A 144,179-nucleotide genomic window follows, 5' to 3' on the forward strand; every position below is an offset into this window, starting at 1 on the left:
ACCAAAAGTCTTGTTCCTCCTGCCACCAAACTTCACTAATTCCCACTATATCAAACTTTAACCTATCCATTTCCATTTTTAAATTTTCTAACCTACCGGCCCGATTAAGGGATCTGACATTCCACACTCCGATCCGTAGAACACCAGTTTTCTTTCTCCTGATAACGACGTCCTCCTGAGTAGTCCCCGCCCGGAGATCCGAATGGGGGACTATTTTACCTCCGGAATATTTTACCCAAGAGGACGCCATCATCATTTAACCATACAGTAAAGCTGCATGCCCTCGGGAAAAATTACGGCCATAGTTTCCCCTTGCTTTCAGCCGTTCGCAGTACCAGCACAGCAAGGCCGTTTTGGTTAGTGTTACAAGGCCAGATCAGTCGATCATCCAGACTGTTGCCCCTGCAACTACTGAGAAGGCTGCTGCCCCTCTTCAAGAACCACACGTTTGTCTGGCCTCTCAACAGATACCCCTCCGTTGTGGTTGCACCTATGGTACGGTTATCCGTATCGCTGAGGCATGCAAGCCTCCCCACCAACAGCAAGGTCCACGGTTCATGGGGGGAGGTATGTGGCACTAAATGTCTATGCACAGTTCATGTAATTTGTGGAAATAGCAGGCTGCTGATATGCATATGCGGTGACTGCGTCAGATAGCGACCTAAATGGATTCCCTAGGATTAACATCATGTGAATTTAGTCACAGAGGCATCAACGAGAGTTCACTATAATGTTCCTCAGACCACTGTAGCATGATTCTGGCTCTGAGACACTGACAATTATACAGCTGAAAGATAATATCATCGTTGGGGAAGACATAAAGCATGAAGGGATGCAGGTGGTTTGCAGCTGTCAGCATGCCTTTGATTACCACCGCACGTCAAATGCAAGCGCAGGAGACTGTGTCCTATAGCATAATACTGATCCTGCTAGCCTGAGTCCGTGATGCACTGCACGTTTCAAGATGCCATTCACCTTGATCATGGCATTTGTGGAAACGACCATCGACCTAGTGTAGCAAAAATGTGATTCACCTGAAGAGCCGACACTTTTCCATTGATCGACGGTCAGATTCTGATGATCCCGTGCCCACTGCAATCGAAATTAACGATGTCGGTGGATCAACATGTGAACATGTAGGTGTGGTCTACTGTGGACCTCCATGTTCAACAATGTGCAACGAATGGTGTGCTCTGAAACACTTGTTTCATGTAACAGCATTGTGCTGTTTCCACAGAGATGCCACAGGTAACCACCTATCCCACTTCACAGATTAGACAATCATCCAATGTGAAGAGTCATGGACATTCATCCATTTTGCGTCTAGCTGTAGTTTCACTGTCCTGCCTCTTTCCATAGATGCTCATGACAGTAGTCCATGCACATTCGACATGCTTTTTTCACTGGCTCAACGTAATAATAATTTCCCCTTGTCAAAGTGCTTATCTCAAAGGAGTTCCCAATTTTGCAGCCCACACCTTCACTAGGGTGATCCCCGCCCGTGTGTGCTCCACTTACATACTTTTGTTATGGCATCACTTACCTATAACACCACCAGGTGGTATCCAACGTCGCAGTGGGCAGTGGTCATAATGTTTTGGCTTATCAGTATTTGTTTTACACAGTTTTATATCCATGTAAATGCCTTGTGGCTAGTTTTGTGTGCCATCTGGTTATCTTTTGCCACACTAGTGGTGTGTGTGCTTTCTAGTTTGTCATAGTTGTATCTGTGTAAAGGTTTAACAGATCTATTGCACAGTGTATGGTTGATACTGTTTCTATTATTTTGTAAGTGTGGGCCTATGCTGTGCTGCTATGATGGTGCCTGCTAATGTGGTTAAGGTAACAAATGGGTATTTGAAACTTCTGAAACTTTTCCATCTCCTTCATACACAGGATGGCTTATCGTCGTAATTTCCTTCTTTTAATTAGGTTCAACTTTCATTCTTTGTGACTGGTACAGATGCGTTTCACGTCTAGTTACTTTTGGTTCACTATATGTTTTCGTGTTTTATTCACGTAGTTGTACAAGACACAACCCCCCCCCCTCCCCCCAATTTGTTCTTAATAGATTGTTTTCTTGTTTTATAGAGAATCTGATGATGCCCCAAATGGGTGAAATGCATTATTGAAATTAAGTAAAACTGCAACACAGACTGTTTTTCAATTTGAAACAACTGCAAGTAATCTTAAAACAGAAAAAAAGAGTATTTTCAGCAGAATCAACTTGCACATAACACCACAAAAAATAGGGTTTGCACCTTTCATCTATGTAACAGGTATGAATCATGAGGGTTCTAGTTAAAAACGTACAGGAACTTCATTGGAGCACTGTCTTACCTCAAAGCATTTTTAGTCATCTTGGAGAGCACCCTCACATAAGTAACATTGTGCAAACTCCGAAATGAAAGTAGCAAAAACAATACCATCTAGAACACTGTAGACTAACACTGGGGTGCTAAACCACCTTTAGTAAAAAACAATAGCACTGGCAGTGTGATATTCCACTAATGAATATACCTCCTTATCTGGTGCAACTCTGCAAGCTGATATCATTCTCAGATTTGTCATCAGCTGTCTGAAGCCCTTTGCCACAGACAATCTCTATGACCTGCCTGGAACTGCTGCTCCCAAACCCTTGTCTCATGGCTCATACCCCTGTAATATATCTAGATGCAAGACCTGTCCCATACATACTCCTACCACCACCACCCACTCCAGTTGTGATGTTAGCCTGCTTTATTTCTTCGTTGATGGTTCTCGGTGTCGACATACTGCATTGTGACACTGGCTGAAAAAATAGGGGGGGTGGGGGGGTGGGGTGGAAGTGCAGTACTGATTACCATAAATGATGTAGTCGACAGGTGCACAGTTACATTTCACAGTTCTTTACTTTTACTGTTCACAACCCCCCCCCCCCCTCCCCCTTATTTTACAGTTACATGGCCACTGCACTACTGATTAACTTTCGATAAGCCTTATTAATAGGTTGCGGGCAAACATCCACATATTGCTGCAATAGTTTACTGTAGAACATTTACGAGCAGTAAAAGCCTAACCACACATTGCACAGTCTTTCAAATAAATTGAATAGACACTGTCATTGCTTTAACATATGACCTATTGGTGTAACACTTATTTCACAGTTAAGTTGATGCATTGCTGTTGATCTAACCGATACAGGTTGTGTGTCTGAAACTCAGCCACGGACTGACTGCCTCAGGACCAAAAATCAAGCCCTTATATATCCTCACAATAATAGACACTGAAACTACACATTGTTTGATGTTTAATTTACAGAAATCACAGTTAAAACTTAACTCATTAAATTAACTGAATACATCTAAAACTTCCTTCTTTTTAACAATTTCTCCTACTAAAAGGGTTAAGCCAAATTATTTGTTTAAATGATGAAATTAACAGATATATTTATACAAACAATACTATTGACAAAACTGGGAATTACTTTGCAATTAATTAAGGGCTGGCTTTCCTAACATGTTTTTGAATAGAGCCAAATAGATACTTTACAAATACTGTTAGTTGTTCCCCCAAATGTTTATAATTAGTACCGAATTCATATTTGTTTATACGCCCAACAATAGAATTTAAGTTATGAAACAATCACTGATTCACCCTATAATAAAAGACACTGACTAGGAATAGTCAAAATAAATTATAAAATCAATTACATACATAAAACTGAGTATAAAGTTAGATCTGGTGTTATATTCTTTAAAACTGAGGGCCAACCTTTCTTGTATACGAAAATGCAGATTATACTCACATATGTTAATGGTATTCAGTTCAAAAATGAAAAAAATGAATTTTAAGCAGGCAGATGGTGAAACAAGAGGGAAAGTAAAAATATCCCAGCTTGCTTTGTCAAAGAGTCCAGTCACAAGCATTGTCTATCTCATCAAAGGCAGGGCTACTTGTGAAACCAGTTATTTAATCTACAAGCTAAGCTGCAAATACTGTGCTGCATTCTATGTGGGCACGACAACCAACAAGCTTTCTGTCCACATGAACGGCCACTGACAAACTGTGGCCAAGAAACAGCTGGACCACCCAGTTGCTTAACACGCTGCCCAATATGACATTCTTCGTATCAATGACTGCTTCACAGCCTGTCCCATCTGGATCCTACCTACCAACATCAGCTTTTCTGAAATGTGCAGGTGGGAACTCTCCCTGCAATGTATCCTATGTTCCCATAACGCTCCAACCCACAACATTTGTTACTCATTGTCCTTTAGACACATATCCATTATCCTGTTCCTACTCCAGCACTGTACAACCCACTATTCCACCAATGCACCCACAGTCTTTCTACTTCTCTCCTTTTCCGCTGCCCCCCCCCCCCCCCTCCTGTTCTCTGTCCAACCTCCAGACTGCACCTAGCTTCCCTACCCTCTCTCTCCACCTCATCCATGTATGCTTCCACAAGCAGCACTTTTCTGTCCACCACCCCTACCCCACTATCCCTCTCCCACGATGCCTCAGCCTCCTCCTTACCCCCACCACCCAGACTGCTTTCCTCATCATGCGCTGCTGCTTGCAGCCTGGCACAACAGTCAGACACTGTAGTCATGAGTGTGAGAATTGTGTGTGTGTGTGTGTGTGTGTGTGTGTGTGTGTGTGTGTGTGTAATTCTGATGAAGGTTTACTTGTTGGACAGTCTTTTTGTTGTGTCTATCTGCAAACCAGGATATCTGCTGTATGGTGAATAACACTCCATCCTTTTAACAATATTGTCATTATTTCATCCTGTGGAATTAGTGAAGTCTGGTGGCAAGAGGTACAACACTTCTGGTCACATGAATAGAGGGTTATAAATACAAAATTAAATATCGGTAATGCAGGAGTACATTTAATAATGAATGAAAAAATAAGAATGTGGATAAGCTACTATGAACAGCATAGTGAACACATTATTGTAGCCAAGATAGGCATGAAGCCCACGCCGACCGCAGTAGTACAAGTTTATATGCCAACTAGCTCGGCAGATGATAGAGAGATTGAAGAAACATATGGTGCAATAAAGGAAATTATTCAGATATTAAGGGGTTGAAAATTTAATATTTATGGGGGACTGGAATTCGATAGTAGGAAAAGGAAGAGAAGGAAAAGTAGTAGGTGAATATGGACTGGGGAATGAAAGAGGAGGCCGCCTGGTAGAATTTTGCACAGAGCATAACTTAATCATAGCGAACACTTGGTTTAAGAACCACAAAAGAAGGTTGTATACATGGAAGAGGCTTAGAGACACTGGAAGGTTTTAGATAGATTGTATAATGGTATGACAGAGATTTAGGAACCAAGTTTTAAACTGTAAGACATTACCAGGGGCAGATGTGGACTCTGACCACAATTTATTGGTTATGAACTGTAGATCAAAACTGCAGAAACTGCAAAAACGTAGGAATTTAAAGAGATGGGACCTGAGTAAACCGAAAGAACCAGAGGTTGTAGAGACATTCAGAGATAGCATTAGGGAACAACTGACAAGAACAGGGGAAAGAAATATATTAGAAGAAAAATGGATAGCCTTGAGAGATGAAATAAGGAAGGCAGCAGAGGATCAAGTAGGTAAAAAGACAAGGACTGGTAGAAATCCTTGGGTAACAGAAGAGATATTGAATTTAATTGATGAAAGGAGAAAATATAAAAAATGCAGTAAATGAAGCAGGCAAAACAGAATACAAACATCTCAAAAATGAGATCGACAGGAAGTTCAGAACGGCTAAGCAGGGATGGCAAGAGGACAAACATAAGGATGTAGAAGCATATATCACTAGGGGTAACGTAGATACTGCCTACAGGAAATTTAAACAGACCTTGGGAGAAAAGAGAACCACCTGTATGAATATAAAGAGCTCATATGGAAAACCAGTCCTCAGCAAAGAAGGGAAAGCAGAAAGGTGGAAGGAGTATATGTAGAAGGTCTATACAAGGGAGACATACTTGACGGCAATATTATGGAAATGGAAGAGGACATAGGTGAAGATGAACTGGGAGATATGATACCAAATCAAGAATTTGACAAAGCAGTGAAAAACGTAAGTCAAAACAAGGTCCCGGGAGTAGACAACAATTTGTCAGAGCTACTGATAGCCTTGGAAGAGCCACCCATGACAAAACTCTTCCAGCTGGTGCGCAAGATGTACGAGACAAGTGAAATACCAGCAGACTTCAAGAAGAATACAATAATTCCAATTCCAAAGAAATCAGGTGCTGACAGGTGTGAAAATTACCGAATTATCAGTTTAGTAAGTCACAGTTGCAAAATACTACCATGAATTCTTTACAGACGAATGGAATAACTGGTAGAAGCCAAAATCTGGGAAGATCAGTTTGAATTCTGTAGAAATGTCAGAACACGTGAGTCAGTACTGACCCTATGGCTTACCTTAAAAGATAGGTTAAGGAAAGACAAACCTACATTTCCATCATTTGTAGACTTAGAGAAAGCTTTTGACAATGTTGACTGAAATACTCTCTTTCAAATTCTGAAGGTGGCAGGTGTAAAATACAGGGAGCGAAAGGCTATTTACAATTTGTACAGAAACCAGATGGCAGTTATAAGAGTCGAGGGGCATGAAAGGGAAGCAGTGGTTGGGAAGGGAGTGAGACAGGGTTGTAGCCCATCCCCAATATTATTCATTGTAGTAAAGAAAACAAAAGAAAAATTTGGAGTAGGAATTAAAATTTATGGAGAAGAAATAAAAACTTTTAGGTTTGCTGACAAAATTGTAATTCTGTCAGAGACAGCAAAGGACCTGGAAGAGCTGCTGAATGGAATAGCCAGTGTCTTGTAGGGAGGATGTAAGATGAACATCGACAAAAGCAAAATGAGGATAATGTAATGTAGTAGAATTAAACCAGGTGACGCTGAGGGAATTAGATTAAGAAATGAGAAATTTAAAGTAGTAAACAAGTTTTGCTATTTGGGGAGCAAAATAACTGATGATGGTCAAAGAAGACAGGATGTAAAATGTAGACTGGCTGTGGCGAGGAAAGTGTTTCTGAAAAAGAGAAATCTGTTAACATCGAGTAAAGATTTCAGTGTCAGGAAATCTTTTCTGAAGGTATTTGTATGGAGTGTAGCTGTGTATGGAAGCGACACAGGGACAATAAATAGTTTAGACAAGAAGAGAATAGAAGCTTTCAAAATGTGGTGCTACAGAAGAATGCTGAAGATAAGATGGGTACATCATGTAACTAATGAGGAGATACTTAATAGAATTGGGTATAGAAGAAGAATTTGTGGCACAACTTGACTAGAAGGAGGACATGTTCTCATACATCAAAGGAACACCAATTTAGTACAGGAGGGAAGTGTGGAGGGATAAAAATTGTAGAAGTAGACCAAGAGATGAATACACTAAGCAGATTCAGAAGGATGCAGGTTGCAGCATTATTTGGAGATAGAGGCTTGCACAGGATAGAGTAGCACGGAGAGCTGCACCAAATCAGTCTCTGGACTGAAGACGATGACGACAACAACATTTCATCCTGTATTTTCCATTGTTTCAAAGAACTGAATTGTCACACGAACAGTCAACAATTAACCAAGCCATTTAGCTAAGGTTTGGTGATCCTGTATTTGTATTTTGGCACACAGTATTTCATAGAACTATGGATGCACTATACTACAGCCGCAGATAAAGAGCAATGATGCTGCAAAAACTAAAATATGTACCAATAATTATCACACATGCATTCAAACAGAAAGATAAAAAATGTATGCGAAGTACAGGATATTGGATAAACATTGCCAGAGCAGACTTTGAAATGAAGAAGTCAAAAGGATTATATAAACAGAACTGTCAAAGTAACAGATGCATGTTATGCAATAGCATATCGAATATAGGAAAGATTTTTTTTCCATTTGTAATTTTCAACTATACTATCATTTTTTCATGCTGAGGGCTTTGAGAAATATGAAAAATGATTCCCTGTTGAAATGATCGCACAGCCAATAGCATTATATTAATTTTCAGAGAAGCAAAGTCTAAAAACTGAAGTAGGACTTTTGTTTCATGAGTAACACTAACATTTTTAGTTCACAAGTGAAATGACCTGGAATCAACATTTTGAGAGAACACAAAATTTTGACAATAGTCACCACTGATAAAATCTTCTCAAATGATCATCTGGGTGGTTGCATTGACTTGTCAGAACATTTCAGTGAGTCTTGTACCCATCTTCTTCAGAAAAAGTGTTGCGATGCCGTGTTCTGTATATTTATATAACCGCTGGACAGCTGAGCTCTTCCGTAGGTGCCTCTGGAAGAAGGTGCTGTGCTGGTGGTGGGGGAGCATGGTTTAGCCCTGGAGAGACATTGAGTCCTGATGTTTGTCTGTTCTGGCTGCGGATACCGCTACTTCAGAATGGAGCATCCTGTCGCATTTTCACTATTGCAACATGTCACGCTCTGCTGAGTTTGCCACGCTCTGCTGAGTTGAAATCTCCTATCCCAGTTTATTAGGCTATTGTGCAGACTTATTTCTACTGCCTCTGACAACTGAGTCCCAGAATTCATTGACACTGCATAGCTTCTTCATTTGTTCAAAATCGAAGATGTGTTCTTCATTCATGCTAAGCTCTACCAATGTGCACTTGTCTTTCTGCCCAACTCGAACATTTCTGATATGTTTTGTACAGTGCTTGAGATGCATCACTGCATCTGTCAGTATACTTCATCCCATATTCACACTCAATACTGTAAACACTCAACGTCTGTTGTCCAAGCTGGTCTTTGGTTGAGCCAAGCATGTCCTTAATGATGCAACAACATCTATGACATGTTAAGACCATCAACCTACTCTGCAGCTCAGGAATGGGCACAGACATCATCAGAAGGCTTTACCTCAGGGCACTGGCACCACCACGACTATATGGTCTCCTGAAAATACAAAAGGAGGGAGTACTCTTGAAGCCTGTATTGAACACCATAAACTCGCCAGCAAACAGGGTAGCCAAACATTTATCACAGTTGCTAAAACCTCTCGTCAGTCACTGCTAACACTACATCAACTCCATTGAATTTGTGGAAACACTCCAAGGATTAATCTTGGACAAGAAGAGCCTACTAGTCAGCTTTGAAGTCACATCGCTTTTCATCCGGGTATCACTTGATGATCCTTCCTTCTACTCGAGGGACTCTTTGACAAGGACACAGAAAACTCTTTCAACACGTACTAACCATCAACTATTTCAAATGTGGTAGAGAATCCTATGAGAAAATAAATGCAGTTGCCAAGGTTTCTCCATTAGCTCTGGGTATGGCCAATTTATTCATGGTGCACTTCGAGGATGCAGCACTGAATACTGCCCACCTAAAATCAAATGCATTCTGTAGACATGTAGATGACACCTTCTTGATGTGGCCACATGGCAGAGAAAACCTACACGAGTTCCTACATCATCTCAGTGGTATACAAGACCGCATCAGATTCATCATGGAGAAAGAAGAGAATGGACGCCTATCTTTCTTGGACATTTTGATCAAGAGCAGTCTGGTCTGCACTCAGTCTTTATGAAGGAGATGCACATGGACCTTTACCTTAATGCTCAGCATTGCCACCATCCAGTGCAATGCAACTTGGTACATAGTGTCAGGTCCATCTGCGACAGGCAGAACCTGCTGGATCAGTCGTAGCATCTGAGGGAAACTTTCTATAAAAATGGTTATGAGAAACAAATTAGATGTGCCTTATAAACTGATAAGAGAAGGGTGGACAACCAAGAAGAAGAAGAAGAAGAAGAAGAAGAAGCCAAATGTGATGCATTCTTCCGCATCGGGGCTCGCCGACAGCCAAGTTCATGAGAATAATTGAAAAGCATCAAATAAAGACCTTTCCACACAACACAGGAAATTAAGGACGTGCTGAGTTTGAGCAAAGACCAGTTAGGACTTTAGGCACTGGGCACTTAAAATATTGAGTGTGAATGTGAGATGCTGTACATCCGACAGACACAACAATGCATATCACAGTACCATGCAGAACACGTAAGGAACTTCATGGTGGCAAAGCACAGAATGAATGAGGAATACACCTATGATTCTGAACAAACGAAAAAGCTGAACAGTGCCAACAGGTTTTGGGACTCAAACATCACAGAGGTGTAAGAAATAGGTCTACACAACAATGTAATAAAGCAGGATAGATTACAACTCAGCACAATGTGGGATTCCGCAATTGCAAAAATATGACAGGAATGCCCCACTCTGAAGGCAGCAGCATCCACAGACAGAATGGACAAACATTGGGACTCAATGCCTGTACCAGGGCCAAGCTGATTTCCCTCACCATTGGTGCACCATCCTCTTCCAGAGGCACATGATCGGCCTGCCCACAGAAGACATCAGTAGTTGTATAGATTTGCAGAACAAGGCATCCTGACAATTCACCTGAAGATGATGGGTACGAAACTCATTGAAACATTGCAACAATACAATGTCACCACTCGGCTGATCACCTAAGAAGATTTTATCATGGAATATGCAGGAAAGCCTACAATCACATATAATTGTCTCAACAATGACTATGATTAGTGCTGAGGCTGGCAGATGCTTCTTAACTCTGTAAAAGATTTTTGATGCTTTTAAGCAGCACAATGAGTAACACACAAGGTTGACTGCATCAATAATGTTGTCTGTCATATATAGGTGTACTAATGTTATTTTAAACTATTTTATTACATTTGTAGTTATATTCTGTATTAAAATTGTTTGGGTTCCATACAAATTTTGAAGTAATTTTATTATGCGTAGATATTTTGAATTCATGTGTGGCCCTCCAGTTACATTAGTCATGTGAAACCACTGATTAGAACAAATTCAACTCCTCATTCGATATAGAATAGCAGTACAATTTAAATTTAGTTGACAACTGCTCATGTAGTGCATTTCTATAAAATCACAGGAAATTCATACCAAGACGTGTTGTTCCTCGGAAAGCAATTTTTTGTTCTCAGAACAACAAATTGAGGACTGAGAGAAATGCTTAGGCTGTATAAAAATGACCGAGCGTAACCAGGCTGAGCACATGGGGAGTGTATTCAGGCAGAACACCTGGGTATAATAATTATGGATTCGAGATCACAGCCCATTTGGTGTTAGAAACACTCACTCAAAAGTTGTCTTCCTTCTACATTTATAATTATGGACTAAATTGGAACCAGTGAGAACACTGAATGAAATTAACATAAAAAATTCAGCATTCTAATAGGACAACCATCAACTACAGCTTATCAGTGTTATACAATGAGTCCGTGGATGGCACACCTACAGAAGATGTTTAAATTGGTATCTGCCTAAGACAACCAGCTGCAAATAGCTTTGGCAGTACTAGGTTCGATAATGAACCAATAATACAATGCTTTGTTATAAAACTCACTTTCAAACCAGTCCTGTTAATATTTAAACTTAGTAATGTTATTGCAATGGACACTTTTTCCAAATGTTCATTTCTGATGAAACTTCCGCACAGATAATTCCAAGCCATGGTGGTGATAATTTACATCAGTTTCATCCCATGACGTGTCCACTGGCTTAACTTTTTTTTCAGCTTTTCTTGCATGTAACTGTGTGGCACAGAACGTTGCTTCTGAAATCCCAACAGGATTATCTACGGGTACACATCACGTTTATATTCATGCAATCAAACAACTAATCTTCAAGTACTGTCAGCACTTCCACAGCTATGTTTGGGGTGACGTTCTTCCCAGTACTGTACAAATTTGCACACCTCAAAATTCAACAAATATGCACCCTCAGGTCATTCACCATTTGTTAACAAACTAACTAGCGCGTAACTTCCTGGCAGTTTAAAACTCTGTATGGACTGGGATTTGCAAGCAGAACATTGGCCTGGAGGCAGGGGTGAGCAAATAGCTGAGACCAGGGCAGTTAGGCTGCCAGCGTGTTGCCTATGTGAGCAAGTAGCTTGGTCGAGTGCCCTCTGACAGGGGGACCAAATGCTTCATGCATGTGCAGTACAAAGTGTGGACACTGCACTAAGTCTGCCAGGCAGGTACCCTATACTACATGTGTCTGCCCACAAGTGAGCTGATGGGCACTCCACAGAGCCGAATTGGAACAGCCTGTCTTTTGCTGTGACTAACCATTTCATCACAATATTCTTTGTTCTGGGAGAGTAAGCACTGTGAGGTGTGCAGGAGCATCTTCATGTTTGCAGGGCAATGACTGATCCATTAAATATTCGGTATATAGGCACGTAAATTCTATTTCTTCTCTACAATGTCGGCTCACCCTGAAGATGACAAAGATACACAACTGAAATATCAGAAGAAATAGAATTTATGTAGCTGCATGCCTGAAATTTAATGGTTTACACAGGGGAACTTCTGTGAAGCTTGCAAAGTAGAACAGGGATGCTGACAGAAGTAAGGCTTTTACAGTTGGTCATGAGTTGTGCTTTGATAGTGCAGTTCGCAGATCATTTGCCTGTGAAATGATCTGCCCACAAGACTTGCAGTCCCCAACTCTGAAGATAGGTTAGGTTAGGTTAGTGTTGTTTAACGTCCCGTCGACAACGAGGTCATTAGAGTCGGAGTGCAAGCTCGGGTTAGGGAAGTATGGGGAAGGAAATCGGCAGTGCCCTTTCAAAGGAACCATCCCGGCATTTGCCTAAAGGATTTAGGGAAATCACGGAAAACCTAAATCAGGATGGCTGGAGACAGGATTGAACCGTTGTCCTCCCGACTGCGAGTCCAGTGTGCTCTGAAGATAAATTCCATAATATCAATATGTAGTAAATTACTCCATGGAACATAAGGAAAATATATGCAAGAATTGGAATAATGTCACTTTCATGTCAACATAGGATAAATATATATATTCATATAAATATTGTAATTAGTTTAGTGAACAGGATATGATTCCACCACAACTGACAATCAAAATTCATAATTGTTCATAGATATCTCAGGGAAAAATCAAGACTACTGCAAAGTACACAATCTTATTTGTTCAATGATTCTGATTTAATCTGTTTGTTGTGAGATATATGTATGTTTAGTAAGTACGAATATAATAGAGGGAAACATTCCACGTGGGAAAAATATATCTAAAAACACAGATGATGTGACTTACCTAACGAAAGTGCTGGCAGGTCGATAGACACACAAACAAACACAAACATACACATGAAATTCAAGCTTTCGCAACAAACTGTTGCCTCATCAGGAAAGAGGGAAGGAGAGGGAAAGACGAAAGGATGTGGGTTTTAAGGGAGAGGGTAAGGAGTCATTCCAATCCCGGGAGCGGAAAGACTTACCTTAGGGGGAAAAAAGGGGTATAAACTCGCACACACAAGTAGCTTGATGGATATGTGTGTGTGTGCGCGAGTGTATACCCCTTGTTTCCCCCTAAGGTAAGTCTTTCCGCTCCCGGGATTGGAATGACTCCTTACCCCCTCCCTTAAAACCCACATCCTTTCGTCTTTCCCTCTCCTTCCCTCTTTCCTGATGAGGCAACAGTTTGTTGCGAAAGCTTGAATTTCATGTGTATGTTTGTTTGTGTGTCTATTGACCTGCCAGCACTTTCGTTCGGTAAGTCACATCATCTGTGTTTTTATATCTAAAAAGAAAGATGATGAAACTTACCAAACAAAAGCGCTGGCAGGTCGATAGACACACAAACAAACACAAACATACACACAAAATTCTAGCTTTCGCAACCAATGGTTGCCTCGTCAGGAAAGAGGGAAGGAGAAGGAAAGACAAAAGGATATGGGCTTTAAGGGAGAGGGTAAGGAGCCATTCCAATCCCGGGAGCGGAAAGACCCACCTTAGGGGGAAAAAAGGACAGGTATACACTCGCACACACACACACATCCATCCACACATACACAGACACAAGCAGACATTTGTAAAGGCAAAGAGTTTGGGCAGAGATGTCAGTCGGGGCGGATGTACAGAGGTAAAGATGAAGTTGAAAGACAGGTGGGGTATGAGCGGCGGCAAATTGAAATTAGAAATTAGCGGAGATTGAGGCCTGGCGGATAGCGAGAAGAAAGGATATGCTGAAGGGCAAGTTCCCATCTCCGGAGTTCTGACAGGTTGGTGTTAGTGGGAAGTATCCAGATAACCCGGACGGTGTAACACTGTGCCAAGATGTGCTGGCCGTGCACCAAGGCATGTTTAGCCACAGGGTGATCCTCATTACCAACAAACACTGTCTGCCTGTGTCCATTCATGCGAATGGACAGTTTGTTGCTGGTCATTCCCACATAGAACGCTTCACAGTGTAGGCAGGTCAGTTGGTAAATCACGTGGGTGCTTTCACACGTGGCTCTGCCTTTGATCGTGTACACCTTCCGGGTTACAGGACTGGAATAGGTGGTGGTGGGAGGGTGCATGGGACAGGTTTTACACCGGGGGCGGTTACAGGGGTAGGAGCCAGAGGGTAGGGAAGGTGGTTTGGGGATTTCATAGGGATGAACTAAGAGGTTGCGAAGGTTAGGTGGACGGCGGAAAGACACTCTTGGTGGAGTGGGGAGGATTTCATGAAGGATGGATCTCATTTCAGGGCAGGATTTGAGGAAGTCGTATCCCTGCTGGAGAGCCACATTCAGAATCTGATCCAGTCCCGGAAAGTATCCTGTCACAAGTGGGGCACTTTTGGGGTTCTTCTGTGGAAGGTTCCGGGTTTGAGGAGATGAGGATGTGGCTCTGGTTATTTGCTTCTGTACCAGGTCGGGAGGGTAGTTACGGGACGCAAAAGCTGTTTTTAGGTTGTTGGTGTAATGGTTCAAGGATTCCGGACTGGAGCAGATTCGTTTGCCACGAAGACCTAGGCTGTAGGGAAGGGACCGTTTGATGTGGAATGGGTGGCAGCTGTCATAATGGAGGTACTGTTGCTTGTTGGTGGGTTTAATGTGGACGGACGTGTGAAGCTGGCCATTGGACAGGTGGAGGTCAACGTCAAGGAAAGTGGCATGGGATTTGGAGTAGGACCAGGTGAATCTGATGGAACCAAAGGAGTTGAGGTTGGAGAGGAAATTCTGGAGTTCTTCTTCACTGTGAGTCCAGATCACGAAAATGTCATCAATAAATCTGTACCAAACTTCGGGTTGGCAGGCCTGGGTAACCAGGAAGGCTTCCTCTAAGCGACCCATGAATAGGTTGGCATACGAGGGGGCCATCCTGGTACCCATGGCTGTTCCCTTTAATTGTTGGTATGTCTGGCCTTCAAAAGTGAAGAAGTTGTGGGTCAGGATGAAGCTGGCTAAGGTAATGAGGAAAGAGGTTTTAGGTAGGGCGGCAGGTGATCGGCGTGAAAGGAAGTGCTCCATCGCAGCGAGGCCCTGGACATGCGGAATATTTGTGTATAAGGAAGTGGCATCAATGGTTACAAGGATGGTTTCCGGGGGTAACAGACTGGGTAAGGATTCCAGGCGTTTGAGAAAGTGGTTGGTGTCTTTGATGAAGGATGGGAGACTGCATGTAATGGGTTGAAGGTGTTGATCTACGTAGGCAGAGATGCGTTCGGTGGGGGCTTGGTAACCAGCTACAATGGGACGGCCGGGATGATTGGGTTTGTGAATTTTGGGAAGAAGGTAGAAGGTAGGGGTGCGGGGTGTTGGTGGGGTCAGGAGGTTGATGGAGTCGGGTGAAAGGTTTTGTAGGGGGCCTAAGGTTCTGAGGATTCCTTGAAGCTCCGCCTGGACATCAGGAATGGGATTGCCTTGGCAAACTTTGTAAGTAGTGTTGTCTGAAAGCTGACGCAGTCCCTCAGCCACATACTCCCGACGATCAAGTACCACAGTTGTGGAACCCTTGTCCGCCGGAAGAATGACGATGGATCGGTCAGCCTTCAGATCACGGATAGCCTGGGCTTCAGCAGTGGTGATGTTGGGAGTAGGATTAAGGTTTTTTAAGAAGGATTGAGAGGCAAGGCTGGAAGTCAGAAATTCCTGGAAGGTTAGGAGAGGGTGATTTTGAGGAAGAGGAGGTGGGTCCCGCTGTGACGGAGGACGGAACTGTTCCAGGCATGGTTCAATTTGGATAGTGTCTTGGGGAGTTGGATCATTAGGAGTAGGATTAGGATCATTTTTCTTCGTGGCAAAGTGATATTTCCAGCAGAGAGTACGGGTGTAGGACAGTAAATCTTTGACGAGGGCTGTTTGGTTAAATCTGGGAGTGGGGCTGAAGGTGAGGCCTTTGGATAGGACAGAGGTTTCGGATTGGGAGAGAGGTTTGGAGGAAAGGTTAACTACTGCATTGGGGTGTTGAAAATAAATATGAAAAAATATATGGGGAGAGATAAAGGTAAAATTAGAAAGCATTTTTTTTTCATATTTATTTTTTTTTCATATTTATTTTCATTTTCATTTCAGCCTCGTGTTCCACTTTCCACCTTCTAGTACCATGTCACCCTCACAACACCTTCACAACGACCCCATTAAGTTTTATGTACATTCCCTCCGCAAACATGCCTTCGCCCTAGCCAGATTACACTCCCATATTTTATTTTCTCAGGCTTGTCTGACATTTGGCATCACCCCCAAAGGCCTCACACTTAAAGTTCCCATCTCTGGCTGCAACCCTTCTTTCCATCAGTCCCTATACCAGTTCCAAACCAAACAATCCATTGCCCTCACCCACCTAATCCTTCACCTACACATCCACTCAGCCAATCAACACGCCCATCAACTCCTATCCTTTATAAAAATCCTCAATCTTTCCTCTCCCACATCCACACCTGTTGTTCAGAGCATCCTCCTACAGGCCAACCGCAAATTAGAGCAGCATGCCACCCTCCACCTTAAAAAACTATCCAATCTCCTGGTTTCCCACCTCCGGAAAGGCAACTCACTCACCCTTCACAACCTTTCCAGCAAACCTCAACCTCCTCTCATTGCACACAAACCCAGTCTCTCCCATCTACTCAATCTCCCACTTCCAGCTCCACTCCCTCCAAAACCTCAAAATTCCAATCAACGCAATCTGGAACCACAACACCCCAATTCAGTAGTTAACCTTTCCTCCAAACCTCTCTCCCAATCCGAAACCTCTGTCCTATCCAAAGGCCTCACCTTCAGCCCCACTCCCAGATTTAACCAAACAGCCCTCGTCAAAGATTTACTGTCCTACACCCGTACTCTCTGCTGGAAATATCACTTTGCCACGAAGAAAAATGATCCTAATCCTACTCCTAATGATCCAACTCCCCAAGACACTATCCAAATTGAACCATGCCTGGAACAGTTCCGTCCTCCGTCACAGCGGGACCCACCTCCTCTTCCTCAAAATCACCCTCTCCTAACCTTCCAGGAATTTCTGACTTCCAGCCTTGCCTCTCAATCCTTCTTAAAAAACCTTAATCCTACTCCCAACATCACCACTGCTGAAGCCCAGGCTATCCGTGATCTGAAGGCTGACCGATCCATCGTCATTCTTCCGGCGGACAAGGGTTCCACAACTGTGGTACTTGATCGTCGGGAGTATGTGGCTGAGGGACTGCGTCAGCTTTCAGACAACACTACTTACAAAGTTTGCCAAGGCAATCCCATTCCTGATGTCCAGGCGGAGCTTCAAGGAATCCTCAGAACCTTAGGCCCCCTACAAAACCTTTCACCCGACTCCATCAACCTCCTGACCCCACCAACACCCCGCACCCCTACCTTCTACCTTCTTCCCAAAATTCACAAACCCAATCATCCCGGCCGTCCCATTGTAGCTGGTTACCAAGCCCCCACCGAACGCATCTCTGCCTACGTAGATCAACACCTTCAACCCATTACATGCAGTCTCCCATCCTTCATCAAAGACACCAACCACTTTCTCAAACGCCTGGAATCCTTACCCAGTCTGTTACCCCCGGAAACCATCCTTGTAACCATTGATGCCACTTCCTTATACACAAATATTCCGCATGTCCAGGGCCTCGCTGCGATGGAGCACTTCCTTTCACGCCGATCACCTGCCGCCCTACCTAAAACCTCTTTCCTCATTACCTTAGCCAGCTTCATCCTGACCCACAACTTCTTCACTTTTGAAGGCCAGACATACCAACAATTAAAGGGAACAGCCATGGGTACCAGGATGGCCCCCTCGTACGCCAACCTATTCATGGGTCGCTTAGAGGAAGCCTTCCTGGTTACCCAGGCCTGCCAACCCGAAGTTTGGTACAGATTTATTGATGACATTTTCGTGATCTGGACTCACAGTGAAGAAGAACTCCAGAATTTCCTCTCCAACCTCAACTCCTTTGGTTCCATCAGATTCACCTGGTCCTACTCCAAATCCCATGCCACTTTCCTTGACGTTGACCTCCACCTGTCCAATGGCCAGCTTCACACGTCCGTCCACATTAAACCCACCAACAAGCAACAGTACCTCCATTATGACAGCTGCCACCCATTCCACATCAAACGGTCCCTTCCCTACAGCCTAGGTCTTCGTGGCAAACGAATCTGCTCCAGTCCGGAATCCTTGAACCATTACACCAACAACCTAAAAACAGCTTTTGCGTCCCGTAACTACCCTCCCGACCTGGTACAGAAGCAAATAACCAGAGCCACATCCTCATCTCCTCAAACCCGGAACCTTCCACAGAAGAACCCCAAAAGTGCCCCACTTGTGACAGGATACTTTCCGGGACTGGATCAGATTCTGAATGTGGCTCTCCAGCAGGGATACGACTTCCTCAAATCCTGCCCTGAAATGAGATCCATCCTTCATGAAATCCTCCCCACTCCACCAAGAGTGTCTTTCCGCCGTCCACCTAACCTTCGCAACCTCTTAGTTCATCCCTATGAAATCCCCAAACCACCTTCCCTACCCTCTGGCTCCTACCCCTGTAACCGCCCCCGGTGTAAAACCTGTCCCATGCACCCTCCCACCACCACCTATTCCAGTCCTGTAACCCGGAAGGTGTACACGATCAAAGGCAGAGCCACGTGTGAAAGCACCCACGTGATTTACCAACTGACCTGCCTACACTGTGAAGCGTTCTATGTGGGAATGACCAGCAACAAACTGTCCATTCGCATGAATGGACACAGGCAGACAGTGTTTGTTGGTAATGAGGATCACCCTGTGGCTAAACATGCCTTGGTGCACGGCCAGCACATCTTGGCACAGTGTTACACCGTCCGGGTTATCTGGATACTTCCCACTAACACCAACCTGTCAGAACTCCGGAGATGGGAACTTGCCCTTCAGCATATCCTTTCTTCTCGCTATCCGCCAGGCCTCAATCTCCGCTAATTTCTAATTTCAATTTGCCGCCGCTCATACCCCACCTGTCTTTCAACTTCATCTTTACCTCTGTACATCCGCCCCGACTGACATCTCTGCCCAAACTCTTTGCCTTTACAAATGTCTGCTTGTGTCTGTGTATGTGTGGATGGATGTGTGTGTGTGTGCGAGTGTATACCTGTCCTTTTTTCCCCCTAAGGTGGGTCTTTCCGCTCCCGGGATTGGAATGGCTCCTTACCCTCTCCCTTAAAGCCCATATCCTTTTGTCTTTCCTTCTCCTTCCCTCTTTCCTGACGAGGCAACCATTGGTTGCGAAAGCTAGAATTTTGTGTGTATGTTTGTGTTTGTTTGTGTGTCTATCGACCTGCCAGCGCTTTTGTTTGGTAAGTTTCATCATCTTTCTTTTTAGATATATTTTTCCCACGTGGAATGTTTCCCTCTATTATATTCATATCATTAATTTGAAGCCAACAATCACATCTGTGTTTTTAGATATGTTTAGTAAGTACTGTTTTTAGATGGGCCTGATTACTTAATTGGAGCTTTTGGTTAGGGAGCCTGTGCTAAAAATGGACACCTGTATCTTTGCATCTGATATATAAAAGATGGACCAAGAGGAAAACATGGAAACATAGTTATATAAAATTGATGCATGAATGGAAAACACACACACACACACACACACACACACACAGAGAGAGAGAGAGAGAGAGAGAGAGAGAGAGAGAGAGAGAGAGAGAGAGAGAGAGAGAGAGGGGGGGGGGGGGGGGGGGGGGACGGGGGGTCGAGAGAGAAACGAATTTATAAAAATACAATCTCATAACCATTACAGTGCACACTATTATTTGTCAAGCTACTACTGATAGCTCCAGAGGGGAATGCAACAAGTGGAGGTATTAGTTCTGGCCAACAAAAACTGAAGGACGAGGACAAGTTGAACAACAGGAAGGGAAGGGGGCCTACTATGTGTGTGCTATATGTTTGATACCAAGTCAAAGCAGATCCGAAACAGTCAAGAATTCCTTACATAATATACATAAGTGCCTTGTTGACAAGTTTGTTTTCAGTTGTATTTATTAGTACGAATACTGTATCAGTGCTCAGAAGCAGCATTCAGTGACATAGTTTATTCTAACAGACATTATCCAAGTCACATATGGCTCCAGTGTCGAGTAAACAATTAATTACTCATTCTCAAACAAAGAAGCTCAACAAGACAACTGGTACTAGCTTTAATGAATACTAAAATGCTACCCATACCAATGTTATTGTTAAGATATGTAATGCTCGCAATGGCTAGAAACATAAATACCAGTTTCAAGCACAGCAACCAGAAAAGTTACACAGATGATGCTTGTACATTCATATATTTCACTTTATTTACAGAGGCTCGGCAAAAAGGCACAACATACTGGTAACTTTTTCATAAAGCACAAAACCTTCAATAGTCCTGCAAATATGGGAAAACAGAGAACAATACATTGCCTTGTTCCGCATAAAGCAATCATCACCACATTAAAGCTCATCTGTTACAGAAATCTATTAACATTATTTGTGAAACAAACTTTCTTTCAAAATTAGAAATTAAAATCTGCAAAAATAATAAAACATTGCTTAATCACAAAATATCACCCTAAAAATTTCAATCAGAAAAATTTCACTCCTCTGTTATCATCAAAATCCATAAATTCAGCATTACCACGTTGCTGCAGGCGAAGAACTGAGCGAACCAGTGTGTCTTCATCCAAACCATGGAAATCACAACTGACAGTATCATCTCCATGCGTTAGTTCGTATAACGTACATACTGTACCACTCATGCCGTTATCACGTGCCCAAGACAGAAGGCAGTCTGCCCACTCATCTATAGTGCGGCCACAATGCACAGCCCAGGTATAGCCCTGCTTGTCGAGACGTTCCGCATGACCAGTGCGAGCCAGTTCTTCCATTACAGCTGTTATGCCCTCTTCGGGAAACCGTCGGTTGATGGTGGCATTCGCAAATGGTGGACCCCGCCCTGCTTCACGCACGTCTACTTTACTTTGCCGCGTCGCTCCGTACCATTCAAGTACAAGTGACCTGATGTAAAGAAATATTTCTTTTCAGTTCTCTGACAAAGTATTAAACGAAAAAACAACACACTTTATACCAACTTCAATCCCATTACTATTTTTATGTTAATTTTAGGAGAAGTCATGTAAATTATGAAAAGTAGCTTGACTGCATAAAAGAAAACAGTGAATAATTTTGTTAGACGATGTCACAGGAATGAAACTAACCTCAGACTGCAGGAACATGGTATGTGAGACCTGTGAAGATCAGTATTGTGTCCACTCTTATTCTTAACCTACACAAATGTGCTGACAATGTCTTACAAGGAGATATAAAAACTATAATGCTCGCTGACAGTAGTAGCATATTAATCAAAGGCCATAGTATTAAACACTATTCAGATGTATTCTGAACAGGCTAGCAGTTTTAATTTTACGCTCACAAGGACTCATATTATGGGAAATACTCTTAACTTAAACACTGAGCCTAAAATTCCTCAGGATCCAACACAATGAATTAAAATGGAGTCGAACACAAAAAACTTATTAAGACACTCAATTTAGCTCATTTTTCTTAGAAGTTTGTCTCATTGTGCAAAATAAGGCACAACTCACCAGTTAACAAAATTTAGTATGTTTAATTAGAAATACTAACATTCAGAAATCTGAAAGCTAAACCAGGATTTTGGCCATAAAATACATATCTTATTGACTGAAAGAGCACCTAATCTAATATATCCTGAGGCTAGCATCTCCATCTCTCCCCATCCTTGCAACAGGTGAGTTCCACTCAACTTGACATTGAAGCAACTTACTCCATCTCAACCATTTCCAATCTATACCTTTTTTCTTAAGAAAAGGAATTGACAGTTCCAAAAAGTAGGAATAGTGCTTATAGAGTTTTGGGAAATACATTATTCCACATCCTACATTTATCAAACCAATCATGGAAACTTACAGTGACACCATTATCATCTTTGAAGATACAATCCCTAGTGGTGAATTAGCAATGTTGTTGAACAAATATGACCACCTCCTGTTTCACATATCACATTAATTAGTTACATTTCCTTTCAGTGTGATTATATAACCCACCGAAAACAACAAAACAGCAACCAAAACCATATAAAAACTTTACCATGCATTACAAGTGGGAGAAAACTGGATAGTACACTTAACTTCTTTTTCTGCCCATATGTACCGACTGTAAAATTAGAAAAATTCTTTGCTTCATTTCTTCATCATCAAGCCACATTGGGGCACTTATGGTGCTTCTCCACTTCCTCCACCTTTCCATCATTCTTCTTCTACAACTGTTTTCTTCCAGTCCAGATTCCTTCTTCTTAACATGGTCTTGATTGAGTCAATACCTATTGCTCCACTTATCCCTCTTGCCCTCAAACTTGGACATTATATCATTCATTTTGGTATTCTTCCATCTTTCTTTCTCTTCTATCATTCAATTCTTCTTCTTCTCCATTTCCTTCCTAACATCTACACTTCTCACACTGTCTCTCCTCATTTTCCATAACATATTTCTTAAGAATTTCATTTCACTGTCTTGGATGCTATTCTTCTCTCTTGTTGCACTGTCCATGTCTTTAACTCATATGTCAATGGGATATAAGGTGCTTATTGCACAGCATTTCCTTACACTTCATTGGCATCTCCCTTCCCCATATTAAGCCCCTCACACACTAACAAAATGTATTGCTTGGTTGTCCTCTTTTGTTGATTTCTGTGTCCATCTTTGCATTCTTCATTATCACACTACTTAAATATTTAATGCTGTCCACAATTTCAATACCCTATCCTTTCATGCTAATTTGCCCTTTACTTTCTCTAGCTGCTCTGGTTACCACCATAATGTTATTTTTCTCCACACTGCATTTCATCCCATATTTCTCAAATTTTTTCATTTAAGATGTCTAGTTGCTCTGGTACAATTCCGCTATTGGTTCTCCCACAAATGTGCCATTGGCAGATAATTATAATTTCATCTCCCTTCCTCTACGAGCTTTGTTGCTCTCTGTCATGAGTTCATCTATCACCATTACAAATAATAATGGCGACAATATACTTCCTTGACTCAATCCTGATTCAACTTGGATCTGAACACATTTGAAGATTTCGTCATACATTGCTTGAAGAATTCCAATTGTTTGTTTTCCAACCCTCCCCCCCCCCCCCCCCCCCCCTCTCTCTCTTCCCAAGGTCCCCAAACTTTCTCTGTGGTCACTATTGCATGTCTTCATTATCTGTCTCCCTTCTTGAACACTGGAACTATAATTCCCTTTTCCCTTTCTTCAGGCACACATCTCTGAGTCCATATGCACCTTATCAATCTATGTAACCACTGTAGCCCAGTAGATCCACATGCTTTTATCACTTTTACGTGTATTTGATCTATCCAACTGCGTCTCATATTTTCATTCTTAAACTGCTAGTTCCACTTCTAACATTAATATCTTTCTCTTTTCAAGTCCAGGTCCCCCCCATTGCACTCCTATTCCCTACTATCACTATTTTTCATGTTTAGCAGTTTGTCAAAGTACTCTTTTCATCCTTTCCTTTTCTCCTCCAGTTGTGTTATTAGCACTTCACTTTCCCCTTCCACCAGCTCTGTAATAGTGTAAAAGGAGTACATTATGAGATAGAATTGCAGCCACCTTTAAAGAGGTCAAATGTGTGGTACTGCTGATAAGACACTTTCTAACTTCCAGAACTAATAATTACTTCCTCAGGGAGGGGAGAATGATAGTTCGGGGAAGGTTAAAAAGGAAGGGGCCACTCAGACCTCAGAATGAAAGGGATCTACAAGTAATGAGACAAGGGTCTGCTGAAATTTTATTTTTATTTGTTCTCATTTCTATTTATACTATTCATCACTCTTCTCCCTAATCTACCTTTACTCCCCACACTGTCATCACATTTTCTGGACTGTAGCTGCCACATTACCTGCCAATGTACCCTCCCTGACCACCTCTCACTGATGCCTCCCCACTCATCTTTGTCCACTCTCATCCACACTACAGGTCAGTCCCTCTCATCCTGTGGCTTACTGAATGGCTCTTTCTTTTCGCCTTCTCCAACTTATTCCTCTCCCCTCCCAAAGGAAAGAAATGTTAGTAGCGCAAGGTAGGAAGTTTATCACTTTTATACGTATCTCTCAAGAGTGATACACTTTTTGACTAGTCAGCAATTCTGTCTTACAATTTGTCAGTTTGTTAGTTTATTTGGTTTAATTTTCCTCTGATACAGTTGTAAAAGTATATACTGACACTACATTTCCCATCCGTGTATTAAGTTTAGCAATAACTGCCATGGCAGTGTCCTTAAATGTAACACTTTCATTTATTCCCTACTGCCACTCTCGACAAGAGCAAGAGCATTAGCAGTTAAGTATCCCCATAGCTTCTGTATGCCATCGTGGTACTAGAGACAGCAATTGCACATACACATAATAAACTTATGATTTAACACAGTTACACCAACTAAACTGGCATTGGTTTTATCTCCAGTGGAGGTCTGTAAGGTCTGACATGACTGTAGATCAGAAAATACCAAAACACAGCAGATATACTGATAACACAATACACACACAGATGTGTCAGCACAGTGACAAACAAACTCCAGCAATGATGCGTATGTGCAAGCATATTATCATTGTTCTGTAGAACAACTGTTATCAGTTCCAAGTGTTGAATGTAACTAACACTACCTTTCCAGTTCATTTATCTGAACATCTATATACTGATGACACAGGTAATCACAGAGGCACCAACATGTAATACACAGTAAATACAACCCCTTCCTCTCCCTCCTCCATATATGCACATCCACAACAATTTAAAGTGTGCACCTTTTGCATAACTTTTCCACTTCTTTAATCACTTTATTGAAAAACAACAAAATTATTTAAAAATTATTTGCAACAGAAAAAAAACCCAAAAAGTGGAACAATTATTAAATTATTCTCCTTCATAAGTATCATCATCATTTGTGAATGTGGCTAAAATTGGACTGTGTACAGATTGGGACGTCGTGTGGGCGCTGATGACCGTGCACTTGAGTGCCCCACAAGCCAATCATAATCATCATCATCATCATCATCATCATCATCATCATCCTTCATAAAAAACTATATAACCAAAACAAAAAAAGGATGTGACACCTGATGGGCAAATTATTTGGAACCCATGGTAAATAAATAAATAATGATCTTACAGAACATGAGGGCATACTGGAAAAATAAAAAATGACAACAGGGAAAGAAGAGGAAGTGAAGTCATTACATGGTCCAAGTTGGTCACTACGGAAATAAAAAGTAAGCTTACAGAGGAATTCACTCCTTGCAATCACATACAATTCTTTTCCATGATCCTCAAAAGACAGTAGCGCAACAACTGGACAGTGAGTTAGGGAAATATCAAGCAGGTTTCAGAGCATCAATATCATTTATTGAACAAATAGAAAATCTCAAGATCATCCTCCAATACAGCAAGAAACAAACCAGACAGTGGGGTAGCTATCTTAGAATTCCAAAAGCCATATGACTGCACAGATAGAACCACTCCTTTTGGAATACTAAGAGAACTAGGACTCAATGAAAACCTCAGTAGATTGGTGCACTGTACCCTGTCCAACACCAAATCCAAAGTAAAGTACATTGGACAACACTCCAAGAGTTTCCCAATTAATACAAAGGTCAGGCAAGGAGAGGATATTTCATGTATATTATGTAACAGTGCCATGGGAAAAAAAAAAGAAAAACCAGCACAGAATAGACCATACCTTTACCAACAAACCATGTACTAATGATGGGAAACAAAGCAGAAAATCTAAAGATTCTGTGTCACAGGTGTTTGCTGATGACCTGACCTTACCTGGCAAAGGACCTGCAACAGGTTTCTATGCAAATCCAAGTATGACATTTAACAACAGTGAAACAGCTTTATTGATCAACATCACATAGACTGAATTCATTACAAATTGTAAAGATGCTCCTAGAATGGTGAGACTCAATTATACCAAGGATATCAAAACAGCCAAAACTGTAAAGTACCTTTGAAATGGATCTCAAATGATTTCACTGAAACAGTAGCTCTTGAACAAAGGAAAATCAAACTACAGAGGGCATACCATGCCTCTAGAAAAATTTATACCTTCAACCACCTGTTGTTGAACATCAAATTAAGCCCCTATAACACAGCAGCCAAATCGTTAAGTATTCTGTGCAGTGCAGTGCCTATACCTAACCAAGAAGACATCCAAGAAGACCTCCGGTTGCACTACATACCAGTCTCACTGCAACTAAGATTTCAATGGGATTCCAATAACTAAGAAGACTGTAATAATTATAGGAGAATAAGTGATATTCCCTCATCTGGTATGATGCTCAAACAAACCATAAAAGAAAGACTAGACCACAGGTAGAAGATGTGGAAGAACAAGTGGGTTTAGGACTAATAAACAATGCACAGGCAATATATTCTTACAGAACAACGAGCAGAAAAGTAATAGCATGCAAAAAGGAGCTGCACATAATATTAATTCATTTAAAAAGGTTTATGACAGTGTGTCAATTAAAAACATATGGGAAGAGGAAAAAAAAATCTTTCCGCAGTTTGTACCAAGTCCGTGACAGAGCTGTGCAAGGATAATAAAAGTACAATCAAAACATGTAACTACCTAACTGAAAAGTTTACAATTAACAAGAGACTGAGACAGTGTTATTCCATCACTGCTACATTGATCAAAATACATACTGAAAAGACTCTAAGACACAAGAGGAGAAAATATCAAAGTGTGTTTCCACAAAAATGGAATAGGAGTATTTGAAGCCTATTGTTTTCAAGCAATTCACATCAAACATGAAAAAAACATAACTAACTTGTTTAGAAAATTAGTAGAGGAATATAAAGAGTGGAGTACATTTGAAAACTGCAGTTTATATCCATAGAAGCTGTAGGCAACTTACGAACTGAAAAGGCTTTTTTTTCCCTTAAATACAATCTCTTACAAGTAGTTGGACCTTACTCTACCACCAGATGTAAGGGCGTTCAAGATATACAAAATAAAATATGGAAAGCAAAAGTCACAACTAAGCAACTAAATCCAGTACTACAGGATGAAACAAGATTTTCTTGCATTTTGCAGGAACCTGCACCCCCCACCCCCACTCATCCTCCCCAGGTTGTCTGCATTTCTACTGCAACCTACATCCTTTTCAAGTTTCTTACTGTGGTCAAACTTCAGTCTCCCTCAACAATTTTTGTGTTGTTGCTGTGCACACCCCACTGGGTCAAGGTGATTCATGGTGATATTTCGTGTCAAAATTCAGTCCACCTCTGTAAATTTCTGGACCCAGATGCTAGGGTAGTTTTATTCCTAATGATGAAGGTGTTATTGATGTTGTTTTTGTGGTGGTGGTGGTGGTGGTGGTGGTGGTGGAAGCTTAAGAATTATACTGAATTTAATACAGCTTGACTACTGTGATGTTTTTATATGAGTATGTCGCCACAAAAGGCTTCAAGACACAGAGCTTTCCTTTCACATCTTAATTCTTTACACCTGTCAATTCATTATTCACAGGACTCCTCTAACATTAAATTCAAATTTCCAGCTTCATGTGATGGAACTGGATTTCTTTTCCATTACCTATTCTTCTAAGATGATTTCTTTATTCTATTGGTATTCAAAGGAAGAGAGAAGTGAACAAAGAATAACTTACAGGTACGCCTTAAAATACTCAACAATGTATAAAATTGGATGAGACATATTTCAAATTTCACACATTGCCTTTAGGCAATGACAGCGTCAGCTATTCCCCATCTTGCACATGACGAATATATTAAAAATAGATAATTTATTCTCTAAGTCAACATTTTTACAATGCAGGAATACGTATCAGTATCTTCAAACCTCCATGCTGCTATCTGCTTTGCTCTTGTCTCTGCATGTGGTTGCAATGTGAAGAATGGTGGGAAGTGAAACTGCCATGGAAACTCAATATTGGGATTTTCAATTGACATCTCAGCAACCCTCCTAAAAGTACAGAAATAAAATCAGTTAAAATAGTAATTATAATAGGCAGAAGCAGAAGCTGGAAATTACTAAATCCAGGTAGAAATGAACTTATGCACTGCAAAATTCTGTAGGACTGGGCTACAAAGGATCTTAAGCATTTTCAAGCACTCTGAATAAAATTTTCTGCTTCAGAATCTACCTCTTTGCAGAGGGAAACAAAATAATGAGACGCACAGAAAATATTGAAGTTCTGCACCTTGAAAGTTAATTAATTCAAATCAAAAATTAAGATGGGGAAGAACACATTGCCTCAGTCCAGGAGAAAATTGACAGCCAATGCCATTATGTGATTCCCATTTGGAGAGCATATTTTTATGTTATTTAGTTACAATGAAATGGATTTCTCAGTATCTCATATCTTTATTCTACTTACTCAGCAATTTCTTGTCAATGCTTAACAGACATAAGGGCCAACAGATTTCCCAAAAATAAATCTGTAAATTACTGAATTATCAACCACATTTTTGGAAGGAAAAATTTTTTTTTTATCCCTGTGTTGTTCTGGAAATACAGCAACCATTGCACAACCAGATACCTATCAGCAGCTTAATTTCTTACTATATTAAGAATTTGAAAACATATCCTTATTTTCATTGATTTCTCTGATACCATGGACTCTTTACATGCTCTAGGCCCTCATTGTTCTTTCTAACTTTTGCATTTAGGTTTCCCATGACAATCAAGATGTCTCTCTTACTGATACTTTTAATGGTGTCACTTAAGGAGAGGTAAAACACTTTTTCTGTTCAGTATCTGAGGTTTCTGTAGGAGCGTAACACTGGATGACTGTGACATTTCGAATGTTTGTCTGAAACTTCAAATTTATGTGCCAGTCACGATTTGGTGATTGGAGGTACATTATTCCCACACAAGAATTGCTATAAGGTTACATGGATATTCCCTGATCACAGAACAGAAAACCAAATTGATCATACAGCGCTAAGCAAAAAATTTAGAAGGTCACTGATGAACGTGAGAAATAAATGTGGGGCTGATATTGGTACTGATCACCACTTTATTGTTGCAAATTTTAGACTAAAAATCATGGCTACAAATAGAAAGTTTGAACAACGGAACAAAAAATATGATGCAGGAAAACTTAGAATAACAGCAAAACAAGAAGCTTTCTGTATTGAGCTAAGGAACTGCGAAGAGGCACTCCAAGAAACACAGGAAAATGATGAAAATAGTGTTGTTGATACATGGATGCAGATTAAGGACGTCTACTGCAATGTGAGCAAACAGGCCCTGGGCTTTAAAAACCATTTGAAAGAAGATTGGATGTCCGAGCGTACATGGAATTTGATCGGCTGTAGCAAGGAGATTAAGGCAAAATTAAATATGAGTAAAACAAGACAGCAGAAAACTCGAATGCAAGCTGAGTATGCCGCTACTGACTCCCAAAGAGGAGTGTGAGGAATGATAAGAGAAAGTGGATGGATGAGCAAGCTCTGAGAGCAGAGACAGCAGCAGCAAGGGATGATGCAAAAGAACTGTACTGCATCACTAGAATGTTGTCCAAAAAAGGTTTCAACAAGAACAGACCTGTGAAAATCAAGGAGGGCCGTCTGTTGACAACAGAGAAGACCAACTTAGAAGATGGAGAGAACATTTTTCTGAAGTCTTAAACAGAGAGAGTAACCTGAAGACAGGGAGAGGCAATGAAAATTTCCAGATGCCAGTGATAGAATCAATATAAACACACCATCTAAGACTGAAATTAAAATAGCTCTCAAACAGATAAAGGACGGGAAAGCTCCAGGAATGGATAATATTGCACCTGAGGTGCTAAAATCAGACACTGACACCACCGTACTGCATCCATTGTTTGAGAAGATATGGTCAGAAGAGAAAACACCAAAGGATTGGAAAGAAGGGGTGATTATTAAGTTGCCAAAGAAAGGGGTTACTACCAACTGTAATAACTGGCGAGGCATCACCCTCCTATCTGAACCAAGTAAAGTACTCTGTAGATTGATGCTAAATCGCACCAAGGACTCAGTCGAGGCACGATTGAGAAAAGAGCAAGCTGGGTTTAGAGAGCACAGAAGTTGTGTCAATCTCATCAGCACACTGCGGATAATACTTGAGCAGAGTGCAGAATGGCAGAACACACTCTACCTTACATTTATTGATTTTGAAAAGGCATTTGACTCTCTTAATAGGAGAGTTATGTGGCATACCTTGGAAGAATATGGAATACCATCAAAGATAATAAATATTATTAAAGCCATGTATGATGGATATGAAACTTACTGAATCTATCCAAGCAAATGCTGGGGTGAGGCAGGGATGCATTCCATTACCTACCTTGTTCTTGTTGGTACTGGTCAGCATAATAAAAAGTGTTGTAGATGGTAGGAGAAGAGGTATTCAGTGGGGAATGCAAGACTGGCTTGAAGACCTTGACTTTGCTGACAATATCTCTCTGATCTCACAAAGATTGCGTGACATGGAAGAAAAGTTGGAAAGACTGAAAGAGGAAGCAGAAATTGCAGGACTTACAATAAATGTTCAGAAAACTAAGGAAATGAGAATGCGATCTGAAAAACAAGCAAAGCTAACAGTGTATGGAAAGGAATTGGAACAAGTAGACTCCTTTGTATATCTAGGAAGTACTATCTGTAAAGATGGAGGAGCCGAGGAGGATGTAAAGAGTCGGATATGAAAGGCAAATGGAGCCTTTGTACAGCTGTACCCTGTCTGGCGTAATAAGAACATCTCGAGACGAACCAATCTGCACTTGTTCAGTAGCAACGTAAAATCAGTCCTCCTGTATAGTTGCAAAACATGGAAGGTAACAAACATGAATGTAAACCACCTGAAAGTCTTCATAAACCGGTGTCTTCGGCAAATTATAAATGAGAGGTGGCCAAATGTTATATCAAATGACGAATTATCGGAGATGACAAACCAGCGACCAATCCGTAAACAAATAAAGGAAAGAAAATGGAGGTGGATTGGTTACACAATACACAAACAACAAGGAGCTGTTGAAAAGGCAGCACTGGATTGAAATCCACTAGGAACATGTAGGCGTGGCCGCCCGAAAAAGACATGGAAAAGAACGTTGGAAGAAGAAGCTCTGAAAGCTGGTAAAACATGGAATGAAGTGAAATGTTTGGCTGCCAACAGAACCAGATGGAAGATGCTACCCTGTGATCTGACAGGAACAACAGAAAATAAGTCAAGTAAGTCAATATTAAGAATTTATATTGCAAGCTGTATCACCATGTCAATATATATTGATGAAAAAATACTATTTTTAATAACTACTACACAGTACTTGGATATGTGAACCTTTTTTCCATGTGAGAAGCTACTAAAAGTTTTGTTTACTGCTTCCGAGTATTCCTTAAGTACCATTTATCACACAATAAGAGGATTAGTGGTCGTGTTTTCATGCCTTAGAACAGTGGCTGGCACTCCTGACCTGCTGTGCTTGAAAGTTTTTGGCCACCAAACTTTAAAAAAAGTTGGACTATCACTGGAGTGAGATTTAAAAAAACAGATCCTTTAAATGAAAATAAAATTTCAGTGAAAATGATTTCACTGCATGTGACAATTTCCACAGCAGATACAAACGAACATTTCTCATTTCCATGAATTTCACAACTTAAATGAAATTACAGTAATAAGATTTACTGCACATTGTGCTGCTTGTATAACATTTTTTCCTGCCCCTGCCAAACAATGATTTTTTCCAGAGACAATATGAAATATTTTCTGTTGAAATGTGTGAGTGAGAAACAAGTGATCACTTTTTACTAGGCACCCATGATGTAGGTTGAAAGACAAGAATAGTAGTAGAAAGTTATGAAGAAAAGATAGAGAGGCAAAAGAATGAAAGTTTGCTACACCTTAAATTGTCTCTTTTCTCAGCAACCAACCTTTCACCTTTTCAAACCCCCTTAACTCAGTATGATTAATCATTTTTACAACCCCCTGAATCCATATTTACAATATTACAACATGGCGCACACACACTACACTAGTCCCTCTGTGGCTGAGGCAGTCTGCACATGTCACTTCTATGATTATTATAACTTCTAAAAATAAACTGAGCAATTCAAAAAACCAAAAACCTGGTGAAAGTGTTTTTACTTTGGAGGTTCTATGTACTTCTGAAAAATACCAAACCATCAACTCTACTCACAGCTCATTATTTGACATACATCAGATCTTTTGCCTCATTATTTATCTGTAGCAGTTCTTATCTCAGTTACATTTTTTCAGTCATTCAACTAAATAATATGCTGACCTTTACGGCTATTCATTTCTGCTTGTGATGTCTGGTAAACATCAGCAGTTAATTAGTACATGTGTCTAGAACCACTAAAAAAGCAAATGTAAGAAATACTTTGTAGAAAAAAATACATTAAGTTTAATGACACTAATGGAAATCAATCAGAAGTTACATAGTTGATGTATGAATAACCTGGCGAATGAGGGTTGTTTTCCATACTCCAAATACCATGAAAGATGAAATGAGACATAGAAAATACTTAATAATAGAAACTGACAACATCAATTTTAGGCCCTCAAATGAATGTTTAAAAATTTTCACAAAAGTGGAAGAGAACAGTTTCTGGCTATATTACTTCTGCATCCAAAAATCAAACATTGGAAAATCCAGGGTGGAATGTAACAATATTATGAAAAGGTAAGTTGCTACTCACCATATACTGGAGATGCTGAGTTGCAGATAGGCACAACAAAAAGACTGTCACAAATACAGCTTTCAGCCAGTAAGGCCTTCATCAAAATTAGAAGACAGACACAAACATACACACTCACACAAATGCAACTGACACACACAACTCTGCAGTCACAGGCAACTGAGGCCTCAGCTGCCTGAGACTGCAGTTGTGTGTGTTCTAATTTTGATGAAGGCATTACTGGCTGAAAGCTGTATTTGTGAAAGTCTTTTTGTTGTGCCTGTCCGCGACTCTGCATCTCCCCTATATGGTGAGTAGCATCTTTCCTTTTCATAATATTGTTACATTCCATCCTGGATTTTCCATTGTTTGATGTTTGCTGGACAGCTTTTCTTCGATCCTAACCCAGTGCTGTTTTCCTTTGTTACTATTTTCTAATGCATCACTATACCCAATGTCTGTCTGTCCTTTCTCTTCTTTCCTGTGTTTCTCTTGTAGCCTTACAAACCACACTGCACACACTACTTACGTGCCAGTGTGTTGTGATTCTACAATTTATTGTTTGTGTCATTACAATTTATTACATAGGTTGTAGTCATTGGCTATTTGGATGTGTATTTCATTTCTAAATGTATACATTTTAATGACAGTTTATTTTATTTATTTGAGATACATATTCCATATATCCAGTATGGCGTGATTACACATGGATGTGGAACGAGTCAAAGAAGATACAATATGGATACCATACAATACAATACATACTGGTATATTACACAAAGTAGATGAATGATTCAAAACTGGTACAATACAATAATATAACAGAGATAATAAACAATGCAATACAAAAATACAATAGTGATAAAAAAAACAATACAGAGACAATGACAAATAAAGGAATATGAATTACTACTCAAATTATGTATCTCTGCTGAAGAATTCATCTAAAGAGTAGAAACATTTTTCCAGTAGGAATTCCTTAAGCTTTTCTTTTTTCTTTTTCTTTTTTTTATTTAAGTAGCGTTTTATTTATTTTAGACACTTTATATTACACGGGAGTGTGTTAAAGGTTTTTGTACTTGTGTACTTTACCCCTTTTTGTACCAGAGAGAGATTTCTCTATTCACAGTGCATATCACCTTTCCGTCTTGTATTATAATGATGATATGCATCATTTGTTTCCTATTCAGAGGAATTGAGAAGTGTGAAAGCCATGAGTGAGAGGAGATGATGTGAGGTAGCATTTAATATATCTATCTGTTTAAAAAGATTGCGACATCAGGTTCTTGGAGGAACACTACATACAGGCCTAATTCGGACTACTTTTTTCTGGCTTACAAAAATTTTTTTTGAAAGTGGTGAGTTGCCCCAAAAGATTATTCCATAGCACATCACTGAATGAAAGTAGTCAAAATATGCAGACTTTGATATGCTGATGTCTCCAATTTTGGAGATTATTCAGATGGCAAATTTCTCCTGAGCTAACCTTTATTGGTGTTTGCTGTATGGAATTCCCAGTTGAGCCGGTTATCTATGTGAACGCCTAGGAACTTAGTGCACTGAACGCTCTGTAACTGTTGGCTCTCGCGTGCAATGTCAATTCCTTCTGGGCTTATGTATCTGAATTGGAAGTGCATGTGATTTGTTTTACTGAGGTTTATTGCTAGAGAATTTGCTGTGAACCAGTTCACAACATTTGCAAGTGCTTCGTTGGCATTTAATTCTACGTCAGTGGAAGTTTTGCTGGCTGTAACTATACTTGTGTCATCTGTGATTCCGTTAAGACTGCTACGTGTGTCAGTTAACTTCCAGCAGAGGGTTAAGTGGGCCACTTGCAAGTATGTTACATTTTGGCCTCTGCTTTTGATGATATTTAGATTATACTCTTAATATTTTTTTCCAAACATTCCTTGAATAGAAACCAAAGCAGTTATGTGCTAAACATGTAATTCTTGTTAAATATTAAAATACAAAAAGTCAAAATGTAAAAACTGGTTCAGTTACCCTAACTTTAGCCTACTCCTTGTGTAATGGTTTTCCATTCTGAAGGTTACTTTCCTCCCTCAGAAGTTGTATATAGCAAGCAGTATTCACAATATCACAGACCTTCAATTGGTCATGCAAAAGATTTTGTGTCATGCAGGGAGTTGGCTGGAGTGGAGCTAATTTTGTCTACAAACTGGCTCACAGCAGATACTATGCTTTTGCCTTTTTAAAACCCATACTGATTTTTTTTTTTATTTTTGTATGGAATTTTGAATTTGCATTATCACAACCTTTTCAAAAATTTTTGAAAGTGATGGAAGACGAGAGATTTTGCGATAGTTTCCCATATGTTCTTTTGCTCCTCTGAATAATGGTTACTTATTGCATACTTCACAGTAGCTGAGAAACTACCTCGGTTGGCCTTGGATGATTCTGAAGATTACCAGCAGCAGCGTTTTCTAACAGTTTACAGTAAGAACTAATAGTAAACTGCTATACAATGATTCCAATAATGAGCATACCCTTATGTCGTTCCCAATTATTTCTCGATGAAGGCTAGGTTCTTGCTCAAAATTCCTCGCGACACCAATCATATCGCCATTTCCCTGTTACGGAATTTGTACGATCAGTGTCAATAATAATAAACAGTCGAAAATAAGAGCTGTTCCATACCGACTGCAGCCACAGAAAACCTCGAGCAATTATTTTTGTGACATTGTATACGCAGTACAATAACGGGCGAAATCAGAGGGCAACCTGTCCGAAAGACTTTTTATTAAAAAATAAAGCTACATGGAATGAGGTAATCCGTCAGTAGGCCTACCGTTGGAGTTACTTCTCTACGCCAAAACAATGTACGCGACTACACTAATAATTACTCAAATATGTGACAGCACTCTATTCTAATAAGTTTTAACCTCATTTGTACGTTACGTCTCCATCTTAAAATACAGTACACGGAGATTATATTTTGTTAACTTCATTTAGCTGACAAATCCATATTATAGGACTTACAAAAATATTATGTTCAGTTGTCTATAGCACCCGTATGAATTTCACCGCCAAACGTCGCCCATGTATCTTTCACTTCTACACTTCGAGAATGATTCACCGACGGGTCCCGGTCGACGCGTTCAACACTTGTGATTTGTGAATGACAACACCCACAAGACAACACAGTGTGTACCATGGCTGATAGTATGTCAAATCCCCGATGTGTATTGCTGTTTAGCGGAAAACGGAAGTCTGGTAAAGATTACATAGTCGAAAATCTACTACAAAGGTAAGATAAATACTGTAATTGAGAAGTTTTTATACTGACGTAAGTCGCCGGGTGGCAATAAAAGAAAGCTGTCTGGTATTTGTGGTGACATTTGCTTACGACTTGATCCGTATCGTGTATAATGTTTATGTGTAACTGCAAGAATCGCCGTCAGCGTAACGAACAAAATAAACACACTTCGACAATGCAAACTTGCTGCTGCTTTTGTATAATTCTGAAATCGCCTGTCAATGGCTGGAAAACGCCTTTAACAGCTATGATGATCACTGTTTTAGACTCTATGCCTTGGGTTATGAATAATTCAGGTATACTTATAGAACGGCAAACCGCGCTCTGGAATGGAAAATTCATTTGCGCATTTTAGAAATGAAATCACAATAGACCACGATTTGTTGCGATCTTACGACGGTAACAACAGAAGTGGAATTTAATGGTCACAAACTACACGAAATACCTTGTGTAAAATACTAGGAGTCTAAAGGGATAAAAGGGTAAAATGGAGTCAACAATCTTAACGTTTTGCATATGTTGCACTTTTCAGTAATGAACGAATGTTGAAAAAAGCTGCACAACCGTTCAGTCAGATCTCGGTAAGATTGTGTGGTTCAAAGGTTGTTAACCTGGACAACTATATAGAAAATGTGCCTTGTCTTTTCAATAGCATATTTGCTTTGTTGTTGTGCAAATGTACAAGTAAATTCTATGTGAATACTGTATAATGAAAATAGAAGATACAAGTACACACATAAAATAGCACATGTAAGATAAAAAAGAAAGTGATCCAGATATATTTATTTATTGAGTCATTCGAATCCTACATGTATAGAACATGTACAAGGATATTTGTCATGGTTAAGACTTTACAACATAAAATACTGTTTGTATGCAGTCCTAGGGTCTAGATATTTAAGTAATTTAGCAAAGAATCATACATCCAATAAACATTAGAGACAACACACAAAGTAGAATATTCATAATGCATATTTATTTTGGTTGTTTGGTTTCTAAGCACGGTACTCTGTCAGACTTAAAAGCAATGATCAATTAAATATGCCTTTAGTTCAGCCTTAAAACTACTGAGTTTACTTATTGGTCTGGTGGATCGTTGTAAATTTTTGTACTAGTATGTAGAGTGCCTTCTTGGCACAGTGATGTTCACATCTGCTTCGTATGAAGATCAGATTTTTGTCTTTATTGTATGCATGTTTATCTTCATTTTTAATAAGATATGTGGGTGTCTATCAATATATCGTTTTACAAAAACTGTCATTTCGTAGATAAAAATGCAAGGAAGAGGAAGAATTAACTTTTTTTTTTAAATATGGCTCTGCATGATTTCCTTTGTTGTTACATTACCCAGAAGATTATGCCATACTTAATTACAGACAGTACATAGAAGTAGTGTACATTTAACAGGCTGTCTTTGCTGCAACAACTTTTTAAGATCCCCATTATGTATCAGGTTTTTCTTAGTTTTCTTTGCAAATATTCAGTGCGTATCTCCCATTTTGTGTTGTTGTGGAGCCAGAGACACAGAAATTTTGTGCTGTCAGTACTTTCAAGAACTCTGCCCCTTAGTTCTGTTTGTATATTTGGCTGGTGCCTTCTTTTTGGATTGTAGAAGTTCAGTGTTAGGCTTACTGTCTTTTCTTTGTTTATAATAAGCTTGTTATAGCTGAATTTCTGTTCTATGCTGTTCATTGTTTGGATAGCAGAGTCTCTTAGTTTTTCTTGTTTTCCCACTAATAAGGGTTGGAGGGTAGTTTGGCAGTATAAGGTCATTGATATAGAGGAGAAGCAGAATGGATTCTAATACTGATCCTTGAGGGACGCCATATTTCACGTTTTCATAACCTAAGTAGTAGTAGCTGATTTTGTTACGGTCAGTATATTGCACTTCAACCACCTACTTGCGTCCACATAGGTATGTCCTGAGTCACTCATTGGATATACCTCTAATTCCTAAGTGGTCAAGCTTTTGCAGTAGATTATTATGGTCAATGATGTCGAAAGCTTTGGATAAATCAAGGCATTTGCCTGTCACAAAATTGCTCTTATCCGGTTTAGCATAGATTTCTTTAAGAAATTCAAGTATTGCACTCTTAGTTGTATAGCCTTTCCTGAAACCACGCTGTGAGCGAGAGAGAGTTTTATGTTTATTTAGGAAATCAGACAATCTCATATAAAAACATTTTCTAAAATTTTTGAAAATACAGACAGTAGGGCTTTTGGCCCATAATTTGAAATGCCTTCCAGATTTCCTTTTTTGGCAGTGGTTTAAGTTTTGCTATTAATGTATAATGTGAATGTAAAATGACTCGTTACACATTATTACAATAAATAATGCAAATGATCCATGGAACTTGAAACTAAATAAACTAAATATAGAAATTTATATGTGTTGTGCACATGCCTGTATTATTACATATTCATAGTCTGTTCCTCATATGCCTGTACTCTTGTATTCTCTAATCAGCAAATTGTTTTCCACGCACTTTAATTCAGTAATAGTTTTACATCAACATCCCCTGATAATTATTGTCCGATCTCATTCATACGACTCATGTAAAAAATTATAGAATATTGTATGCACCAACAGATGAACCTGCACTTCGAGCAAAATAATGTGCTTAGCTCCGCACAGGATGGTTTCAGATCTTTTCTGCACTGTCAAAGCTGTTGAGACCATCATCACAAAAGTGTATGATTCCTTTGAGAGTAAGAAAACAACTGGTGCAACACTTCTGGATTTGCCAGAAGCTTTTGATACTGTCACTCATAGTTGTTGTTGTTGTTGTTGTGGTCTTCAGTCCTGAGACTGGTTTGATGCAGCTCTCATGCTACTCTATCCTGTGCAAGCTTCTTCGTCTCCCAGTACTTACAGCAACCTACATACTTCTGAATCTGCTTATTGTATTCATCTCTTGGTCTCCCTCTACGATTTTTACCCTCCTCGCTGCCCTCCAATGCTAAATTTGTGATCCCTTGATGCCTCAGAATATTTCCTACCAACCGGTCCCTTCTTCTTGTCAAGTTGTGCCACAAACTCCTCTTCTCCCCAATTCTATTCAATACCACCTCATTAGTTATGTGATCTACCCATCTAATCTTCAGCATTCTTCTGTAGAACCACATTTTGAAGGCTTCTATTCTCTTCTTGTCCAAACTGTTTATTGTCCATGTTTCACTTCCATACATGGCTACACTCCATACAAATACTTTCAGAAACAACTTCCTAACACTTAAATCTATACTTGATGTTAATAAATTTCTCTTCATCAGAAATGCTTTCCTTGCCGTTGCCAGTCTACATTTTATATCCTCTCTACTTCCCCAAATAGCAAAACTCCTCTACTACTTTAAGTGTCTCATTTCCTAATCTAATTCCCTCAGCATCACCCAACTTAATTCGACTACATTCCATTATCCTCGTTTTCCTTTTGTTGAAGTTCATCTTATATCCTCCTTTCAAGACACTGTCCATTCCGTTCAACTGTTCTTCCAAGTCCTTTGCTGTCTCTGACAGAATTACAATGTCATCAGCGAACCTCGAAGTTTTTATTTCTTCTCCATGGATTTTAATACCTACTCATAGTATACTTATCAAAAAGCTCCGGTACTACAGAGTTTGAGAGTATGCTCTTCACCTTATTGAGTCATACCTAAGCAACAGAGGGCAGATGGCAGCTATAAACAACCAAAGATCAGGCTCATTACCTGTTACGAAAGGCATTCCACAGGGCTGGGTACTGGCTCCATTCTTGTTCAATGTACACACAATGATTTACCATCATTCTTCCCATGTTGTATGCAGATGAGATAACACTAATCATACAGGTTGATGCAATAATTGATAACAGGCAAATTGTTTGCAAATTAATAGTAATACTAAAGACATTGTTTTCACTTTAAGTGTCTCCAATGAAGATTACAAAATAATTAAACTGTTAGGTTTCTACATAAATCAGAAACTCAGTTGGGCGAGCTACACAGAAAAATTGTGCTCAGAAAAAAAGGAAGGAAGTAAGAGAGAATCTTCTGAAGATAACTAGAAAGAGTTCAGTATTATGACAGTCCGTGGACTCTATATGTAAAGCAGCCTTCTAAGTATCAGAGAGAATTTAAATAATTTTAACCTTAAGATGTCTGTACATGAACACAACCCAAGAACCAGATAATTAATTGCTACGCCCAACAGTAGGTCAGCTAAGCTACAACAGCTACAAATATCTAGGTACCAGATTTTTCAATAGACTTCCAAAATATGCCCATTCTGTTTACTACAGTATATTTGAAATTGGTTTAGAGGAGTGGTTTAGGGCGAAAGCATACTACTCCATAAAAGAGTATGAGGAATCAGACTTAGTGACGTAAAAGTTCTGACAAATTACTGTCATACTAAGTTGAAACAAATTGTTGGGTAAAAGGTTCCTGCATATATAATTTTCATGCTATATGTAATGATGTGTCATTGATGTAAATATCATAACGTTTTATGCACCTCATGTTTTGATAGCATTATATGTAAATATTTACACGAATGAAATGTAAAATGTTCCAAGGTGAATAAACTATTAGATGATCATCAGACAACAGCTGTTAAATATATAAACATAATGAAAATGATAATGAGTGAAAGAGGGTATTTTCAGTTTTGGCTTAATATATACATAACATCAAAAAGTGAATGGTCATTGTAGTCACTTATAGAATAAAAAACATTGTTCAAGTTTTATATTTTCTAATTTAAATTTTTTTCATCTCCTAACTTCTGATGTAAACGGGCAGTCTGGTTTGTTGTGTATGGAGTGCTGTGCTATTTTGGATGTTTGGCTTATACTGAAAGTTTGATTTTAATCTAGTGATGTGGTCAAGCCCACCTGCGTATTTTTAAGTTCATTTTGGTCTCAATAAGACCTTTCAGTCATTCTGAAATTGCAAGTTGCTGCTGCAGGCTATAGGTTTCATTCAATATAGTTTTATTCAACCAGTCACTGGACAAGTTTGAAATTTCAAAATTATTAACCACTTTCCATAACTGTGTAGTGGTAATAGCAATCACCATACCTCCAAGCATAAAATGTATAACTTTTTTAAATAAGATGTTGTATAGTTTTCTGCATGGTACAACTCTGACATTCTTTACACTGATTTTGCTGTGCGTGACAAATTTTCCTTGAATTTTCATGTAGACTCACTTATTCAGTGAAATATTGATTTCAATATTAACAAGTATTGGTGCTGTTTTAAGCCATTAATTCATAACTGAAAAGTATACCACCAGAGATAGCATTTAGATAGTTTCAAATGTTTATTTATTTATTTATTCACCCTTTGACCATTCGGCACAACATAAGCGTATAGGACGTACCAGAAACTTACACACACACACACACACACACACACACACACACACATACACAATGGCCACCGTGTCAGTGGTGCATTGACGTCCGCTCTGTGCTTTGTTTGCGAGTGCACATAGTGCCATTGATGCCACTGTCAGTGAGTGCAGTCTGTGCAGTTGATACTGTGATTGTTAAAGGTGTGTAAATACTCTTCGTGATTTTATATGTGTGTAACAGTTGTTACTCAGTTGCCTGGGTTGTGATGCACAGTGTCGGTTTGCAAAATGTCAGCGTGGCTTACATCAGCAGCAACGGTATCAGCTGACACACCACCGGCCACCTGAGACATCAGCTTCAGCAGTGGAGGTGGCATGTGACATCAGCGATAGCAGAAACAGCAGACGCGTCAGCAACAATGGTGTCTGTATGTGAGTGGCACCAAGCAAAGTAGAATCAGGACTGAGGAACATCATTCAACTGGCATGTGACAATTTGCCCTGTTTTTTCTGTTTTTAGCCTACAGCCAAAGAGACCAGAAACTGACTATATTTTAGAAAAATAGAAGTGATTTTTGCTCCGAATACCTCATGCTGTGAAGAATTTGGGATGCGCTCTTTGTGCCTATCTGATTGCACTGTCTCCATATCCATGTGAAATCATGGGTACTGGAGAAAACTACTCGCTCTCTGCTGGTGGCAGCCACCACTAGTCCATGTAGCGACAGTGATCACCAAAACTAGTAATCAACATTATTTCAGAAGGAAAACAAAATGACAGCACACTAAGCGGTAGAAAAACGGGCTATAAAATGAAGTACCTTTGTGAAACGGCATCGTTGGTAACATCTTCGGCTGCATCGACTGTAGAAAAGATCACCATACTTGACGATATTCTTATGGAGCTTCAAAATGAACTGAGGCATAAAAGAACCTTAACAGTTATACCAGCAACAGGGAGAAACAAAATTTGGACACTTGTCATCACTCGAGCAAAATTAGAAGAGCAGAATGAGGGAAATAAATAAATAAATATCAGTTACATAAAGAATTAACTAATGGCAATGCACCAGATGCGCTAGAACGAATGCACCATCTGGAATCAGAAATAACTGATCTCAAATCAGAAAGTCAAAGATTAAGAACAGAAAGTAAGTCAACTCCACTGTCCTTTGCCACAGTTGCGGCCGCTGGCTCAGCTTCAAAGCTGAAGAGCAGAGTAGGAGAACGCATACGGCAATCTGAATCAAAACAGTTGAGTGTTCTCTTCTTCAAATTGGAAAACAATCACGATGCCAATCAATCCCACACAAGACAAAGTAAAAATAAAAGCAGTCAGATCCACAACAAACACAGTCATCTTAGAAACAGAAACACAAGCAGATAAAAGGAAAATTGTAGAAAAGACAGCACAACTAAAAGATACTAGATATGAAGAACCGAGGAAATTCTGACCTCACCTCGCAGTGTATCAAGTTGGAACTACTCAGGAACTGATCAGGACTTCCTGGAGTAACTATATGACATCAGTTTAAGTGAGCACATCTCTAAGGAGGAGTTCTACCAGGAAGTCAAAATGAAGTTCAAAACGGGCTCACAATGTAAATGAGCAGTTAATAACATCCTGGAAGTCACTTCAAGGGTTTGTTTTTTCTGCTGCAAAGGGAAAAAGTTAATGTTGAGTTCTACTCTTTACACATCAAAGATTGTGTGGCAGTTCAGAAATGTTTCAGCTGCTGGGCACTAGGTCACTCACCAAAATGTTGCAATAAAGAACCTGTATGTGAAAAATGTGCAAAGCCAGCCACAAGAAGTTAGAATGCTGAGAGGAAGCCACAGTTGGATGTATACCATGAAATTACAGGAACAGGACCTGTGATATGGCAGGGGGACCTGACTGCCCTATCTACAAGAAATTGTAGGACAGGCAATTAGAGCACATCGAATATGACGTTATTGACAACATTCACTAACAAGGAGCACAAGTACAATGGTCAGACACTGAAGCCCTCCTTACAGGTGGATGTAGATGTGCAAAGAAACAATACATGCAAGTGAAAACATAAGAAACCATCAACTAAAATGAGAGATTGGTGGTGTGCCCTTAGCAACAACATGTGGGTATTGCACAATTAACAAAGCTAGAAACAAACACACTTACATTACTGCAAACTGACATAATTATGGCAAAGATATTTTAACATCACTGATTACATAGATGAGGTGTGTGCAGGGAGCCGTTGAGTACCTCATAGGAAGGCAGATAAAACACAAAATGATCCAGTGGACGATCTTCCAGACCAAACTTCTGCTACAAGAGGAAGAGCTGGAAGAGGACATTTTCTACCAATGTAGTGGGCAATGTAACAAAACAGTCAGAAAACAAACACAAAAGGATACATAGGGCACCTCACTGAGACCAATACATATTCATTTCACAGCACTGAAAAATAAGGAACAGTTATACATATTGACACACCAGTACAAGAAACATGAAAAGGTACGACACCTGTTGACAGTTCACTAGGTCAAAACACAGCATTAAAATTACATTCAGAACATGATTCTAGTAAATGCAGGCCTTACATAAAGCCCATACGTTTTACATATGGTAGCAGCACACACGGCATGGACGCACAGTGAAAATAGCCACAAAGAAAAGACTCAATTGCCAAATAACTTTGAAATAGGCAAACAGTATTCAAAAAACAGAGATATTGGAAGTAGAATGTTAAACTCAAACAATCTACCTAATAATACAGTTAAAAATACTTCATCCATATGCAATTCCCAGTGTACACAAACAATAGAGGAAGACAAATCTCAGGATGTTTCACAGGACACACCCAGAAACCCCAAACAACACAATCATAATGAATTGATTACAGCAATTTTGAGAGTAACTTATGCATAAGTAGATAACAGCGAAAACAATCAATTATTGATAAAATTATTTAATTAGATGGATAAAAAATCTACTCCCCAAGTGGTGGCAGAACACTTCAACCCTTCTGCCTGAAGGAGGAGCCACTGGCTCCGAAAGCTTGCCAACCACAACAGTCTTTTGTGTGTGTGTGTGCGTGTGTGTGTGTGTGTTTGTGTGTGTGTGTGTGTGTGTGTGTGTTTGTTTTGTGCTGCCGATTGGTGGGTAGATTATGCATAAGTAGGTTAGAAAATAGGGAAATTTTCCAGACTGCTTTTGATGAAGCAAACTGGGATAATTTGAATGCCCCTCTTGTTTTGCCATCTGCCTCCTTAAATTCATTTTTTCACTTTTAACTATTTACCATTAACATACGTGAATATAATCCAAATTTTCAAAAAAGAGAAAGGTTGGCCCTCAGTTTTGAAGAATATAACACCAGATCTAATTTTGTTCTTAGTTTTATGTATGTAATTGATTTTCTAATTTATTTTGACTGTTATTAGTTAGTACCTTTCATTACAGGGCAAAATCGGTAATTGTTTCGTAACTTCAGTTGTTGTGATCTGTATGTAATTATTTTGTATGGGGATTTTTATATGGCCAGTTCACATAAGTATAAATTTGAAAAAAACATATGTACTGTAGTTTTTATAAGATTTCTTATGTAACAATTTTTTTGTGTGTACATTGTTAAACCCGATTGTGGTCACTGAATTGCCCATTTAGTTATTAGCAATATCTTATCTGGTCAATCCAATGAGGGGGTGATGTGATGAACGAAGCTCGCACAATTCTCCTCTTGTTTTGCCATCTGCCTCCTTAATTTTTTTTCCCACTAATTAACAGTTACAGTGGAAGAGACATTGAGGAAGATGAAGGGAGGGAAGTCACCAGTTCTGGATGAGCTAAGTGTAGAGATGGTGAGAGCAGCAGGAGAGGTAGGGATACAATGGCTATATCAAGTAATGAAAATTGTGTGAAGACAGAAGATGATCCCAGAAGACTGGAAGAATGGAATAATTGTCCCAGTCTTTAAGAAGGGAAATAAAAAAGAATGCAAGAACTATTGGGGGATTACATTGATGAGTCATTGTGCAAAGACTTTTGAGAAAATTTTGGAAGCACGAATTTGGACAAAATTAGAAGGAAGAAAGAGAGAAGAGCAACATGGCTTCGGAACAGGAAGGTCCATGGTGGATCTAATTTTTGCTGTAAGACAGCTGCAGGAACAACACTATGAATATGGAATAGATCTTCCTGGACAATGAAAAAGTGTATGATAGTGTACGTAGAAGTAAAGTGTGGAAAGCTCTGGAGAACAGAGGAGGAGCAAAACAGATTATTTGGAGGATAAGGGAAATGTACCATGGAATTGTACTTAGGACCGAGAACCTGCCAGCTGTTTCCCTACAACAGAGCGTACCAACAAAATGATACTTAGGATGGAGAATCTGCCAGCTCTGCAGACTCTTAGGACAAGCGTGTGCATAAAGAGGTGAAGGTTTGAACATAGACAAAGTTTATAAGGTCTTTATCAGGGCAAATGGGCACATTTATTATGATGCTAAAGAGACAACACGTAAGTGCTATGCCTGTACTAGAAACCCCCCACTGTGACGATCTTACAACTAAACTGCAATAGGAGCACTTTGGTTGGAGTGGAACTGCGCAGACTTGTGAATGAAGTACAGGCAGATACAATATGTCTCCAAGAGCCATATATGCATTGCACGGGACTTCCAGGCCTTCCCAAACATCTCATAACAGTTACCAGGTCCTAAAATGCGAAGGCTGAAATTGTAATAGTGAGCATAAATTACACAGTCAGAAAAGTAACACAGGTTTGTTCTGGACATGTAACCACAGCTGAAGCTATGCATGGATAAGAATTTTGGATTATCATATCCATGTGTGCACAGTATTCATATGACATAGAGCCTTTTGCAGCCATCGTCATTTGATAAGTGGCGCTATTCCACCACTTCATACACATTGCACCCAAGTTTTAACTGTCCGCCACTTGCTGATGGAATGCCCATTTTTTAACTGTTTACATTCTCGCTTCGGTTTGCTGTCTGAGTTATTGGCCATTTTCACAAATGATGTGCAGGCTGTCGACCACGTTTTACTTTTTATCCAGCAAAGCAATATGGCGAAGGCCATTTAATTTTTAGTTTTGGACCTCTGTTTCTGTATGGTGTCTTTTTTAGCCCTTTCTCCATGTCCCTGTTTTTAGCTGTCTTCTCTTATGTTAATTAAAACTGATGTATAGCCGTTTGCTCCTGTCTGTCTGTCTGTCCTCTCTGTCTTCATGTTCTATAGTTTTGACTTGGGCGCAAGTGACCCCAGTTGTTTTTGCGCCTTAAAGCAAAAGAAAACCAAACCAAACATACACAAACACGAACACACAAACTTCACACCCACAAAAACAACATTTTCTTCTAAGCAAGGCTGACTGGCAATAATTAGGGATGTGGTTGAAGAATTTTCCCTCCATACTGTCAGTGGTAGCATAGACTATAAAGCTGATATTCTGACAGATCTGCTTCAAAAAGCACAACAATTAACTATCCCAAAGACCGACCATGCACTGAAACAGAAACTCCCCTGGTTCACTAAGTTAACAAAACGAAGGGCAGATGCTAGAGACAAAAGGAAACATTTCCAAAAAGCAAAAACAGGCACAAGAGAGGGGGGTGTAAGATTGGAACTATACCGTGATGCGAAGCAAAAAGAAAAAACAAATTATGCAAGACCAGACAAGATCACTGGAACAATTTTTTCAAATTTCAGCTACAAAACCGTTTACACTTCTAATAGGTAAGGTAAAGATGCTGACAGTACAGTCAGCTTTTAGGCACATGGATGGCACTACTTCAAGGGGCTGGAGGTGTTCAGCAGAGAACTTGCTGAATACAATTCCTGATGATGAAAAAGCGAATGACCAGCAACATCACACAGACTTATGATGACAAATGGAGGACACCTACACAAATGGCTCCATTACTGTCCCACTTGCCCAGGAAGAGGTAGTGTTACCAATAAAACAAAGAATAAGAAGACTCGCAGTCCAGATGGCATACATCCAGAAAACATTAAAAATACTGTTGCACATGTCAGCCCCTTTGTAACAGAGCACTGAATGAAGCACTGCCATGTGGAAAACAGTGAATGCAGTAATCATAAAAAAATCAGAGGATCGGGGCCCAGCAGACCCAAAGAATTACAGGCCCATCTGGCTCTCGAACACTTTGGCTAAGGTGCAGGAGGGTCTCCTGTGCAACCGTCTATGGTCACACATGACGCTATCTGACCTTAGTCCGCATGATTATGGTTTTAGGCCAAAAATCTCAATAAACAATGTAGTTAACCAGGTACTGGAAATAATACAGGACATACATGAAAAATAAGCAGTAGCAATAGGTATAGCACATGCTTTCAATAATCTCTGGTGGCCTGCCTTGTTCACGAATCTATATATGCAGACACCAACAGTCTTAACAATAGCTTACTCAACTACTGCAAAGATAGGTTGATGCAGTGGGTAGCAGGAACACAAAAGGATGCCCATAAGGCTCAGTCTGTGCACCAATTTTCTGGGATATTGCCATAGACTGAAGATTGGTTTTTGCAGTGCACAGAGACGTGTGAGAGGGAATGCTGACGTGATCGGTGATACCAACAGAAACTGCAACGTTTAGCTTCACCATGTAGTTTGGATACTACAACTGCTAGGCCACTGGCGTTGGCAGAAATGTAAAAACAGGGAAGTCGACATGAAGTGTTCTGGACAAATCCGATATGTGACAAAAGCAAAAGACGGACCCATGGGACACCTTTAATTGTGCCACTTACAAGGAGTTACCATTGTTAGCAAAGTGGTTATTGCCAAGTGTGAGGGTGCATCATTTTCCTTTCAATTCTTGCTCTAAGGGGGATAAGCAGACTGTTAACTTGTTGATGAACAGAATATCTAATAATAAGTCAATACTTAAATATGCAGCTCTAAAACCAGCAGTATAGTTACTTTTATAGGGTAGTATGTCAATATTTTTAAAAATATCAACAGTCGTAGTAGCAGATGACAGAATAACAACAATACTACAAGTAACACAAACATGGAATTTAGAAATAAGTAGGTAATAGAAATAAAACAATGAATTTTCCTGTTTGTACAAGTAAAACAAATAATTATTTGGTTCTTTAGGTCATTATTTTCAAACATGTAAATGTGTAATTTGTGAAATGTATAAGAGGCAAACTGTAAAATATGAACTTTATAAAAATGTGCATAAACGTACATATTAAGTATATCTTCTGTTTTTTGTTTTGTTTTTCTTTTTTAATTAACTATTTAATTATATAGAAAACTAGAAAAGAACTAAAATTCTGAAAATTGTGTAGCATTCACCTTGTGATGAATTAAAATTACCCTGTGGTAACTGACAGAGCAATGGTGTGGGGAGGCGGGGCAGCAGTGTTGCCAACTTGTAGACAGCCACACTTCACAAGGTGCTGCATGTACCTACATAACAAAGAACACAGCAAGCATGTGGCACTCAAGAAAGAACTACCACTGGGTGGCAGCTGCTCTCTACCACTCGGCTCACTGAAACATCAGTCACAAGGTCATTTCAGTAAGAGTATAGCAACCTGGGAAAACCATGAAAACCCAAGTCAGGATGGCCAGATGGGGCACTAACCCCACTCCTCCCATATGTGAATCCAATACATTAAAACTAACTTAGCCACCTTGCTCAGTACATGACTTGCAAAGAAAAGATATGTATCTAGCTTACAAGAAGTGTATGTCATGCACAAGAAGTATAATCAGTGATGTAACTAAAACATGAACCACTTCATAAAATTACACACACACACACACACACACACACACACACACACACCTGCCAATACTATACCCATTACAACTGTTCTTATAACAGATTCCTATTTCTGAGGAGTCTGAAATAGAGAAAACAGGATACCAACAGCAGCAACATTCTTTTGCAAAGACACACACGGCATAGGTGCTACATCTATTAACAAATTAAGAAGTCCTCAACAATAAATGAGGACCTGGTATTTCTGTAAGGTAACATATTCACTTACACTCTAGAAACACTCAATGACAAATGTTTTTAGCTCTGCTCTAAAAGTCATTTCCTTCTCCATCCTCGTTATGTGTGTTGGGCATGCATGATAAACAATAGCACAAAAGTGGCTCACTTGTCTCTGAAGATGAGTTGTTGTTGCTTGCTGTAGATGGAGGGACCCACAGTTGCGAGTGTTATAACTATGGTAATCGCTTTTAGTTTGCAGGCCTGCAAGATAAGCCCTTGTCATCAACTCACATTTGTATGTGTATGGGGAGTGTACTGTAGTCATACACAACTTTTTAAATAGCCCTATGTGATAAGATTCAAATACCTTTTTTCTGTAATGTAAAAATTTCATTTAAAAGACTCTTAGTTTCACCTCAGAAAACTGTTTTATAAGCTATAAGGGATTAGAAGTAACCAAAGTGAGCCATTCTAGCACCTTCTGAGGAGTGTATTTCAGAGAAAAGCTCTCAAACTGAGTCTCTGTGAGAGATTTCTTACATGATCTTTCAGTTTGTCTTGATCAACATACTTTCCTAAAAGTTTTGTACATCATACTCTTTATAACACACTTCTGCCCAGTACCAGTTGGAATTCTTGGTTTTGGTTCATTTTTACGAACTGAATATAATCTTGCACTGTATATCCAGTTTTTTGGCAATGGAAATTATTCCTGAAAGTTAATGTCCAGGTGACTAATAAATGCAGATGCTTACAAAAATTTTGTAAATCATTTCCTAATGCAATGTTCATACCTGTTGACAGCTGTGTAAGTGAACACTTTACAAAGCATGGTGTGCATAGGAGTAACAGAGGTAAAGAAATCGTATGTGCCAAAATAATAAAAGCCATTTTATCAGCATTTAAAGTCACCAGAATTCCAATTCTCCTGCCTGCAATGGCAAATGTAGAGGGCCCAACTATACCTGTGCAAACAGTGGAAGAACTGATAGAAACATTGTCACAAACTTTAGGTGCAGCAACAGTGATTTTTCCGTCTCAAAAAGCAACCATTAAACATACAACTATCTTCGTGCCTTCATCAACAGCAATTTCAGAAACTTCATCTGTTGCTGACCTTTCATCAGTACTGTCACCCAAGACCCTTCGTCAATATTGGTCCCTCCACAGTCTTTTAGCAGTTTAAGACCTTTCACTACCTGTGTGTGTACATCATCAGCAGTATCAGAGGCAAGCAGAAGCAGCACAAGAAACGGGAAACACACAACTCTGCTTGATTTTTGGTACCCAGCCTTATTTCCAGGACTAACCTAACTCAAAGAACTGCTAGTACACTCCCTACAAACTCTGACTGCAATTTACAGCAGAACAGTGTCGTGAGAACATTGCACTGAAATCCTTTTTAATACACTGCCTATTTATGTGATAACTGCTTATAGAGCTCCTTCAGGAAAGCTACGCATGAGTTCAGAGTTATTCAATTTGGACTATGTAATGCTCAAGCCGCCATTGAATGTACAATGAACAACTTGTTTTGGCACCTTAAATGGAGGTCTTGATGACATTGTCATTTTTCAAAAACATTTGGAGAACATCTAAGCCACCTTATAACCATGTTGACGTGTGTTCTGCCTGGCTATCTCAACTTCAATTCGAAAAAGAACCTCTTTGTTGCCAGAGAAATAAAAATGTTTGAGCACCTAGTGACTGGCAGTGGTGTCCATCACAATCCAGTGAAAATAAGAGCAGTCGGAGATTTTCTGACTCTCAGCACATTTGTGATAGAAGTTTTCTTGGAATGTGCTAATATTATCAGTGATTCATAAAGGACTTCTGTACCAAGGCATGGTCCCTTGCAAGAACTACTACAGGGAGATGCCAAATTTTCCTGGAACCAGGTGCAAAGAGAGACTTTTTTTTGCTCTTAAGAAGGTCCTAACACCATCTCCAGTCTTTAGTGTTGCGAGACAAGGATGCCAAGACAGAACTTCGTACCAACACTAGTGGTTATGGGATGGGTGTAGTTCTATTACAAATTCAGGAAGGTGCTGAAAAGGTGCTAACTTATATTTGTAGAGTACTGTCCAAGTCCGAGATGAACTACAGTACTACCTAAAATGAGTGGCTTGCAGTTGTTTGGGCCATCAACATGTTCCGGCTTCATTTATTGTTATCCAGTGGGATGAAACTTGGTTAACCCTCTCACCATTCTGACAGACCAACATTCTCTATGCTTACTGACTAGTCTGAAGGATCCATCAGGTTGACTGCCGACAATGGCACTTAGGCTTCAGGAATGCAAGGTCACAGTGATACACAAAAACAGGTTGCAGACTGCCTTTCAAGGCATCCTGTGGCAGAAGACAGCAGTGTGGACAAAATCTCAGTCATTACTTCATTAAATCACATTGCTACTGAACAGATCCAGCATTGCTGAAGACCATAGAAGCCTTTAAGGATGAGGAACCAACAAAAGAAGAATTCCAATTAATAAAGTGAACATTGTATATGAGGAACTATAATCCAATGGTTCATAAATGGTTGTTCGTCATCCCACCTCATCTACAGCCAGATATTCTGAAATATTCCCATGATACTCTGACATCTTGTCACATGGAATTTGTGAAGACACTAGATAGAATCAGACAAAGGCATTACTGTCCAGGTCTGTACTGATCCATTAGGCATTATGTTAACCACTGTAAGCGATGGCAGTGACAGAAGCACTTACTGAAATTACATCTGGGGTCTCCCATAAGTCCAAACCCTCGCCCACATCATGGTAAATGGGCAGCAGCCCAAAGTAGGGATGTGACTGATGGGGTGATGTACGGTGGAGACTATGTGTACCCCAGGACCATTCTGGTAGCTGTGAAGACCCAGCAGGAACCCTGAAAAGTGAGGACTATCGGGACTCTGGTGAAGATGTGGTGGCTTGTAGTATGTCTGGTTGGCTTCCCAAAGACAAAGGAAAGAAAACCCTGATTAAAAACTACCCGTCCTCTGGAAGGAGTTGGACATATGCCTGACAACCTGCTCCATAGAAAGAACTCATGTCACGGAACTTCAACAAATTGAAGGTGAACCAATCAGTTGTGACAAAAATTACAGGGAAAGGTTAGTGATAATGGACAAACAGTCATGGGAGAAAGAGTAGAAATATAAAGTGCAAATCAGATTTATCTAATGTAATCTGGAATGTGAATCCTCTGTATCGCCCAGGGAGCCTGACAGAGCAACTAGGTGAAATAATGAAACTGAAATGGAGTATCATAGCTCTACAGGAAGTAAGGTGAAACAAAAGTGGAATCCTAGGAAAGCGAGGAGCTAGTATGTTCTATAGTTTTAGTGCAACCAAGTGGGGTAGCACAGTAGTTAGCACACTGGACTCACATTTTGGAGGACGATGGTTCAAATCCACATCCAATTATCCTGATTTAGATTTTCTGTGCTTTCCCTAAATCGTTTGATTCAAATGCCAAGATGGTTGCTTCAAAAGGGCATGGCCGCTTTCCTTCTCCAGCCTTCCCTAATCTGAGCTTGTGCTTCATCTCTAATGACATCATTGTCGACGGGACAGTAAACACTAATCTCCTCCTCCTCCTCCTTCAGTTTTAGTGTGGATAAGTATGAGCTCGGTATGGGCTTAAGTGCCTTGTGATTGGGTTCACTTGTACCAGTGCTAGGCTCTCAACACTGGATGAAAGTGAAAATTTTCAATTATTTAATAATCAATGCCCATGCTCCAACTGAGGAAAAAAGAAAAGGACTTGTTTTATGAACTCAAGGAAGGAACACATGATTACTGCCCAGTCTACAATGTAAAAATAGTCACTGGTGATCTAAATCCTCAAGTGTGAAGACCACAGATATTTGAACCAACACAAGTCACCAAATGGGAACATTGCTAACCTGATTGATCATGTGTTGATTAATGCAAAGCACAAGTTAGAACTCCTGGACTTAAGGAGCCTCAGAGGCCCAAATGGAGACATTGACCATTTTTTGGTATGGGCACAAGTGAGAGTTAGACTCTCCAGTGCATCTAAAGGACCTCAAACCAAAAAACAGAAATATAATGTGAGAGCTCTAAAATCATCTGTAGTTACAAAGCAGTATGAGGAGAAGATCTCACAAAAAAGATAAAGAATACAGCGGAGATGTCAGCAACGAACCAAGGCACATAAGATGTCCATAGTGTGATACTGATTATGAGATTGCAACAGAAGAAAAGAATGTGGTATACAGAAAAATGTTACAGTCAAATTGCAGAAGAGCGTGAATGAGAGTTTGTAAAGAAAAAGGAGGACTAAAAGGATCCATCAATGAAAAAAGAGAGAGTAGATAAAAGCAAACATTAGAGTATTATAGTTTCTGAGTAATTGAATGAGGCAAGGGAATTGTGTAGGAAGGTAAAAGCTGCTTGGAAACAGTTCAGTGGAAAAACAAGCTTTGTAAAGGGTGAAAGAGGACAAACCATAAGTTAGGGGAAGAGATCTGTGTGAGGTGGCACCAACGTTTGATAAACTCCTCAACTCCAGAATAATACCAAGAGATCTGCAATTGCCTGTTCTCTAAATTTTCTCAATAACGTTTCACAAAAAGAATGTCTTCTTTGCTCCAGGGTTTCCCATTTGAATTGACAAAGCATTTCCATAACACTTGCGTGTTGATCAGATCTAGCAGCATGCTTATTAATTACTTTGACATCTTTGTTTAATCCAACCTGTTGTGAATCCCAAGCACTTTCAGTACTCAAGAATGGGTCACACAACTGTTCTGTACATGGTCTGCTGTTTAGATGAGCTACACTTTTCCTTAAAGTCTCCCAGTGAACGGAAGTTGACCATTCGCTTTCCATACCATCCATATGTGCTTGTTCCACTTCATTTACGTCCATGCTCTGTAAACCACTTTGACATGCATTGCACAGGGTACATCCGATTGTATCAGTTATTAGGGTTTCTTCCTGTTCCATTCACATATAGAGAGTAGGAAGCATGATTGAACTTCTCTGTGCACACTTTAGTTATTCTAATCTTGTCTTCACAAACCCTATGCAAGTCATATGTAAGTGGTTGTAATATATTTCTAGAATCATCATTTAAAACTGTTTCTTGAAACTTTGTTAGTAGACTTTCTTGGGATAGTTTATGTCTATCTTCAAGAGTCTACCATTTCAGTTTCTTCAGCATCACTGAAACACTCTCCCACAGGGCAAACAAATCCATTAATTTTTGTGCTGCCCTTCTCTGTCAGTGTTTAATATCCCATATTAGTTCCATGTGGTAAGGGTCCCACACACTTCAGCAGTGTTCTAGAATGGGTCGCACAAGTTATTTGTAAGCAATCTCATTTATAGACTGATCGCACTTCCCCAGTATGCTACCAAAAAGCTGAACTCTATCATCTGCATTACCCAGAATAGAGCCCATGTGATCATTCCATTTCGTATCCATACAAAATGTTACACCCAGGTATTTGCCCGTGTGATCATTCCATTTCATATCCATACAAAGTTTTATGCCCAGGTATTTGTAGGAGTTGGCCAATTCCAACAGTGACTCATTGATATTGTAGTCATAGAATGCTATGTTTTTTTTTTTCGTTTTGTGAAGTGCAGAATTTTACATTTCTGAACATTTAAAGCCAGTAGCCAGTATTTGCAACACTTTGAAATCTTATCAAGATCCGAGTGAATATTTATGCAGCTTCTTTCAGGCAGTACTTCATTATAGATAACTGCATCATCAGCAGAAGGTCTGAGGTTACTATTAATATTGTCCAAAAGGTCATTAACATACAGCTTCAACAGCAAGTGTCTCACTACATTTCCCTGGGGCTCACCCGAAGATACTTTTATGTCTGACAGTGTCTATCAAAAGCCAGTCACAAATTTCACTTGATACCCCATACGATCAAATTTTTGATTATAAGTGTAAATTTGCTAGTGAGTCAAATGCTTTTCAGAAATCAAGTAATACTCTATCTACCCGACTACCTGGATATGAAGATTCCAGTTTGTCATGTGAGAAAAGTGCAAATTGGGTTTCACGTGATCGATGTTTTTGGAATCCATGCTGGTTGGCATGGAGGAGGCCATCCTATTCGAGATCCCTCATTATGTTTGAGCTCAGAATATGTTTTAAGATTCTACAACAAATCGATGTCAAGGATATTGGATAGTAGTTTTGTGGATCACTTCTACTACCCTTCTTGTAGGCAGGTGTTACCTGTGCTTTCTTCCGACTGCTGGGCACAGTTTTTGTTCAAAGGATCTACAATAGATTATAGTTAGAAGAGGGTCTAACTCAGCTGCAAATTCAATATAGGATCTGATAGGGACTCCATTGGTGTCTGCAGCTTTGTTCTATTTTAACAATTTCAGCTGTTTCTCAACACCATCGACACTAATACCAAATTCACTCATCTTTTCAGTGCTACAACGATTAAATAGGGGCAAATTTCCTAGATTTTCCTTTGTAAAAGAACATTCAAAAACAGAGTGAAGCATTTCAGCTTTTGCATTGCTGCTGTCAATTTCAGTCCTTGTCTCATTCACTGGAAGACTGGACAGTAACTTTGATGCCACTAATAGTGTTTGCATATGACCAGAATTTCTTTGGGTTTTGTGAAAGATCATTTGACAATATTCTGCTATGGTAGTCACTGAAGGCTTCATGCATATTGCTTTGCAACACTACGTCTAGATATTTAATCAATGTGACCTCATCAAGCACACAACTCACACTGTATTTGAACATTACAATATTGTTTTCTTTACTCCTCTGCATTAACTTACATTTTTCTACATTTAGAGCAAGCTGCTGTTCATCACACCAAATAGAAATTCTATCTAAGTCATCCTATATTCTTCTGTAATTACTAAACAGCAGCATTTTGCTGTATACTACATGATCATCATCAGCAAACATTTGCAGTTTGCTGTTCAATCTGCCTGTTAGATCCATTTATGTATACAGGGTGTTACAAAAAGGTACGGCCAAACTTTCAGGAAACATTCCTCACACACAAATAAAGAAAAGATGTTATGTGGACATGTGTCCGGAAACACTTAATTTCCATGTTAGAGCTCATTTTAGTTTCTTCCACCTACGCTCAATGGAGCACGTTATCATGATTTCCTACAGGGTACTCTACCTGTGCTGCTAGAACATGTGTCTTTACAAGTATGACACAACATGTGGTTCATGTACGATGAAGCTCCTGCACATTTCAGACGGAGTATTCGTATTCTTCTCAACAACAGATTCGGTGACCTCCACGCTCTCCTGACCTCAACCCTCTTGACTTTCATTTATAGGGGCATTTGAAAGCTCTTGTCTACGCAACCCCGGTACCAAATGTAGAGACTCTTCGTGCTCATATTGTGAACGGCTGTGATACAATACGCCATTCTCCAGGGCTGCATCAGCGCATCAGGGTTTCCATGCGACGGAAGGTGGATGCATGTATCCTCGCTGACGGAGGACATTTTGAACATTTCCTGTAACAAAGTGTTTGAAGTCACGCTGGTACGTTCTGTTGCTGTGTGTTTCCATTCCATGATTAATGTGATTTGAAGAGAAGTAAAAAAATGAGCTCTAACATGGAAAGTAAGCGTTTCCGGACACATGTCCACATAACATATTTTCTTTCTTTGTGTGTGAGGAATGTTTCCTAAAAGTTTGGCCGTACCTTTTTGTAACACCCTGTATAGAGAAGAATAGCAATGCTGATTCTATTATTGAAGAAGTCTTCAAACCACTCCTATATGGGACCTATTCTGTCTGCTTGGACTTTAATTAACAGTCTGCAGTGGGGCACCGTGTCAAGCACTTTCTGGAAATTTATGAACATGGAATTTGCCTATTCCCCTTCATCCATGGTTCACAGGATTTTGTGGAAGAAAAGGGCAAACTGAGTTTACAAAAATGATGCTTTCTAAATCTGTGCTGATTTGTTGACAGGAGTTTTTCTGTCTTAAAGAAATTTATTGTATTCAAACTTAGAATATGTTCAAGAGTTCTGCAGCCTACTAATGTTAAGGATATGGGTCTCTAATTTTGGGGATCTGTTCTTTTACGTTTCTTATGTACAGGAGTCACCATGTTTTTTTTTCCCCCAGTTGCTTGGGACTTTGTGCTGGGTGAGAGACTCACAATAAATACAAGCTAGGTAAGGGGCCAGTGCTGCAGAGTACTCTGTTAAAACCAAATTGGAGTACCATCTAGACTTGGAGACTTATTTGCTTCCATCTCTTTCAATTGCTTCTTAGTGCCAGGAATGCCTATTTCTATGTCCTCCATACTAAAGTCTGACCAGTGGTCAAACAGTGGTATGTCTGTATGATCTTTTTGAATGAACCGTGACGTAAATGCGAAATTTAAGACTTCAGCTTTTGTTTTGCTATCTTCTATTGTCATACCAGACTGGTTGTTGAACAACAGGATAGAAGCCAATAGAGGTACAAGGAATAAATGACTCGAACAAAAATACTGGCCCACAGTCTCTGGAGGAGATAAGAATTGCTTTCAAGAAACTGAAGATCAATAGGTTACCAGGTGCAGATAATATTCCAGCAGAACTGTTCAAACAAGGTGACAATGAATTTGAACCAGATTGTCCTGAAAGTGGTCATTTCAGTATAGATTGAGGAGAAAATATCCCAGCAAGGGAGAGAAGGATTATATGCCCTATTTACAAGAAAGGAGATATATTGGACTGTGTGACAACTATCGACGAATTACACTGCTAAACTTGGATTACAAAATATTCTCCAACATACTGTCTGACCATCTCCTCCCAATTGTTTAGAGAGAGTGGCTCATACCAATGAGGATTTCTCCCAGAGAAATAAACAGTGCAGCAGATCTTCACTGTATGGGAAATTCTAGAAAAGAAAATTAAATTCAAGATTGGCCTGCATCACCCTTTCATCAACTACGAATCAGTGTACTGTACCATGCCAGCTGAACTAGGAACTGTGGAAAATTGATAAGGTTTATGAGATTGTCAATGAATGAGGTACAGACTAGTATAAGAATGGAAAGAATGGGGTCTAATCCATTACTCATACTCAATGGTATAAGGCAAGTAAATTTTTTGGCATGATACCTTGGAGAATGTCATGTGTGATACAAACCTTATATGCAGTGCAATGGTCTTTTATAAACCAGTGCAGATACTAGTTTATACCAGTGACATAGGTAACAATTGCAGTTGCAAGAACTTGGAAGACAGTGGAAAGACATTCATCACACTTGAGCATGCCAATGGGAATATGGAACTGAATATCAACAAACAGAAAACTTAATATGTGGGTGTGGGGAAATCATGTAGCGAAATCATGCTCCCTCAGTACCATTGGGTAATTATACATTTGAGAGAGTAGAGCAGTTTAAATGGATGGGATCAAGAGTCACTCACTCAAATGGCACCTCTTATGAAGTTAAACAGAGATTCAAATTATTTTCTGAAGACCCTTCACTTGTATCACTAAATTAACAATATATGAAACACTTGAAAGACCATTGTTTACATATGCCGGGGAAACTTAGTTGTTAACGACAAGAGATATTGGAATGCTAGAAGCCTTTGAGAGAAAGGTACTTTGAAGAATCATTGGCCCAAACTGTGAAGGAAGAGAAGCAGGAGGAAATGCAATCATGAGCTATACACTATATATGAAGCTCCACCAATTAGAAGAATGGTGAAATCATCCAGATTGAGATGGGTGGGGCAAGTGGCAAGGATGAGTGCTGTGGAAGTAACTAAAAGGATATAAAAATTTCCATTATTCCATCCTGGACTTTCCATTGTTTAAAAGAACATGTGATAGAAATCCAGGAGGGTTAAAGAGGATGAGGTTGACCTTGAACCAGATGGCTGGATGGAGCAATGTAGGACATGTAGAAAAACGGCTGTAGGGGAAGGAAAGCTCAAGTGGTGAATTGTGATAAGCTGATGGACAATTGTTGAAGAGGCCAAGGTTTACAATGAACTGTAGAACCCTAGAAGAAGCATCTGGTACCAATTTGCTTTGCAGCAGCACCATTCTACTGAATTGGCATAATTCTCTTGCAGAGGTTCCAGAAGTTGGAATTGATGGATCATAGTCTGCACTGACTACTTCGTGCTTTCTACTGTCACTAAGCTGTGCCGACTGTCGAAGTTCTATGAACTGTAAAGGCTCCTTGTGGAAGACATCATTTGGAAGCATGAAGCATTCTGTGTGGTGGTCTCTGATTGTGGAAAAGTTTTGCAGTTGGGACTGGTATCAGAGGTAATCTCAGGTTGTAACATCACCCACAGGATGGCAACTGCCTACCATCCACAAATGAATAGCCTCACAGAATACTTTGATAAGATGTTGGCAGATATGCTTTCAATGTACATTAATTTTGAATTGAGAGAGTGTAGTACAGTGCTGTCCATTGTGACATGCATATAACACAGTGAAGTGAGACACTACAGGATTCACACTGTTCATTCTGTTCCATAGTTGTGATACTGAAACGACAGTAGATATGCTGTTCCCATTTCACTGGGATGATGCTCAGGATGACTATGTGAAACACCAGGATCAAAGAAGCAAGACAGCTGGCTCGCATACAGACCCTGGATGCCCAGTGGAAGGACCAAGAGTGCTGTAATACTGAGCACCACCCAGTGAGATAAAGCCCAGGAGAGTTGCTAAGGATTTTTACTCTTGCAGAAATTGAGACTGCCAGAAAAGTTACTAAATCACTACTTTGGGCCTCCTCATAGCCTTCGATACTTGCTGGACAATCACATACGAAGTCGAGGATTATGACCCTTCATCAAGAAGCTAAAAATGTAGGGATATCATCCATGTTTTCTGTATGAAACCCTGTTGCAGTCCTTAGGTACAGCTCAACATAGGGGCTTCTCATACAAGGAAACTGAAGACTTGCATGATGATTGTGAAGCTTTGATATAATTATATGTTATTTAGTATTTATCATTTCTGAAAGGAACTTGAAATTTCTTACATTTGTGATGTTTGCATATTCTGGAATACTCAGCACTCTCTGCTTAGGAACTCAGTTTAGCCTCTGTCTGTATGTTGGTATTCATTATAAATGTGCTCTCAGTGCAAATTTATCATACTTCACTGTTGACTGTGCTTTCAGGGAACCATGATGATCCAGAGCATTAGTGGGGCATTTTTGTGCATCACTGTGATTTGAAGTGCTACTTTTGGGTCAACGGGAGTTGCATTCTACAGTGAAGTTGGAAACAGTTTGCATGCGTTTGCAGTGAAAATGTATTGTAATTTTATTAATGGCATCATCATGACTAACCACTCAGAAAAACGTAATGAGCTGCATATGCCAGCACCATACTTGGTACATCATGTTCAGCTGGTGAGAGCCTGGGGTGTGGATGTCACTCATTGCTTCTCTAGTGTTCACCAGCAAACCCCCAGTTCTTTAAAAAATAAAACTCCCATGTATAAAACAGCTTCAGACTTCTCATTACTTCACAAATAAGTTAATGTGTCAAAACATTTGCATTAAGCATGTAAGTGAGAAAATGTTTCGAAAGGGCTTGAAACAGTGTTTAAAGTTTATTGAAAATCTCTATGTGCTATCATTCAGTGACTGAGTATTGTGTGAGTAATTTGTGCTTTGTTTTAAGCAAAAGCTAGTTTTTCATGCATATGTGTTAATGATGCCATGTCCCCTGAACTATGTGTCATACACTAATATAATTTTGCAGGTACATTCAGTGGTATATGTGGATACTGTCTGCGAATTGTGTTGCAAATAGAATTAGAAGTAAATAAGTAATAAATTAAAACATCATGCCTGATGTGGCAGTTTTACTGTGTAAACAGCAAAAATTTATGAGGGGGAGTCAAATGAAAACCTTAAAAGTGTAATTAAAAATTGACATTTTGTGCCATTGTTCTGTAAGTCGGCAGTAGTGTACCCAAGGATGTAAGAAAAACCCTACAACGGGCAGCTTACTACAGACAAGCAGAACACTGCTATAATACCAGTTCAAAATGCCTGCCTCGCTTCTGAGGAGCACCAAGAAAGAACAGAGTTGCGTCATATCTCTTTTCTGACTTGTGAAGGTACGAAACCTATTGAAATTCATTGGTTAGTGAAGGTCCAGTATGGTGATGTATGTCTATCACTGCAGCAAGTGTATGGGTAGAGTAGAAATCTTGAAAATTGCGTGACTTCTATAACAGGTGCTCATTGTTCGTGTCAGGCATACCACATTGTGACACCAGAGTCTACTGCAGCAGTTGAAGCCATTGTGATGGAAAATCACCATACGTCGATGGATGAAATAACTGCAGATCTGAATGTTAGTAAAGGCTCAGCACTTAAGTTTTGCAAAGTTTCTGCAAATTCTTTGCAATGGCAGCTCACTCCAGAACTGAAAGAGTGAAACGTTGATGTCTGTAAAGAAGTTTTGCAGTGCTTTGTAACAGAAGATGTTTGTTTTTTGTGAAAATCATAACAGGAGACAAAAGCTGAGCACATTACCACCAACCTAAAACAAAGATAGCTGGCAAGGATTGACGCAATCCCTTATCACCAATAGTCCCCCTTAAACATCCCAACAACCACCACCACCACCTTATCACCAAAACACAAGAAATTCTGGACACAGCTATCTGCAGGGAAGATTTTGCTGATGCTTCTGGGTTGGATGAGGCATTGACTCAGGACCAAGACACCCTATCCTTATTCTTTCACAACCTTAACACCTTCTCACCCAACTGCTTCACCTGGTCCTCTTCAACCCTTCGTGAACATGGACCACCTCCCATCTTTTTCCATATTAAACGCATCAACCAGCAACAGTACTAGCATTTTGACAGCTGCCACCCATTCCACACCAAAATATCCCTCCCACACAGCCTGGACACCTGGGGACAGCATCTCTGCAGTGACAAGAACTCTCTTGACCAGTATACTGAAAGCCTCAAAATCCTTCACAGGCAGGCGCTATTCCTCAGACCTAGTCCACAAACAGATTTCCTGTGCAATATCCCTACACACCCCCAATCCTCCCACCAGCAGCTTTGATTGTCTATCATCATTCCCTGAAATGAGGGACATCCTAACCAAGAGCCTTCCCACCCCACTAAAATGGTGTTCCATTGCCCACCCAACCTCCAAAACATCCTAGTCCATCCCTATGCCACTCCCATTCCCAACCCTTTGCCACATGGAGCATATCCCCATGGAAGAATCATGTGCAAGCCCTACACAATTCACCCACCCAACACTTCCAGTTCCAGTCTTGTCATAGGCTTATCCTGCGACATCAGAGATCAGGCCACCTGTGAAAGCAGCCATGTCATATACCAGCTCTGCTGCAATCATTGCACAGCTTTTTTGTGTTGGTATGACTGGCAACCAGCTGTTCACCAGGACGAATGGCCAACAGCAAAGTGGTCCCCCGGTGGCACACAACATGCAGTGGAACATAACACACTTGATTTTAATGGGTGCTTCACAACCCGCTCATCCAGATCCTCCCCTCCACAATCTGCTTTTCTGAACTATGCAGATGGGAATTATACTAGCAACACTTTCTCTGCTCCAAAAGTCGTTCTGGCTTCAGCCTATGGCAAGCTAATGTTCCCACACCCTCCACCCAAAAGTTTACATTCTCTCTGTCATATCACCTCCTACCAGTTCATAGTCCCTCACCCTTATTGTGCACCTCCCTCTGCCAATGCACCACCTGCCTTTTCATCTTCTCTGCTCCTCTTTCGTTCTGGTTCCCATTCCCCTCTTCCTCCCTCCCTCCCTCCCCACAACCTCACGACACTGCACCTGGCCTTGTTCCACTACCATCTAGCCCCCTCGACACTCCGTCAGGCTGTGCTGACTTCTTTCCCACCATCTGTACCCTGCTATCCTCCCCCTTTCCATTCCATATTGCAGCTTTGCGACACAGCACAATTGTATTGTGGCTGGAGATAGTGGTCTTGTGTGCATGAGGTGTACTTGCTTGTGTGAATGTGTTTTTTTCTTTTCGGAAGAAGACTGGGCCGAAACCTAAATGTGTAACTGACTTTTCATTGTGCACATATGTAATTTAATGTGTCACTTTGAAGTGAGTAGCAATTTATCCTTTTCGTAATATTATTGATATTCCAACATGAACTTTTCATTGTTTGATTTTGTGTTCCAGTTTCGTTCATAGAAAAATATTTAAGGTTTTCAGTTGACTCCCTCTCATAGTAAGCAATAAATATTCCACCTTTCATAATTTTTTTAAGGTTGTTGGCATGAAAAGGTTTTGTAGAGGTTTAAATTATGTGTAAACTATTTTGCAAGTCATGAAGTGCTCTCATTCTCAAATACTGAGTGAGTATAGTCTGCGTATTTGCATTCAGTAAGCCATTCTGCCATAAGACATAAGCAGATCCAACTGTAATACTTTTGTTATTGCATTAAGCCTTTAACATAAGATTATGCCTTGTAATGAGTAGTTCCTGACAGCATTTTAAATGTTTAATTCAGTCAATAATTATGTAAATATCGAAAATCAAAATTTTGTTGCCCCTTTAAGTTGTACATAGGCAACCTGCAACTGTGTCTGGGTGCTGTGAACTGGGTCTACTGTTTAGTAATATAGATTATGAATGCTGCTTAATTATCATGTCATAAGTGCCGCACTAAACAAGTCTGAATATTACTTGTGCCACTGTGGCGAAAAACGAAACTTTCCTTCACATATGCAGCTGCTGTTTCACTTGGCAGTTGCCTTTTACATTTTTGTCAGTACTGAAGCCACCGTTGCAGCTTACCTTCCAGGGGGTTGGAAATACATGTCTCTATCCCACCCCATAACAGGAAAAAAAATTAGTGACGATAGTCACAAGTCATGGACTGTCAAAATGAAAATTTTATCATAAAATTGGCTCATATATGTGAATGCATGTTCCATCATTACATACACTCTATCCGCAGATTTAATTGTTGCTGCAAACAGGGGACTTGTCAGTATTCATTCAAGAAAGTATGGACAGATGCACAATACAGAGCTGGTTTATAATTTTGTCTGCACCAATAGTCTAAGTGAACTCTAAGCAATTGTACGAGGGCAGTTCAATAAGTAATGCAACACATTTTTTTCTGAAACAGGGGTTGTTTTATTCACCATTGAAATACACCAGGTTATTCCCCAATCTTTTAGCTACACAACACTATTTTTCAACGTAATCTCCATTCAATGCTACGGCCTTACGCCACCTTGAAATGAGGGCCTGTATGCCTGCACGGTACCATTCCACGGGTCGATGTCGGAGCCAACGTCATACTGCATCAATAACTTCTTCATCATCCGCGTAGTGCCTCCCACGGATTGCGTCCTTCATTGGGCCAAACATATGGAAATCCGACGGTGCGAGATTGGGGCTGTAGGGTGCATGAGGAAGAACAGTCCACTGAAGTTTTGTGAGCTCCTCTCGGGTGCGAAGACTTGTGTGAGGTGCGAAGACTTGTGTGAGGTCTTGCGTTGTCATGAAGAAGGAGAAGTTCGTTCAGATTTTTGTGCCTACGAACACGCTGAAGTTGTTTCTTCAATTTCTGAATAGTAGCACAATACACTTCAGAGTTGATCGTTTGACCATGGGGAAGGACATCGAACAGAATAACCCCTTCAGCGTCCCAGAAGACTGTAACCACGACTTTACCGGCTGAGGGTATGGCTTTAAACTTTTTCTTGGTAGGGGAGTGGGTGTGCCGCCACTCCATTGATTGCCGTTTTGTTTCAGGTTCGAAGTGATGAACCCATGTTTCATCGCCTGTAACAATCTTTGACAAGAAATTGTCACCCTCAGCCACATGACGAGCAAGCAATTCCGCACAGATGGTTCTCCCTTGCTCTTTATGGTGTTCGGTTAGACAACGAGGGACCCAGCGGGAACAAACCTTTGAATATCCCAACTGGTGAACAATTGTGACAGCACTACCAACAGAGATGTCAAGTTGAGCACTGAGTTGTTTGATGGTGATCCATCGATCATCTCGAACGAGTGTGTTCGCACGCTCCGCCATTGCAGGAATCACAGCTGTGCACGGCCGGCCCGCACGCAGGAGATCAGACAGTCTTGCTTGACCTTGCGGCGATGATGACACACGCTTTGCCCAACGACTCACCGTGTTTTTGTCCACTGCCAGATCACCGTAGACATTCTGCAAGCGCCTATGAATATCTGAGATGCCCTGGTTTTCCGCCAAAAGAAACTCGATCACTGCCCGTTGTTTGCAACCCACATCCGTTACAGACGCCATTTTAACAGCTCCGTACAGCGCTGCCACCTGTCGGAAGGCAATGAAACTATACGAGACGAAGCGGGAATGTTTGAAAATATTCCACAAGAAATTTCCGGTTTTTTCAACCAAAATTGGCCGAGAAAAAAAATGTCTTGCATTACTTATTGAACTGCCCTCGTATTAGGTTACCTTTTTCTGCTTACGATTAGAAGGTTACCAAAAGGGATCTTACTTTTATCACACAATGCATCACAATTTTAGAAGCACAGAAGTGCAGTATGGACATGGATCCAAATAAAATTTTGATCACTGATTGTATGTCTATATTAAAGCATATAATGACAAAGTACTGCAGAATATGTACGTTATTACATCATCAAAATAATAGATCAGTGCGTTCACTGTAATCGAAAAGGGAAAATCATAGAAATAACTTGTCTGAAAGCACATTATGGAATCAGATACAATGAAGAAATTGATAGACTTGTGTAGGGAACAATGTTTTTAAAGATAATATTACCCTACTCAGAATTTAATAACTTCATTAAATCCCACATTCATCTCTTTTGGCAAGTAGAAATCTACACAGTAAAGGATTTAAAAGGCAGTTAACATGTAGAAGCTCAAGACAGGGTGCCACTGGAACCTTGGTTCCACAAAACCAAATGCAGCCAAAGAAGCATTCCAGTTTAATGAACATTATTTTAAGCCATTGTGATTTTCCTAGACACCTGTAATGCCTTGGAATTTGTGAGACAGTGTACTGTGATTGCAGAAATGAGAAGTTATTCTGTCTCTCTGTCAAGAATTCAAGAAGAAGAGCCAATTAAAAACTGAATAAAGGGAAATGTACCTCTCCCTGTCTCCAATAGTTCTCCATCAGGAACAGTAATTATCTAGACCTAGCAACAAAAGATTTCAACAAAAGTGATTTGCACATTTAGTACATATTATAATAAGTAGCATATATTCATATAAAAAAATACAGAAAAAAACAATAATTTACTTTGTAAGGAAACATGATTGGAGTGTTTAAATTATGCTATGTTAGCTATAATTATTCGCTAGAATAAAACTTGAATTTATGTGTGCACTGCTCTTATTTAACCTATAAAAAATCTTGATTAAACATGTTAATCTCAGTGTGAAACTACTACTGGAAGATCAGTGTGGCAGGGGCTACATTACACTTGAAGGATTGTTATTGTGACATCCTCTAGATACCATTAATCCACATGAAAGGCAGTTTTGGTCTATTTCCATTTGATTCCACCTGCATATTATGTTCTTCCATAGTAAAGCAAATAGGTGCAACCTTAACCTGAAGGTTGGTGTAAACACAGCAGTGCTATTGGAGCTGGTATGCCCTCGCCTCCCTCTGATGTTTGAATCAACTTACTCAACCATTTATAAGAGGACCTACAGTTTAACATGGGCTCCAACGATTATGCCGCCTGACACTTCTCAAATACAAAAATAATTGCCAAAGTTGACTGGGCCAGTAAATGATTAATATCTTTTCTGTTGGTTGGGCTCCTTCAGTGAAGTAATGCTTTTAACTTCTTATCTGTATAGTCAAGATACATGAGTAACTACAGACTGCACAGAGTTTAACCCAGTGAGCACATTTGCAACCACCTCGTTCATTATGTTCACAGTGTGTCTTATCTGTCAAACATCCTCCAGCTGTTGTGGAAGCACGAAGATAGCATGATTCCAAAGAACTTTTGACACTTTACCAGCACTAAGTGACTCGCTTCAAACTTTTACAGCTGCTGCGTATGTTATAAACGGTGCTTGCACTGGTTACCAGCAGTGGCCTAAAGGAAATCATCAGTATGTCAACTGACGGTACTTCTATAATAGTTCTGTACGTGCTTAAAGAGATGACAAAAAAAAGGCAGTGCATTCACACTGAAATAATGAAATGCAGCTGTAAAAGGACTGTGCTGCTCCATATTTAAAATAAAGTATTGAGAATGCAGATACATTAAGATTTTTTAAAACTGAAATGAAAAGGTGAAAGAAAAAATGACACTGAAATATAATACTAAGTTTTTCTTCTTCTTCTTCTTCTTCTTCTTCTTCTTCTTCTCCTCCCCCCCCCCCCCCCCTCCCCGACACTACCACCTTCTTAGTTACAGAATGCTATAGATAGTAGTAAGGATTAAATTTAAACAACTTTCCTTTTTAGGCTGAAGCCTAATGATGCTGTGGTACTGCGGTTGTCAGCACCAATAAAAAAATATTGGGCTGAAAGTAAGGGTCTCGATTTTGATCAGCTGCTTGGTACAGGTGCATACAAAGAAAATTATCGGCTAGAAATGATACGTTGGGGAGAGTCAGTCAGGGCCAAAGACCCAGGCTACTTCTGTCAGCGTGCAATAGAAATGTCCAACGGTAAGAAATTCTGTTGTAAAAATAAGTATATATAATACCTATTGTCATGGGCTCTTCTGTCACACTGTCTTCCTGGTTAAGGCTGTATGAGAAATATCTTCTATGTTTTTTTTATTTCTTTTCCCCATATAAAGGCTGCATTACTACTTTGGCTGTAGCCATGTGAGAAGTTGCGTGAGCAACACACACCAGTCAAATAACAATGGTTGTCAGATGATTTTTAGAAAAAGACCTCCATACTCTCAGTAGTTGTTTCCAGTGCAATTAATAGTATGGGGTTAACAAATGTGTTGTTGGCAGAAATTGTAAATAAACTAAATAAAATTAGCTCATAGGTGCGAGCTGTTCATCTGAATTCTATGTTAAATCAGGCTTGTGTGTTATCCCTGGATAAACACTCAAAACTTCTTCCAGTTGTTCAGATATGTCTGTGTGGCATTGGTTCTTGGTTTTTAAATACTGCATGAGTTGCTCAAACTGGATATTTTGTATAAAGATGTGGGCATTATTGTCCAAAACTATTTGCATTATTTTCCAAAGCTATCATTATAATTTAATGAAAAAGAATTTACCAAGTGATATCTCTAAGTGTGCTGCCTGAATCAGTATAAAATCAGTGTTTAACTTAATTTACATTTCAGTTTCTCTGTAATGAAAATAAGTACATAATTCTCACAAAATATCATTTGTACTTATTATGGAAGAAATCATTTAAAAAAAAAACTGCATCATTTTTAATTCCATATTTTGTCACAATATATGGTGACAACCCACCAGAAATGAAACTTCACATCAGATATAAACTGTGTGCTGGATCAGTACTAAAAACTGTGCCCAGCAAGGATCTTAGTTGAAGTTTCAATAAAACACTCAGTTTTAATGTATGGAAAAGTTTTATGGGAACATACATTCCACTGCAGAGTGAAAAATTCAGGCAGGTAACACTAGAAATATTTGATTATTAAATTCCCTGAGGAACTACCTTATGTGCTTTAAGCAGTGTCAAATGTAGGGTTAGACTCACATGCACATGAGGCGGCTGATTGGTCACTGCACAATAGTTCCGGCCGCTGTGGCCGAGCGGTTCTAGGCGCTTCAGTCCAGAACCGTGCTGCAGCAAAGGTCACAGGTTCAAATCCTGTCTCGGGCATGGGTGTGTGTGATGTCCTTAGGTTAGTTAGGTTTAAGTTGTTCTAAGTCTAGGGGACTGATGACCTCAGATGTTAAGTCCCATAGTACTTAGAGCCATTTGAAGCCCCCCTCCCCCCCCCCTCTTTTCCCACAGTAGCAATAGGCAATGTATCATGTGACACATCAGACAACAATGTTGTTCTGCCACATCTACCTGTGGCGCACTGTTCAGGATGCGCATGGAACGTTTTACGTTGATTTTCATGTTAATGTAGGTGTGGTGAGACTAGGTCATCATACAGCATGGGTGATGTGAAGTGAATGCAGATATTGTATTAACAAATGATAGCAATAGTTCTTCTGAGTAGACAATATTTTCAAGATAGTATCATATGCAGAAACAGTGTCCCATTGTGGAGCCTACACCAACATTTGGATTCTAACGTCAGTGAAGTGTTGCAGATTTGTCTGTGAAAGTTGATGAAGTGTACTTAAAGTTGCGTGATTATTAAAATGTCACCGAAAGAAGTAAAAATAGTCCCAAGTGAAGAAGAAGTAATCAAAACACTCTGTGAATTAATTCAAGACATTGCCAGAACGGCGATACAGCGAGACGATGTTTTCAAAGTTGGATTGTCAGGTGGATCTCTTACAAAATTCCTTACGGTTGGTCTCCCGAAAATTGAAACAGATTGGGCGAAGTGGAGACTATTTTTTTGTGACGAGAGGGTTGTGCCTGTTGAGAGCGCGGATTCAACTTATGGGGTTTACAAGAGTTCTCTAATTGGGACCGTACCTCTTACCGAGGAGCAGTTCATCAAAATCGATCCACACTTAAAACACAGCTGAGGAAGCAGCAAAAGACTACATTCAAAAAATGGCAGTGCATTTTCCTCCAGATTCACTACCTAGGTTTCATTTGTTGTTGCTTGGAATGGGACCAGATGGGCACACATGCTCACTTTTTCCTGATCACAGACTTCTGGAGGAAACCTCAGTGTGGGTGGCACCCATAACTAATTCACCTAAACCACCAGCCTCAAGAATTACTTTAACATTTCCTGTGGTGAACAATGCAGAGTGCTGCATTTTTGCTCTTACTGGTGCTGGCAAAGCAGACATTGTCAAGCGTGTCCTGAAAGACGAAGAGCCTCTGCCAGCTGCTAGAGTGAAGCCAACAGATGGGAAGCTTTACTGGATTCTTGATAACAGTGCTGCTGCACATATAACGGATATGTGACTTAACAATGATGGTACACCCTGGTACTCGTGGTGTACTCAATTTGCTCACATCACCTATTTTATAAAATGAGATAAACCAAAGGATGAACTGATATGACAAAGAAATGCAACTGAAACATGTCGTGCAGAATTTTTTTAATAGTGTTGAGAGACTGGTGCAATTTTTGCCTATTGACATATAAGCTATTACTCACAGCTTGCGGGAGGAGGAGGTATGTGGTAAGTGCTTACTGTAGAAGTCTGTTCTATTAAGTTTTGTTTCATTTCAGAGAAATATGTGAAATTGCATTGACATCCAAAAACAGTCAGAAATTTAGCATATTGTTGAATGTCATTTGGGGAAATCCTTGAAATACATGAGGGCACACTTATCTCAATACCTGTGATAGTTACATAAGAAGTAGCATTTATAACTTTAGTAAAGGAGTAACATTTTGACACATTACTGTGTTTTATACGATATCTCCATTCTTACTTTTTACCAACGTGTTAATTGTACTTTTCTGTGTGTGTGTGTGTGTGTGTGTGTGTGTGTGTGTGTGTGTGTGTGTGTGTTTTTTTGAGAGACCAGCTTTGTGGCCATGATAAGACAACTGCTTCCAGGGTTACTGGAATGCTTTAAGAACACTTTATACCATATCAGCAGGCAGCATGAAAGTTCAGACGTACATTTAAGAATTTATATAAATCAGCTTGTTATATTAAAAGTATTTCAATTTTTCAGTCTGATTGACGGTAGAAATGTCCTACAAGTTAATGTTCCTTTTTGTAATAATGCATTTCCTCAGCTTTTTATAAATTTGTTATCTTCGTATGCAAGTGTAGATTTTCAGTTTTGTTCTTTGTCGTCTAATGAAGGAAATGGTGCTGTTTTGTTCTGTTTAACAGCATTAATACATTATCCACGACTCATGGATTGTCTCTAACAAACAAAGATCTACATGTATTGAAAGACTGTGACATAAATAATTAGAAATATTATCTAGATAATATCAGGTATAACATTTCTGTGCTTTTTCTTTTTGTACAGCTTTTGTATGTGTCTGTGTGTAAAATTTGTCTGTATGGTAACACAAAGCAGGAAGCAAATAAGGTCAGTAAGCATGAGATTACTTTGTCGAGGGAAGGGGAACTTTTCAGTGTGTAAAGTAAAGTAAACAATATGATGTAGTTGTGTAGTTGCTTTCATAGTCAACTTGCTCGGTTATCATCACATAAACGGCAAGCATTTATTTTAAAATTTCCACAATGAAGTTTGCATATCATTCCTGTTGCTGGAAGGAACTGGCCTGAGTTGTAGAAAAATCTCATGTACTATCCATTTCAGAGAGTATTGGAATACTTTTTTTTTTCAGTCTCTGTTACCACAATGTGTTGTATAATTATCTGTTATGTGATCTCTGTGCCATTTCACTTTGTTCTCTCTCTCTCTCTCTCTCTCTCTCTGTTGACAAAACTTGGAGTTTGATATTAAGTAGCTGTTCATATAGATTGTGAATGGTTTGATATTAAGAGTTATTTTACCTGTTGTTTTTCTGTGAGAGTATATATATATAAACACAGATGTCAATATAATGGAAGGAAACATTCCACGTGGGAAAAATTATATATAAAAACAAAGATGAGGCGACTTACCGAACAAAAACGCTGGCAGGTCGATAGACACACAAACAAACACAAACATACACACAAAATTCAAGCTTTCGCAACAAATTGTTGCCTCATCAGGAAAGAGGGAAGGAGAGGGGAAGACGAAAGGAAGTGGGTTTTAAAGGAGAGGGTAAGGAGTCATTCCAATCCCGGGAGCGGAAAGACTTACCTTAGGGGGAAAAAAGGACAGGTATACACTCGCACACACGCACATATCCATCCACACATACAGACACAAGCAGACATATTTAAAGACCAAATATCTAAATATGTCTGCTTGTGTCTGTATGTGTGGATGGATATGTGCGTGTGTGCGAGTGTATACCTGTCCTTTTTTCCCCCTAAGGTAAGTCTTTCCGCTCCCGGGATTGGAATGACTCCTTACCCTCTCCTTTAAAACCCACTTCCTTTCGTCTTCCCCTCTCCTTCCCTCTTTCCTGATGAGGCAACAATTTGTTGCGAAAGCTTGAATTTTGTGTGTATGTTTGTGTTTGTTTGTGTGTCTATCGACCTGCCAGCGTTTTTGTTCGGTAAGTCGCCTCATCTTTGTTTTTATATATAAACACAGATGATGTGACTTACCGAACGAAAGTGCTGGCAGGTCGATAGACACACAAACAAACATAAACATACACACGATATTCAAGCTTTCGCAACAAACTGTTGCCTCATCAGAAAAGAAGGAAGGAGAGGGAAAGACGAAAGGATGTGGGTTTTAAGGGAGAGGGTAAGGAGTCATTCCAATCCCGGGAGCGGAAAGACTTACCTTAGGGGGAAAAAAGGACAGGTATACACTCGCGCACACACACACACACACACACACACACACACACACACACACACACACACACACACACACACACACACATATCCATCCGCACATACACAGACACAAGCAGACATTTGTAATGGCAAAGAGTTTGGGCAGAGTTGTCAGTCGGGCGGAAGTAAAGAGGCAAAGATGTTGTTGAAAGACAGGTGAGGTATGAGCGGCGGCAAATTGAAATTAGCGGAGATTGAGGCCTGGCGGATAACGAGAAGAGAGGATATACTGAAGGGCAAGTTCCCATCTCCGGAGTTTTGACAGGTTGGTGTTAGTGGGAAGTATCCAGATAACCCGGACGGTGTAACACTGTGCCAAGATGTGCTGGCCGTGCACCAAGGCATGTGTAGCCACAGGGTGATCCTCATTACCAACAAACACTGTCTGCCTGTGTCCATTCATGCGAATGGACAGTTTGTTGCTGGTCATTCCCACATAGAAAGCTTCACAGTGTAGGCAGGTCAGTTGGTAAATCACGTGGGTGCTTTCACACGTGGCTCTGCCTTTGATCATGTACACCTTCCGGGTTACAGGACTGGAGTAGGTGGTGGTGGGAGGGTGCATGGGACAGGTTTTACATTGGGGGCGGTTACAAGGGTAGGAGCCAGAGGGTAAGGAAGGTGGTTTGGGGATTTCATAGGGATGAACTAAGAGGTTACGAAGGTTAGGTAGACGGCGGAAAGACCCTCTTGGTGGAGTGGGGAGGATTTCATGAAGGATGGATCTCATTTCAGGGCAGGATTTGAGGAAGTCGTATCCCTGCTGGAGAGCCACATTCAGAGTCTGATCCAGTCCCGGAAAGTATCCTGTCACCCATTACATTTGCACGCAGTTTTTTCTAAATTTTCCCGAATTGCTCCACCCTTTAACGTGTTTTGGCGGCAACACAACCATATAACCTTTGTGCACATCGTTGTCTACCAACCCAAGTTCACCACAGGATCAACATAGCCCAGCTATAACCAACACCCTTTCGCCTTTTTTCACACCAGATCTCCAGTTGCCTTCTAGTTCACCTTATCTCTCGCCATATATTTTTATTTTCATTTTCATTTCAGCCTCTTGTTACACTTTCCACCTTCTAATGCCATGTCACCCTCACAACATCCCCACAACGACCCCATTAAGTTTTATTTACATTCCCTCCGCAAACATGCCTTCGCCCTAGCCAGATTACACTCCCATATTTTATTTTCCCAGGCTTGTCTGACATTTGGCATTACCCCCAAAGGCCTCACACTTAAAGTTCCCATCTCTGGCTGTAATCCTTCTTTCCATCAGTCCCTATACCAGTTCCAAACGGAACAATCCATTGCCCTCACCCACCTAATCCTTCACCTACACATCAACTCAGCCAATGAACACACCCGTCAACTCCTATCCTTAATAAAAGTCCTCAATCTTTCCTCTCCCACATCCACACCGGCTGTTCAGAGCATCCTCCTACAGGCCAATCGCAAATTAGAACAGCATGCCACCCTCCACCTCAAAAAACTATCCAATCTCCTGGTTTCCCACCTCCGGAAAGGCAACTCACACTTCACAACCTTTCCAGCAAACCTCAATCTCCTCTCATTGCACACAGACCCAGTCTCTCCCATCTACTCAATCTCCCACTTCCAGCTCCACTCCCCCCAAAACCTCAAAATTCCAATCCACACAACCTGGAACCACAACACCCTGATTCAGAAGTTAACCTTTCCTCCAAACCTCTCTCCCAGTCTGAAACCTCTGTCCTATCCAAAGGCCTCACCTTCAGCCCCACTCCCAGATTCAACCAAACAGCCCTTGTCAAAGATTTACTTTCCTACACCCGTACTCTCTGCTGGAAATATCACTTTGCCACGAAGAAAAACGATCCTAATCCTACTTCTAATGGTCCAACTCCCCAAGACACTATCCAAATTGAACCCTGCCTGGAACAGTTCCGTCCTCCGTCACAGCGAGACCCACCTCCTCTTCCTCAAAACCACCCTCTCCAAACTTTCCAGGAATTTCTGACTTCCAGCCTTGCCTCTCAGTCCTTCTTAAAAAACCTTAATCCTACTCCCAACATCACCACTGCTGAAGCCCAGGCTATCCGTGATCTGAAGGCTGACCGATCCATCGTCATTCTTCCGGCGGACAAGGGTTCCACAACCGTGGTACTTGATCGTCGGGAGTATGTGGCTGAGGGACTGCGTCTGCTTTCGGATAACACTACATACAAAGTTTGCCAAGGTAATCCCATTCCTGATGTCCAGGCGGGGCTTCAAGGAATCCCCAGAGCCTTAGACCCCCTACAAAACCTTTCACCTGACTCCATCAACCTCCTGACCCCACCTACACCCCGCACCCCTACCTTCTACCTTCTTCCTAAAACTCACAAACCCAGTCATCCCGGCCGTCCCATTGTAGCTGGCTACCAAGCCCCCACAGAACGTATCTCTGCCTACGTAGATCAACACCTTCAACCCATCACATGCAGTCTCCCACATTTCATCAAAGACACCAACCACTTTCTTGAACGCCTGGAATCCCTACCCAGTCTGTTACCCCCGAAAACCATCCTTGTAACCATTGATGCCACTTCCTTATACACAGATATTCCGCACGTCCAGGGCCTCGCTGCGATGGAGCACTTCCTTTCACGCCGATCACCTGCCACCCTACCAAAAACGTCTTTCCTCATTACCTTAGCCAGCTTCATCCTGGCCCACAACTTCTTCACTTTCGAAGGCCAGACATACCAACAATTAAAGGGAACAGCCATGGGCACCAGGATGGCCCCCTCGTACGCCAACCTATTCATGGGTTGCTTATAGGAAGCCTTCTTGGTTACCCAGGCCTGCCAACCCAAAGTTTGGTACAGATTTATTGATGACATCTTCATGATCTGGACTCACAGTGAAGAAGAACTCCAGAATTTCCTCTCCAACCTCAACTCCTTTGGTTCAATCAGATTCACCTGGTCCTACTCAAAATCCCATGCCACTTTCCTTGACGTTGACCTCCGCCTGTCCAATGGCCAGCTTCACACGTCCGTCCACATCAAACCCACCAACAAGCAACAGTACCTCCATTATGACAGCTGCCACCCATTCCACATCAAACGGTCCCTTCCCTACAGCCTAGGTCTTCGTGGCAAAGGAATGTGCTCCAGTCCGGAATCCCTGAACCATTACACAAACAACCTGAAAACAGCTTTCGCATCCCGCAACTACCCTCCCGACCTGGTACAGAAGCAAATAACCAGAGCCACTTCCTCATCTCCTCAAACCCAGAACCTCGCACAGAAGAACCCCAAGAGTGCCCCACGTGTGACAGGATACTTTCCGGGACTGGATCAGACTCTGAATGTGGCTCTCCAGCAGGGATACGACTTCCTCAAATCCTGCCCTGAAATGAGATCCATCCTTCATGAAATCCTCCTCAGTCCACCAAGAGTGTCTTTCCGCCATCCACCTAACCTGCGTAACCTCTTAGTTCATCCCTATGAAATCCCCAGACCACCTTCCCTACCCTCTGGCTCCTACCCTTGTAACCGCCCCCGATGTAAAACCTGTCCCATGCACCCTCCCACCACCACATACTCCAGTCCTGTAACCCGGAAGGTGTACACGATCAAAGGCAGAGCCACGTGTGAAAGCACCCACGTGATTTACCAACTGACCTGCCTACACTGTGAAGCTTTCTATGTGGGAATGACCAGCAACAAACTGTCCATTCGCATGAATGGACACAGGCTTTTTTTGGAACTGTTGATATTGAGTGATGTTTTTCAAATAGGTAGTAGCTAGTCTTAAGGCTGCACCTAGAAATGCTGCTTAGCTCTTTGTAATAGGGGTTTGGGGGCGCTCCTACAAAGTACAGCTTCTATGGATCTCCCGAAGGCTCTACTAAATTAATGTTTGGTAGTAATTTTTTGAAAGTGTTTTGAATAGATTTTGTTCCTGACATTGGCAAGACTATCTAATGTAGGGCTCAGTTTGCAAATGTCTTGCTAGAGTGCAATAGAATATGGTAATATCTCCGGTTTAGAATTAAAACTGAGAAAACACTAAGCAAACAGCAAGACTGACATGCACTACATTTAGTATCTCTTCAAAATGTGTGTGTGATTGGTTGTGATGAAGTGTCACATATTGTGAAGTTGGCAGATGAATATGCTATGTATAGATCGTAAGTTATTTAGTAATTTATTGTGAAGAGGAAGGGAGGTACAATATGAAACTTTTGGCAAGAGTGTAATATTTCCTCCCCCATCTCCTTTGAAATCATGATTGTGGTGACAGACTTATCTGTAGTGCAACCTGAAGTCTAGGTTAGTTCCAATTGGTGTCACAACCTTCCCCAGTATGGAAACATTTAGTGTTTGTTTAAGAAAATTTAACAACTCAATTCATTTCTTACAGTACTTCTTTACACTTTTCACATATGGTTCAGTAATGCAGTTCACCAAAAAGGAATGTATCAAGGATATAAATGAAAACCCTATAGTAGGCAAACATTTGCCACATATATTAGACTGTAAGAGAATTTTCAGTGCACTTTTTTCTGGTGGTTTGCTGAAGACTACTTTGTATTTTGGCAGTGAGTAAATATGATGACAAATGTCCATGCCTCATAAGTCTAAGAAATTGCATTTTCAGACACACATTAAGAATATGTATTAAAAAAAAAAGAAAGAGTAATTGGCTGGGAGCTGGGACAGAATTGAGAGGAGAGAAGATCCTGTAGGTTGAGACCCCCAGTCACTCTCTCAACGTCCTCAGATGTCTCAACTGGAAGGGCATTTCACAAGAAAGGCAGGTGCCCACATTTTATATATCACAGATGTTTGGGAAGGATAGTTTTTTATTGTAGCTAAACCACAACATTTGCTTTAAGGTCATAGGAGAAGCATAGTATGTTATTTATGAGAAGTGTTTCCTTTGACTGCAATGTTGAGCTGAGCCTATTGATCCTAACTGCTATGTCTGTTCTTCTTATGTGTGTAAATGTTTTGGAGGTCTCAAAGTAACAATATTATGAAAAGATAGTTGTTACACTCCATATAGTAGAGATGCTGAGTTGTAGATAGGCACGACAGAAAAACAAAGTCTGACTTCAGCTGTCAGAGGCTGCGGTCATGTTTTTGTGCGCTGCATTTGTGTGTGTGTGTGTGTGTGTGTGTGTGTGTGTGTGTGTGTGTTTTGTCCATTTTCGATGAAGGCCTTGCTGGCTGAAAGTTCACTTTGCAACAGTCTTTTTGTTGAGCCTATCTGCGACTCAGCACCTCCGCTATATAGTGAGTAGCAACTATCATTTTCATAATATTGTTGCAGTGAATCCTGGATTTTCCATTGTTTTACAAGCAAGGTAAATTTTTCCTCAACTTGAAAGTTTTTTTGAACATCTCTGTGCTTTATTAGCCAGGGTGTCATTGGAGGTGATAAGTCCTTACCTTTATCCGACCTTTAAACTTGCTTACCCTACCAAATATTGGGAGACGTACAGTTTAACATGATCTACAAATCACATTCCTGTCCAGCAGAATACAGAAGAGTTGTTCACAACAGAGGCTCAGCAAAAGTTTTCTATTGCTCAGGCTTGCCTATTGCACAGGCTTGCAATTGTCACATCGTGTTAAACATTCTCATATTATGTTACATGATCTGCAGAATGAAATTTTCAGTCTGCAGTGGAGTATGTGCCGATATGAAACTTCCTGGCAGATTAAAACTGTGTGCTGGTCCAAGACTCGAACTCAAGACTTTTGCCTTTCACTGGCAATTGCTGGAGCTACCCAAGCACAACTCATGACCTGTCCTCACAGCTTTACTTCCGCCAGTACCTTGTCTCCTAACTTCACAGAAGTTTTCCTGTGAATCTTGTTAGACTAGCACTCCAGGAAGAAAAGATTTTGTAGAAACATGGCTTAGCCACAGCCTGGGGGATGTTTCCAGAATGAAATTTTCACTCTGCAGCGGAGTGTGCGGTGATATGAAACTTCCTCGCAGATTAAAACTGTGTGCTGGACTGAGACTTGAACTCAGAACCTTTGCCTTTCATGGGCAAGAGCACTTGCCCGCAAAAGACAGAGGTCCAGAGTTCGAGTCTCGGTCCGACACACAATTTTAATCTGCCTGGAAGTTTCTTATACAATCTGTATGTAGAAATCTAGACAGAAGTAACTAGAGGGAAGGGGGGTCTGACAGCAAATCAAATTGAAGAGAATCCAGTAATCATGAACAGTGAATGGGAAGCTACAGATCAAAATTAGTATGTATTTAACTCTGTAAAGTGGAGGATTTCATCTCCAAGTCTGCAGATAGTTCATCCATTAATATCAAATGTATATCTCCAGGTATTTGCCGATCTTGTGTACAAATCATGTATTGTTTACCTGTTAATTGTGTGCTGTTCTTTACACCAAAGCTGCTAATTTTGTCAGTGTAAAACGCTGATGGTAATTACATTTCAGCTAATATATGATATTGCAAAGGTTGTTCTTCCTTCGTTGATATACTACCATGAATAAAATAAATAAGATGGATTCTGTTACTCAGGAACTATTCATTGTGGCTTATTTGTTTACAGTTGGTTTTTTATGTTGGAATGTGCTCTGTGGCTGAGACAAGTTTTATCAGATCAGTGAACTCAGTTATTGTAGATAAGCTCCTTACTACACCTGCATATGTGCACTCTGCCAAAATATGTCATGTACAAGGTTGGACACAATAGAAACAAGACTGATTTGTGCATGTACAAAGCATATTCACTTAGTGGTAGATGCCTTCATGGCAGAAATGATAAGAGCCAACACATCTGCCTCAATTATTTCCACTGTTCTTCGCCACTACTCCTACAGAATTACATTCCTGCCCCCAATAGCCATGGACCTTGCTGTTGGTGGGGAGGCTTGCGTGCCTCAACGATACAGATAGTCGTACCGTAGGTGCAACCACAACGGAGGGGTATCTGTTGAGAGGCCAGACAAACTTGTGGTTCCTGAAGAGGGGCAGCAGCCTTTTCAGTAGTTGCAGAGGCAACAGTCTGGATGACTGACTGATCTGGCCTTGCAACACTAACCAAAATGGCCTTGCTGTGCTGGTACTGCGAACAGCTGTATGCAAGGGGAAACTACGGCCGTAATTTTTCCCGAGGGCCTGCAGCTTTACTGTATGGTTAAATGATGATGGCGTCCTCTTGGGTAAAATAGTCCCCCATTCGGATCTCCGGGCAGGGACTACTCAAGAGGGCGTCGTTATCAGGAGAAAGAAAACTGGCATTCTACGGATCGGAGCGTGGAATGTCAGATCCCTTAATCGGGCCGGTAGGTTAGAAAATTTAAAAAGGGAAATGGATAGGTTAAAATTATATATAGTGGGAATTAGTGAAGTTCGGTGGCAGGAGGAACAAGACTTCTGGTCAGGTGAATACAGGATTATAAATACAAAATCAAAAATGGGTAATGCAGGAGTAGGTTTAATAATGAATAAAAAAATAGAAGTGCGGGTAAGCTACTACAAACAGCATAGTGAACGCATTATTGTGGCCAAGATTGACACGAAGTCCACACCTACTACAGTAGTACAAGTTTATATGCCAAATAGCTGTGCGGATGACGAAGAAATTGATGAAATGTATGATGAGATAAAAGAAATTCTTCAGGTAGTGAAGGGAGACGAAAATTTAATAGTTATGGGTGACTATAACTCAATAGTAGGAAAAGGGAGAGAAGGAAACATAGTAGGTGGATATGGATTGGGGGGAAGAAATAAAAGAGGAAGCCGCCTGGTAGAATTTTGCACAGAGCATAACTTAATCATAGCTAACACTTCGTTCAAGAATCATGAAAGAAGGCTGTATACATGGAAGAAGCCTGGAGATACTAGAAGGTATCAGATAGTTTACGTAATGGTAAGACAGAGATTTAGGAACCAGGTTTTAAATTGTAGGACATTTCCAGGGGCAGATGTGGACTCTGACCACAATCTATTGGTTATGAACTGTAGATTAAAACTTAAGAAATTGCAAAAAGGTGGGAATTTAAGGAGATGGGACCTGGATAAAGTGACTAAACCAGAGGTTGTAGAGAGTTTCAGGGAGAGCATAAGGAAACAATTGACGTGAATGGAGGAAAGAAATACAGTAGAAGACGAATGGGTAGCTCTGAGGGATGAAGTAGTAAAGGCAGCAGAGGATCAAGCAGGTAAAAAGACGAGGGCTAGTAGAAATCCTTGGGTAACAGAAGAAATATTGAATTTAATTGATGAAAGGAGAAAATATAAATATGGAGTAAATGAAGCAGGCAAAAAGGAATACAAACATCTCAAAAATGAGATAGACAGGAAGTGCAAAATGGCTAAGCAGGCATGGCTAGAGGACAAATGTAAGGATGTGGAGGCCCATCTCACTAGGGGTAAGATAGATACAGCCTGCAGGAAAATTAGAGAGACCTTTGGAGGAAAGAGACCCACTTGTATGAATATCAAGAGCTCAGATGGAAACCCAGTTCTAAGCAAAGAGGGGAAAGCAGAAAGGTGGAAGGAGTATATAGAGGGTCTACACAAGGGCGATGTACTTGAGGACACTATTATGGAAATGGAAGAGGATGTAGGTGAAGATGAAACGGGAGATACGATACTGCGTGAAGAGTTTGACAGAGCACTGAAAGACCTGAGTCGAAACAAGGCCCCGGGAGTAAACAACATTCCATTAGAACTACTGACGGCCTTGGGAGAGCCAGTCCTGACAAAACTCTACCATCTGGTGAGCAAGATGTACGAGACAGGCGAAATACCCTCAGACTTCAAGAAGAATATAATAATTCCAATCCCAAAGAAAGCAGGTGTTGACAGATGTGAAAATTACTGAACTATCGGTTTAATAAGTCACAGCTGCAAAATACTAACATGAATTATTTACAGACGAATGGAAAAACTGGTAGAAGCCGACCTCGGGGAAGATCAGTTTGGATTCCGTAGAAATGTTGGAACACGTGAGGCAATACTGACCTTACGACTTATCTTAGAAGAAAGATTAAGGAAAGGCAAACCTACGTTTCTAGCATTTGTAGACTTACAAGGGGAGGCCGGCAATTGTGAAATTCAGATTCGATTCATACTGTGCATAATAAAAGCTCATGGCCAGAAGTGTAATGTGGCAAAGCACCAAGATGCACTTCTCAGCCATTGTCGAGAAAATCGACAGTTAAAAGAAACCGTTGTGGTGAGATACTCTCTACGATTAATAGTTTTCTACAGCGTCGTGGTGCAGCGGTGAGCGCTCGGGTTCGTAATCTGAAGGTCGCCGGATCGAATCTCGCGCCATGCAACTTCTTTTTATTATTTGTTTTTTTTTGTAATTCAAATGTATATATATACACACACACACACACACACACACACACACACACACACACACACACACACACACACACATATATATATATATATATATATATATATATATATATATATATAATGTTGCAACTGATTGCCGGGAATTATATATATACATTCCGGGACTGGATCAGACTCTGAATGTGGCTCTCCAGCAGGGATACGACTTCCTCAAATCCTGCCCTGAAATGAGATCCATCCTTCATGAAATCCTCCCCACTCCACCAAGAGTGTCTTTCCGCCGTCCACCTAACCTTCGTAACCTCTTAGTTCATCCCTATGAAATCCCCAAACCACCTTCCCTACCCTCTGGCTCCTACCCTTGTAACCGCCCCCGGTGTAAAACCTGTCCCATGCACCCTCCCACCACCACCTACTCCAGTCCTGTAACCCGGAAGGTGTACACAATCAAAGGCAGAGCCACGTATGAAAGCACCCACATGATTTACCAACTGACCTGCCTACACTGTGACGCATTCTATGTGGGAATGACCAGCAACAAACTGTCCATTCGCATGAATGGGCACAGGCAGACAGTGTTTTTTGGTAATGAGGATCACCCTGTGGCTAAACATGCCTTGGTGCACGGCCAGCACATCTTGGCACAGTGTTACACCGTCCGGGTTATCCGGATACTTCCCACTAACACCAACCTATCCGAACTCCGGAGATGGGAACTTGCTCTTCAATATATCCTCTCTTCCCGTTATCCACCAGGCCTCAATCTCCGCTAATTTCAAGTTGCCGCCACTCATACCTCACCTGTCATTCAACAACATCTTTGCCTCTGCACTTCCACCTCGACTGACATCTCTGCCCAAACTCTTTGCCTTTACAAATGTCTGCTTGTGTCTGTGTATGTGCGGATGGATATGAGTGTGTGTGCGAGTGTATACCTGTCCTTTTTTCCCCCTAAGGTAAGTCTTTCCGCTCCCGGGATTGGAATGACTCCTTACCCTCTCCCTTAAAACCGACATCCTTTCGTCTTTCCCTCTCCTTCCCTTCAGATTTTTCCCATGTGGAATGTTTCCCTCTCTCCCCCTCTCTCTCTCTCTCTCTCTATATATATATATATATATATATATATATATATATATATATAATGGAAGGAAACATTCCACGTAGGAAAAATTATATATAAAAACAAAGATGAGGTGACTTACCGAACAAAAGCGCTGGCAGGTCGATAGATACACAAACATACACACAAAATTCAAGCTTTCGCAACAAACTGTTGCCTCATCAGGAAAGAGGGAAGGAGAGGGGAAGACGAAAGGAAGTGGGTTCTAAGGGAGAGGGTAAGGAGTCATTCCAATCCCGGGAGCGGAAAGACTTACCTTAGGGGGAAAAAAGGACAGGTATACACTAGCACACACGCAGATATCCATCCACACATACAGATGATGTGACTTACCAAATGAAAGTGCTGGCAGGTCGACAGACACACAAACATAGAAAGTGCTGGCAGGTCGACAGACACACAAACATAGAATTTTGTGTGTCTGTCGACCTGCCAGCACTTTCATTTGGTAAGTCACATCATCTTTGTTTTTAGATATATTTTTCCTACGTGAAAAAATAAAACTTGAAATAAAATACAATATCACAAATAATATTCAAGTGGATACAATTTATTGATAAGTTCGGTATACACTCGCACATAATTAACAATTAGTGATCAGAAGTAGCTGGAGTATCGCACGAACCAGAGTGATAGTTATCATAGAAACATGGAAAGCAGAAAACAGCACGACATCGAGCACACCTGATAAACGATGTGTTTTTACAAGAATAATTGTTTTTTAAATTATCTGTTGGGAAACACACCTGATTGACATTCTGAAAAATTGTTCTATCGTTCGTCAGGTTTGATGCATACCACGCATATCGTATCATATGGGCAAAAATCGGAGAAGACAAATGGTGGTCACTAATTGTTAATTATGTGCGAGTGTATATGTATATGTGTGTGTGTGTGTATATATACATTTGAATTACAAAAAAACAAATAATAAAAAAAAAAATTGCATGGCGCGAGATTCAATCCGGCGACCTTCGGATTACGAACCCGAGCGCTTACCGCTGCGCCACGACGCTGTAGAAAGTTATTTAGCCTAGCGAGTATTTCGCAGCAACGGTTTCTTTTAACTGTCGATTTTCTCGACAACGGCTGAGAAGTGCATCTTGGTGCTTGGCCACATTACACCTCTGGCCATGAGCTTTTATTATGCGCAGTATGAATCGAATCTGAATTTCACAATTGGCGGCCTCCCCTTGTTAGAGAAAGCTTTTGACAATGTTGACTGGAATATTCTCTTTCAAATTCTAAAGGCTATTCACAATTTGCACAGAAACCAGATGGCAGTTATAAGAGTCGAGGGGCATGAAAGGGAAGCAGCCCCGATGTTTTTCAATCCGTATATTGAGCAAGCAGTAAAGGAAACAAAAGAAAAATTTGGAGTAGGTTTTAAAATCCAGGGAGAAGAAATAAAAACTTTGAGGTTCGCCGATGACATTGTAATTCTGCCAGAGACAGCAAAGGACTTGGAAGAGCAGCTGAACGGAATGGACAGTGCCTTGAAAGGAGGATATAAGATGAACATCGACAAGAGCAAAACAAGGATAATGGAATGTAGTCAAATTAAGTCAGGTGATGCTGAGAGAATTAGATTAGGAAATGAGACGCTTAAAGTAGTAAAGGAGTTTTGCTATTTGGGGAGCAAAATAACAGATGATGGTCGAAGTAGAGAGGATATAAAATGTAGACTGGCAATGGCAAGGAAAGCGTTTCTGAAGAAGAGAAATTTGTTGATAACGAGTATAGATTTAAGTGTCAGGAAGTCGTTTCTGAAAGTATTTGTATGGAGTGTAGCCATGTATGGAAGTGAAACATGGATGATAAATAGTTTGGACAAGAAGAGAACAGAAGCTTTCGAAATGTGGTGCTACAGGAGAATGTTGAAGATTAGGTGGGTAGATCACGTAACTAATCAGGAGGTATTGAATAGGATTGGGGAGAAGAGAAGTTTGTGGCACAACTTTACTAGAAGAAGGGATCGGTTGGTAGGACATGTCCTGAGACATCAAGGGATCACAAATTTAGCATTGGAGGGCAGTGTGGAGGGTAAAAATCGTAGAGGGAGACCAAGAGGTCAATACACTAAGCAGATTCAGAGGGATGTAGGTTGCAGTAGGTACTGGGAGATGAAGGAGCTTGCACAGGATAGAATAGCATGGAGAGCTGCATCAAACCAGTCTCAGGACTGAAGACCACAACAACAACAACTCCTACATTGATCAGTTTTAATGAAATGTGATGGCATAATGTGAGCTCCCTTATTTATTTTGTGTTAGTATAGTTTCCTGATGCTGAAGTATTAAATGTAATTAGATGTAATGTATATGTAATTGTTATTGTTGTGGTCTTCACTGTGAAGACTGGTTTGATGTAGCTCTCCATGCTATCCTGTGCAAGCCTCTTCATCTTTGCATAACTACTGCGGTTTTCGTCCATATGAACCTGTTTATTTTAGGCCAGCATGAGTCTCCCTACGTAAGTTTTATCCTCCACAGTTCCCTACATTGCCAAATTGTTCGTTTCTTGTGGCATATCCTATTGACTGACCACTTCTTTTAGTCAATTTCTGCCATAAATCTCTCTTCTCCACAGTTCGATTCAGTAGCTCTTAATTAGTTACCTGATCTGCTCATCTAAACATAAGAATTCTTTTTCTGTTCTCTTCTTGTCTGAGCTGTTTTATTCACATTAATTTTCATTTTCATAAAAGACCCATTCTCCAGATAAATACCTTTCAGGAAAAGACTCCCTAAAATTTAAATTCGTATTTGATATTAACATATTTCTCTTTTATAGAAATGCATTTCTTGCTACCGTGTCTGTATAGTATATCCTATCCACTAGAGCCATCATCAGTTATTTTTCTGTTACAGCAGCAAAACACATATACTTCTTTTAGTGTCTCATTTCGTAATGCAGTTCGCCCAGTATCACCTGATTTAATTAGACTACATTCCAGTACCAGTGTTTTACATTTGTTGATGTTCACATTATCTTTTCAAGACACTGCCCACTCTATAAAACTTCTCTTCAGAGCCCTTAGCCATCTCAGACAGAAGTACAGTGTTATCAGCAAGCCTCATAGTTTCTGTTTCTTCTCCCTGAACTTTTAATTTCTCTCTGGAGTTCTTCTTGGTTTCCTTCGCACCTTGCTCGATGTGGAGTTTGAATAACACTTGGGATAACCCTGCCTCACTCTCTTTCACTTCCTTGGACTCCTGCAGTAGCAGTCTTGTATTTGTACATGTTGTAGGTAACCTTAAACTCCTTGTATTTTATCCTTGCTACCTTCAGAATTTCAAAGACTGTACTCCAGTCAACATAGTCAAAAACTTCCTCTAAATGTACACATCCTATAAACATAGGTTTTTTTCTTTTTTAAATGTGTCTTGTTAGATATGTTGTAAGCTCAGTATTGCCCCACATGTTTCTACATTTTTCCAGAACCCAGACTCATGTTCCCTGAGGTCAGCTTCTACCAGTCTTTCCATTCTTCTACATGAATGTTTTTATTCATTATGCTATTTTCTACATTCTCTTTTAAGAATATAATTGCATAAGAACATACAAAGAGTCACCATAGGATTGATGTTTACTTGGATTAACAGGCATTGCACCTGCTCTCTTCTAAAGCCAGATTACCCTATTCATGTGCATAGCTTCGTTATGAGACAGGAGTAGTTCTTGAAAATGTGAGATATTTCGATATGTAAACATAGTAGCTAGTCATTTTGCAGGTGTAGCTGATATGCTCCTTTTGTGTAAGATGCTCATCCATCACATTGTCAAGAAATTTATGCTTATCAAATGTTTCATCTGAGTACAATTATTCATCATGTATTCCAGTTCAAATTTATTGTAATTTAACAAAAACTTCAATTTATTTTTATTCAGTGAAAATTTATTCATGATATATTCTGTGATCGAACCAAAGTTCTCTTTATTGTTTCGCATTGCTTTTGACTCATTACAGCACTACCTAATGAAGCGCATATCATCAGCATAGTTCACTTAAGAGTTTTGTGACTGTATATTATCATATATGAAACAGAAATAATCCAAGACTATATACCTGTGGGACTCCACAACTGAGAATTTTGTGCTATGATTTCACTGTTAGGGTCTTGCTTTCATTTTTATAACACATTTTGGCACATTGTCTTCTATTCTAGAGATAATAAATTTAAGAAATCTAATGCTACTACTCTTATTCCATAAGTTTCTAGTTTGCATAAAATCTCTGAATGGTTCACGTAAACAAAGACGTTAGACAAATTTAAAAAAGCGGTAGTCACCTTGGTTCCCTTACACCGTGTATTCGGTGCTCCATAGAAAAAAGTTTCGACTGTTGTTATTGTGGATCACCCTTTTTGTAGTCCATGCTGTGAATTGTTTACTAGATTATATTTCGAAATGAAAGATTTCATTTGGTCAAGAACTATTCCTTTCAAGTAACTTGTGAAGCAATGAGATGAATGAAATTGGCTTGTAGTCCTTTGTCAGTGGTTGCTCCCTTTTTATACACTAGTAGTATCTCGATGATTTTTAAAACTTCCAGTATGGTCCTTGTCACAAGCACTAATTCTGACTTTAGCTGTGAGATAATTTTCAGAACCTCATATTCTGTTACACTCCTCCTGTTTTAGTTGAGTTTACTCCTTGTCTTGAACGATCCATTTCTTCCCTGTATGCCTTATTAAATTGTTCTATGAGAGCATTACATACGGTCTTTGAGTCACTGATGAACATTCCATTTTCTTTTAGTACTGTATTACTGCATCCTAGATATTCCCTCTTCTCACATTCATTATTTACTGCACTGAGGTGACAAACATCATAGGGTACCCCCTAATATCATGTAGGACCTGGTGTAGTGCAGCAGCTCAAGGTGGCATAGGCTCAACAAGTCATTGAAGTACCCTGCAAAAATATTGAACCATGTGGCCTCTGTAGCCACCTATAATTGTGAAAGTGTTGCCGGTGCATGATTTTGTGCACAAACTGACCATCCGATTATGTCTCACAAAAGTTTGATGGGATTCATGTAGGTGATCTGGGTGGTGCGGGCTTTCAAAAAAAATAATGGTGGCCCTCAACTATGTACTCTCAGACTCAGAGTTGAAATATTAAAAGCTTTGGCTGGTTTCATTGTCTAGGGGCTGGGATAGATAGTTGCCGCATTACAAGCCAAATACTGCCGAGTCCAAAGCATACAATATGAATACACACATGGATCGAATGGTTGAAGGTTCCTATCCCTCGGATTGCAAATTTTGAATGTAACATAGAAATTTATAAATGAAAGACTGCAATTAAATAAAATCTGCAGGTACTATTTTAGCAACTTTAAATGATGAGTACGATAGCAGAAGTACCTTTAAGAATGCCATTTATTACTGTAAAACACTTATTGGCGTTGATGGTCCAGCAATTAAATAAAATATAAGTTGAATAAAGGGAAACAATAGATTCCTACTTCACATGATTAGTTATGAGCAACAACATAGCTCACAAGATATTCACTTCTAAATGCATACATGTCTTCACTGCAGAAGCCACGGAAATCGTACACGTGCACAAGTCGTCACTACAAAATATTTCTCTGTTTCTCTCTCTCTCCCGCGACCGTGCGCAAACTGCTCAACACTCTCCAAGTATTTCCTGCAACAGTCCGTCACGCCTTCCCATCCAGCACTCTCCCATGTCCTCTCACCCGATACTCCTCCCCCACTTCCATACAATCTTTCCATTGACTTCGGTAGTCACCTACCATAGTAAAGCGCTCCCGCCATGTCTCCAAGCCAACGCACACTCACATACACATTGAAACACATACAAATTACTGGGTTTACATTTAAATAACTTGAAATTAAATAAATATTCCTACAGCTGGACCACACTGTAATACACATTATTAAATACATAAACAAATTAAGTAAACATATATCACAGAAATACCAACAAAAGTAGGCCAGTAGCCTAATGTCTCTGTGCTTTCTAAACCACAGTAAATATTTGACCAATTTCTTCCTCAATAGTATATATCAGATATAAACAAAGACATAGACGAATAAATATATTTATAAGCATGCTGCTACTGTTTTTTCGTGTAACCATGGAGTACTTACGGCTAACGTGATCAATAGTAATTGGCTACTTTGACCTCCAATAACTCTTGTACTATTCAAGTTACATGCCTGTAATTCATAGCAATTTAGGTTTATACTAATGGCTTTCTAAAGACATGTTGATCGACAAAATCGGATTAACGATTTAGATTTTGTAAACTCGTTGCTGGGTGTTACTTGTATAATTTACAATCAGATACTCAACTTTAAACTACTAAAGATATTGTCAGAATCGCAGTGCAAAAAATGGTAATGTACATGTTTCTTTTTAAGGTATCATGATTCCTCTGGCTATTATTTTTTTCTACATGAACTGTTAAATGTCTGCCATCATGGTTTCACAAAGTCTGCCATCTTTGGCACTCCTGGCATACAAATCTCCTTCATTGACACAAAGCGCAGTCCTTGACACAGCGTCAGCATGGAATTCCCAGCCACGGGGTAGGCCTGGACTAAGCGCTGGGGCTACCCCTTTTGGTCCGGCTACCGTTCGGCACCACGTGGTTGCTGACGAGCCCTGGCTTGCTGAGAGGCCTGTGCGACCACACCAATTCCAAACTTAGAGTATTTTCAGAGTGCCACAACTCACCCATTACTTCACAGTGGCCAAAGCATTTTCTCAGATATAATACAATGGAACACCTACAGCTGTCCTTATGACGTTATTTATTATATGACTACCAGTTTTGGTGCTTCACTGTACTATCTTCATTCCATAACTGACACCAAGGGGGTTAACTATGAACTGGTTTTCACAGACTACTGTAACAATGATGTTGTGTCTCCAACCATCAGCTACCAACTCAGTAGTTGGTAATTGATATTGGAGACACAACATCATTGTTACAGGTAATCTGCAGAAACCTGTTCATAGATGCTGGCCACTAATGAATCATGTATACAATTGGAGTTAACCCCCTTGGTGTCAGTTACAGGCTGAAAATAGTGCACTGAAGCTAGTAGCCATATAATAAATGACACCACAAGGACAGCTGTAGATGTTCCATTTTATTAATAAGTGAACGGCTGAAATCCCTCAAATCACCAATCAGAAGGATGGACATACAATCACTCGAATTGTCTAGAATGTTCTTCAGATCAAATGTTAACAATAGTGGCATGATGACATGGCACATTTTCATCCATATAAATTCCATCATTGTTTGGGAACATGAAGTCCATGAATGGCTGCGACCGAACAGAACCATTTCCAGTCAGTTATCAGTTGAGATGGACCAGAGGACCCCTCCATTCCATGTCAACACAGGGCAAACCATTACAGAGCTACCACCAGCCTGCACAGTGACTTGCTGACAACTTGAGTCCATGGCTTTGTGCAGTCTGCGCTACACTCAAACCCTACCATCAGTTCTTACTAACCGAAATCTGAACTCACCTGGCCAGACCACAGTTTTCCAGTCACCTGGGGTCCAACCAATATGATCATGAGCCAAGGAGAGCACTGCAGTGTAATCTGCAGGTTTTTTTACTTATTAGGATACATGACACTTTGCTTCATACTGTGTGACTTCCTAAATATTTGCACCATTGAACATACCTGCAAAGAACCGTGGTTAAATATTTCATAGAAATGTCCCAATCTGATTTGTATACCTGCTATCAGCAGGAGCTCCTTACTCTTATTCACATCTGTGTTTGGAGCTTTTAGGTGTATTACCTTTCATTAACAATGTTATGAAAAGGAAAGTTGCTACTCACCATATAGAACAGTAGATAAGGGACTCGGCTCACTACTGGCGGCCGGAGGTTGCGGTTTGATAACTGGCAGCTATATAAGTGACATTTCTGGTAAGATGGCGTCAGTCGTTGAGCACCGCACGTGCAGCAGCATTTACACAGACTAGTTATGCCACTTTATTTTAGGAGAAGAAGGCATTCGCACCTTACCGTTTATTAAGCTATTGATAATATATCTGTTACTACGAAGAGCGGAGTAGGTGTGCAAGTTATTCTTCATGGTCTTTCAACGTTTTGTGGATGCATGCTGAATTTTACACTTACTAATGCTGATGCTAGTGCACATGGTAATGGTTGTGTTACCGTGGCTCTAGTTCGTGGTGGTAAAGTGGAGACTGTATCAGGGCTGGAGACTTTTAGCAGCCAAGAAGATATTGCTTATCGTACATTTCAGATACGTGAAATGTATACAACTGTAATTAAATATTTCATAGAAATGTACCAATCTGATTTGTATACCTGCTACCAGCAGGAGCTCCTTAATCTTATTCACATATGTGTTTGGAGCTTTCAACTGTATTACATTTTACTAACAATGCTATGAAAAGGAAAGTTGCTACTCACCATATAGCGGAGATGCTGAGTGGCAGACAGGCACAACAAAAAGACTGTCACAAATAAAGCTTTCACCCAGTAAGGCCTTCATCAAAAATAGACCCCCCCCCCCCCTCTCTCTCTCTCTCTCTCTCTCTCTCTCTCTCTCTCTCTCTCTCACACACACACACACACACACACACACACACACACACACACACACACACACACACGTAAATGCTACTCACACACACAACAGGCAGTTTTGTGTGTGCGTGTGTGTGCGTGTGTGTGTGTGTGTGTGTGTCATCTATTTTTTAGAAAGGCCTTACTGTTCAAAAGCTTTATTTGTTATAGTCTTTTTGTTGTGGCTATCTGCAACTCAGCATCTCCGCTATATGGTGAGTAGCAACTTTCCTTTTCATAATATTGTTACATTCCAACCCAGATTTTCCGTTGTTTGATTTTTATCTTTTATTAATATTTATAAATAATTCTGGATTGTAATATTGTTGCCATGCCCCAAAATAGTGGTTCTCAGACATGTCCAAATGTAACTTTCAATGTTGATATACGTAGTACAGAGGAAATAATAAAACAAACATCTGCTAATTTTTGTTTATGTAAATAGCATATGAAATTCAACATCTTCTTTGGGGTTCTATCTTCAACTGGCATAAAGATCTTTCAAGTAAAAAGTATACTTCTGTTTGTTCACAAGAATCTTTACTTTCATAACAGTAAATGCTCTTACTTTTCAGGCACCCAATTCAGTGTGTGGATTGTGAGTGATACCAGGAGACTGTCTGATTTGAAATGGTTCTTGGATAATTGTGGTGGGCCCTCTGTGGTTCACACTGTAAGAGTTGTTGCTGATGATGCAGTCCGGAAACAGCGTGGGTGGATGTACACGCCAGGTATCAGAATGCTCTTTTTATGTTGTGTGTGGTTTGAGGTTTTCGGGCGCTAAACAGCGTGGTCATCAGCGCCCATCTTTTTATGTTATTGCTGCTGTTTCATCAGTCAGTAAAACTAGAAAATCAGCAAGGATCCAGATCTCTATGCATTAAAACACTTCAAGGACATGTATGTGTTATGCAGTACTTTTAAAATAAATTAGAAATTCCCAATGCTTCATTTGTATCAGAACATCTGCACTTCACAAGCCGTCAGACAGTGTACACCCAGAATACATACAGCAACATATCCAGGCATAAATCTGAATTTCCATTATTAAAACAAGAGAAATTCAGATTGTTTGGTCATTAGCGCAAGATGTTTATAGGAAGAAGTAATATGTTTTTTGAGTTGAGAAATTTCCCATAAAAAGTTTTTCAGCTGGGATCAAATACTTAACCTGTGTTATCTGCTTCAAGGAGTTGATCTTGCTGCTGTTGCTGTATAAAACAAGAATAAACAGAAGTCCTGTTCTTACAAACACCCACCAAGTGGGTAGTAATGCTGACATTAATTCATGCCACACATAGTATTGAGTTGCCATCTTCTTTATTTCAAGGTATGTCTGTGAAAAGTTGCCACAGCGTGGGCCTATAAGAATCGATTAAATGTTTACGAAACTGATTGACACAGGTGCTGTGTTGATACTTCAAACAAAACTGGGCTAACAACAGTAGTTCCACGTTGGTCTTATGTACATTTTGCTACAGTGACTTGATTACAAAAAACAGAAAATTTTGGGAGATAACATTACATTAAATACCATTGCATAAGTCAAACAATAAAATGATATTACATAATGTTTGAATTTTGTTACAGAACAGTCTCATTCACAATGAAAATAGATATGTAAATACAACAATACATATTATATTTTAGTGGATTTCTTCATATAAATAGAATATAAATTCTTCCTATCATGTTTCCTAAGTTTAATATAAATGTACTTCATTTCAGTGAAACAATCTCTTCAAAAGTAAGTGTGCCAGACAGGATAATGGTTTGTAATTACACAGTTACACTCGTATATTGATTGGATTTTGTTCTTTGTCTTTTTGAATTACTTTAGTTTTAAATTATGTATCATCAATAACAATTATAACTATATTTTACTGATTTTAATACTTTCCAATTACCTCTGATTTAAATGTATTATCAACAATGGTGGTACTAGAATTTTAGTAATATTAAGAGAATAGAATGTTTTTAAACATTCCTACCAGTTACAGTGTCTACTTGAGGTAGAACGAATACATTGTGTACATTTATTTCATGATCGCAGTTCCCAAAGTATAGTATTACTGGTATTGCCGATATTTGGCTTTGCTTAGGAGTGTTGTTGACATGATACCAGCTTTTCAGTTGTATGAGTGAGAAACTGCTGGTAACAAACTTTAAAGAAGCAGTAAAGTCCTAGCGGTTATGTTTCAGTGTAGTACTTAAGTTTCAGGACAAGCCTTTCACTTAATGCACAAGGCTTTTGACTGTGTGGATCATGAAATTCTTCTAGATAAGCTGAAGTGTTGTGATATGAAATGGATAATGCACAAATGGTTCAGTTCATCTTTAACTGGAAGAAGGTTGAAATTAGCAGTACAGATAGTCTGCAAAAATCGGCAGAGTCCTCTAACTGGAGAGGTATCCCACATGGTCCAGTCTCGGGTCCCTTATTGTTCTAAATATATATTAATGACTTGTCATTTTGTATTCATGAAGATGCAGTCTAGTTCTATTTGCCAATGATACAAGTATAGTAATCACACCCAACAAACAAGAATTAGCTGAGGAAATTGTAAATAACCCCTTTCAGAAAATTATTAAGTGGTTCTCTGCAAATGGACTCTCGCTAAATTTTGAGAAAACACGGTACATACAGTTCTACGAGGGCAGTTCAATAAGTAATGCAACACATTTTTTTCTGAAACAGGGGTTGTTTTATGCAGCATTGAAATACACCAGGTTATTCCCCAATCTTTTAGCTACACAACACTATTTTTCAACGTAATCTCCATTCAATGCTACGGCCTTACGCCACCTTGAAATGAGGGCCTGTATGCCTGCACAGTACCATTCCACTGGTTGATGTCGGCGCCAACGTCGTACTGCATCAATAACTTCTTCATCATCCGCGTAGTGCCTCCCATGGATTGCGTCCTTCATTGGGCCATACATATGGAAATCCGACGGTGCGAGATCGGGGCTGTAGGGTGCATGAGGAAGAACAGTCCATTGAAGTTTTGTGAGCTCCTCTCGGGTGCGAAGACTTGTGTGAGGTCTTGCGTTGTCATGAAGAAGGAGAAGTTCGTTCAGATTTTTGTGCCTACGAACACGCTGAAGAGTAGCACAATACACTTCAGAGTTGATCGTTTGACCATGGGGAAGGACATCGAACAGAATAACCCCTTCAGCGTCCCAGAAGACTGTAACCATGACTTTACCGGCTGAGGGTATGGCTTTAAACTTTTTCTTGGTAGGGGAGTGGGTGTGGCGCCACTCCATTGATTGCCGTTTTGTTTCAGGTTCGAAGTGATGAACCCATGTTTCATCGCCTGTAACAATCTTTGACAAGAAATTGTCACCCTCAGCCACATGACGAGCAAGCAATTCCGCACAGATGGTTCTCCTTTGCTCTTTATGGTGTTCGGTTAGACAACGAGGGACCCAGCGGGAACAAACCTTTGAATATCCCAACTGGTGAACAATTGTGACAGCACTACCAACAGAGATGTCAAGTTGAGCACTGAGTTGTTTGATGGTGATCCGTCGATCATCTCGAACGAGTGTGTTCGCACGCTCCGCCATTGCAGGAGTCACAGCTGTGCACGGCCGGCCCGCACGCAGGAGATCAGACAGTCTTGCTTGACCTTACGGCGATGATGACACACGCTTTGCCCAACGACTCACCGTGTTTTTGTCCACTGCCAGATCACCGTAGACATTCTGCAAGCGCCTATGAATATCTGAGATGCCCTGGTTTTCTGCCAAAAGAAACTCGATCACTGCCCGTTGTTTGCAACGCACATCCGTTACAGACGCCATTTTAACAGCTCCGTACAGCGCTGCCACCTGTCGGAAGTCAATTAAACTATACGAGACGAAGCGGGAATGTTTGAAAATATTCCTCAAGAAATTTCCGGTTTTTTCAACCAAAATTGGCCGAGAAAAAAAATGTGTTGCATTACTTATTGAACTGCCCTCGTATATGGTAAATGGCACACCACCATTGATAAATATAGACTTTGGACAGAAGTATGTTGCTAAGGCAGGATATTCAAAATTTCTGGGTGTGTGCACTGATGGGAAATTTAAGTGGAAGAAACACATTGATGGTCTGCTGAAATGTTTAGGTTTAGCTACTTATGCTATTAGTGTTATTGCAAATTTTGGTGGTAAACATATTAGTAAGTTGGCCTCCTATGCCCATTTTCATTCATTGCTTTCATATGGAATCGTATTAAGAGAAAAAGTATTCATTGCACAAAAGCATGTAATCAGAATAATAGCTGGAGCCCACCCAAGATCGCCTTGCAGATATTTCTTTAAGGAACTTTTGATATTCATGACATCTTCACAGTACGTATATCCAGTTATGAAATTTATTATTAATACTCTATCCCAGTTCAAAAATAATAGCAAAGTGCATAGCAACATTACAAAAAAGGACGCTCTTCATTGTTCTGGATGAAACCTGCCTTTGGCACAGAAAGGGATGAATTATGCTGCCACAAAAATCTTTGGTCATTTGTCAAATAGCATTAAAAGTCTGACAGATATCCAACCAGCTTTTAAAAACAAATTAAAAGAATTGTTGAATGAAAACTCCTTCTACTCAATAGATACATTTTTAGATATGATGTAGTAACTGATAAAAAAGTGTCAAGAAAACTTACCATATGTTAAACTGACACATTCCACATCATTACAAATTGTCATATTCATGATCTGTGGTACAAGTATTAATGTAATGTAATGTAACATTATTCTTGTAGCATCTCCTAATGCAATACTTTGCACATTTCTGCGGTGCTCTCTCACTTAATAAAGAAACTTGTGATAAAATACACAGCTCTTCTTTGAGTCTTCTGGATCTTCAACTCGATAAGTGACTTAGACAAATGAGTAATAATCAAGACTCACAAAGATTTATATTTTTTAAGCAATTTCTTTTATTGACATGTTACAGGATTCTCCAGTGAATCTTATACTGGGGCCTGCCTTCACAACTATTTGTATATGATTGACTCATCTTAAATTGCTCTGGGTGATTACCCCTAACTGTTTGATGGATATGACTAGTATTACTTATTTTTAACTATTCTATAATCAGATTGTATAAAGTCTTTTCACATTCTTTAAGCAGACAGTATAAAGTCTTTTCTTACATTACACTACATTTCCTTGTTTTGAGGGTCACCTTCTAGTTTTGTTCATATCCAGGTTGTCCGTTTCAGAACAGGATACTAGTGATGTAGTTTTATGATACAGAATTGAATTATCTGTAACATAGAGCTATTGGTTCCTTAATATATTTTGTGAATAATAATGGTCATAGCACATTTCCCTGCTTCAAATATGTTACTTTCAATTCTGGTGAAGTCTGCTTGTTGTGACTATATGTGAAGTTCGTTTTGCCAAAAGATGTTCATCAGGATTCCATACCTGCTCTTATTTTTTTCCTAAGAATGTATTCTGTTTTAGTAATTCACAGTTCAGAATGAAATTCAGAGCATTCTAAAAGTCACTCACCCACACATCATGTTCTGTAAATCCCATCATGAAGGAGAACATCCAGTGGTATGGACTGAGTCAACGTACTCATAAACAAAGAGAAGCAGTCACTACAAGTTTACTTCTGTAACATATAAAAACAACAAATTATAACTGGAACTAATGTACTCACACTGACAATTGTGGTAATTACTTCTAGATCACTTAATATATGATTTTTATGAGAAAAACATCTACCTTTAAAAAGGCAACTGCTCCTGTTGTGAAAAAGATCAACTTCTGTTTTTATACTTCAAACATAGAATTTATGTATCTTTGCATAACAAATTATCAGCTGTCGGTATATTGACAACATCAAAGATATGTTTAATACAAACATAAGAGTTAAGTGGAATCAGGGTAATACCTGACCACACAATATACAACTCACAAAATAGACTTGAACACAGTGCTTTCAAACATCGTCAGATTAGTAAACAACATTAATTGGTGGCATACATTAACACCAACCGTCAAGCGTTTGCATATCAAACTGTAAATGTGACTGTTTATTCATTTGTATTCTCCTTTCTTTTGCTATGATGAAAATCCATAAGCAATACTGTGAAATCCAAGAAATTATCAATTCAACAGTGCAGACACAACTCATAATCTCGGTGGAGAATTAGCTTCTGCAGCAAGCATAACACTTTCATGTCAGTGCGCAGATTAAATTCCAGACATAATTTGAACTACACTCCACCTGCAGGTGATCTTGTGAACATCTGCTATAAATGCTGCCTCCAAACTTCTGTCCATGGTAACACTGTGCCAAACCCACGGCATCAGTTTCACAGGGAAACAGCTCCTCTGCTGTCACACAAGACTTGCTACCTCTTGCATGCACTGGAAACGACAAGACAATGAGCCAGTCCATGTACAGCACTTTAAAGCCTCATAGCATGACCCCACTGCCTCTTAACAGGATGCCAGGGAAGGTGTTGCCATTAGACACGGCCTCGGTATCATTGAATATCAATAGCGGACAAGCTCAGTGAAGATCCTGCTGTGTTTCTTACATCAATTCCAGACACCATTCCGTCCATAACCAACTATGTGTCACTTCCCACCTGAAAAACTAAACCAACAGACATTACTATCATGCATTTTCCATCTTGACACATGATTTCCTTGTGAAAGCAGTAAACCATAATCATAAAATTATTTAATTGGATAGATAAAAAAATCTACTCACCAAGTGGCGGCAGAACACGCACATTGGCAAACTTTCAGAGCCAATGGCTCCTTCTTTAGGCAGAAGGGTTGAAGGGTAAGGAAGAAGGGTGAAGGAAAAGGACTGGAGAGGTCTAGGAAAAGGAGTAGATTTCAGGAAAGTCTCCCAGAACCGCAGGCCAGGCAGGAAAGACTGATTGTCAGCTGCATTGGTCGAGATTTGGAAACCTGAGAGCTGAAAGGTGGAAGACAGGATAATATGCAGACAGAGATTACTGCGTACATCATGCATGAATTAATAAGATTGAAGAGCTAAGTGCATTGTAAGCAACAGAGGTGGGAGGGGGGGGGGGGGGGGGGGAGGATGAAAAATAGATGGGAAAGACAATTAAAGATGTAGAAAACTAAAATGGAGTGAAGCAAACAGTAGTTATAGTGAAAAAAATGCGGAGACAGAAGGAGTTAATGTAGATCAAGGCCAGTTGGGTGGTGAGAACAAAGGACATGTAGTGCTAGTTCCCACCTGCAGAGTTCTGTGAAACTGGTGTCTGGGGGGAAAGCCAGATGGTGCGTGTGGTGAAACAAATGCCGAGGTCACGAATGTCATGTTGTAGAGCATGCTCTACAACAGGATATGTATTGAAATGCAGCAAGGTGCTGTTGTTTACCCTTTCATTACTATCCACTACTCTGTCATCTAAGTAATCTTCGATTGTTTAATATGCATTACTTATGAAGAATGTTTTAGCTATCTTTTTAAACAGATGTAGTTTAGTAATCTTTTTCATTTCCATTGATAATTTATTTTACAATTTATCCCCAATATAATATGCTGTTTTGAGGTTTTTTTTCTCAGTAAATGTAATTCCAAACTGGCTCTTGTTCCATGATTATGTATAAAACTGTTTAAGTGCAGTATTGAGTAATATTTTCCCTGATATGAACCACAAAATGGTTCAAATGGCTCTGAGCACCATGGGACTTAGTTTCTAAGGTCATCAGTCCACTAGCACTTAGAACTACTTAAACCTAACTAACCTAAGGACATCACACACATCGTCTAAGGTCCGGCCAGTATGGTCACAAGCCCAGGAGAGGCGCTGCAAGAGGAAAGGCAGGATTCGAACCTGCGACCGTAGCAGTTGCGCGGTTCCAGACTGTAGCGCCTAGAACAGTTCGGCCATGCAGTAAGGATGCCCAACTTTTTAAATAGCTCTTTAGAGTGAGTCAGATTGCTACTTCACTTATTATTCTTATGGCCCCTTTCTGCAGTTGAAAACTGAGGCCATGTAGCTGCCTTTGATCGCCAGAAAAGAATTCCAAAGAGAAGACTTGAGTGTATGCAGGCATAGTATGTCACCACAATACAGTGGTTGTTACAAACTGATGCTAACACCCTAAGACCATAACATCTGCTGACATCCCCTTTGTTTGTTTGTATATTGTTTGTATATCTTTGTATGTTCATTCCATGTTAGCTGACAATCAATGTTCATTCCTAAAAACTTTGTGTTTGCTACACGATATTTAGATTTATTATCTTTGCTTAAAGTGACAGAGTTTCTTCCCTTCTTTATGGTGAAGTGGTGAAGTACATACTGTTTGCTTTGTATATGTTCGACACTAATGTATTACATACTGCCCAATAATAAACATACTTAAGGATTTCATTTGCTCTCTGTAATACAAGTTCTGATGTTTTATGAGTGGCTATGATGCTGGTGTCATTGACAAAGAGAACTTTTGGTCCATGTCTTACCTTACCTGGAAAGTCATTTATACAGGGTGTTACAAAAAGGTACGGCCAAACTTTCAGGAAACATTCCTCACACACAAAGAAAGAAAATATGTTATGTGGACATGTGTCCAGAAACGCTTACTTTCCATGTTAGAGCTCATTTTATTACTTCTCTTCAAATCACATTAATCATGGAATGGAAACACACAGCAACAGAACATACCAGCATGACTTCAAACACTTTGTTACAGGAAATGTTCAAAATGTTCTCCGTTAGCGAGGATACATGCATCCACCCTCTGTCGCATGGAATCCCTGATACGCTGATGCAGCCCGGGAGAATGGCATATTGTATCACAGCCGTCCACAATATGAGCACGAAGAGTCTCTACATTTGGTACCGGGGTTGCGTAGACAAGAGCTTTCAAATGCCCCCATAAATGAAAGTCAAGAGGGTTGAGGTCAGGAGAGCGTGGAGGCCATGGAATTGGTCCGCCTCTACCAATCCATTGGTCATCGAATGTGTCGTTGAGAAGCGTACGAACACTTCGACTGAAATGTGCAGGAGCTCCATCGTGCATGAACCACATGTTGTGTCGTACTTGTAAAGGCACATGTTCTAGCAGCACAGGTAGAGTATCCCGTAGGAAATCGTGATAACGTGCTCCATTGAGCGTAGGTGGAAGAACATGGGGCCCAATCAAGACATGACCAACAAGCCTGCCCAAACGTTCATAGAAAATCTGTGTTGATGACGTGATTACACAATTGCATGCAGATTCTCGTCAGCCCACACATGTTGATTGTGAAAATTTACCATTTGATCACGTTGGAATGAAGCATCATCCGTAAAGAGAACATTTGCACTGAAATGAGGATTGGCACATTGTTGGATGAACCATTCGCAGAAGTGTACCCGTGGGGGCCAATCAGCTGCTGATAGTGCCTGCACACGCTGTACATGGTACGGAAACAACTGGTTCTCCCGTAGCACTCTCCATACAGTGATGTGGTCAACGTTACCTTGTAGAGCAGCAACTTCTCTGATGCTGACATTAGGGTTATCGTCAACTGCACGAAGAATTGCCTCGTCCATTGCAGTTGTCCTCATCGTTCTAGGTATTCCCCAATCGCGAGTCATAGGCTGGAATGTTCCGTGCTCCCTAAGACACCTATCAATTGCTTCGAACGTCTTCCTGTCGGGACACCTTTGTTCTGGAAATCTGTCTCGGTACAAACCCACCATGCCACGGCTATTGCCCCGTGCTAATCCATACATCAAATGGGCATCTGCCAACTCCGCATTTGTATACATTTGCACTAACTGCAAAACCACGTTCGTGATGAACACTAACCTGTTGATGCTACGTACTGATGTGCTTGATGCTAGGACTGTAGAGCAATGAGTCGCATGTCAACACAAGCACCGAAGTCAACATTACCTTCCTTCAATTGGGCCAACTGGCGGTGAATCGAGGAAGTTCAGTACATACTGACGAAACTGAAATGAGCTCTAACATGGAAATTAATCGTTTCCGGACACATGTCCACATAACATCTTTTCTTTATTTGTGTGTGAGGAATGTTTCCTGAAAGTTTGGCCATACCTTTTTGTAACACCCTGTATACACAGAGGTGACAAAAGTCTTGGGATACCTCCACATATTGTGTCGGAAGTTCCATGCGGCTTTTCGCGGATGATGCTGTAGTATACAGAGAAGTTGCAACATTAGAAAATTGTAGCGAAATGCAGGAAGATCTGCAGCGGATAGGCACTTGGTGCAGGGAGTGGCAACTGACCCTTAACATAGACAAATGTAATGTATTGCGAATACATAGAAAGAAGGATCCTTTATTGTATGATTATATGATAGCGGAACAAACACTGGTAGCAGTTACTTCTGTAAAATATCTGGGAGTATGCGTGCGGAACGATTTGAAGTGGAATGATCATATAAAATTAATTGTTGGTAAGGCGGGTACCAGCTTGAGATTCATTGGGAGAGTGCTTAGAAAATGTAGTCCATCAACAAAGGAGGGGGCTTACAAAACACTCGTTCGACCTATACTTGAGTATTGCTCATCAGTGTGGGATCCGTACCAGATCGGTCTGACGGAGGAGATGGAGAAGATCCAAAGAAGAGCGGCGCGTTTCGTCACAGGGTTATTTGGTAACCGTGATAGCGTTACGGAGATGTTTAATAAACTCAAGTGGCAGACTCTGCAAGAGAGGCGCTCTGCATCGCGGTGTAGCTTGCTCGCCAGGTTTCGAGAGGGTGCGTTTCTGGATGAGGTATCGAATATATTGCTTCCCCCTACTTATACCTCCCGAGGAGATCACGAATGTAAAATTAGAGAGGTTAGAGCGCTCACGGAGGCTTTCAGACAGTCGTTATTCCCGCGAACCATACGCGACTGGATCAGGAAAAGGAGGTAATGACAGTGGCACGTAAAGTGCCCTCCGCCACACACCGTTGGGTGGCTTGCGGAGTATCAATGTAGATGTAGATGTAGATGTAGATGTAGATTGTGTCAGACCACCTTTTGCCCAGCGTAGCGCAGCAACGTGACATGGCATGAACTCAACAAGTTGTTGGAAATCCCCAGCAGAGATATTGAGCCATCCTGCGTCTATAGTTGTCCATAATTGTGAAAATGTTGCCAGCGTAGGAATTTGTGCACGAACTGACCTCTCAATAATGTCCATAAATGTACAGTGGGATTCTTGATGGGTGATCTGGGTGGTGAAATCATTCACTCTAATTGTCTAAAATGTTCTTCAAACCAATCATGAACAGTTGTGCCCCAGTGACATGGTGCGTTGTTATCCATAAAAATTCCATTGTTGTTTGGGAAAATGAAGTCCATGAATAGCTTCAAATGGTCTCCAAGTAGTCTAATATAACCATTTCCAGTCAATGATTGGTTCAGTTGGATCCATTGGAGGATCCATCTATTCCATGTAAACACAGCCCACACCATTATGGATCTACCACCAGCTTGCACAGTGCCTTGTTGACAACTTGGATCCATGGCTCATGGAGTCTGCACTACACTCAAACCCTACCATCAGCTCTTACCAACACATTTAAACAGGCCACAGTCTTCCAGTCGTCTAAGGTCCGGCCAGTATGGTCACAAGCCCAGGAGAGGCACTGCAAGAGCGAAGGCACTCACATCGGTTGTCTGCTGCCATAGTCCATTAGTGCCAAATTTAACTGCACATACATTCATAGTATGTCTCAAATTGATTTCTGCATTTATTTACTCAATGTTGCTTGTCCATTAGCACTTACAACTCTACACAAATGCTGCTGCTCTCAGTTGTTAAATGATTGTTGTCATCCTCTGTGTTGTCCGTGGTGAGAGCTAATGCTTGAAATTTGGTAATCTCAGCACACTCTTGACACTGTGGATCTAGGAATATGGAATTTCCTAACAGTTTCTGAAATGGAATGTCCAGTGCTAACTCCAGCTACACAATGCAAAAACAAAATTGAAAATATCTACTGAAACACCAGAGAAAATGCACATAACAACTCTTACAAGAGGCATCTCATATATGCAGACTGAAGCGACAAATAAAATTTTGTACCAAGGCCAGGAATCGAACCCAGGTGTCCTGCTCACTATGCAGATGTGCTAACACTCCGCCACCCTGGCACACTGGTTGTGCACAACTGAAAGGAGCAGGAGACGCAGGTTCAAATCCTGACCTCGGTAGAAATTTTCATTCTTCGCTTCAGTCTGCATGTGTACACCATAGATGTTTGAGACTTGAAAAGGCCTCTGGAACCGTATAGTTTCATTTGTCTAACAATTGTTTTACTAAAAATTTATCATCATCAGACAAGTGAATTATGTCCACCATTTGCGCCCTGTTTTCCAGGTAAGACTGAAACCAGACATTTGCATTCCTCTTATACGTAGTGCCTATGGCTTGCTCAATAATATTTTATGGACGTAGTGCCTATGGCTTGCTCGATAATATTTTATGGACAACAGTGTCAGAAGTCATGAACAAGTCTAAGAAAATGCCTGTAACACAATCATCCCTATCAGAAGCTTCAAGTAACACTTTTGTGAACTCTGCAATGACCAGTATTGTACATCTCCCATTTCGGGAATCAAATTTTGCTTCACTGAAGAGGCTGTATTTACTCATGTACCTTAGTAATCTCTCTTTGATGATAGCTTAAGTTACTTTTGAGAATGAAGGCTGCAGTGAAATTGGCCTGTAGTTTTCTGTACTTTCCATGTTACCTTACTTCAGTAAGGGCACCAATCATGCATGCATTTGGTACTCTGGGAAAACACCTGAATTAAGGGACTCATTCATTGTGTTAATTGACGGTGCTTGTATGGTGTGTACAAGTACGCATGCCTTCGGAACAGAGACGGGAGCCTTATCTATGCCTGCTGACTCCTAACTTTTTTGATCATTGTACTGTCTTTCTCATTTGAGGGAAACAAATCATTGTGATGTGTAAATCATTGTGGGTGCTACATGTGTTTTAAGAAGATGTTGCTGGAGCTTCTCTGAAATACCAGAGAAATAATCATGTACAAAACTTGCTAATTCATGAGGACTTGCTATTATTCTACCTCCACCTGTGATTTGTATGTTGTTGTACTTGGCTACCTTTTCCACTTTCTTGTTTTATAACATACAACAATTTGCTTTAATTTTCTGTAATATATATTATTTTGTCATTGAATTTAAACTGTAAGTTATTGTTATTTATTTTATTTATTTATTTTAGTGTTTACTCCTTATCTTCTGTTTATAACTCTACGAGCCATTAGACAAAAACATCTAGTTTGTGCTTATATAAATGAGTGATTGTTAGCATACAAAAGCGGCAGGCAACTAGTTCCCTCCAGTGGAATAATAAATGGCACATGGACTCAATCGAATAACTAATAATTGCACTATCTTTCAAGCTTTTGTCCTATTTAAATAGTGAAGTTACCGTTTTTCAGAGTACCGGTGCAGGTGAGTGGTCGCTTGTTCTCATTTTATATGTACAATGTGAAAGTTCTGTTGTAAAATTCCCATGACATTAAAGATTAAAATCATTAGATATTACAGATTTTATCCCATTATCCATACAGATTAACTATAAGTGATGTGCTTCATTTCATGTGACAGGTATTGATGATGCTGTATCTGAGTGTGGCCTTGATTCCATTACTGATTGGAACTGGACAATTTCCAATAATGGTAAAGGCACAGAAGAAATAGAAGCTATTTTACAGAACATCGTGCAGTGGGTAAACTCTGCAACTTCAGCGACTCGATGACAACCTTCTGGCGCAAATTATAGAATAAGTGTTCAGCTATTCATCTTGTCTTTTGCCTAAAACCTCCATCAGTCCAGTGTATCAGATGATTCATTAGAGCATGTCGGGCATAAAATGATGTAGTGTGACCATTGTTAAAGATACTGGTTGTAAATTCGTTTGATCATTTGATGCATCAGCGGTAGCATTGTGCAGGTATAAGATTGCGGTACATTTGAAATTTTAGGTTTTTTAGGCAGACATTCCATAAATTCTTGGTAGTATTTATGCAAGGCACTGGAAAAACATTTTTTGTAATAAAGTGTATAGTGTTAAAATGTACTGTTTGAACTGTGCAAAAAAGATTTTAATAAAATGTTTCAAAATTTTTTTTAGTGATTTTGATGTTTTCGGTTGTCAAATAGTATGTCCTATCATAATTAGAAAATTCTGAATGTTATTTTATGTGGTGGACAGTTGGTTGTTCTAGTTTTGAGCACCAAGACACAAAGTAATACGCTTTTAGTCAAGCTGTATTATCAGAATGGGGAATGTGCTAGTTCAGCGTTACAATCCTATCGCCATAGGAAGGGGATTCGAACGGGTCAAGGTCCGTTGACAAATGCAGCTGTGGCGAGAATGATTTCGAAGTTTGAAGCCACGGGTTGTTTAGACGATAGACCCCATAGTGGCTGACCGAGCACAAGGTGTAATGCTGCTGAGACAGTTCAGGAAGAAATGGAGACTGTAGCGGGTTCGCCTATGCACGGGGAAGTCAGAGCTCGTGCAGTCGCACATCACACCGGCATTCCATACACCACTGAGGTGTACCTTCCGATGCTATTCGTACAAAATCCATCGGCATCATGAAATGTTACCTGGCGATTTAGTGAAGTGGAGAGCATTTGCTGTGCGGGCATTTCAAAAGATGGGGGAAGATGATGATTGGTTGAGTAACGTGTTGTGGACCAACGAAGCTCGTTTCACGCTCCAAGGGTCTGTCAGCGCCCACAACTGCAGAATTTGGGCTACCAAAAATCCTAAAACTGTCATGGAAAGTCCATTGCACGACGAGAAAGTCACGGTATGAGTTGGATTTACCACATCTACTGTTATAGGGCCTTTTTTCTTCGAGGAAATGCGTGATTCTGGTTTTGTAACTGCTACTGTGACGGGTGAGAGGTACGCCGATATGTTACAGAATCGCATCGTCCGGAGCCTGGCTGATAAACACCTGCTGGAATGTACGATGTTTATGCAGGATGGCGCTCCACCCCATATTGCTAGACACATGAAAGATCTCTTGCACGTGTCGTTTGGTGGTGATCGTGTGCTCAGCCGCCACTTTCGTCATGCTTGGCCTCCCATGTCCCCAGACCTCAGTCAGTGCGATTATTGGCTTTGGGGTTATCTGAAGTCGCAAGTGTATTGTGATCGACCAACATCTATAGGGATACTGAAAGACAACATCCGACGCCAATGCCTCACCATAACTCCGGACATGCTTTACAGTGCTATTCACAACATTTTCCTCGACTACAGCTATTGTTGAGGAATGATGGTGGACATATTGGGCATTTCCTGTAAAGAACATCATCTTTGCTTTGTCTTATTTTGTTATGCTAATTATTGCTATTCTGATCAGATGAAGTGCCATCTGTCGGAAATTTTTCGAACTTTTGTATTTTTTTGGTTCTAATAAAACCCCATGTCATTCCAAGCATGTGTGTCAATTTGTACCTCTCTATCTACATTATTCTGTGATTTATTCAGTTTTCAGATTTATACTGACTTTTTGATCACCCGTACATACATAGTTTTTGTGTATTGTTGGCTGCAAAAGGCAGAAACATGCTTTGTTGGTGCTGCACATTTTAGGGATTTTGTTAAATTCAAGCTGCAATGTTCTACTTTGGCATGCCATTGTGGACGTTGGCACAGAGACTAATAAATGAAAAATCTGTGCAATTTGCACATTTATTTATATATAAAAGCCAACTTCTGAATTTACTTTTGTGTAAGACAGCGTGTGCAAGATTTGTGTGCCGATTTGAAATACATATTTTACTGTTCTCATCAGTTCTGCATAATCTTCCACTGATTGTATCAAAACACATTTGAATTGTGATGTATTGCAAAAATTCTAACATTCGCAAGTGTCGTGAAAAACTCTTAATGTTATCGTCAGTTGTAGGCTTTAACTTATTTGTGCTCTTTTAAAATTGTTGAGCGCAGTAGGTCTATCATTGTTGCAAACAATCATTCTGTAATTTCATTGTGTGATTACGTGAGAAGTAGGGTATTTTTGAGAATTTTGGATGCTTACAAATCATTGTTTTAAAGTGTTATTACTTGATATTTTTTTAAAAATATGATTGTTTCACATATAGTACCTCCGAAGCTAGTTTTAGTTGCTAAATGAAGCTGTATTGTGAGAATATTTGCTGTTTGTAAATGTAACTGTGTTCTTTAGACTTAATAACAGCCCACATCTAACTGAACAAAATACAATTTTTTTTAAATTTTTTGTGAAGATTGAGTTACGCCAGTGTTCCTTTGACCAATAAGCAGGGAAGAACTGTTACACACTATTAAGTCATTAAAAAATAAATGTTCAGCTCGAGTTGATAATATGCCAGACTATATCATAAAAATATCAGCAGAATGTACACACACATCCCTGCTAGACATCTGCAATTATCCACTATCAAGTGGTATCTTCCTGCAGCACTTAAAAACTGGAAAAGTTACAAAACGGTCCTCAGTAGAAGATGGTCAACTATAGATCTGTGTCGTCAGGCTTTTTAAAAAGCATTGAAAAATTAGTTCTGTCACAGTCAACCAACTTTTTTAACAACAGGATGTCAACATGGCTTCAGGCCACAGCACAGTACTGAAACAGCCACTTTCACCCTCGCAAATCGTATTTTATATGCTGGGGATGATCGCAGAAATGTTTCAGGGGTTCTCCTTGATTTAACCAAAGCCTTTGATCTAATAGATCATGAAATTATTCTGAGAAAGTTAGAGTGTTCTAGTGTAAGAGATCTTCCAAGTACATGACTGAAATCCTACTTAGAAAATCGCTCTCAGATAAGAGAGGTCAAACATATGAAGAAGGGAAAAAAAAAAAAAAAAAAAAAAAAAAAAAAAAAAAACACCTGAAACTCCAAGCTTATCACTGGAAACCTTCCACATTAACCCTTGGTGTACCCCAAGTCTCAGTTTTATGTCCCTCTCTCTTCTTAGTTTTCATAAATGACTTGCCCCTACATGTTCAACACTCTGAACCAGTTCTATTTGCAGACGATACCAGTATATTTGTTGAAGGTGAAAACGAAAGGGCTCGTAATCTGTATGCCAAAGACGCAAATGGAAAAGATTTCAGAGTAGTTTGTGAGGAATAAGCTAGTGGTAAACCTTCAAAAAACAGTCGCCACACACTTCCGTATGACGCAAAATAAAAATCATTATGAGGATAATGAAAAATGCAAACAGCTGAACATCGTGTAAACCGTTCTTGAAAGTACTTGGGATCCTAGTCCTACCATGTTTCTATATATTTGAGGTTCTCATGTATGTAAAAAAGGTGCATACTAAAAAAGGAAAATGTATTTATACAAAATAAAACTGTACATGAATACCATACAAAGTAAAATAATGATGAACATAGCAATCATTGGTATAACACCCTGTACAAGAAAGATGTATATCACTCATGATCACAGCTGTGTAAGAGGGTGGCAAGTTACTTCAAGGCCATTAACAAACCATATCTTTTAAAAATCTGTAACTTTATATTCTCTGGAAAACTAATTTTACTCAGTATCACAGTATCTTGGAAACTGAATTTGTAAATATACTGCACAGCTGATGCCAAGAAGCTGTCTCCTGGTAAATATGTACATACAAGTACTGAAAAATGACAGTGCAAAAGTGCTAAGTTGCATGAGGTATATTGAACTGCATTGTATTATATGTTAAACATATAACACTTAACAAAAGAAAATTATGTAAAATGCATATTTTAAGAATTTTTCTCTGTTGTAAAATATGCTTACATGAATATCATACAAATGATTCTAGCAAATAATAATACTAAATATAACAATGTTTAAATTAATGAACTTTTGTCCAAACTCTATGGTGTAATGTATGTACCTCAAAGATATCAGGATGTAAAATAATTAAAAAAGTAATGGATTTTTCCAGATTGTGGAACACAGAACAAACACAAAACAAAACAGTAACACAGCACAGTAAAAATACAATATTATTCCAGCAGATACATAATTTTTAGCTTTATCCACAAAAGTTCTTCTTTCAAGTCTCTTGTATCTCAAACATTCTAAAAATTCTGCTACTGAATAGAACCAATAGCAATGATCTAGTACGAATTCCCTTAGGGTTTTACAAAAGTATGTGTATGATGATATGAGTTTTATCTTATGTGGAAGACTATTGTAAATTTGTATACCACTGTTTATTGTGGAAGTGATGTAGGCTGGAAGTGGGAGGATTGACAACTTTTGAAAGAGGGTTTGCAAGAATGTTTGTTCAGCATGTTGCATTGCTTTTACAGTTCTTTTCTGGATTAGGAAAATAAGTGAACTAGGTGGTGTATTACCCCAGAATTTAATTTCACACTGTAGGATGCTATGGAACTGAGCAAAGTAGGCGATTTGGACAGTGCTAAAAATCGCTTTAATGGAGATTAATCATATGCTATAACATACTTTTTTGGTGTTTCATTTATTTTGTTTGTATGTGTATGCCATTTGAAGTTATATGCTGGAAAGCTTTGTTTCCAGAGAAGATGAAAGTTGGTTGGAGTTTATTGACACACTGGTGTTGCATGCATCACCTTTTAAACAGAAATTTAGGGGTGTTTATCAGTAGTTAATTCCCCTCAAACCATCTGTTTAGCTGTGCTGTAGGTTTATTTAAAGCTACTTGTAACTGACTTGGGGTGTTCCCTGTAATAAGGATGCTTGTGTCATCTGCAAAAAAAAGTATTTGTTTGTGACTCAGTGTTTAGGTCCAAATTCTTTATATACGGGAGAAAGAGGATTGGTCCAAGACTGGATCCCTGAGGGCCTCTCTCTTTTTCTTCAAATTTCTGCATCTGAGAAACATATCCTAGTATTTTTCTTTAGTTCATGTCTTGTCTGTATTTTCTGCTTCCTGTTCTTCAAGTACAATGTGAACCACTTTAGTGCAGTACCTCTAATGTCATATACTTGGCATTTGTCCAGCAGTATGTTGTGGCCCAGTATGTAAAAGGCTTAACCTAAGTGGCACTTTATTTTTTGCCCATTGTTTGTAGAGCATGGTGCACAAAATTGTAGATAGCACCACTTGTTGATATATTTTTCCTGAATCCATGCTAATTATCAGTGACAATTTTGTTCTTCTCTACAAATTTCAGTAACCTATTATACATTACTTATTCTATGATTTTACTAAAACCTGATAATAAGGAAAGTGGTCTATAGTTTTCTACATTTGATTTGTCTCCTTTTTTTATGAATAGGGACCACTTTAGCAATTTTTAAACAGTCTGGAAATGTGCCCATCAGAAAAGATGAATTGACTATATCTGCAAGAGGCAGTGAAGTGTTGGTAATACATTGCTTTACGACACAATCAGGAACGCTATCATTTCCTGATGCCATTTTCTTAAGAGTTGGTGCAGCACATATGGTTTCACCTGGAGTTGTTCCACAAACATAGTTGAAAGAGGAACATGAGTGCACTTTGCCTTTCTTTCTCTTTCCAGTATCTGTTTTGCCACTGACCATTAAATTATTTGTGATATCTGTGTAGTAACACCTGAAAAGATTTGGGTTGTGTTTGGGATCAATTACACCCTTGTCCTCATGGTTCAGAGTGATATTTTCCATTTTAAGGAACACTTTATTTGCTTCCTTTTTATTAACTTCCATACTGCTTGGATTTTATTTTATTTGCTGACGCTGTTACGAACTTATCATTGGCTTCTTTTGTGCCTGGCATATTACTCTTTGTAGGTGTGAAAGTATTTCTGAAGGTAGCTATTCAGAAGTGGGGGTATGTTATTTTTTCTCCTTTATCAGAGTAATTCTCTTTTCCTTGCTGTTGATATTTTCATACCTATTGTTATCCATGTCTTTGCTTACGAGTTGTGCCTTTTATTACTTGTGTTTTAAGAGGGAATGCAATTTCAAGGTAATCACTAAAGATGCTAGAGAATTTCTCAAACGAGTTATACAGTAAAAACATGGCTAGAAATGGAAATCATAAAGTGAATATTGATAAATTTGAAGGGCCTGATAATTGTGGGAAATGGGAATGGCGTATCTCTGATGCTGTTCATATGAACTTGAAACATTATTATTGGTAATCTGTGCTCTTGCCTTAGGAATCAAGTGAATAGAAGGCAGCATATGCAGAATTGCAAAAAAATGATGCAGACACTACAGGTTTGGTAACAAGTGCCCTAAATCAGTTAAACTTGTGTTGAGCTGCGAAAGTACAACCCAATCGAGCTCAGGTGAAAGCTTATATTGCAGAAAAGAATAATATATTCAAAATTGCAGATGTTGAGAGACTTACACATGAGGCAATAAACAGCATCTCAACTGGGACACCGTTACGGAACCATTCGTCATAAATATTGCTGAATCTGATTCATCTACGTGAGACAGCAAAGAAGATGGTGTTGATTTCTTGCTGTGACGTATGTAAGTACCAGTTACTGCTACTTATGACTATATGTGTGACTGTGCCTGCAGCAACATAAAAAAATTATTAGTGGCTCAAGTTTCATCTTTGACCTCGTAACCATGCCATTTTCTTCATAAGACGTATTTCGTTCAGTTAAGAACACATACTATAACGCAGTAGCAGGTTGAACAATGAAAGAAAATTAGCTTGTAGTAACACATCTGATATCCTTATGGTCACAAATTACTAAAACTTGAAAATGCTTTAGATTATTCGATCACTGTGGTTGCCTAATGTAAGCAATGCAATAATTTGTTTCATTAACGAAACAAATCGTTGTAGTTCATAAGACAGGAACATTAGACATTGACAGCATTTAAAGAAAGAATGAAGCTACATCACGATTGACAAAATAGTGTGTGTATTGAGGTTGAAGCTCTTCCGTCTGTGTTTGATTTATAAATAAATTGGTCTTTTGGAAGGGGTCCTCATCGCGCAAAACACAATTGTTTGTTTTTGTGCTATCACCCAGAGACGTATCGTTGAGGTTTCAGCATCATTGCTGGGCTTTCATTGGCATTCTGTTATACGAAAGAAAAATATTCGTTATTACTTACTTAAATTAGAGTTTTTAAGAAAGTTTTTACAAACAGCATAAAGTTTTGCATGTATACCTTGTTACCACATGCAGTGATTTTCCTGTTTTTTATGTTTTCATTACAGCTGTTTTACTTTCAGAGTCTGTCGTCTTCAACCACATAGAACTTAATGTAGAGAAATTATTTATCTCGATATTTTATACGATTAGGAATATTGTCATTGAGTTCAACATTAATTAAACTTGTGTGTGTGTGTGTGTGTGTGTGCGCGTAAGGATTCTCGTTACTAAGAATGCAGTTCTTAAAGTTCACTGTGGAACACTGTTTATGCTAGCGCGTCGTCAGCTGTCTCAGTGCGTGAAGTCCGTGAACTGACGGAAGGAAACTGGCAGCGTCGCAACGTATCTTCCCTCCCTCTCTGCGCAGACGCACGACGCAACCCGCCTTCGTAACTGCACTCCACTCCAGTGGTCATATACATATGACATGACAATAACATGAAATTAACAGAATTCCTGAAAGCTGAAGCCTCTGAATTTTCTGATGAAGATAAATTATAGATCGGAAATTTTTAGTGTCCCTTTTTACATATATAACATACAGATTTTGTCATAGAGTAGTCAATATAATTATATTGACGTACCGTTAATGCATTTAGTCAAAGAACATTGAACATCGAAATAGACGAAATGTTTCATCTTAACTGATCAGTTAATGGTACAGTGCTATAATGGAAAATGTTTTATATGGGCCCCATGCAAGTGCCAATTTGTCCTCAGCCAGAACAGCTACAATACACTGAGGTGACTTATACAGCTGGCGGTAGTATCGTGTACGCAAGGTACAAGGTAGTGCTTTGGCAGAGCTGTTGTTTGTACTCAGGTGAATGTGAAAAGGTTTTCGAGGTGATTACAGCCGCACGACAGGAATTAACAGACTTTGAATGCAGAACGCAACTTGGAACTAGACAAATGGGACATTCAGTTTCAGAAATCGTTTGGGAATTCAGTATTCCGCGATGCAGAGTGTCAAGAGTGTGCCAAGAATACCAAAATTCAGGCTTCACCTATCATTACGGACAACGCAGTGGCCAACTGCCTTCACTTAATGATAGAGCAGCAGTATTTCTGTAGAGTTGTCAGTGCGAACAGACAAGCAACAGTGCGTGAAATAACCGCAGAAATCAATGTAGGACGTACGATGAACGTGTCCGTTAGGACAGTGCGGTGAGATTTGGCGTTACTCCCACTGACAATCTCGAGTTAACACATAAACATGGAGTGAGCAACTATATAGCAGATAGAACTAGGGAATTAAATTTTAGTTGGAAACAAGTCACCCATAGGGACGTGTCTAAAATAATTGCAAAATTGAATAACTCCAAAACCGAGGATTATTACGGTTTCTCTTATGCTATATTGAAACAAATCCCAGACAATATTGTCAACGTTAACTTATCTCATAAATTGCATCCTTGAGGAGGGAATCTTTCCAGATTGTTTAGAAATGACTATCACGGTTCCAATCCACAAGAAAGGAGACAGAGACTGTCCAAATAACTACAGACCAGTTTCGATTGCCCCTATTTTATCAAAGTCATTGAATATTGCATGAAAACACAACTATTGAAGTACTTTGAAACGAACAATTTATTTAACAATGCTCCATTTGGATTTAGGACAGGTAAATCAACCATTAAAGCCGTAGACAATATCATCAGCGAGATTGTTACCAATTTCGAGCTACATTTAATTACTTGTATTACACTCTTAGACCTCAGTAAGGCTTTCGACATTATTTCCCATGAGATCTTATTTCCTAAGTTAAAACTATACGGAATAAAGGGCTCACAGTTATCGCTAATAGAATCGTACCTTGATAACAGACAACAAATGGTCATAATTGAGAACCAACTATCAGACATACTCAAAATTGAAACCGGAGTTATTCAAGGGTCAGTAATTCGTCCATTTCTCTTTCTAGTGTATACCAATGACCTCCTACATAAGTTGCCAGACAAAGCAATTCTATATGCTGACGACATCACCTTAATAACATCAGATGGAAATCTGGAAACTTTACAGGACAAAAATACAGACATGGTAGAAAACACCACATAGTTGCAAAGCAATAAATTGGTCTTAAATGACAATAAAACAGAGGCAATATATTTTCATTTGAGTAAGTTGAAACCAGAAGGGACGGTAACCACATCTGTCAAACTGCTAGAAATGTATTTAGACCCAAATTTGAACTGGGGCGAACATACGCAACAACTGTGCAAGAAACTGTCCAGAGTAATTTTTTTACTGCGCAAACTTAGGACTTGTCTCAGTAAGAGCCAAATGTTACAGGCATACTATGCTTTTTCCCAGTCGCACCTGGTCTATGGCATAATACTTTGGGGGAACTCTTCAGGGGCTCAGTTTTTAAGTGGCAGAAGAGGGCAGTTAGGGGTATAAAGGACTTACCCGACAATGAATCATGCAGACCAGTATTCAGGGAGCTGAAAATAATGACTCTCTCTGAAATATTCATATACCACTGTCTGATAGACATCAAAGAAAACCAGAGTAACTTCACAGTAAGGGGGGAGATACATTCACACAACACAAGAAATAAATGTTACATTGCAGTCATGGACTGTGCGGCTGGTCCCGGCATAGGTTCGAGTCCTCGCTCGGGCATGGGTGTGTGTGTGTGTGTGTGTGTGTGTGTGTGTGTGTGTGTGTGTGTGTGTGTGTGTGTCCTTAGGATAATTTAGGTTAAGTAGTGTGTAAGCTTAGGGACTGATGACCTTAGCAGTGAAGTCCCATAAGATTTCACGCACATTTGAACATTTTTTTGCCTCTCCTGGTCTCGTGACCATATCGGTTGGACCCTTGACGACTGGAAAACCGTGGTCTGGTAAGATGAGTCTCGATTTCAGCTGGTAATAGCTGATGGTAGGGTTCGAATGTGGCACAGACGCCATGAAGCCATGGACCCTTGTTGTCAACAAGGCACTGTGTAAGCTGGTGGTGGCTCTATAACGATGCAGGCTATGTTTACGCGAAATGAACTGGGTGCTACAATGTGCAATGTCACAGGGACACAACTGTTCGCAACTCGTTTGAAGAACATTCTCAGATCGTGCACAAAATCCTACACCAGCAACACTTTCACAATTAGGGATAGCAATAGAGTCAGCATTGGCTCAATATTTCTGCAGGGGACTTGCAACCACTTATTGAGTCCACGCCCCATCGAGCTGCTCGGAGATACCCGTGACTTTTACCACCTCAGTGTATGAAGTTCGACTGAAAAAGTGTTAGGATTTAGGAAAAAACCAGTGACGACATCGTCATTACAGGCTGTGTTCAAAATTAGCTGTATGTGTTGAGTATGTGTGTTGTTAGCCCAGAAAAGAGTAATCGTGTGGCATCTTCACGAAATATTACATTGTGCCACGAAAGATATGGACTTCAAAAGAACCAACACGTGAAGAACATCTTGAAGAAACTCGGGATCAATGTAGGAGCTTGTAAGGGTGAATTCTGTGATGATCGTGCATTAGGAAAGGTGCATAGAATGCCATTCAAACAACGAGCAAACCACTCCACCGTTACTAGCGTATTAATCCACGCAGATGCCAGTGGATCAAAGGGCACAGAATATTGGTGTTCGATATTATGTATGTTTTAAAGACGATTTCAGTAAATTTCTTCGAATTTTCTTTCTGAAGCACAAAAACAGAGTGTGCAATGTGCGTAAACCATTTTTAAATGAAACTCAAACCAAAGGACAGTCTGTTAAAAAATCTAGATGTGATGGAGGCACAGAATTTAATAACAGTAGAGTTCATGAAAGATTTCTGAGTTGCGGAATTATGTTGCAACATGAAATGAAAAGAGTCAGTTAGCTGATATTTTGATGAAGCCCCTTGAGTGAGTTCAGGGGCTGATCCAGGACGGACTCCAGTGGACAGAGGTGAAAAAGTTTTCCAGTGATCTGAAGTTGTTGTATATTCCTACTTAACTAAACTGCTAATGATGCTTTGCGTTACCAATAACCAGATTATGAAATTTACGGCCGTTGTGTAAATCGAAAAAAGTGCATCATTTTTAGTAATAACATTTTTAATTTGAAAATAAACAGTCTATCTTTAATATCTGAATACAAAGTGCTGAACATAAACATTAGAAATTTATGATACTTAAATTAAAGAACAACAACGATCGAAAGATTGTCTTACATGTTAATGTGGCGCATTAATTTCTCACTATGGCGCACCTCTCAATTATGGGGTAGGTCTTAACACTAACATTTCTGTGAATCTAAAGCGAATCTAACCCTGTCAGTCGATCCATATTCAGCCTTATATACAGTGGGAGGACAGAAATATGAAAACAATAAAAACACAACATATTACCATTCCTGACAGGTGGTAGGAAAGCAGCTGGCATTCAAAATAGATTCCAGATGCCTTGGAATCTATAGACACGGGTGCTGTATAGTTTTCAAGGGAATCTTATACCAAATCTGCAAAATAGTTGCACGTTCGGGTAACAATGATGGAGGTGGATAGCGATTACGCACCCTCCTCTCCAAAGCAGACCACGACGACTCAATATCAATTACACCTGGTAACTATGGTAGTCAGGGGAGATGTTACAATTCCTGCTCATGATCAAAAAACCAATCCTGTATATCAAACAGGGGTTCTGTCGTCTCAGTACATGGCATCACTGTTTGGGGACAAACAAATGTACCATGGGACTGACCTGATCAATCAAAATGGTCACACACTCCTTGGCAGTTATGCGACTTTGCAAAGTAACTATGAGTCTCATGGAGTTCCACAACGTTGCTGCCTAAATCATCACTGAACGCCTACCATGTTTCACTACTTGGACGTAAACTGAGCCAGAAGTTGGAAACAGTGTGAAACAAGACTCGTCCAAGCCAATGACTTTCTTAAATTGCTGCACAGTTTGGTGCTGAGAGTTGACGGGTGCGACTTTCAGTTCTGTAGTGACTTTTGCAGCTATAACCAGTGGATTGTTACACTGTCCACAGCTCCTTTCTACTATCCTCCATTTCTGTAATTCTCTTTGACTATTTTTGTTTTTCAAATGGCAACATCACAGGATTTGATGAAAAAAGGATCATGTTGTGTCAGTTTCAGTCTACACATATAGTCTGTCACTCTACCTGACTTCTCACTAAAGACTCCACAAATCTTTGTCTAAATCATCTCTTTTTTGTGATACTCAAATTATCTGCTGTGTTTATTTTATCTGGAACTAAATGTGAAAAGCTGTCATAAAACAAATGGTTGTTATAAAACTCATCATCCTGCTCAATGTAATTTCTATCATCAAAAACTTCAACACCACTTAATTGATTCATAATTTTCCCAGTCAAAACTGAAACTGGCTTTAACTATCCAGTCCTTCACTAACAAAATGTGTTCATTCAGACCAGCTACCACTAGACGACCTTGTTCAAAAGTAAAATTATCAACTGAATGAAATTAAAGCTTGTCTACTAATCAGTTTACTAAATTTTCCTCTGACTCCTTTAATTCTAATATTGGCGATAGGAAATCCTGTATAACATTCAATGTTGTTCCATCTATCTCTGAACTTAACAGAAATAAAAAACACGAACAGGACTACCAGTAGCTACTAAACAAATCCTTTTCCAAGTAACAATAGAAGTCTCAATGTATGGGCTACCAGGTATCTTATGTTTATCAATATTTTCATCTTCTGCTAGTAAATCATCTTCAATCTCCTTAAAATTTAAATCAGTGTTCAGCTGTAGTTCACTAGCTGCTGTAGGTTGTATCACTCTCAGTGACAACTTACAACTTAAGTGTGTATCTTCTAAAACTGACAAATCACTCTCAAATGTGTATGTGTGTTGACTAAGCGAAAGAATCTGACTGCCTGTATCAAAAGTATTAGAAGATGTTTGTGTGTGTTTACATTTGGTAGCGAAATTAAAATATGTATCACAAACAGTATGACAATTAACTTCAGCATAATTTGATCTGTCCAAAACTTCAAGCGTGTTGTCACTGGTCTGCCTAATTTTCTCATTTTTATTACTGCAGCTGTGTAAGGTCTCACTGACATTAATGGGGATTAGTTGACTCTCAGGCACCTTCTCTACTAACATCAAAGTATCATCATCAAGTTATATAATCTTTCAACTTACTTCATCATCCAACATTTCTACAAAAATCACACCATCTAATTCATCACAGAGGAATGGATCAGCAACAACATACGTAGTATTATCACATCTACTAAAATCATCATCAAAATAATCAATATTATTACTATCATCAATATGAACATCTCATTCTACTTCGAAACTCTTTACAGCTAAATCATCATCAATATCACTTGTGTTTGTGCCGGCAGACATACAGGCAGAATCAGTTATCAACTTATCATTCTCTTTGGTACAAGATTAACAGCTTCTGCCACATCTACCTCAGATAAGACTGACACTACATCATCATACAACAAACTGGCTAAACCATATTTATCAAAATCATTACATACAACATCATTTTTAAAGACACACTGATCATCAAGAAGACTAGTCAGCTCAAACTGATTTCCTACTATTCTGTCATCTTTGCTCATCTCTTGTAGCGTGCAGTCCCAAAATTCATTCCCTGAATTGACTGTGTTTACCCAGTAATCACTACTGTGTCTGCTGCAGTATCTGTAATCTGAACTACACTCCTGGAAATGGAAAAAAGAACACATTGACACCGGTGTGTCAGACCCACTATACTTGCTCCGGACACTGCGAGAGGGCTGTACAAGCAATGATCACACGCACGGCACAGCGGACACACCAGGAACCGCGGTGTTGGCCGTCGAATGGCGCTAGCTGCGCAGCATTTGTGCACCGCCGCCGTCAGTGTCAGCCAGTTTGCTGTGGCATACGGAGCTCCATCGCAGTCTTTAACACTGGTAGCATGCCGCGACAGCGTGGACGTGAACCGTATGTGCAGTTGACGGACTTTGAGCGAGGGCGTATAGTGGGCATGCGGGAGGCCGGGTGGACGTACCGCCGAATTGCTCAACACGTGGGGCGTGAGGTCTCCACAGTACATCGATGTTGTCGCCAGTGGTCGGCGGAAGGTGCACGTGCCCGTCGACCTGGGACCGGACCGCAGCGACGCACGGATGCACGCCAAGACCGTAGGATCCTACGCAGTGCCGTAGGGGACCGCACCGCCACTTCCCAGCAAATTAGGGACACTGTTGCTCCTGAGGTATCGGCGAGGACCATTCGCAACCGTCTCCATGAAGCTGGGCTACAGTCCCGCACACCGTTAGGCCGTCTTCCGCTCACGCCCCAACATCGTGCAGCCCGCCTCCAGTGGTGTCGCGACAGGCGTGAATGGAGGGACGAATGGAGACATGTCGTCTTCAGCGATGAGAGTCGCTTCTGCCTTGGTGCCAATGATGGTCGTATGCGTGTTTGGCGCCGTGCAGGTGAGCGCCACAATCATGACTGTATACGACCGAGGCACACAGGGCCAACACCCGGCATCATGGTGTGAGGAGCGATCTCCTACACTGGCCGTACACCACTGGTGATCGTCGAGGGGACACTGAATAGTGCACGGTACATCCAAACCGTCATCGAACCCATCGTTCTACCATTCCTAGACCGGCAAGGGAACTTGCTGTTCCGACAGGACAATGCACGTCCGCATGTATCCCGTACCACCCAACGTGCTCTAGAAGGTGTAAGTCAACTACCCTGCACGTCCAGCACGAACGCTGGTCCAACTGAGGCGCCAGGTGGAAATGGCATGGCAAGCCGTTCCACAGGACTACATCCAGCATCTCTACGATCGTCTCCATGGGAGAATAGCAGCCTGCATTGCTGCGAAAGGTGGATATACGCTGTACTAGTGCCGACATTGTGCATGCTCTGTTGCCTGTGTCTATGTGCCTGTGGTTCTGTCAGTGTGATCATGTGATGTATCTGACCCCAGGAATGAGTCAATAAAGTTTCCCCTTCCTGGGACAATGAATTCATGGTGTTCTTATTTCAATTTCCAGGAGTGTAGGTTTGTGTGATGCCTACTTGCAAATTCCATTGGATGAAGAATCATAGAAAGTGTTTGTTGTAAATACACACTTTGGACTGTTCAAGTATTTGCGTTTGCTTTTCAGCAGCGCTTCCGCACCCACCATTTTTCAACCTTACTTGGAACAGCCGACTGCAAAAGTGCCATTTATTTCAAACTATCTTGATGATATTGTCGTCTCAGGTCATACGCCAGAGGGACACATTGCCAATTTGCATACTCTTTTTCGAGTGTTGTCAGAAGCAGGACTCAAGTGTCGTCCCGAAAAGTGTGCCTTTTTTCAAACTAAGCTATAGCACTTAGGTCATGTGATAAACAGTTAGGGTGTGCAGCGCCTCCAATCTCATTTGCTTGCAATCCATGACCTGCCTGTTCCTCGCAATGTGTCTGAACTGCAGTCAGTACTTGGCAAGATGAAATACTACATTCGGTTCATGCCGAATGCCGCTCAGATCGCGGCTCAATTGTATCGCTTGTGTCACAAAAATGTACCTTTTGTGTGGACAGAAGAGTGTCAAGACGCATTTCGGAAACTCAAAAATTCTTTGCTTGATGGCAGATATTTAGTGCATTTTGACCCTGACAAGCCGTCAGTTTTGCAAGTCAGCGCTTATTCCTACAGAATCACACAGAATTGGTGCACAAGACAGACCTATTGCTTTTGGCTCAAAGTTGTTAACTCGAACTCAGTGCAATTACTCTCAAATTGAAAAATGGTGTGACAAAATTCCATCACTATTTGTATGGTCGCAGGTTTTATTTAGTGACAGATCACAAGCCTTTGCAGTCCTTGTTTCATCCTTCAAATCTGGTTCCCACTCGCAGTAATTAAAAATTGCAACGATGGGCTTTGTTGGTTTCACAGTATCGGTATGAAATTGTTTACAGACCTACGGGAAAGTTTGGCAATGCAGACGCTCTATCTCGCCTTCCGATCAGCCCAGACCCTGATTTTGATGCATCTGCCGCATCTTGTTGCCAAATCGATGCGCAGGGCTGTGAATTGCTGGAATCTTTTCCCTTGCCCTACAGAAAATTTGCACAGGCCATGGAAGTAGACCCATATCTGAAGATTTTGTTGCATTACGTTCGCATGTCTTGGTCTCGCTCATTGAACAGTAAACCAGAACTTAGTTTTGCGCTGACGCTTTGCTCATCAGCATAACCTTTTGGTACAACAAGATGTGTCCGCAGCGCGTGGTCTTGCGGTAGCATTCTCGCTTCCCGCGCACGGGGTCCCGGGTTCGATTCCCGGCGGGGATTTTCTCTGCTTCGTGATGACTGAGTGTTGTGTGTCTTTCATCATCATTGACTCGCAAGTCGCTGAAGTGGCGTCAACTAAAAAGGACTTGCAATACGGCGGCCGAACTTCCCGACCAACAATGCTATACGATCATTTCATTTCACAACAAGATGTGATTCTAGTTCAAAATGACAGTGGACAATTGCGTGTGCTTACTTCAAAAGTGTTGCAAAAGGATGTGTTGCCGTTGCTCCACCAAGGACATTGGGGAATTGTTCGCACTAAACAGTTAGCGTGCCGGCATTATACTTGGCAGGGCATGGACGCCCACATTGGACAGATTAGGTCACAGTGTCGCGCATGCGCGGAGAACCAACGCGCTCCGTCACAGACGTTCTCAACTTGCCCTAAGACTCGATCCCCATGGCAACGAGTGCACATTGACTTTGCTGGAACATTTTAGAACACTCGTTGGCTCATAGTGATAGACTCTTTTCGCAAGTTCCCATTTGTGTTGCCTGTGGCTTCTACCATATCACACAGCACCATTCAAGCTTTGTCTTCCATATTTTGCATACAAGATTTGCCAGAAATACTTGTGTCGGACAAGAGACCACAGTTTACTTCAGGTGATTTTGAACAGTTTTGTGAACGAAATGGCATTTGTCATCTAACAAGTGCTCCGTTTCACCCACAGTCCAATGGAGAAGCAGAATGCTTCGTACACACTTTAACAAAATTGCTATTGTTTTCGTTAAAGAATAATTATTAATTATTATTGCTTTTAGTTACTTAATTTGCCTTTCTTTAACTTTCTTCTGTAAGTACGAACTTTGTTGTAGAAACTCTCTCTTATTTACGTGTGGTAATTAAAAAGATTCACTTTCAAAAGAATTACGTACATTTAAAAATTACGTGAACTCATATTAACTGATTAAGAATATTTAGTTGAGAATTAAATCCTTTACATCATTCGGCCTTGGCACACATTTTCTAAATGCAGTGAATTTTTTGTTAAATATTTACTGAATTCTATCCCGGCGTTAACTATGGAACACAAGATTATCTCTATTAGCAGAAAATGGTTAATTATTGCCAAGCCGACATTTAATTATCACTGATCAAACCTACTTCGCTATACATTTAAGTTATTTGAAAGAACCAAAATTGTTACATTTCAATGTTAACTAACATTAACTTTCCCCTACGAATGCACAAACGTATAATTAGTTTAAAATTCATCAGTCTCAGGATCACTGTAAAAGAAGAACAATTTCTTAATTCACTGTTAATTTTTATCTATCTGTTCCCGATTTACGGGTTTGGTTGATTTTTCCTTTAGCGGAACAATTTTTTAAATGTGCCGCCGCTGCAAATCGATCGGTCGCGGCACAGCCCAGCAACACCGCTAAAAATGCTGAAAATTCTTTAAAGAAATTTTATAGATGACATGGGCAAGCTAATTTACACTAATAATACACACTTTTGATAAATTCTGATATATTTAGATCAAACAATAATTCAACTAACATTAATTTGTAACTTCTGCTCTAATGGCGGCTAAATCTAGACAGAGACAAAAGAAGTCTACCCATTCATAAATCGCTTCGACACAGCTTCCTCTCGCATTCAGCTCTACACAGAGAAGACCAAAGAATACGCTGAACAGGGTTCTTTTATACTACTGCTGACTATTAACATTTCTTTGTAATTTGACAGTATTATTCTCCTCTGGCTAAATTTCACATCTCTGTTATCGCAGATACTGACACATTTCGCAATCACATAATGAATACAGAAAAATTACTATCCTAAATACAGAGAGAATATTACTACAAAAAATATTACGATAATAACAAATGTCTTTTACACAAAATTCAATAATATTTTTTGTTCAATAATTACGGTATATACAACTTGCTCAGAGCGGCGTATATGGTACAAATAAACTCTTGTTCATTAATAGCGTGAGTTTGCCAGGGAACGTTACAACACGTTCAGACAACAGATGTCCAAGCTTTGCACCACCCACACACGGGAACAAGTGCTGCTACTCTTACTCGCCTCCTACTCTCCAGATGAACCATCATCGGCGGAACTTCTGCATGGCTGCCACCATCGGACCCTGCTCCACTTGCTACACCCACTGCAGCATCCAGTGCCGCCAATGGTTAGCAAATTTCGCTTTCCGACTCATGATCTTGTTCTTTTCAGGGTTTACGGCAACTGTGGGCGCTGGGAAAGAGGCGTGATTCAGGAACACATTGACTCTTTTGAGTATTTTTTTGCAGGTCCCGATGGTTTGTAGTGCCGCCACCAGAACCAAATTCACGCACAGCATTTGCCCCGTGATTTTGCTGCTTTTCTTCTCCCAGGTTCACGGTCTCATGGTACTGCACGGCCTTCGCCGCCGCCCGATGGTGCCACCAGGGCACCCCAGGAGGAGCAATCCCCATTCGCCGACCCTATGGATCTGGACCCATCAATGCCGTCTCCATCGCCACCGTCACCCCAGGACATGCCCTCAGACCTGGACATTTGCCATGGCAGCAGTTTTTCGGAGGATGCTCCTTTTGCCAGATGGTGGGGTATATGGGGTATAGTCGAGAGAATGCCATCCTCCACAGCTACGGCTCCAGGCTCATCTCTACATCTAGAGTCCTGCCTCTCTCCCTGTTGTCGTTCACAGCCTCACTACATGACAATGGTACAGCATTTCGGGGGGGGGGGGGGAGGAATTTGCTGGTGTAGGCTGTTGCCAGCACTCCAATTGGCAAAGAGGCTGTGACAAGATGGATAGTAGGCAGCGGAGCAAGTGAGACTATCAGGAGAGAGGGCAATGACAGACTCACAAACAACCATCGTCAATGCCCTCACCGTGTACAGCAGGACTTGTACTTCTCACAAGCAGTGAGGCTAACTTGGACTATTACAGATGATCCAGTACCACAACAACTAGGTTAAAGGCAAGTAGTTTAATAGTCTTATGAATAAAGAACTCTGTTAATACATGTGTGCTGTTGTGTTATAGAATGAGGATACCGGCCACCAAACAGCATCCTCTCCTTGCTTCCTATGGTATAAACCTACAGTGGCAAGGAGATGAGAGAAACCTAGCATATTCACAAACTTGTTACTGTCCACAGACTAAAACAGCAAACTCAGATTTTACGTAAGTTGCGTTAAAGAGGGTATTTACTGACATAGGTGTGCTGTAGCATTGTACATTAAACAACTAATTGATCATAAAATAAAAGCAGTCTCTTCAGAGGGTGACAAAGGATGCCCAAGGGGCTGTTTTATTGGATTGTGTAGATCACCTAAGAGTATCATTAATGTATTTTTAGGAAAATTTGGCATTCTGATAGACATATTTAGAGAAACTGGATTCATACATTATGACATCGTAATAGGTGGAGATCTTGATGTAGATTTTGGTATGACAACACATAAATGTGGTGTCACTGAATTGAACAATCTATTAAGTTAGTGCAATTTACACTCCATTAATAATAGGTCCATAAGAAATCAAATATGTATTGACAATATTTTTGTCAGTTTTAAAACCACAGAAAAATCGTATGATGTGATAGTGTTTCAATTTTCAGACTATAATTCTGTAACACAAATAGGTTCCCTCTTGATAAGAGTAATGTAACTTGACCTGTCATAAAAGTTGTGATCATAAAACTTGTCACTGACGATAAAATTGTCAGGTTTCGTAAGTCCCTTGATGACAGAGACTGGTTTGATTCATGTTATGACACACAATCTATTTTACATAATGATATGTCAGCAAAAATAATATCTGCTACACTGTTAAAGCATTTTAGATACAATGCAGGCAGTGTTCCCATAAAGACATAGAGAATAATTGATGAAGGGTTCACAACCAAAATTCCATGCAGACAAGATCCCTGGTGTGCTAAGCGAACAACAAATTGTAAAAACCAAATTATGCTGTTGTTCAGTATATACAATACTCTGAAGACTTACCATGCCAGACTAACCTATGTTAAATGTAAGAATGAGCCAAAAAACCATGCAGTCTTAGTAGTAATGGGAACTATACCAATAAGTGGCAAGCTGCATGGAAAATTATTCTGGGAGTTTCATAATGGTGAGTATGTGGAAAAATGTGCGGCTACCGTTGCTATGAATTGAACCAATTTATTCACATGAATCAGTTCACAATAAGATACACTCACTTTAATACACAATGACATGGCAAGACAATAACAAGAGAGAAGAACAAATACATTATAATATTCAAAGACATAAATTCATATAATTCTTCATATCGATTCTGTATGTATCTGCACCTCCAGTGCAGAGTACAGAGAACATGAAGTGGAATCCAAAATTTTCTGGACTGGTGCTGCCATCTGGAAAGTAGGAGTAGTAGATCTTTGCACCATGATGAGTCAGTGTGCGGAGAGGCATTCAGCTGGGAGGACGTGTTGCGTGTCCAGAGTGATTTCCGTAATACTCTGTGTTTGGTGTGTGGCGATTTTACGATGGATCTGCGAACAGAACAGCGCATGTTGAAGTGTGCATGGAGCTTCGTCAGACCGCATCTGATGATCCAACCTTCTTGTCATGGGTTATCATTGGTGACGAGAGCTGGATTTACAGTTGCCCCAGAGACAAGACAACAGTCGTCCCAGTGGGAAGAGCCTGGGCTGTCCAAGACCCAAAAAAGCGAGACAGGTGAAGAGTAAAGTGAAGAGCATGATCATCGTTTTCTTTGATACCAAGGGAATTGTGCACAAAGAATTTGTCCCACCCAAGCAAACAGTGAATTCCGTGTACTACTGTGACATTTTGCGACAGCTCCGTGAAAACGTACGGCGACGCCGGCCCGAACTGTGGCGTCAAGGGAACTGCCTGCTGCATCACGACAATGCGCCCTGTCAGACGTCCTTGCTCACCAGGACCTTTTTGGCAAAAAAAAAACAACATGGCGGTTGTACCCCACCCACCGTACTCGCCCGATTTGGCACCTTTCGACTTTTCACTATTCCCAAAACTGAAACTCAAGTTGAAAGGCCATTGGTTCGACGCTCTAGAGAGGATTCAAGAAGCATTGCTGGTCGTGATGAACACCCTCAAAGAAAACGTTTGACCAGTGGCAGAAGCACTGGGACCAATGTTTACATGTGGATGGGAACTACTTTGAGGGTGATGGTGACCATTAGTCTAAAGGTATGGTTTTCAACAGGTGGCAGCACCAGTTCCGAAAATTTTGGATAGTACCTCACAGGATAGGAGGGGGATCCTTCTCCTGAATGTAATCTTTCAGAAAATCAGGAGGGTGCAGGGACCTGCCAGAGTGAGAGTGGGGTGGATCACCATGAATGATACATACTTGGATATGGTAGTCAGATGTCGAATTCCTCCCTGAGGGTAGGATGGTCTGACTGAAGAACCATGTCGTTTGTAGTGGAAATGGATGAAGGATGCTCAGATAGCGATCGCAGGTTGTTTACCTCTTCCTGGTCCCCCTCACCCAAGCTGGCTGGAGGCACTGGACAGAGATTGTTGACGGTTTACCATGCAGAAAGATAGAAAACGTTTGTTCTCCATTTTGGAGTACGTTATGGGGGCCAGAATAAGGTTGTTGGAGAACAGCACAGATGGTGTCATCTTGGAGCATCAGATGGGTGCCGTTATTTAAACTGGGTGTATATGCCCTGGGACAACTGGAAAAACGCGGGAGTCTTTTCATCTGGGAGAACCCCACGAACTTTATAGAATTCTGGGAATTTTTCATTGTTTTCGTTTTCAATTAATTTTTGTAATTTCAATTAGTAAGAACTGGTACTCTAACAAAGAATTTTACTGTAACTCCTCTACTGCAGAATAATACCGCAGTAATAAAACATAAACGAGAGAATAACACCAAAATAAAACTTTAATTGCAAAGAAAATGCGCTATTTACAATTAAAAAAAAACACAATACACACACAAGCGCCTGCCGACAGCAAAATGTGTCGAAGTCTAAGGACGAAGACTATGCAATACAACAAACTGCGTTTCATGGGTGTGACGTCGATACTGTATAAATTTCCAACAGGTCGTGGGAAAATGTTACGAATGTGGTTTGAGAAGCGTTACTTTCTTTCTATGCAAAAACGAATTATGTGTGAGAAACTGCGATGAATTTTTGAAATCATGGAGCGATTGACTTTCATTCAAGACTTGACACTGAGAGGACCAGCCATTTCGAAAAATTATGCGCCCAGGAGACCAGCCAATTATGCCATTATTTAAAATTTTATTGGCACATTAGAGTTTGATATATCTTAAAGGATAGCACGCTCTAAAAAAAGAAGACCAAGCTGCATGTTTCGTTTTTCATATTTATTTTAGCTCTTTCATAGATAACAAATTATTCAATAAAGTTGGCAAAAGGTAAAAATCATCCTTCAAATAAAATAAAAAAAAAAAAAAAAAAAAAAAAAAAAAAAAAAAAAAAAAAAAGGTGACCTCTTGAGCAATTCCACACGCATATGGCTTTTCTATTGAAATATCAAAGTGCTTGACGGGACATGTGTTCAGCCAGGTGACATACGAAATGTTCGATGTACAGCAGTGAAACTTATGATCGAGCTTGTCGGAAATATTCAGCTGCTGCAATTTAAGCTGTGCTCTGGCTCCTGCCTAACCATACCCTTGGAAAAAAGCAATACAAAAATTTTTGACAACAAGTGTTAAATGTCATAGCTTAGCTTTTCTTGTAGCTATACTGCATATATATTAATTTAAACCGAAGACTTTTCCTATTTGCGTGCTCACACTGCTGAACAGCGATGTTGCTGTTGGCTGTCTACATCACGTGTCCTATGCTCTGAATATCTGCTGTCATTGGCTGGAAAGATCGTGTGACATGGGCTGTGACTGGCTCACAAAAGTGCATTGTGCTGGGCAGTCTCAATTTCAGGGCTGTAGAGTCTAACAGGCTGTGTTTAGCGTAATTCATATTGTCACGTAGAAGAAGGTGTAATTAGATGAATGACGAACACTAACTTCACTTAACGAAGCTTTATTCAGCACCAGCACATACAAGAGCGCGGAGTGAACTGCCTCCGGTCAGAACACACATGGTATATATACAGTCACAGAACATTTCTTTAATAGGTCGCGGTAAAATGTTTCGAATGTGTTTTGAGAAGCGTTATACAAAGGCCTCTGTGATGCTCAGCTGTTCTTTAATTAACGGCTCAGCGTTTGCTACTCACATGTGTCTTAGAAGGATCTGCGGTTCTCGGCGACAGTTAACTATCCACAAACCACTGAATCCGTTCTTAAACGAGGCGACAGAAGCTGGGATAACTAAGTTATTCTTCAGTGGTATGCTTCTCTTACAGTCCACTACAAGATCCATTGGTTGATGCATGGCATGACACATGACAGTTACCTTTCTAGCTCTGACTGCAGGATTGATCATTTCACCATGCACACAGTCTCCACACACTCGGATGCGCATCTTCCTGTCCACAGTATCTCATCTCGTCTAGCCCGAGAAGCTTTCGAAAAATTCCCATCCGAGAATGACATCGTGACTACATTCTTGTAAGATGATGAATTCTAAGGGCTGTGTATGGCCACTTATACCCACACGAATGACACATCTTCCTGTAGGTTTTACATATTTCCCATTAGCCACCTTCAGTAGAGATGGTTTGCTGTCGACGAATACTGTTTTCTGCAACTGGCGACAGTACTTCTCTGAAATGACTGAATATGATGCTCCAGTCCACAATAGCTTGTGCTGGTCGGCCATCCACGAGAATATCGTCGTAGTTTCCTATCATTTTTGTGGTGATCGACGGTGGAAGATTTTTCTCTTCGGCGGTCTCACCTCCAAGGAAGGTCGCACCCTTTAGTTCTCCAGTTTGCGGCGGTTAGATGATCGGCTGGAGCTTCTAAACGGCGATGGAGACCTACGTCGTCCTGCACCCACATCTTCTTGTTCATCTTCGTCGTCCCGGAGCTGGCGTCGGCTAAGATCGGTCTGCTGTCTTCTGGCACGGGCGTCACCAAGTATCCGCCGCCTTTTTCGACAATAGCGCACTACATGTCCCGGTCGTCCGCAGTGGAACCATAGTGGTTGGTTATCCTGGGTCCTCCAGACGTCAGTCTTCCTTGGTGCCCAAACAGGTTCCCCATGCGACATTGTAGGAATGTAACTTCGGCTGGGTCTCTACTTTTTCGCCATTTTAAAGGGAAATGAGGGACGAGAGATTGGGTTCAATGTCTGTTCCACTTCCTCCCTTATGACCTCTTGAAGCGTCTTGGGTTTTTGCTCGCTATGCAATCCAAGTGTCTTCTGAACTTCCTCTCTCACTATCTGACGAAGAACACTTGTGAAATCAGTTCCTTCCCCCATCACAGACGTCGGTACGACGTTTGGAAGCCGTTCGAACTTCTTGCTTGTAATACTTTTCTGATGCATTGTCTTGATAGACTGGCACCATTTTATGAAGTCGTCTGCTGTCGAAACCTCCTTCAGGAGTAGGGGTTGATACATGTCTTCAGCAACACCCTTCAAGAGATGTGCAATCTTATCTTCCTCCTTCATTCTAGGATCCACTATTTTATACAGCTCCAAGACATCTTGAATGCAGGATGCTGTAGTTTCTCCTGGACGCTGTGCCCTGCACTTTAATTTATCTTCAGCATTGTACTTCTGTCGTTGAGTGTCGCCGAAATACTTGCGCAATTCCACCTGGAATACTTCCCAGCTTTTGAACTTCTCCTTGTTGTTCTCATACCATTGCTTGGCAGTGCCCTCCAAGTAGAAAAATACGTTAGCAAAACACACGGTGTCATCCCATTTGTTAAATTTGGCTATACGCTCATATACCATCAGCCACTTGATTGGATAGTGGCCATCGTCACCAGAAAACCTGGAAGGATGTCTCATGTGGTGGCACATGATTGCTGTCACCGTAATGTCCTCTTCTTCTTCTGTCTCCGATAGATTGCGATCTGTTGAAACGGCGATTCTGTCGTGGCCTGATGGGAGCCACTGTGTCGTCGATAATGTGTGCTATCACTACTTCTGTTACCCAACGTCTCCACCAGAATAATGTCACGTAGAAGAAGGTGCAATTAGATGAATGACGAACATTAACTTCTCTTAACGAAGGTTTATTCAGCACTTCCACATACAAGAGCGCGGAGCGAACTGCCTCCGGCCAGAACACATACCTTATTCATACAGTTACAGAATATTCCAGTACAATGATTCTTGACATTTGTGGATACTTCTAGAATGTACTAGAACCGAATATAGAAATTAAAAATATGTAGCCTATGTCCGTCCAAACATTTATTGGAGTACCATGTAAAAATTTGATTGAAATCGGCCTAGAACTTTTCGAGAAATTTGCTGGCAACGTTTCCTCTTGATATGTTACATACAGGGTGTTACAAAAAGGTACGGCCACACTTTCAGGAAACATTCCTCACACACAAATAAAGAAAAGCTGTTATGTGGACAAGTGTCCGGAAACGCTTAATTTCCATGTTAGAGCTCATTTTAGTTTCGTCAGTATGTACTGAACTTCCTCGATTCTCCGCCAGTTGGCCCAATTGAAGGATGGTAATGTTTTGGCCCAATTGAAGGAAGGTAACGTTGACTTCGGTGCTTGTGTTGACATGCGACTCATTGCTCTACAGTACTAGCATCAAGCACATCAGTACGTAGCATCAACAGGTTAGTGTTCATCACGAACGTGGTTTTGCAGTCAGTGCAATATTTACAAATGCGGAGTTGGCAGATGCCCATTTGATGTATGGATTAGCACGGGGCAATAGCCGTGGCGTGATACGTTTGTATCGAGACATATTTCCAGAACGAAGGTGTCCCGACAGGAAGACGTTCGAAGCAATTGATAGGCGTCTTAGGGAGCACGGAACATTCCACCCTATGACTCGCGACTGGGGAAGACCTAGAACGACGAGGACACCTGCAATGGACGAGGCAATTCTTCGTGCAGTTGACGATTACCCTAATGTCAGCGTCAGAGGAGTTGCTGCTGTACAAGGTAACGTTGACCACGTTACTGTATGGAGAGTGCTACGGGAGAACCAGTTGTTTCCGTACCATGTACAGCGTGTGCAGGCACTATCAGCAGCTGATTGGCCTCCACGGGTACACTTCTGCGCATGGTTCATCCAAGAATGTGTCAATCCTCATTTCAGTGCAAATGTTCTCTTTACGGATGAGGCTTCATTCCAACGTGATCAAACTGTAAATTTTCACAATCAACATGTGTGGGCTGACGAGAATCCGCACGCAATTGTGCAATCACGTCATCAACACAGATTTTCTATGAACGTTTGGGCAGGCATTGTTGGTGATGTCTTGATTGGGCCCCATGTTCTTCCACCTACGCTCAATGGAGCTCGTTATCACGATTTCCTACGGGATACTCTACCTGTGCTGCTAGAACATGTGCCTTTACAAGTACGACGCAACATGTGGTTCATGCACAATGGAGCTCCTGCACATTTCAGTCGAAGTGTTCGTACACTTCTCAACAACAGATTCGGTGACCGATGCATTGGTGGAGGCAGACCAATTCCATGGCCTCCACGCTCTCCTGACCTCAACTGTCTTGGCTTTCATTTATGGGGGCATTTGAAAGCTCTTGTCTACGCAACCCCGGTACCAAATGTAGAGACTCTTCGTGCTCGTATTGTGGACGGCTGTGATACTATACGCCATTCTCCAGGGCTGCACCAGCGCATCAGGGATTCCATGCGACAGAGGGTGGATGCATGTATCCTCGCTAACGGAGGACATTTTGAACATTTCCTGTAACAAAGTGCTTGAAGTCACGCTGGTACGTTCTGTTGCTGTGTGTTTCCATTCCATGATTAATGTGATTTGAAGAGAAGTAATAAAATGAGCTCTAACATGGAAAGTAAGCGTTTCTGGACACATGTCCACATAACATATTTTCTTTCTTTGTGTGTGAGGAATGTTTCCTGAAAGTTTGGCCGTACCTTTTTGTAACACCCTGTATACGTCTTTGTATACCATATATATTTAAAAACATGTTATGTATGTCCGCCTGAACGTTTATTAGGTTATCAAGCATAAATCTGGAGTAAATCGGTCAAGAATGTTTCAAGATTTTTGGTAACATCGTTAGACATTAACTTGTCTTTGTATAGTGGTACAGATTTTAAATACATATCTGACTACAACTCATATTTAAAAAGAAGACTGTGGGCTATGTCCTCCTGAAGGTTTAAGAGACCATTGTATAATATTTGGAGTAAATTCGTAAATCCATCAAGAACTTGTCGAGATTTTGGCTAACAACTTTCCCAATTGCTACAGTAAGTATATATCTACATTGAAGCGTCAAAGAAACTTGTATAGGCATGTGTATTCAAATACAGCGATATGTAAACAGGCAGAATACGACGCTGCGGTCGCACCGACAATGGACTGTTGATGAATGGAATGAGTCTCATTTCAAGTTGTAGTGTGCTGATGGACCTGTACAGATATGGAGACGACCTCATGAATCCATGGACCCTGCATGTCTGCAGTGAGCTGTTCTAGCTGGTGGAGGCTCTGTAATGGTGTGGGGCATGTGCAGCTGAAGTGATATGTGACCCATGATACTGTGATAGGTGACACGTACATAAGCATTGTGTCTGGTGACCTGCATCCGTTCACGTTCATCGTGCATTTCGACGCACTTGGGCAATTCCAGCAGGACAATGCGACACCCTACACGTCCGGAATTGCTACAGAGTAGCTCCAGGAACACTCTTCTGAGTTTAAACATTTCCACTGGCCACCAAACTTCCCACACCAAACATTATTGAGCATATCTGGGATGCCTTGCATCGTGCTGTTCAGAAGAGGTCTCCACCACCTCATACTCTTACGGATTTATGGACAGCCCTGCGGGATTCATGGTGTCAGTTCCCTCCAGCAGTACTTCAGATATTAATCGAGTCCATGCGATGTTGTGTTGCGGAACTTATGCGTGCTTGTGGGGGTCCTACATGATATTAGGCAGGTGTACTAGTTTTTTTGGCCCTTCAGTGTATGTTCAATGTGTATTAAAAAAATATTTATCACACGTCCATCTGAACGTTTATTAGGGAATCGTATAAAAATATGAAGTAAAATGCTCAAGTACTTCCCGGGGATTTTTGGTAACCATGTTAAAAAACGACGTCTTTATATAGCGGTATAGTTAAATTGGAATTTAGTTTCATTGTATGGTTTTCTGTGGGCATATGTCTATTTGTTGCTGCTTATGATTACATGTATGAACTGCTCGATTTATATGCATTGTAAGTGTATTTCTCGTATTCCACATTATTTTAGTTTGCATCTGTTTCTTATACTCATTGCATTTAATTGAGGCTTCCAAAATTTCCATTGGAGTAAGAGGATGACTATGGTGCATTGATTTCTGCTAAAACTGCGTTGTATATAGTAAATGTTAACAGCATGTGAACACATTTGCTTAACTACTGTAGCATTTGCGCATTTGTGGGGAAGACTGCTCTAGTCACTAAAAATACAAAGCATACTCACCTACATCTTTGTCCTTACTCTGGAAATGACTGTGATATGCATGGCACCCAGCGGCAAGAAGCAGTACTAATCAAAACAGAATTTCATACCATATTTATTCTGTGTCAAGACGTACTAATAAAGCTGAATAGTTACCAATTCTTTCAACAACTGCTAACATGAAGTTCTCCATTAAATGCGAGAAACTACAGTTATGGACACAAACAAAAAATAAAGTTGAATATACATTTAAATCGAAGAGTTCACAGATGTATGGGTAACACATGTACACAAGTCCACAGAAGACATATGACAAAACCAGTTTCAGTTTTATACAAAACAAGAGCAAACATGGAATTATTTACTCTGGACAATATTACAGATGAGTACAGAAATCAAGCCGAACACTCGCATCATATTTACTAATCATTATAAACATGTCATTACAATCAGAAACACAATATGATGACTGTGAGGGATGGTGCAGTGGTTAACACACTGGACTCGCATTCGGGAGGATGATTGTTCAAACCCACATCTGCCCATCTTGATTTGTGCTCTTGTGATTTCTCTTAAACGCTTCAGGCAAATGTTGGGATGGTTCCTTTCAATGGGAATGGCCAATTCCATTCCCCAGTCTGGGGGACTGTTGACCTTAATGTTTGGTTCCCTCCCCCAAATCAACCAACCAATGATCCAATGAAATCAGTTTCTTTTTACTACGAAACAAGAACCAATATGGAAGATTTTAAATCATCCAGTAATAAAGAAAAGGAGATGATGAAGGAATGATTAGGTTCCCTAGGATTGATATAGTTGCAGCATTCGTTATTGGAAGTCCCTATATCAATTTCATCCTCGTGATACCTAGTTGTGTATATTAGTAGTACCTTTGATTGTTGTGATGGAACCAGCGATCTTTATTGTGTATGGATTCTTTGTTATGCTATCTGTTAGACATAGGGAAACAAATGATTGTTTTGGGGGATTTTAGTGTAGATTTTCTGAAAGAGTCTGATAGAAAGCTTGACCCTGAAGTGTCGCTTGATTCTTTCAATATGATGTAATTATAGGTTTTTTTACTCTGTTTTGACGGGGAACCAGCACACTGATACAATATTCAAAGTTTCTGAATGTATGCATTGATGAGAAATTGGAGTGGAAGAAACATGTTGATGATCTGCTGAAACGATTAGGTTCAGCTATTTATGGTATTAGGATTATTCCAAATTTTGGTGATAAATATATCAGCAAATTTGTTTACTATTCCTGTTTTCATTCACTGCTTTCATATGGCATCATATTTTGGCGTAATTAATTACCAAGAGTTAAAGTATTCAATGCACAAAAGTGTGTAACCTGAATGATAGCTGGAGCCCACCCAAGATCACTTTAGAGACATTTATTTAAGGAACTCATGATATTCATAGTACCTTCAAAATACATATATTCACTTATGAATTTCATTATTAATAAACCATCCCAGTCCAAAAATAATAGCAAAGTCCATACTGTAACACTAGAAGAAAGGATGATCTTCTCTAGTCTTTGTTAAATCTGACTTTGGCACAGAAAGGGATGAACTATGCTGCCACAAAAATCTTTGGTCATTTGCCAAATGGCATCAAAAGTCTGATAGGTAGCCAACCAGCATTTAAAAACAAATTAAAAGAATTTCTGAATGACAACTCCTTCTTCTCAATAGATGAATTGATAGCTATGAAGTAGTAATGATTAAAAAATTTTTAAAAAGTGTATCGTATAAAGAAAAGTTATGTTAAACTGACACGTTCCACATCATTATGAAATGTTGAATCCTTGATCTATAGAAGAAGTATTAATGTAATGTAATGTAATATGGCTGTGGAACTCTGATTTCTGAGTACAGAAGTTCAGTCTGCCTGCAGATTCCTGTTGTCTGTATTGCCTCCACGTTGTAGTTACATACAAAAGTTTCCATTGATGTGTATGTGATAATGAATTACTTCCTTCCTTCTGGTTTTGAATCTTATGTCAACATGTGATTCAATAACCTGTAATGATCTTCTCTATTCTGGGTTAAATATGATTTTGGCATAGAAAAGTGTGAACTATGTTGGCACAAAAACCTTTAGTCATCTGCCAAATGACATCAAAAGTCTGACAGGCAGCCTGACAGGAAGTGGAATCGAAAAGTATTTTCTTTTTTGTGTTGTAATAACATTTTGTGACAGCTATGTTGTAGTTTACATCTGATATTGTGCGTGCCTCAGCGATACAGATGGCCGTACCGTAGGTGCAACCACAACGGAGGGGTATCTGTTGAGAGGCCAGACAAACATGTGGTTCCTGAAGAGGGGCAAAAGCCTTTTCAGTAGTTGCAGGGGCAACAGTCTGGATGATTGACTGATCTGGCCTTGTAACATTAACCAAAACGGCTTTGCTGTGCTGTTACTGCGAACGGCTGAAAGCAAGGGGAAACTACAGCCGAAATTTTTCCCGAGGGCATGCAGCTTTACTGTATGATTAAATGATGATGGCGTCCTCTTGGGTAAAATATTCCGGAGGTAAAATAGTCCCCCATTCGGATCTCCGGGCGGGGACTACTCAGGAGGACGTCGTTATCACGAGAAAGAAAACTGGCATTCTACAGATCGGAGCGTGGAATGTCAGATCCCTTAATCGGGCTGGTAGGTTAGAAAATTTAAAAAGGGAAATGGATAGGTTAAAGTTAGATATAGTGGGAATTAGTGAAGTTCGGTGGCAGGAGGAACAAGACTTTTGGTCAGGTCATTAAGGGTTATAAATACAAAATCTAATAGGGGTAATGCAGGAGTAGGTTTAATAATGAATAAAAAAATAGGAGTGCGGGTTAGCTACTACAAACAGCATAGTGAACGCATTATTGTGGCCAAGATAGACACAAAGCCCATGCCTACTACAGTAGTACAAGTTTATATGCCAACTAGCTCTGCAGATGATGAAGAAATAGATGAAATGTATGACGAGATAAAAGAAATTCTTCAGGTAGTGAAGGGAGACGAAAATTTAATAGTCATGGGTGACTGGAATTCGTCAGTAGGAAAAGGGAGAGAAGGAAACATAGTAGGTGAATATGGATTGGGGGGAAGGAATGAAAGAGGAAGCCGCCTTGTAGAATTTTGCACAGAGCACAACTTAATCATAGCTAACACTTGGTTCAAGAATCATAAAAGAAGGTTGTATACCTGGAAGAATCCTGGAGATACTAAAAGGTATCAGATAGATTTTATAATGGGAAGACAGAGATTTAGGAACCAGGTTTTAAATTGTAAGACATTTCCTGGGGCAGATGTGGATTCTGACCACAATCTATTGGTTATGAACTGCAGATTGAAACTGAAGAAACTGCAAAAAGGTGGGAATTTAAGGAGATGGGACCTGGATAAACTGAAAGAACCAGAGGTTGTAGAGAGTTTCAGGGAGAGCATAAGGGAACAATTGACAGGAATGGGGGAAAGAAATACAGTAGAAGAAGAATGGGTAGCTTTGAGGGATGAAGCAGTGAAGGCAGCAGAGGATCAAGTAGGTAAAAAGACGAGGGCTAATAGAAATCCTTGGGTAACAGAAGAAATATTGAATTTAATTGATGAAAGGAGAAAATATAAAAATGCAGTAAATGAAGCAGGCAAAAAGGAATACAAACGTCTCAAAAATGACATCGACAGGAAGTGCAAAATGGCTAAGCAGGGATGGCTAGAGGACAAATGTAAGGATGTAGAGGCTTGTCTCACTAGGGGTAAGATAGATACTGCCTACAGGAAAGTTAAAGAGACCTTTGGAGAGAAGAGAACGACTTGTATGAATATCAAGAGCTCAGATGGCAACCCAGTTCTAAGCAAAGAAGGGAAGGCAGAAAGGTGGAAGGAGTATATAGAGGGTTTATACAAGGGCGATGTACTTGAGGACAATATTATGGAAATGGAAGAGGATGTAGATGAAGACGAAATGGGAGATAAGATACTGCGTGAAGAGTTTGACAGAGCACTGAAAGACCTGAGTCGAAACAAGGCCCCGGGAGTAGACAACATTCCATTAGAACTACTGATGGCCTCGGGAGAGCCAGTCATGACAAAACTCTACCATCTGGTGAGCACGATGTATGAGACAGGCGAAATACCCTCAGACTTCAAGAAGAATATAATAATTCCAATCCCAAAGAAAGCAGGTATTGACAGCTGCAAAATACTAACGCGAATTCTTTACAGACGAATGGAAAAACTGGTAGAAGCCGACCTCAGGGAAGATCAGTTTGGATTCCGTAGAAATGTTGGAACACGTGAGGCAATAATGACCTTACGACTTATCTTAGAAGAAAGATTAAGAAAAGGCAAACCTACGTTTCTAGCATTTGTAGACTTAGAGAAAGCTTTTGACAATGTTAACTGGAATACTCTCTTTCAAATTCTGAAGGTGGCAGGGGTAAAATACAGTGAGCGAAAGGCTATTTACAATTTGTACAGAAACCAGATGGCAGTTATAAGAGTCGAGGGGCATGAAAGGGAAGCAGTGGTTGGGAAAGGAGTGAGACAGGGTTGTAGCCTCTCCCCGATGTTATTCAATCTGTATATTGAGCAAGCAGTAAAGGAAACAAAAGAAAAATTCGGAGTAGGTATTAAAATTCATGGAGAAGAAGTAAAAACTTTGAGGTTCGCCGATGACATTGTAATTCTGTCAGAGACAGCAAAGGACTTGGAAGAGCAGTTGAACGGAATGGACAGTATCTTGATAGGAGGATATAAGATGAACATCAACAAAAGCAAAACGAGGATAATGGAACGTAGTCAAATTAAGTCGGGTGATGCTGAGGGAATTAGATTAGGAAATGAGACACTTAAAGTAGTAAAGGAGTTTTGCTATTTAGGGAGCAAAATAACTGATGATGGTCGAAGTAGAGAGGATATAAAATGTAGACTGGCAATGGCAAGGAAAGCGTTTCTGAATAAGAGAAATTTGTTAACATCGAGTATAGATTTAAGTGTCAGGAAGTTGTTTCTGAAAGTATTTGTATAGAGTGTAGCCATGTATGGAAGTGAAACATGGACGATAACTAGTTTGGACAAGAAGAGAATAGAAGCTTTCGAAATGTGGTGTTACAGAAGAATGCTGAAGATAAGGTGGGTAGATCATGTAACTAATGAGGAGGCATTGAACAGGATTGGGGAGAAGAGAAGTTTGTGGCACAACTTGACTAGAAGAAGGGATCGGTTGGTAGAACATGTTTTGAGGCATCAAGGGATCACAAATTTAGCACTGGAGGGCACCGTGGAGGTAAAAATCGTAGAGGGAGACCAAGAGATGAATACACTAAGCAGATTCAGAAGGATGTAGGTTGCAGTAAGTACTGGGAGATGAAGAAGCTTGCACAGGATAGAGTAGCATGGAGAGCTGCATCAAACCAGTCTCAGGACTGAAGACCACAACAACAACAATTGTCTGCAACATTTCTGTTGGAGCATAACTGAGGAAGTTTCATTATTCGATTTGATTATTGTTGTTAATTCATGAGTGGATTACACTACCAATAAGTTACCTATGATGTGCTTACTGTGTCACAAAGAACTTGTAGTCCACATCGTATCTGAACTCAATAATTGAAGGAAAACTGTTTTCACCGCTATCACAAACTATCGTGTCTTCAGTTTATTTAGAGATTTTGTTGAGCACTTGAGTGAAAAACACCATGTCGCTCTGGAGCTGCCAGCTACAGGGATGTGATGCATGTTTTCGTGGTGGACTTCTGAGTGTACAGTATCGTGGTCATGTAGTACCTATTGGACGAGCAATACAACACAATACGAGCAGTGCACTGCCTAAAACTGTAAATGTAGTGTGACTAGGGCTACACTGCTTCCTACAAAAGTAGAGCAGGCCACGACCAGCAACATGAGAGTTCCCTCTTCTAGAGTTGCAGCTTAAATCTGATAGGGCAAATAATGTCAGATTAGGAGGCTGGAAACAGCGCTCTTCTATAATGCAACATGATTTATAGAACAGCTTTCAGTCGTGGTAATCTGACAGTGTGAGCACACTATACGGCTTCTTCATTACAACTTAATAATTTTACTGGTGGGTCCAAAAGTGGAGAGAATCGGCTTAGTTGAACGATATTCATTTGTCCCAGATCATTGCCCATGTTAACCTGCCCGTGGACGCGAAGTATTACCGTACATATTGTTGACGATAATTGTGCCACTGGTGCGACTATCAGCCGACGCTGCCTTCCCCTCACTCACGGCTCCTCTCCCCTCGGTACTCCTACTGCGGTGGCAGGCACGCCTCCTGCGATACCCGGCAGCCACTGCACGAATCATGAACGTATCGAATAGACAAGCCGTACAGTGTTTACTATACATTTTAGCATGAACGTATGTTTACGCTTTTCTGGAACACTGCATGAGTCTTGTACTAGTCACAAATGCCGACGTCTTCCATGTACCTTTAACTAAACCAGACCGCGAATTCTTACTTTTCATTTACAAATTAATAAGTCTAGTGGACCATGAGATCACGGACCACAGCTCATCTCTCCTTTCGATCATTTCCTCAATTACATTTCAAGACAAAAAAAGATACACCATGAAGGAATTATACTAATGAGATAGAAAATGATAGTTGTGATGTACATCTACAGACAGAAAAATGTTACAATTTCAAAATAAATTGATGATTTGTTCGAGAGAAAGAGCCTCACAAACTGAACAAGTCAATAACAAACTGGTCCACTCTGTTCCTTATTACAGCAGTTATTCGGCTTGGCATTGTTTGACAGAGTCCTTGCACATCCTCCTGAGGAATATCATGCCAAATTCTGTCCAACTAGTGCGTTAGATCGTCAAACTCCAGAGCTGGTTGGAGGAACCTACCCATAATGCTCCAATCGTTATCGATTGGGCAGAGATCCGGCGACCTGGCTGGCCAAAATATGGTCTGTCAGACAAAAACGAAGACAAGCAGTAGAAACTATCGCCGTGTGTGGGCAGCAATATCTTGCTGAACCGTAAGCCTATGATGGCTTGCCATGGAAAGCAACAAAGCAGGGCATAAAGTATCGTCAATGTATCACTGTGTTGTAAGAGAGTCGCAGATGACAACCAAAGTGGTCCTCCTTTGAAAGGAAATGGCACCCCAGAGTAACACTCCTGGTTGTCGAGCGATATTGCAGGTGACAGTCAGTTGGTGTCCCATCTTTGTCTGGGTCATCTCCAGACACGTCTTCAGCCTAGAATCTCAATGACTGGAGTAGATTTGTCTTCATGATGACACTTTCAGCTGAGCCCTAATGATCAGCGAAGACTTCCCTGCGGATTCCCCGGACAACTGTGGGATACCAGTCAGACTGTAGCCTGCCATACAGCCCAACAACCAGGAGCGATGGACTGGGGCGCCATTTATTTTTATAGCAGGACCCCTTTGGCTGTCATTCGCTGCATCCGTTTTGTTGCCATCCTGGACTTACATTTCAGCAATCTATCAGCCACCCATATAGGGTGAGAGTTTCTACTGCTCTTCTTAGTGCTTGCCAAATCCTAACTTGTCCAGCAAGGTAGCCAGATCTTTCCCAGATTGAGAACGTTTGGAACATTTTTGACAAGGTCCTCCAACCAGCCAGGAATTCTAACAATCTGGGGCGCCTTTTAAACAGAATTTAGCCCAGTATCGCTCAGGAAGATTTCCAATAACTCTGTCAGTCAATGCCAACCCATATAACTGCCTGCATAAGGGCCAGAAGTGGAACAATTCGTTATTGACTTGCTCAATTTGGTAAGCTCTTTCTCTTGAATAAGTCACCTGATTTTTCTGAAATAGTAATCATTTTTTTGTCCGTACATGTGCATCACACATATCGATTTCCGTCCCGTTTGGGTTATTCATTCATCATGAGTCGTTTTTCTTTTAGTGTCATCATCCTATAAGACGAGCTGCAGTGCCAAAGCGTCTTCTCACTCAAAACCTGTGAACAGTGGAGAGGGCTACATATTTATTTGCTTGATCTTCATTATTGTGTATAATATTATTTTCCAATTTGGGAAGAGTGGTCAGTGTAGGAAGCGTTTCAATGTTTCTATTTTCCTTTTTATAACAGATGATTTTGTTTTTGTTCAAAATGGTTCAAATGGCTCTGAGCACTATGGGACTCAACTGCTGAGGTCATTAGTCCCCTAGAACTTAGAACTAGTTAAACCTAACTAACCTAAGGACATCACAAACATCCATGCCCGAGGCAGGATTCGAACCTGCGACCGTAGCGGTCTTGCAGTTCCAGACTGCAGCGCCTTTAACCGCACGGCCACTTCGGCCGGCTTTTGTTTTTGTGTGCGAGTTAAATCTGTTATATTACACTACCACGACAATACTTCACTTAGCTCTTATCTGATACACACAGTGACGTTAAAGTAAACAAGTGAAGTAGTAACTGAAGAAAACGCATAGCAAATACTTTACGGTCATTCGTGTGTATACAATTAACACCGATAAGGTGCTAACTCACAATGAGCTGCCCAACGCGCCCATCCAGGTGCAGTAATATTCTGGTCGACTTGTGTTAAAAAGTTGCATTGTTGTAGCTCATTCTAATTGTTACTCAAATTTATATACGATTTTGCTTAATGTGGCCAGCTCTCCCCTACACAGTATAATAATATATTAAGTTAACTCCATTGACGAACTTTCAAAGGGTTTTCAGGAACACCTTCCTGAGAATTTTAGTGTAGGGGTCCAACGGTCTCCACAATATGTAAGTATGGCTTATTCAATTTATAACGCTACTAACCATTGTTTATGGGAAAATACCTTCCCATTAATGAAAATGAGTGTGATAAGCGGTGATTGTAACATGTAGGCTCGTAGGTAGAGATTCATAAGTACTGTTATAATGTTGCCATTTCTGCAGCAAAAGCTCAGCATAGCATTATTGTTGTGCCACTCTTCCACTGTGTTCAGTGTACTCACACACGAGGCATACTCATCATCACTAAATTTATCCCTACTGTTAA

General features: G+C 40.3%; 3 protein-coding genes across 7 annotated transcripts; 2 read left to right on the forward strand and 1 right to left on the reverse strand.

Moving 5' to 3' along the window:
- Positions 1–20,295: 20,295 nt before the first annotated feature.
- Positions 20,296–36,175, reverse strand: LOC126412168 (vacuolar protein-sorting-associated protein 25). 2 transcript variants are annotated; one of them, XM_050081644.1, is made up of 3 exons: positions 36,038–36,175; positions 28,215–28,337; positions 20,296–21,318 (listed from the first exon to the last, which is right to left on the reverse strand). In XM_050081644.1, exons 2-3 carry the CDS (start codon positions 28,322–28,324, stop codon positions 20,886–20,888), a joined length of 543 nt encoding a protein of 180 aa, XP_049937601.1. In that variant the 5' UTR covers positions 28,325–28,337; positions 36,038–36,175; the 3' UTR covers positions 20,296–20,885. The 2 variants fall into 2 exon arrangements, with proteins under 2 accessions (XP_049937601.1, XP_049937602.1); XM_050081645.1 differs by lacking the exon at positions 36,038–36,175 and adding an exon at positions 35,545–35,854.
- Positions 36,169–107,669, forward strand: LOC126412167 (phosphomevalonate kinase). 4 transcript variants are annotated; one of them, XM_050081640.1, is made up of 4 exons: positions 36,169–36,305; positions 68,113–68,318; positions 92,792–92,947; positions 105,818–107,669. In XM_050081640.1, the coding sequence occupies exons 1-4, from the start codon at positions 36,211–36,213 to the stop codon at positions 105,967–105,969; spliced, it is 609 nt and encodes a 202-aa protein (XP_049937597.1). In that variant the 5' UTR covers positions 36,169–36,210; the 3' UTR covers positions 105,970–107,669. The 4 variants fall into 4 exon arrangements, with proteins under 4 accessions (XP_049937597.1, XP_049937599.1, XP_049937598.1 ...); XM_050081642.1 differs by lacking the exon at positions 36,169–36,305 and adding an exon at positions 36,996–37,064; XM_050081641.1 differs by lacking the exon at positions 36,169–36,305 and adding an exon at positions 60,901–61,028.
- On the forward strand, positions 69,888–70,800 carry LOC126412166 (6-phosphogluconolactonase-like). Its single transcript, XM_050081639.1, is given in 2 exon segments — positions 69,888–70,286; positions 70,288–70,800. Coding segments are annotated over 2 exon segments (726 nt in total). The 5' UTR covers positions 69,888–69,962; the 3' UTR covers positions 70,690–70,800.
- Positions 107,670–144,179: the final 36,510 nt, after the last annotated feature.

The sequence above is a fragment of the Schistocerca serialis genome, chromosome 7, assembly GCF_023864345.2.
Source record: "Schistocerca serialis cubense isolate TAMUIC-IGC-003099 chromosome 7, iqSchSeri2.2, whole genome shotgun sequence".
NCBI classification, from domain to species: Eukaryota; Metazoa; Arthropoda; class Insecta; order Orthoptera; family Acrididae; genus Schistocerca; species Schistocerca serialis.

Excerpts from the sequence above, each read along its gene's own strand:
- LOC126412168 (XM_050081644.1), bottom strand. The coding sequence starts at position 28,324 with ATGTCAATTGAAAATCCCAATATTGAGTTTCCATGGCAGTTTCACTTC. Across the intron at positions 21,319-28,214 it reads AAGCAGATAGCAGCATGGAG|GTCACTTGTACTTGAATGGT; the intron begins GTTTGAAGATAC and ends TCTTTACATCAG.
- LOC126412167 (XM_050081640.1), top strand. The coding sequence starts at position 36,211 with ATGGCTGATAGTATGTCAAATCCCCGATGTGTATTGCTGTTTAGCGGA. Across the intron at positions 36,306-68,112 it reads GTCGAAAATCTACTACAAAG|GCTGAAGCCTAATGATGCTG; the intron begins GTAAGATAAATA and ends TTTCCTTTTTAG. Across the intron at positions 68,319-92,791 it reads TGCAATAGAAATGTCCAACG|GCACCCAATTCAGTGTGTGG; the intron begins GTAAGAAATTCT and ends CTTACTTTTCAG.